We start from the raw sequence: 144,179 nt of genomic DNA on the forward strand, positions 1-144,179 counted from the left end.
AGTGTTTATGGGGGGGACCAATGCTTTTATTATATTGTTTACTTGTTCTATTTTTAACAGTATACAGCCAGCGCCTGCAGCTGCTGTATAGCCGCCAAACCTGCTCACCTTGCCCACTTAATGCCGGCAGTGTGATTATCAGCATTTTCACTGTTGCCAATCACACTGTCAGTATTTTATATGTGTCAGGACTTCTTACATATAGGTATTTAGGCTCAGGGGCAAACGCGTGACCAGCATGCATGGGGGCATGCATGGGGGCGTGGCTATAATTTTAGACAGTGCTAGGTAGCTCTCCAACTCTTTCAATTCCCCTTTAAATACACGAGCAATGCTGAGTGCACTACTTTTAGGTGCAGGCAGCTCCCCCTTCATGAGCAGAGCAGTGTGAAATGGGACATACCTCCCAACTGTCCCTGTAGTCGGAACAAAGTCCTGACTGAGTGGGTCAGTCCCCAAACTCAGGACTGCCCCACCAGAATCAGGACAGCTGGCAGACTGTCCTGCTCTCTCCTACCTGTTCTTTCCACTTTCAATACTTGTTGCTGATGCTTGGGTCCTAAGTTCAGTTGTGCTTGTCTGGATCTTGGAATGTTGGTTCCCTGTTTGGAAATAAAATAGGTACAAGAGATATAGAAATACCAGCAATGAGTGAACACAATAGGCCTCCCTGCCTCTTTGCAGTCCGACATTAAATCAAAACAACTCATGTTTTATTATTAGCGCCCCTTTCTTGTAACCAGCCTGACGGTAAAATAATTTTATTCATCTTTAATAAAAAGACCTATTCCCCCCAAACAACCCCAATATTAAATAGTAATCACATTTATTAAATAAACCTATTTCCTACCATATATTAAATACTTTTAAGAAATAGCAATCCGTTTTCCAAAACTCTGCCACACATTTAATTAATAGCGCCCAAACCACCCCAACATTAAATTAATCATTCCACCCTATATTGATAAGTCTGCACCAACCCCCCTATTAAATTAAATTGCCCCACCATCACCCCACAAACAAAATAACACCCATTAATTAGCCACTACCTACCTCACACATTACATTTCCACAAGCCCCTTGTGCCATCAAACACACTAAATTGCCACAAGCCTCCTGTGCCGTCACACACACTACATTGCCACAAGCCTCGTGCCATCACACACACACTACATTTCCACAAGCCCCGTGCCATCACACACACACTACATTTCCACAAGCCCCGTGCCATCACACACACACTACATTGCCACAAGCCCCAGGCCATCACACACACACTACATTGCCACAAGCCCCAGGCCATTACACACACACTAAATTGCCACAAGCCCCGGACCATCACACACATTATACTGCCACAAGCCCTCTTGTCAACACACATTTACATCACCCCCCCACCCCACTGCCCTCACACACAACACTGACTCAGGACCACTCACTTACCTTTAGGTGCTCCAGATCCTCTGCTCCTTGCTGCTCAGACAGGAAGTGAAGTGAGCACCTCCTGTCTGAGGCCAATCAGCAACAGGCAGCCTCATGATTGGCTGCCTGTTGCTGCCACTGACCACCAATGATTTGGCCCTCCCCAGCTCGCGGCACCCCCCGACCCCCCCCCCCCGCTCGCGGCACCCCCTGAAAATAAATAAAAGCTCAGGCACACCAGGCAGGACAGGGGTTTCCAGAGACTAGGACCCCCCCTGCGTGCGCCCCTGAGGCTGTCGGTATTTTTTGCATGTCGGTGTTTTTAACGTTAGGTATTTCCTACTTGTCAGTATTTTAAGTGTCAGTATTCTTTGTGTCGGTTTATTAGTGTCGGAAATACGATTATCACCCGTGCAGAGTTTGAGTGACAGAACAGGCACCTGTTCCCCATGCCGTGCTTAAAAATAGGAGTGTGACATTGACCAAAAATGCACGGTTATAGGCACCCACCCATCACACTCTCACTCACATACACACACCCCTGCCATGCAGCATTATGATTATTAGAAGGATTTTGAGAGCTGCACCCATAGCAACCCCTCTACCAGTGCTTTCTGGGTGTATGCTGTCCCTGCGGATGGACAGGGTGACTGGTGGTGAGAATTCATTTTGGAGGACTTTTCCATCCATGGCACATGCAGAAATGAGCTTAACTGCTGCACAACCCCCCGAGAGGTGCAGCTGTCAATAACTTCTCTGCTGTGACAACCTGGACCCCAGACTGCAGTATTTTTAGCAAGCAGCAGAGTGATTGACAACTCTGTCTCCCAGGAGGTTATGCAGCAGTTGTAGCCTGGTTCAGTAGATAAAAAGGATAACTGTCAGAGGAACTCATTATGCCCTATATGCCCTGGACATGAGTAAATTGACACACTTCTAAAAGTTGCCCCAGTTCACATACTCCCCAGCCCCCCAGGAAAAGCCCTGGATGCCTCTCTATAGCCCAACCTGCAGCCTGTGCCAGTGTCACTGAGTGGCACACATAAGGCATGGCACATGGGGCAAGAGGAAGACATCCTCACCCAGCAGCTGTCATCTTAGGCAACAACTCCTTAGCCAGCCCCCCTTCTTGTGCGGGTTTGGGTGACTCTCCAAGTAACGGAAAATGTGTTCTGGATGGAGGTCCAAGCATGTGCCATTTAACTTGCATCTTATCAAGTTTTATTATTGAATTTTCTATTTCTAACCAGGCAGCCAGGATTGGAGTCTAGGAGCCAGGGCTGAGAATGGCCGTGTAAAACCCGGAGGGGTTTCCTATGAATTCTAGTTGTGGAAGGCTGGCACACTCACCCCTGCCATTCAGTATTCCGTCCTGGCACAGTTCATGCTGCTCATTAACCCTTCTCCAAAAACTGCCCGGTATTCCTCATATAAACTGCACACACTCTGAAACACTGTGGGGTATATTTACTAGTTTTGAAAAAGTGGAAATGTGGCCCATAGCAACCAATCAAATTCTAGCTGTCATTTTGTAGAATGTACTAAATAAATGATTAGAGTGAATGATGAATAGAATCTGGTTGGTTGCTATAGGCAACATCTTCACTTTTTCAAACCCACAGTTTAATAAATATACCCCATATGTCCTCCACAGAGACTTCAAAATGTGGCTAGCACAGCATGCTGAGACTAGTAGTTCAACAGCAGCTGCAGAGCCAAAGGATGCTAACCTCTGCTCTACAATATGCATATTGGACTTTTATTCACAAGTATCTTTCTACCCTGGTACCCAATTATTATTTGGCATATGTACTCTACAAGTAGCAGCTGTATATTGTATTGTATTGATCTACACTATATAAAAAAAGTATTGACGTTTGACCATTACACCAACGCGGACTGTAATGACATTGCTTTCAACAAACACATCTGTGAATTAGCAGCTCCACCATTTTGTGAACGACAGCAATCTCACTCCATGATAGTGCTGAATCTGCAGCTAACCACATGATGTGATTATCATCTATTTATTTATATATCGCCACTAATTCCACAGCGCTGTTCAGCATCAGTTCCTGCAACAATCTAAATTGCCTAACAGACTGAGAGAGAGACTAAGGGCAATTTACTAGCAGCCAAATAACCTACCAGCATGTTTTTTTTTTGGATTGTGGGAGGAAACCGGAGCAAACCCACACAAACACGGGGGAAAACATACACACTCCACACAGATAAGGCCATGGTTGGGAATCTAAATCATGACCCCCAGTGCTGTGAGGCAGAAGTGCTACCTACTAAGCCACCGTGCTGCCCACATACAATGTCTGCAAAGCGCAAAGAACATGCCCAGAAAGGCTCTTCCCTTAATAATTATAATGTCATTGGTTTTGGAATTTTAGTGGAAGAGTTTCAAAAGTTTTTTTTACATTGTAAACTATGTGTAAGTTTAAGAAACCTTAAACAGACATATTAAAATCAATTTTTTTGTCTATTGAATATATATGTTTGTGTGTGTCATTAACATAGAGAGCTTGCAGTTATTTATAAGGGATAATTCATAACTGCAGGGTAAATATGTTGTATCAAATGACTCTGACGGCAAAGTGTAAGATTTGCAGTCAGAGTCATTTGATACTTTTGTATATTAAATCTATAATTTAATAAGTTGTGTCCTTGATACTCTAACGAATCTATTAGCCTGTTTAGAAGAGAGCTCGACCAAGTTAACCCTTTGGAATGCCAGTGTGTGATTTGTTAATACATTTGATTAACAAGCTGTGTGTGCTTGCATGTACATTTGTGTAACAGTCTGGAGGTGTGAAGAGTTAACCCTGTGTCTGCTGGTGTGGTTCTTGCCAGTTTGTGGAACTAGAAGCCTGTGTGCCAGTGTGGGACAGTATATTGGGGTCCTATTGCCCCTACTCAATAGGTGGTGGCAGAACCTGAAGTGTTTGGGGGTGTGACAGCATTGTGTTTGGGGGGCGACTCCATAGGTCTATAACCTGTGTGATAGGCAGAGGGAGACTGCGGGCTGAAATCGTGTGTGACCTCATACATTATATATATATAATATATGTATGTGTGTGTGTGTGTGTGTGTAGTTCCACATATTGCAATTAGGGATGTTCACTGACCGGCGTGTTTTGGTTTTGGAGCTGTAATAACTTTGAGTTTTGGTTTTCGATCTGTATTTGTTTGAAAATCACACAGTTTGGCTCTTTTTTGGTCCTACATTATTATTAACCTCAATAATATTAATTTCCAGTCGTTTCCAGTTAATTTGGACCACCTTTCAATTCACAATATTATTTTCATAGACTTTCATTAAAAGACTGAGGCGAGCTGGCTGGATGCAAATCGACAGAGCAAAGACACAAACACAAGGCAGTTCATAGCACATCTAGAAAACATTACAACACAGCAGTTGCCGAAAAGAAAAGTGGTGAAAGATGAAATTGTCTTTGGGACCTCCCAACAACCCATATGTTAAAAAGATTTAACAAACTCACACAGAAAAAGGAGGGGTCACAGGTACAGTTTAGCAAACATTAACTTCAGCGACAATGAGTTGTGTCTGAAGTGCTTGGTTTGTTTGGGACTCCTACAAAACAAAATAACAGTGGGCTTAAGGCAGCTAAGCTATTAATGCTGTCAATTAACTCTACAGTGGCAAGATGTTGTTGTCATCATCTTCTGCCTCAACCTCACCTTCATCAGTGTGTATATCATCCTCACACAATATTACTTCATCCCCGCTGGAATCCACTATTACAGAAGTCTCTGTACCTTGATGCAATTGCCGGAAAAGGCCTTCCTCGTGGAATTTGTAGTTCATTTTGATGAACATCATCTTTTCACATTTTTAGAAAGTAGCCTCCTATGCCGATCCCTGACAAAGTTCCCAGCTGTGCTGAAAATTGAAGGAGGAGATTAATCAAAGCAATTTTGCTAAGTATGTCAGACTTGTAGATCAAGTACTTTATTAGTTTTGCCAGAATCCAAGAGTTATCAACATCTTGAAATCGGATCACTATATTTTGGCGACTATGCTTGATCATAGGTTTAAGAGCTATGTCTTCTCTATCCTTCCAACTGACCCAGATTACAAGAGATGCAATGAGCTCCTGTTCAGCAAGTCGACAAATCAAGTGGTACATGATATAACCTCTCCTCCTTCAGTTTCTCAATCAACTGCTGTTAGGAAAAATTTTGCTTTCCCAAGAGACCTAGTGCTGATGCAGATGAGTCAGCACAACATTTTGAACTCTGATCTAGTCTAAAATAATTGCCCAAAATTTTTTGCCATAAAATGAACTACAAAATCCATGAGGAAGACCTTTACCGGCAAATACATCAAAATACAGAGACTTCGGTAAGGTTGGATTGCAGCGGGGATGAATTAATATTGTGTGAGGATGATGTATACACTGATGAGGGTGAGGATGATGACTGTGTAGATTGCAGGTGGTGCGGTCTAGCTGAGAGAAGGGAGCTAGCTGATGCTAGAATACTTATTAATATTTTGGGTAGAAAGGCATGTTACCAATTTATGATTTTCTACAGTAAACTTTCCCTTTATTAGAGAGTTGTTTTTTCTTTACCGATGTAAAAGCTTGTATTTTGGATTTCAGTTTCCCTGACTTAACCCCACTATGCCCTTGAGCATAGGCTTTAGTAGATGACAGAGCAGGACTAGTATCATCATGACTGGTGCCAGAAGCTTGTGGCCATATTAATGCCACTAAGCTATGGCACTGGAGACTAACAGGAACAATAGTACTGAGCAATGTCACTGGAGACTGGTGAGTGACAAGAACACTGCTACCCCTGTTTCTGTGTGAGCAATGGCACTGAGACTGGAGAGTGACAAGAACACTTCTACTCCTGTTTCTGTGTGAGTATTGGCACAGAGCAATGTCACTGGAGACTGCCAAGAATACTGCCACCCCTCCTTATTCTGTTTGAGCAATGACGCTGACCAACTGCACTGGAGACTTCGAAGACCGATCATACCCCTTCTGTGCCTGTCTGTGAAATGCCGCTGGATCTCCGTGGAGGGCGGTACATATAGAATCCAAAACTCGCAAGATCCTATGATGCAACAAAGACTTTTGCCTCATTTTCAGTTCCAAGGACGTGCAAAAGTAACGAGCCAGCTCGGATCGGTACTCGGATCGGCGATGTTCGGGTAGGCTCGATTTTCCTAAAACAGAGCATTAGCATCTCCAATTGCAATATATATTAAGATGACTAACTCACGCCAAAGTCTTCCCCTTCTCGCCAGACCTAACATGAGCCGATGCTATACTTTTTTATCTGGGCTGAAGACATACCTGGACACAGCTTTAAAGGCAAGTCTTTCCCAAGCACTAGCAGCCATGGGACACCTGGGAGTCATCTTACAAAAGTTTCAATAAGTTAATATAAAGAATTAAAGAATGGGGTGCAAGAGAGTTGGCATTGATCCTCTGTACTCTCCATGTACAAACTGGAGTGCAAGAGGGGCTGCCCAACATTTTATAAATTAATTTAACTAAGTTACAGAGTCTACTGATATATATGAATAATAATAAATGAAAGAGATTTTAAATTAACATAAAACTAGTGAAACTTGGACTGTGCAAGTGAAAACTTGGACTTGGATGTAAAATGACTCAGACTACTGATTAAAGTATCTCACATCCAAGGGAGATCAGCTTTATTAAAATCCTGATCTTTTTAGAGGGATAAAACAAGAGAGTCTACAAATCTAAATAATTTTATAAGCAATACCAGTAACTTAGTATACACCTCAAATGAGGTTCAACTATAACATTCCCTTTTTTTTATATAATAAATAAGATCAGAATCCTGAAAAATATAAATTTTATGGATTACAGATAAAAAAAAGTAGTGTATGATCCTTACAATATCAATTATTAAATAAGATATTGGATCTGGGTATAAGAGATATACACAGATCAGCCACAACATTGAAAACTAACATTTGTGTATTTTGTAGGACCCCCTCATGCTGCCAAAACTGCTCTGTCCCATCAATGCATGGACTCCACATCACCTCTAAAGGTATAGTGTGGTACCTGGCACCAAGACATTAGCAGCAGTTCCTTTAAGTCCTGTAAATTGTGAGGTGGAGCCTTCATGGTTCGGACTTGTTTCTCCAGCACATCCCTTCGATGCTTAATCGGAGATCTGGAAAATTTGGAGGCCAAGTCATCACCTTAAACTCTTTGACATATTCCTCAAACCATTCTTAAACATTTTTTGCCGTGTGGCAGGTTGCATTACCCTGCTAATACAGGCCACTGCTATCAGGGGATACAATTGCCATGAAAGACTGTACTTAGTCTGAAACAATTTTTAGGTAGGTGGTATATGTTTTAGTAAGTACTAACTACTGCATACCGGACACACCCAGAGATCTGCCATTTTGGAGATGCTCTGACCTAGTTGTCAAATCATCACAATTTGGTTCTTGTCAAAGTCGCTCAGATCTTTACGCTTGCCAATTTTTCCACCTCCAAAACATCAGCATCAAAAACTGACTGTTCACTTGCTGCCTAATAAATCCCACTCCTTGACAGATGCAATTTTAAAGAGATAATCAATGTTTCACTCCACTTGTCAGTGTTTTCAATGTTGTGGCTGATGAGTGTACAATTATTTATGATGCGTGCCATATAGAAAATTTACAATAATCACATTAATGTGCTAAAGTTATATATCCAATATAAAAATGAAACTTAAAAAAAAATCATAAACTGTTAAAAAACATAAAAGGAAACTAACAAGAGAATATTTGATCTAATTTGGGTTTATTAGTTAATTCATACATTTTCACTTGTTACAATTTTATTTTTATATTTCAACTTACAATAGTGCTGCATAGCAATAAACTTATTACTCTGGATTACCTTTTTTCTATATGTTTTCTCATTAAAATGGTTACAGTATTATATATTACAAATATATTTATTACAAGAATCAATTTAAAATAGCATTCAACAAATATAATTTGTCTCCCTTCCATTAAAGCCTAGTGGTAAGTTTATATTTTATATTGCTAATTACATTTCAGACAATATTTTAACATACTAAAGACATTTTAATTGTAATAAAAATCAATTAAGAAAAAACTTTCTCCTGCTGTTCAAATCAGGTCGGAATAAAATAATATAACATTTGGGAAGAAATATGCAGCCTAGCAGTGCAGAACTAGAAGCCAAGATGGCAAATATTTCAACAGCTACCATATATTTTCCTTTGGTGCTCAGATAGCTTGGGATGAAAGAGATCCAGACACTACAGAACACTAGCATACTGAAAGTGATGTGCTGGGCTTCATTAAACATGTCTGGCAACTTGCGGGCAAAATAGGCTACGAGAAAGCAAACCGATGCCAATAATGCATTATATCCAATCGCCATATAAAAAGCAGGTTCGAATCCTTCATTGCACTTTAATATCATAACAGATGGTTGAGATTTGGTGTCAAAGTCTGGGAATGGCGGAGAATAAAATATCCATAGAAAACATATTACCGCTTCTCCCAAGGAACATGAAAGAACAATGTACCTTGGAACCTTGGATCCAATCCAGTTCTTTAGTCTGCTGCCAGGTTTTATAGCATTGAATGCAATAACAACAGTGACTGTTTTTCCAAGTACAGAAGAGATACTAATAGTAAAAATGATACCAAAGGCAACCTGTCTTAGCAAGCATGTTACCTTCATAGGATGGCCAATAAATAATAATATACAGAGGGGAGACAACATGAGAGCAACAAGTACAGTATAACTAAGCTCTTGGTTGTTAGCTCTCACTATAGGGCTGTCCTTGTGTTTAATAAATATCCCAAGTATGAATGCTGTAGTGATAAATAGAACAATGGCTAGTAAGGCTAAAGCCAAACCAAGCGGCTCTTCATAGGACAAAAAGTCTACTAATCTCATGATGCACTTATCTCTCTTCTCATCCGGCCACTGGTCTTCTGGACACTGAAGACAATTCTCCATGTCTAATAGAAACAGAAGATACAGATGTTCTAAATAACAAATTACAATATAATTAAAATAGAATTTCATCTTGTTGCTTTACAACAATATATTATTTTTGTATTAACAGTTATTTATATAGTGCCTAAATAGTACAAAGCACTTTACATAATACATGATACATTCATATAATATAATTCATATCAGTCCCTCCCTATGTTCCCTAACACACACACACACACACTAGGGGTGTGCACCGGCCACTTTTAGGGTTTTGGGTTCTGATAAGCTTGAGCTTTTGGGTTCTGATTTGTTTTGCCAAAACACCTGACGAAAGGTTTTGGTTCTGATTTAGGGTTTTGGGTTCTGATTTATTTTGAAAAAAGCATAAAAAGTGCTAAAATCCAGTTTTTTGGGTTTTTTTTTTTAACTCCTACGCTATTATTAACCTCAATAACAACCATTTCCACTAATTTCCAGTCTATTCAGAACACCTCCCACCTCACAATATTGTTTTTAGTCCAAAACGTTGCACCGAGGTAGCTGGATGTCTAATCTAAGCGACACAAGTGGGCGGCACAAACACGTGGCCCATCTTGGATGGCTGTGTAGGCTTGAATGGCCTTTTTCTGCTCCTTCATCCTCTGCAGCATATAGAGGGTGGAGTTCTAACGCGTCACTACCTCTTGTTTTCGTTCATGACAGGGCATTTTCATTATTTTTTTATTTGGCAGCAACATTGAACGTAGTTTAATATCTGATACGAAGCTTTATGGACTGCGTAGTGGAGTGGCCCCGGTACCCAATTTGGTACCGGGGCCACAATACCTCCTCCAACTAGTCTCAATTCCACTGCACAGATGGCGGACACCGGATACACGTCTAACACCAACATAGCTGTTAAGGCCGCAGTTATCCGCTTTGCCATAGGATGACTACTGTCGTACGTCGTGCTCATGGCAAACGACTGTTGGACGGTCACATAATGCCAAAAAAAGAGTTGCAAGATGGAATTGTCCTTGGGCCCTCCCACCCACCCTTATGTTGTTGAAATAGGACATGCGCACTTTAACAAACCAATCATTTCAGCGAAAGGGCCTACCAAACTGTGGCTGAAATGATTGGTTTGTTTGGGCCCCCACACCAAAAAAGCTATTCATCTCTCCCTGTACAAACTAAACAGGCTCTACTGAGGCAAGATGTCGTCCTCATCGTCATCCTCTGATTCCTCTCCCCCTTCAGTGTGTACTTCCTCATCCTCACACATTATCAATTTGTCCCCGCTGGACTCCACAACCACAGGTCCCTCTGTAGGATCTGGAGGCCAGTGCTGTGCTTGATTGAGGAATTGATAATTCATTTTTATGAACATCATTTTTTCAACGTTCTGCGAAAGCAACCTCCTTCGCCGCTCACTGACCAGGTTCCCCGCTGCACTAAAAACTCTTTCGGAGTACACACGGGAGGGGGGACAACTCAGGTAAAATAGAGCCAGTTTGTACAGGGGCTTCCAAACTGCCTTTTTTTTCCTGCCAGTAACAATATGGACTGTCTGACATGTCTATTTGGATGGTGTCAGCAAAATAATCCTCCACCATTTTTTCAATTGTGACAGCATCCAATGCAGCGACAGTAGACATGTCTGCAATGGTTGGCAGGTCCTTCAGTCTGGACCAGATGTTCTCAGCATCCCCGCCAGCGGGTCATTCAGGAAAACTGAGCTTTTTCCTCGCAGCCACAGGTGTTGAAGATTGGGCATCGCCCTTGGCAGACGAAGTTGATGGCATTTCATCGTCTATCTCATGACTAGTGGCAGCAGCTTCAGCATTAGGAGGAAGTGGGTCTTGATCTTTCCCTACTTTATCCTCCAAATTTTGATACTCCATAGTAGTGGCAGCACACGTTGTATTACAGTACTATTTTTTAAACACTGCTGGAACAGTGAACAATTTTTAATAGATTGCAGTATTAATGTTTCTGGACTGCAAGAATGTTTTTTATACTTTTTAAAAAAAAAAAATATTTTTTTTTAAATGATTTTTGTATAAAAAAAAATATATTTTTATTTTTTAAATTTTTTTTAAGATTTTTTAATACTTTTAAATTAACTATGCACTTAGCAGAACAAAGCACAGGACAAAAGCACCACTGTACTCAGCAGCACAGAGCACAGGACAAAAGCACCACTGGACTCAGCAAGGACAGAGCACTGGACTGATGCACCACTGGACTCAGCAAGGACAGAGCACTGGACACAAGGACAGAGCACCACTACCCTACACACCCTCCCTCTTCCCTGATGTCAGGCGAAATGAAGATGGCGGCCGCAAGGTGAGTATTTATGGCATCTGAGTCTCGCGAGATCCGACGCGAGACTTGGATGTCATAGCCTCGGTTTGGATTAGTTTGGCACCCGGAAGTTCCCGAACAGTGCTCGGATCCCGTCGGATCCGCACTGTTCGGGTGGGCTCGGATTAGCGGAATCCGAGCCCGCTCATCCTTAACACACACACACACACACACAGAGTCATTTAGTCTTATTACAATTTACTTATCTATCTTTGGAGTGTGGGAGGAAACGCCCTGGTTGGAATGCTCATTTTTAAATTTCTGTATGTAGCACCTTCCAAACTAGTCTGTCTGTTGTTTCCATTTCTGTGTCCACCCCAGCACTTCCTCTTTCTATTAACTATTCTGTCCTCCTTCATAAACATTTGTGAACAGCACATTCCCCTTACTAATTTTCAATGCTCCTTATATCTACACCCTCCTTCTGTCTCCTTTGAATAAAGCTGTAATAGACTGTAGAATACATAAACAGTGCACAGGTCTTTGCATATTTTAGCTAATTCTCATTCACTTTATTCATGATAAGTGAGTTTTAATTAATACTATTTTGAAAGCTAAGTGTTATAATCATTCTCTCTTGTCTATGCCTCTCTTTCATTCTTAATTTCAACTGAGGTCACTTTCCTACCTCACTTTCTTTCTCTACTGCCATATATTAATTGCATCAAGTCAAATACTAGAGATGTTCACTCAACCCTGTGTTTTGGTTTTGCATCTGTATTAACTTCTTGTTTTGCTTTTGGTTTTGGCAAAACCAGCCTCACGTGTGTTCGTTTTGGATCTGTACTTTTTTGAAAAATTGCTAAAATATGCTAAAATCATATTATGTGTCTCTTTTTTTGCTCCTACATTACTATTAACCTAAATAACACTAATTTCCAGTCATTTCCATTCATTTTCACCACCTCACAGGTCACAATATTATCTTCATCTATTGTTCACCAAAGACAGCTGCAAGCTGGCTTGAAGCTAAGCGACAGATCAACGACACGAACACACAGCAGTTCATAGCACATTTAGAAAACATTGCCACACAGTAGTGGCAGAAAAAAAAAGTGGTGCAAGATGGACTTGTACTTGGGCCCTCCCTCCCACCCATATTTTAAAAAGATTTAACAAACTCACACAGAAACAGGAGGGGTAGCAGGTACAGTTTAGCAAACCAAGTACATCAGTGACAAGGAGTGCCAATTTTGTGGCTGAAGTGCTTGGATTGTTTTAGCCCCCTCAAAACAAGCAACCAATGAACTGTAAGCCTGCAGGAAGCGGCTAGTTACTAAGCGACAGAGCAACAGCAAAACACAGGGCAGTTTATATTACATGTAGGAAACATTGCCACACCGCAGTGGCAGAAAAGAAAAGTGGTTCAAGATGGAAATGTCCTTGGGCCCTCCCACCCACTCGTATGTAGGATTTACATAATATGATTGATGGGCAGCAGACTAGAGAAGGGTATAAAGTCAACAATATAATGACAACAATAGCTTTATTAGGACAACAATTGAAATGTAGACAGTGTTTATTAGGTTGACCATTCAAATATAGACAGTATTATCCCTAGCATTTACCCTGTCCCTGTCCATAACCCTGTCCCTAGACCTATCCCTATCCCTATCCATGTCCCTATTCCTAACCCTCTCCCTATTCCAGTCCCTAGATCTGTCCCTGACCCTATCCCTAGACTTGTCCCCAACGATATCCCTAGCCCTATAATAATACTGTCCACAATTGAATAGTCTACCCAATCCTACTGTCCTTCAAGTGAATAAGCGACCTAATAATATTGTTGACACCTGAATTGTCGACTGTTACACAAGCTGAAAGACCAAGGCCGAAATGTCAAATAGTGCAAGAAGGATTTGTCCTTGGTAACATGTTAAAATGGATATGTACATTTTAACAAACCAATCACCTCAGCGACAAGGACTGCCTCTTTTGTTGCTGAAGTGATTGGTTTGTTTAGGCCCTCACAAAACTAGCTACCAATGAGCAGGTAATGCAGGTAAGCTAAGCTTGCAGTGCTGTCATTGAACTTTACAGTGGCAAGCTGTTGTTGTCATCATCCGCAGCCTCAGCCTAAACCTCAGCAGTGTGTACATCATCCTCACACAATATCAATTCACCCTGCTGGAATCCACCATTACAGAAGTCTCTGTACTTTGATGTAATTGTCTGTAAAGGCCTTCCTCATGGAATTTGATGAACATCATCTTTTTCACATTTTTCGGAAGTAGCCTCCTATGCCGATCGCTGACAAGGTTCACGGCAGTGCTGAAAACTCCTTCTGAGTACACACTGGAGGGTGGGCAGCTTAGGTATTGCAATGTGAGTTTGTACATGGGTCTCCAAATTGCCTCTTTTTCCTCCCAGTATGTAAAGGAACTGTCTGACGTGTCTATTTATATGCTGTCGTTAAAATAATTCTCCACCCTTTGGTTGGTGTCTGCCAGTCACGTCCCTCATAGAGCTTGTTGCTCTCAGCTGGCCCCTGGGCACCTATTGTGTCATTCCTTTTTCCTTACCATTACCATGGACAGGTGTTTAGCACCACGCCCGCCCTCTTCCCCTTGCCTTCCTGACACTCCCTATACTCCTACCTTGATTTCCCATTTCTTGGTCGTTCCATTTCTTCACTCCCTCAGCTAGCCAGAACCTTATTTTGATGCCCTTGTTTCTTTTTCCTGACTCCCTGCCACTGATCTTCTAATGACTCTCCGCCTCGTCTCCTTCAATGTTAAGGGCTTCAATGCACCCCAAAGAGAAGCAAACTTTACGCTTCTCCAGGCCCTTAAAGGTGATCTTGCCTTTCTCCAGGAAACTTACTTTGTAAAACGCCTCCATTCGAAACCTAAAATCCAAAACATTCCTTCTCACTTATCATGCATGTGACTTTGCTCAGAATAGACGTTGCATGGCAATTCGTTTCGCTCATCATATTGTTTTCGAGCTTCTGGAAGCCTGTAGACATAAGGAGGGTATATTTCTTATTCTAGTGGGTAAACTGAACAACTTCCCTTGCACCTTGGTGAATATCTTTGCTCCAAACCAGGACCAGCATAAAAATTTTACACGACTGGGTACAATACTATCTCAGATTTGTAAGGGAGAATTGATAATGGGGAGCGACTTCAACGCGGTTCTTACACCTTCCCTGGATAGATAAGGCCCCTCTGACAGGAGAGATGGGAGGAACTCCAAGGCCCTGCAAGAGTTCATGAGACTGCATAATCTGTATGATAGGTAGCAGAGATCTGACTCTTTAGCTCGAGACTACTCCCTCTATTCCCCTGTCCATAACACATATTCACAAATTAACATTATCCTGCTCAGCCACGACCTGACCCTTAAACTCCTTAATTCACGTATTCACACAATAACATGGTCAGATCATGACCCAATATCCTCAGACTTTTCCTCACTAGCACTACATCTCTCCTCCTTTTCCTGGAGGCTTAATGAGTCTTTACTATGTGACGGAAACACTGTTGTGCTCCTCAATTTCCTTCTGTCTGAGTATCTTGAAACAAACGATTCCCAAGACTTTTTACCTACAACCCTCTGAAATGCCCATAAGACCGTCATCAGGGGTCATCTATTAGCCCTAGATGCAAGTGCAAAAAAGGAGAGGCTCACTAAAACTCTACGCATTACTGTCTCGCTGCAACAGCTAGAGACCCAACATGAATCTAACCCAGACCCTGACATTCTTCAACAAATAGTGTGAGGTGAACTTGAACTCTTGCTCTCCCACCAATTGGCCAACAAGCAAAAATGGCTGAACAGCGTTTTAATGAAAAAGGTGACAAAGCCGATAAGCTCTTGTCAACTCAGCTCGGGACTAGGATCTCTGCCCGGAATCTCCTGGCTATCAGGGACACCTTAGGGGTCCTGGTTTATGACCATAAATCAATTTTCTCTGAATTCTAGAAGTACTATCTAAAACTGTATAATCTACCTCATTCTACTGATTCCACCCGGAAACATATAAAGATTTCTGACGGAAGCCACTCTTCCTAAACTGTTCCCCCAGGCAACAGCCCGCCTTAGCAAACTCATCACCCTAGAGGAGGTGGAGCAGGTTATAAAAGCTCAAAAAGCTAGCAAACGCACCTGGACCCAAAGTTTTTTCTGCAGGCTAATATAAGAGATTTGCAAAGAATATATGAGTGGAGGATGCACATAAGCAGTGTACGATGAGCTTGTACGAGCTGCTCCGTGGGAGTAAGGTAACCATCCTCCTGGGTAGCAATATGGAAAACAGTGGTCCACTAAGCGCTCAAGTACAATAGGGTAAGTGATAGCAAGTGTATTGAGCACTTACGTACATACATGAGCCGGTAAGTGCTTAATGAATGGCCAAATGTTGGTGAGTGACCTAATGGTGTATAGAGGGGTTGAGATGTGTAGTGGCTCTGCTGGGTTGCAGATGAGCAATAGTATAGGGATGAGCAGATGGATAACTGCGGTGTCCATGCTGGTGATTAGCTGCTGGTGGGTGCCTGTTTATGTGGTCCTCTGTGTGTGCAGAAATGGTATGCAATTACATTATCAGGGTAGTGTGTGCGTCTTTAACTACCGGTGGCGGAGATGCTGCTGATCCTGTTTTCGGCTCTCAAGTGGTGCCCGATGTGTGCCTGTGGCTACTGCTGACGGGGGTGATGATGATCCTGTTGTCAGCTCTCAGGTGGTGCCCGATGTTGCTGTTGCTGTACCATTCCAAACAAATTGGAAAAAACTGTAGAGGGAGGGATTTCATGAATCAAGTAAACAGGGAAGAAGCAAGCTGGATCTGTAACTTCAAGACCCCCACCCCTAGAGGGTTAAACATAAGTTTTGACCTTAAATCCATACTCAACTAACGAGCGCCTCTATTCTACACATTACAGACCAGCAACATAGATCTCCATAGCCCCCATCAGCCTCTAGAACTCACACCTTCCAGTACTAAATTTTGGACTTACAGCCCACAGCCCAGACAATATGTCACATTCAAATCCACCACTCTGGGTAAAGACATGGGACCTGAGTCATTAAGTAGAGCAAAGCATAAAAAAGGAGTAACATTTGCACCTGGGCAAAACCATGTTGCATTGGAGGGGGAGGGAAATGTAAAATGTGGGGACAGTTTTATAGTTAGCGTAGGACATGTCCTAGTTCAGCTTTAAATTTCAGTGCAATAATAAAGCTATCAGGTATTTGTGTGCTAGATGAAAAAAAAAGCCAGTATTTAACTTATGTGCAAAATAATAAACTAATTTGCACCCCTTGCATTGTAACATGGTTTGTCCCAGAGAGCATTTACCCTTTTTTTGCCTTAATGACCCATGGTATATACTCCAAATTTCCATAACCAGCACAACCATATCCCCTGCATATATGGTCACGCATATGTTATCCAGGCCCTGAATACCATTATATCCTGCGCCACATGTTCATGGACTGTATCTTTGGCATTTTGGATATTTCATATATAATAATGATATGTATCTATTCATGTGTTTATGGTCATATTTTAATGCCACATATTTGCCATCATCTGTTACAATTTATCTTACTTTGTTCATGTAACTTTATTAGTGCTCATGTTCTTACTCACTTTGCAACACCCCGGTCGCAAATCCGTACAGACCGGTCTGCTCTTTGCCTGCATTATACTAATATCCAATCCACTAATACAGATGGAAACTAACAGATTTGAAGTCCACACCGTCCAATTGTTCATCACCTATCACTGGTCTCAAGCACTCATATGGCATTTCCCTTTACTATCTCTGTCTTGTATATTCCATATACTCCAATATTGCTATGTATTTGTATTTTTATTCATTTATCCACTGAGTTATATATGATAAGTGGTTAGCACTTCTGCCTTACTGCACTGGGGTCATGAGTTCAATTCCCGACCATGGCAATATCTGTGAGGATTTTGTATGTTCTCCCCATGTGAGTTCTCTGTGTAACCCCCTGTCACCGTGTGTAGTGTAGGGTGCAAAGGGTACACAGTGCCCCTCCTTCTTATTCTCTGGCTAGCTGGTGGGCATGGGTGTAAATGATCAGGGGGTCCCTGCACATGCAGGTGTTTCTTTGTAGTTAGTGGGACACAGGTGATGTCACTTTGGGGTGCAGTGTAATAAACGTGACAATAATTTGGACGCCAATCCATCTTTATGACAAACTGAACTCTTTATTTACACTCCTCTTCCTCCAGCACGATAATCATAATGGTTGCAGCAATAAAGAAATATATATACAGCTCCTTACTCTCTCCAGCACAGTTCTTAATGAGCAATACGAATATGGTCTTAAATATATCTCATTACTCCTCCTGCACAGTTCTTAATGTTATCCAGATGTTATATAACAGTTCTCCCCCTCATCCAGGGCACACATTCCTTGCCCTGGTGCAGTCACCGCACTCAGACTTCCAGACAATGCTGGGGGATCCTGGAGCTTCCACCCCACTCTCCCAGGTGCCCAACTACATCTCTCCTCTCCTGTATCTCTCTCTATCTCTCCCTCCTTTCTGGCAGCCCCTCCTTCTTCTCACTTAGTCTCATAGAAACCAGTTTATTTAACTTTTCATGAACTTCGAGCTTGACCTCTAGGTGACCCTTCCTGTATTCATTGAGGTGCAGGGTTTACTAAAACACCACTGGGGGGGGGGGCGTTACATCTGTACAGCGCTGCTGAATTAGTGGTGCTATATAAATAAATGTTGATGATGATAATGGTGATGATGATGATATCATTTGATCTCACTTTTCACCAATTGTCTGCAACTTACAAGCCACAAATATTGCCCCATTCAACTGCTGTACATTGTATCCAATATATTTATATTCCGCACGATGCATCGCCCGTTACATCTGTTATACATATTACCCGGCTACTTTGTATCCACATCAAGCTGGACAATCTACACCACCCATTTACCCAGTTAGCCAATCACCTCCTTGTTATCCCATCCAATCAACGGCTCCCCCTACCCTTATAACACCCATTCCTGCAAACATTCAGTAACTCCTTGAGAAAGTCCAGATGAGGACGAACCGCGTCGGTGTACAGCCTATTGCCACACTGTGTAGCTTATTTATCTGCCTTGTATTCTCTAACCATTTATCGGACAGCCGACAAAAGGATCAGCAGCACCCCCGCCAGCAGTAGCCAGAGGCACACATCCGGCACCACCTGAGAGCCGACAACGCGACCAGCAGCATCCCCGCCAGCGGTAGTTACAGATTCACACACTACCCTGATAAGGTAATTGCATACCATTTCTGCACACACAGAGCACCACATAAACAGTGGCCTCCAACCTAGTACTTTCTGGCACCCACCACTGGTTAATCACCAGCACGGTCACCGCAGTAATCCATCTGCTCATCCATAGGTTATTGCTCATCTGCAACCCAGCAGAGCCACTACACCTCTCAAACCCTCTATACACTGTTAGATCACTTACCAACATTTGGCCATTCTTTAAGCACTTGCCGGCTCATGTACGGAAGTGCTCAATACACTTGCTTTCACTTACCCTATTGTACTTCGGCGCTTAGTGGACCACTGTTTTCCATATAAGAGATTTGCAGCTCTCCTAGCCGCTCCTCTTTCCACCCTCTTCAATTCTGTTCTGAAAGGTGCCTCTTGGCCCCAAGAATCCTTGGAGGCTCGGATCTCCCTGGTTCCCAAAGAAGGTAAAGACCCCTATAGTTGTGCTAGTTATCGCCTGATATCTCTGCTTAACAATGACTTAAATCTCTATACCAATATTCTTACCAACCGGATGAACTCCGTACACCCTGCCCTTGTCCACTATGACTAGGTAGGCTTTGTTCCTGGTAGGCGGGCCAGGGATAATACAAGGAGAACTATTGACCTCATTCATATGCTTTACACTAGGAAAACTCCCTCAATCATTTTATCCTTACATGCTGAAAAAGCCTTCAACAGGATCTCCTGGTATATACCCTATGGCACTTTGGCCTGTCTGGAGATTTCCTGTCGAGCATACAGGTCTTATACTCCCACCCCTCCGCCAAAGTCATGTTCAATGGCTCTCCTTCAGACCCTATTTCAATCTCTAATGGCACATGCAAGAGATGTCCCGCCTCCCCACTGATTTTCGTCCTGGTCATTGAAACCCTGGCAGTCACTATCCGAGCTTCCCCAGATATAAAAGGTGTGAAGATAGGGGGCACTGGAGAGCAAGATCTCTCTTTTTTACCCTTCTGCAACCGCTAATCTCCCTGCCCAACTTATTTAACCTTTTGACTAGTTATGGCAACATATCTGGATATAAAATTAATATAACAAAATTAATATAACAAAATCTGAGGCCCTGCTCTTTACCCTTCCCTTCCGGGATTGCCATGCACTAACCTCTCACTTCCACTTTCACTGGCAAAAAAAAAAACTACAGTACTTGGGATCTACATCACCACCTCCTACGAGTCCAAACATCAGGAGAAATATCCAGGTTTTTTTCCTCAAGCTTAGATTCAATATTTTTTCCTGGTGGTCTTCATTATCTCATGGCTGGGCAGAATCATTGTTGTGAAAATAACAATCCTATCCCAACTCCTTCACCTATTACATTCACTCCCTACAAAGATAGCTCTCTCCGAATTATATTCTATGCAACGACACTTGACCAAATTTGTCTGATGGGGCAGGTCCCCCATAGTTCAACTGGTGCTACCTAAAAAAACCTACAAACAGTGGTGGTTGAGGCTTCCCTGACCTCAAAGCCTACTATTATATAGCTCAACTTAGTTCAGGGGTTGTCCTCTTATGCTCCTCCAGCCTCCCACTCTTGGGCGGATAACGAAACTGCTTATCTCTCTCTTCCAGATCTGTCAGGTATATGGGATTACCATCTGTCTCCAGGATGGCCTTGCATAAATGCCTCCCTATCTTAGTAATTACTGATCGGACCTGGGAGATCTCTAAACGTCACCTCTCTTTGTCCTACCCCTATGTCCTTCATGCACCTGTGGCACATACCCACTTTTCCTCCAGGCATGTTCCAACCCTTTTCTTTTTGTTTGAAAAGTAATTTTTATTAAGGTTTTACAAAACAACATAGGTAAAAAAACACCAAAATATATACATGTGAAACACAAGATGTTTACAAACATTGAAAAGAGCTCAAAGTAACAAAAGGAGAATAGGTATGCTATCTTTAAGAAGTAAGAATGTATCTTTTTTTATTTATGTTACTTTGGGGGGAAAGGGGAGAACAACAATAGGGAAAAAAGGATGAAGGGAGGGGAGGGAGGGAGAAAGGTGATTGCTACTCATTGTTCCATGAATCAGGTAACGAAGAAGAGATAAGTAACATGTATAGTGGTAAGAAGGTGGAACTAGGCTATAAATTTCTATGATTTAAGTGTTTTTAAAACCTTCAAAGCCTATAGGGAACATGTGCTAAAACAACGGGGGGATGTCAAGCTGTTAATGGAGGTTCAGCCTTGTAGTAATTCATCCAAGAAGACCACGTGTTTTGGAAATTTACTGGTTTGTCTTTGAGGAAAGCTGTGAAGCTTTCCATTCTGTAAATGACCAGACTTTGTTGATAGTGACTAAGAGCAAAGGGCTAGATGCATAGTCCTGTGCTTTCCATTCTGTAAATGACCAGACTTTGTTGATAGTGACTAAGAGCAAAGGGCTAGATGCATAGTCCTGTGTTTGGATGATATCCAGAGCAGGGAATATGGGGAGCACAATTGTAATATATCTGCTTCAATTTGAGTCCACACTCTATGATGGGATGGTGAGTGCCATCGAATACATTGGGACATATGTGTTGCTCGATAATACTTTTTTATTGCTTGTAAGGCCCAGACCTCCAGAATAAACAAACAGAAATACAAGGTGCGTCCAAAAGGATAAAATATTTAATTAAAATAATCAATTTAAAAACAACTGAACTCACATGTACATCATATAATCATAACATATACCAATGTAGTAGCATAAATAACATCCTATGGCTGATTACAAAGATGACTCTATTTGCTATAACAGTGTAGGTGTCTGGCCAGTACAACAATAAGCTAGAGTCTGGAATTATTAAGAAAACCACAGCTGTGTGTGATGTATAACGGGAAAGATCTCACCCAATAATGAAGTGCCTGTAGTAATAAGATATAATGACTCCTAATCCATATAAGCAATCGTGTTTTCCAGGATATATTCATGTATAGTCACTTAATACAATACCCAGATTGTTGGCAGTGATATGCCCCTCATGGATCCTTAGCAACACACGGAGATATCGGGATGTGTGTACTCCTTTAAGAAGGTACAGCGACCCGGACAAGAAATAATTTCATTCAGATCCAGCCTGTGGATAGCGGTTCATGTCCGGAAAGATTATTAGATAATAAGTTTCCAACAAAGGAGGTGCTGTGCTATTATATAAATAACTCCATCGGCGGCTGTCATATGTGCTTAATAGCTTAGCGTACCTGCTCGATACGATGCACTAATCACAGTCCTTTTCCGTGGTAAGCATATAATCCTTAAAGATGTTTATAACACCTTCTTCTTCAAAGGTATAGTTCAGACAGGTATGGGGAATAGTTCTAACGCGTTTCAGATTTGTCCGAAATAATTTTGAAGTTCGAAAGGGAACTGAAGATTGAAATTTCTTTAAAGAGGTTGGGTAGAGAAATGTGTGGGCTAGATAATGTAAGTATAACATCATCAGCATACAGACCTATCTTATTGTCTCTAGAACTTGTGGAGATGCCTGTGATGTCGGGATTGTTTCTAATCCTAGCAGCTAAAGGTTCCATAATAAGGGCGGAAAGTAGGGGAGATAAGGGGCATCCCTGGCGGGTGCCATTATTTATTTTGAAGGGAGAGGTAAGACCGTTCGCTAGAACTGAGGCTGTAGGGTTATGATATAGTGCCGAAAATTCCTTTACAAAAAGCTCCCTGGATTCCCATGCTCACTAGTGTTTGCTGCATAAAGGGCCAGGCCACTCTATCAAAAGCTTTCTCAACATCTAATGCAACCACCAAAGCAGGGAGAGATGTGCTGTTAGCTATGTGAATTAGATCTATTATTCTTCTGGTGTTATCTGAAGCTTGCCTTCCCAGGACTAATCCAACTTGGTCAGGGTGAACTAGCGAGGGGAAAACAGTGCCCAATCTATTAGCCAGTATTTTGGCAAAAAGCTTTAAATCAACATTAAGAAGAGATATGAGACTGTAGCTACTCATTTCAGTTGGATCTCTGTCCGGTTTAGGTATCACTACAATCCCTGTTCGGTGGTGGCTCCATCAAATTTGCCTCCTTCCAGAACCGAACTAAACAATCCGGTGAGCATGGGGACCAATTGGCGGGCACATTTTTTTTAATATATAGCAGAAAATCCATCTGGGCCTGGGGCAGATGGGCATTTCAATGCTTTGATGGCATCAGGAATTTCTTCTGAAGTGAACTCTGCATTGAGAATTGCTAATTGGTCTCTAGTGAGTTTGGGTAGTTGGCAAGAACAGAGGTAGTTCTTAATACTGTATTAAGCTGGGCCGGATCATCTATTGTTGGACACAAATTATAAAGTGAGGTGTAGTAATCCCGAAACCGCTGCGCAATCTTTTGAGGATCGTAGAGTAGAAATCCTGTGGAATTTTTCAATTACATTATTCTGTTACGAGTACAGCGGACATGGAGTTTGCATTCCAAGATAGTATCAACTTTATCGCCTTTTTCATAATACTTTTGCTGAACCCATAGGAGAGTCTTAGCTGCTTGTTTTAATAATATTTGGTTTAATTGTCCTTTAAGAGAGAGAAGTTTGGAGTACAAACATTATTTGGTGTTAATTTGATGGCGAGATGCAATGTGCTGTATCTGTTGTTCATGCTTCTGTGTATGCTCTCCTTCTTTCCGTCTATTCTGCGCTGTCATTTTGATAAGGATACCCTGTATAGTGGTCTTATGGGTTTCCCAGAGGATAGATTGTGATATCTCTGGGGAAACATTTTGGGAAAGGTATTCAGAAATAGCTTGAAATATCTGGGAAATATGATCTTTCTTAAGGAGCAAAGACTTGTCAAGTCTCCATCTAGGGTGTGATTGAAGGAGTTGGGGTAAGTGCAGAGTCAGCTCAACCGTTTCATGGTCTGACCAGGACACTGGGAGGACCCGGACATCTCCCAGTCTCTGGGTTGTCAAGTTGTCAACAAAAAAGTGATCTATTCTTGAGTATAGGTCGTGAGGGGCTGAATAATGAGTGTAGACTCTGAAAGAGGAATAAAAAGCGCGCAAGGCATCATATAAATTGACTTCAGTTGGGCCTTCAACTTACTAGATTCCTTGGTATGTCCCACCAAAATATGCGTTTGGGTAGATCTATCTAATATTGGGTCTAGGATAGTATTAAAGTCCCCTCATAATAGTCATATTACCTGCATGTAAAGAAAGTTGCTGAAAGAAATCTGCATGAAAGGCTCCCTGCTGCAAATTTGGGGCATATATTGAAGCTAAAGTAATGGGATTCTGGTTTAAGGTGCCTCTAAGCATGATATATCTACCAAGAGAGTCAGATATCTTTGAGGCAATTGTCAGTGGGACTCTACTGTTTATCAGTAATGCTGTACCTCTATGCTTTGCGTTTGCAGAAGAGTAAAAAGCATGTGGATATGATTTGGTAGCCAATGAGGGGTGGGGATATTTAAGATGTGTTTCTTGCAAGAAAATCAGGTCTGGGTTTTTACGCTTAAAATATTGTAAGGCCATTGTGCTTTTGTTTGGTGAATTGAGACCGTTGACATTAAGAGATATTATTTTGAGATTCATGGTGGATAAAAGTGTGGAAGGAGTTCTGCTTTATCAATGAGGTTGGAGCCTTTATTTGAATATAGTAGCTGGATGTGGAGAGGGGAAGACACATAAGGAAGAAAGGAAGGAAAAGGTGCGGCAGTCCTGTTCTCGGTGTGAGCTACAGGACCTAAAAAAAGAGATGTGACGAGCTGCGTGACACCATCTCTTTGGTAGTGGAAAAATTAGTGATGGTAATGTCATTGTGGGAGGAATATGGAAGATTATTGACAAAATCTGCGCATGGCGCACATTTAGAGCCCATGGTGCGGGTGAGAAAAGCGTGGGTGTAGGGAAGCAACATAAGTATATAACAAGTCAAAGTGATATAAATAACACAATATAAACAACAAGTAGATAGAATCCGAAGCGATTCAAACATATACACATTTTAAAGTTTGAACTAGAACTGTGGACTGTTCTGAAAGGGCTCCGCTTAAGCCGGAGAAAGAGAAAACAACAAAAAGAGACTCCAGGTCTATTTTGGGGTACTCTGGATTAGGATAGGTCTATGCCCTATTGAGTGGAAAGGGAAACAGTGAGAGTCATAGTTAAGGCAATATGGTTACTCAAACCTCATAAAAAAAGTCAGCCAGAGAGAGAGAAAAGACTGGAGTTAAATTATATGTATGTATCATGCTTGTTGCCAGGATGGCTCCGGGACCAGAGTTTTCTGTTGAGATAAAGAAGCTGAGGTGGAAGGCTCAGAATCCTGGATAAGATGAAAACGTTTCAGCAAATCTGGGGTTTTCACCCAATGGTTCTGGCCATCTTTGGAGACAATTAATTGGAATAGGAAGCCCCACTTGTACTTGATCGAATGGTTGCATAGAACTTGTGTTACGTTAATGAGATCTCTACATTTTTTCAAAGTAAAAGGAGCCAGGTCCTGTTACAGTTGCAGATGCGATCCAGCATAGGGGATTGATTGTATGTTTCTAGCGGATGCCATAATTATCTCTTTAGTTTTGAAGTAATGAAATTGTATAATTATGTCTCGGGGTGGCTGATCTGGACTTGGTTTTGGGTCGTAGAGCTGTCTAAATTAAGTTGATCTTTTGAAAACTCAGGTATCATTTGTAGGAATAAACCCTCCTGGTAGTCAGGCAGGGCTTTTGCAGAAATTGATTCTGGTAAATTTTTTATCCAGATATTGTTGCATCTTAGATCTTCCAACTGATCCTTAAAGGTCGCAGGTCAGCTATCTCCGTGTCTGTTGTTTGCTGGTGTTTGGAGATTATATCTAGCGGATTTTCAACAATGTCTGTACAAGAACCAATTTCTGATATTTCTGATCGAAGCTCTGAAATAATTGCTCTCATTTCTGATTGAATTGTTTTTGTTACTATAGCAATCACATCCTTGTGGGTGAGTGGGGTCTCAGGCGATGAATTGTCATCTGATCAGATCCAAAATCAGCTGCATCAGGCAATGCTTTAGAACGGTAAGTAGCCTTTTGAAGAGCTTTAATAATGGTATGTTTAGGAGTGTTACTTTTTGTTTTTGTGAGAAATATTGACAGGTAGAAAGTTCCTATAATCGTTTCAAGGTTAGTGTAGAGATCAAAACATGCAACAATCTGTTGTGTAGAACAATAGATGACTTCCCAATCTGTGTAAAAATATATGCGACACTTTGCTTCAACACATCAATAGCATGTGGTATCTCCCGCACCAACTAAGTTTGAGTTGTCACAAGTCACAGAGACTGAAGGACACTTGCTAATATTTGCTCTGCTATGCTAGGAGGCGCGGAATCTAAATACGCCCCCGGTCTTCGCCAGGGAACCCCGCGAGGGAATTTGGAGTTTGCTGCAAGGGAAGTAGAGAGAAGAGTCACGCTGCCAGGAAATGGGAACTCGAGACAGACACACATGTGCACAGAAATCTTGAGGAGAGAGGCCAGCGGGTTGCTGGTCTGCTCTTCTCTGTTCTCCAATGCCCTGTTAAGAGGGATCTGCTGTCATTTCTCCTTTGTTACCCTATACCAGACCTCGATCCCCATTCAGCAATACTGGCTTCACATGTCTTAGCGGCTGCCAGGTATCTGATAGTTAGGTCATGCATGGAAGCTTACAGAACCCCCTTGCGTCTCTTCTCTTAAATCCTATATCTGGGTCATTGCCAATATGGAGAAAATTACCTCCCACCTGTGAGATAAGGAAGACAGGTTCCACCAAGTCTGGGCTCCCTGGCTATATCTGTAGTCCCCTCGCTCACCTCCTTTTGAGTAACCTTTTCACCATGTGATTATGGGTCTACCAGTTTTCCCATGTTTCGTGACATAACTCTGGCAGCTTCCTCAGCTGTGGGGTTCCTACTTCCCCTGGCATGCAAAAACTGACAACCAATCCTCCCCCTCCTCTCCCACCTCTGTTCATCTTAACTTATATTGCTATAGCTTGATTCAGTTCCCTAGTATTATCGTTTACATGTTTTACTACATATAGCACTCTTCCTGTGAAATGTGACACTAGTTGGTCTCTTTGTTACCACTATTTCCTTTATGCTTGTTGTCACTTCTGATTGTGTAATAACATTTTTAATTTAAAATAATCCTCCACCATTCTTTTGATGTTGATAGTAGAATCAGGTGGATTTAAGGCAGTGGTGTCACGATTTTTGGTCAATTTTTTTAGACCAGGCAAGATGTCAAAATGTTGCGCTGACTCGTCTGCATCATCTCTGGGTCTCTTGGGACAGCTAAGTTTTTTTCTATCAGCAGATGCTTGAAAAACTGAAGGAGGAGACACTGTTGTGTCATGTACCACTCGAGCTGTCAACTTGCTCACCAGGAGCTCATTGCATATCTTGAGATCTGGGTCAGTTGGAAATAAAGAGAAGACATAGCTCTTAAACCTAGGATCAAGCATAGTCACCAAAATGTAGTGATAGGATTTCAAGATGTTGATATCTCTATCTTGGAGAAGCTAATAAAGTACTTGATCTACAAGTGTGACATACGTAGCGCAATTGCTTTGCTTCAGCTCCTCCTTCAATTTCTCAAGCTGCTTTTCCAAAAGTCTAATTTAGGGAATCACTTGGCTCATGCTAGCAGTGCCTGAACTCACTTCACAGGTGACTACTTCGAATCGTTTCAGTACCATTCACAACACAGAAAGTATTCTCCACTGCGCTGGACTAAAATACATTTTCTCTCTGTCGAAGTCGTATAATTGGATGAACGAAAGTATATTGGTTAATATTGTTTTGCCTTGCGATTGCGATCCGTACGCCACGTAACGCGTGGCATGATGCGATCGCACGGTAAAATGTGCATGCACGCACACGCACTATAACATTTAGTTTCACATAAGTATTTATAGATTCCATTCCAAAGTGATTTATGAGCTGACAGTATTTGGTTTATTATTAGTTTATATATTATGATTATATGCACACTTTAGTGTTATTTAAAGTTCAGGTCATAATAAATGTGTCATGTCTGATATCAATAATTCCCTTTACATTTGCGACTGTCCGGTTCACTCTGCGAAGGGATCACAGAGTGCATACGCAAGTTATTAACGTTAAGGAATTATGGACTATTAGGATTAGTAATCTTGGCGGGAAGATCAGAGCTCATCCCCTGGAGAGATGACCCCCTCCTTTGGATTCCTTAGATTGAACCAGCCTATGACCTGTTTACCCTGGAACCACCCTTGTCTGGACCTATAGAAGCAAGCTACGTCATCTCTATTGTTCACTCTGTAACACTGTACTGTATATATAATCATAGCTGCACCCCCACTCCTCAGTCTTCACTGATCACAGTATTCTAACAGATATACTGTCCACTGGGTCCCGTGGGTACGCAGCGAGCGCATGCGATAAGAGCGCGGTATGTATGTAACTTTTGGTATTGACTGTACTGTACTGTTCTTTATTTTATGACAATGTATTGAATTGTTGACTATTTACATCTGCTAAAATAAAATCACTTTGTGCGTTAGAAACACAATACCATCGCCTATGCAATGCTTATTTGAAAATGATAAAATTACTTTAATACCTCGTTTCCCAATGTCATAGCTTGTGGAGTAAGTATGAATGGCTTTTCGCTGTTCCTCCATCCTTAGAAGCATATAAAGGGTGGAATTCCATCTTGTTACCACCTCGTGCTTCAGTTGGTGGCAGGGTAATTTAATTCTCCTTGTAGCTGTTGTAATCTCCTTCATGCTGTTGCAGAATGCCGAAAATGTTGCAATATTTTTCGGGCCACAGACAGCATTTACAGCACATCTCTAACATTTTTCAAACAGCTCTACACCACTAAGTTGATCATGTGAGCAAAACAGGGAGTGTGATTGAATTCACCCAGCTTTAATGCTCTCACAATATTAGTGGCATTATCAGAAATGACATATCCTGAGGAGAATCCAAGTGGGATAAGCCATGTTGCAATAACATCCCTTAGTTTTTCTAACAGGTTGTCAGCGGCATGCCTCTTAGTGAAGCTGGTTATGCATAGAGTAGCCTGTCTTTGAAAAATCTGGTGTTGCTGGGTAGATGCTGCTGCTGTTCCTGCTGCTGAAGGCGATTTACCAACCCAGAGGGCTGTCACAGTCATATTAAACTAAAGTCTGCCCATTTGTCTGTGTTTAAGATTACAGAGGGTAGAATGTCATTTTGTAGTCCAATAATTACAATTTGGTGCAACCTTCTGGTAGTGGTGAGGAATTGCTTTGCTAGTAGAATGGTATCATGATGGAATTTGGTAACAGGGACACAAGACCTCAATTAACTGTCTATAACCAGTTGCATTAATTGTGAATATTGGACTATTAGTAGTCTTCTTCTTGGTCTGCTTCTGGGATGAAGATCCACCCCCAGCAGCAGCAGCAGTGGGCATAACTCTCAAGAATTCTACAGAGGAATCTTGGATAGAGGAGGAGTCATCTGGCCTTAGCAATTTGGATTCAGGACTAACTATGATCACTAGTGAGAATATTGATGAGGAAGCTGTTTTCAGTATAGATTGCTGGTGCCAGGATCTAGCTGAGAGAAGGGAGCTAGCTGATGCTGGACTGCTTGTTGGTATTTTTTAGCATAAGATTCTAATTTTTCCAAAAGCTTCCCATGAACTCTCTTCGAATGGTGTAACATGGATGAGGTTCCTAGATGGTTAATGTCTCTACCTCTACTGACTGTGGCTTTACAAACACTACAAATGGCTAGACAACTGTTGTCAGGATGTGGGTAAAAATAATTCCACACATAAGAGGTGGATTTTTTGGTCTTATTCCTCTTATCACTGGCAAGAACTGCTACCACTGGTGCAAGACCTACACAAACAACATCATCGTCATCTACATCCTCATAAGCTCCATCGTCAGCTATACAAATATCCCCCTCATCCTGTTGCAAATCCAAAGTCGCATCCTCAATTTGAGTATTACCACCTACACATGGGCTGCTCATCCACACATGTGCAGAAATGGTGAAAGGAGGCTTCTGTATGGGTACAGTATCAGAAAGGTCAGGCATAGCCGTAGCACTAGCAAATAGACTCTCCTGAGGAATTTGTGTAATTTCAGAACATGCAGTTTCTTCTTCTGCCTTACTGTATTTTTTTACAGCACAGCTTTTACGCATAAAATATTTTGGCCACGTCTTTTTGACTCAGAATGACAAGGTCTTGCATCGTCATAACAGACCTTAGAAAAAGATGCCTCACTGACAGTTGCAGAACTAGCAGTCATACAGAAAGACAAAAGCCTAATTCTTTGGCTTGTTAGCAATTTTATTTTTTCTACAGTTATCTTTCACTTGATTAGATGTGATTTTTTCTTTACGAAGGGAAAAGCTTTTTTTTGGATTTCCGTTTCCTTGGGGTAAATGTATGATGCTCAGATTTTTGCAAGTCGCCGGAAATCAGCAACTTTGTAGGGGAAATTTTAAGCGACGATGGCTTGTAAAGGCAAACTTGTCTTCATAAGCCTTCATAAGCCATTAATAATTTTACCCATTGACTTAAAACCACTATGCACTTTAGCATAGGCTTTAGCAGATGACATAGAGGGACTAGTATCATCATGACTGGTGCCAACAGATGCTTCGTGCTACTGCTCTTCTGTGGATTGATCGGAGTCCATATCAAGGACACAGAGCAATGTCACTGGAGAATGGAAAGTGACAAGAACACTGCCACCCCTCTTGTTTCTGTGTTAGCAATTGCACTCAGCAATGTGACTGGAGACTGACAAGAACACTGCCACCCCTCCAGTTTCTGTATGAGCAGTGGCACAGAGCAATGTCACTGGAGACTGATAACAACACTGCTATCCCTCCTGTTTCTATATGAGCAATGGCACAGAGCAATGTGACTGGAGACTGACAAGAACACTGCCACCCCTCCAGTTTCTGTATGGGTAGTGGCACAGATCAATGTCACTGGACACTGATAAGAACACTGCCATCCCTCTTGTTTCTTTGTGAGCAATGGCACAGAGCAAAGTCACTGGAGACTGACAAGAACACTGCCATCCCTTCTATTTCTAACTGAGCTATGGCACAGAACAATGTAACTGGAGACTGATAAGAACACTGCCATCCCTCCTGTTTCTGTATGAACAATGGCACAGAGCTATGACACTGGAGACTGCCAAGAATGCTGTTACCCCTCCTGTTTCTGTCCGAGAAATGGTGCCGGATCACAGTGGAGGGAGGTACATATGGAGTACAAAACTTGAGAGTTCCGACGAAGCGCCAATGATGTTTTGTCTCGATCTCAGTTCCGAGGACGCGAGAAAGTACCGAGCCTTCTCGAGCTCGGTATTCAAATTGGTGAAGGTCGGTTGGCTCGGTTTTCCTAAAACCGAGCCTGAGCATCCCTATTTTTTACTGAACTGGTATTTATTCTTGCATGTGCCCTTTACACTTGAATCCTACAAAGCTTGATAAATAGAGATATGACTGTGCTAACTGGAGAAAGCCCAGGTCCAGAGGTAGTTTAAAGAATGGAAACACCTACACTATGCAACACCAGTGTAAAAGGGGCTATAAACATTGTGGAAAAAAAGCTCCGTTTTTATTAATAACACACAATGGTCACCTGATGCATTGGAAACATGTCCTTCTGAACACCGCACACAGTCATAGCAGCATTTGGGACTTCCCTTTATAACAGCTTTTCTGTACCCAGGTCCACAGGCAGGGACACACAGCGATTGGGAGACCTGCAAGTAGAAAAATCCCCTTAATACTTGTCACAGCAAAAGAGAAAAGGTACTTCAAAAAGCATATACATATTTTTTAGCAAATGTCTGTCATGCATTTTATAATTGTTTTGCAAGCATCTGTAGGTCTTGGTATCTTGCCAGGTTTTGCATACCATACAGATGTCAGACTAGGAAACAGATTAAATATTTTTTGATTTAATATGTAAATATTTTGGTTCACCAATCAGCACAAACTAAGGTCATTATATCACTTTTTCCACTTAAGTGAATGGGCATGCTTGAAGTGAGGCCTACTACAGTATATCTCCATACAGTTCTACCATTAAACACAATTAAAAGGTTCCACTGTGGTGTATAAATACATAGTTTAAAGTAAGTTTCATACAGAACATGATTCATTTAGACTAATACAGTGAACTAGCATGTTTCACAAAGTGTGCCAATCACTGCTCACTTTGGGATGTGCCAGATTGCATTGGTAGTTTAATTCAACCATACTTTATTGGTGGAATACATATATTTTTACCTTAGAAGGGTCACTTTCATGATGAAACATTTTTTGATGTGCTGTAGTCTTTTAAGTGCAGTATAGAGTAATCAATGATTCAAAATTAAAATGTCAAATTAGGTTTTACCCTTTCATTTATTGATTTTAGATAGTGTTTCCATTTCACCATCATCATCAAAGTTTATTTATATGGTGCCACAGTCAAGTCAAATTACAAGAATGCAGTCAAACTTTACGAATTCATACAAGAATAACACACACAACAATGCCTGAGCATAATTAAACATAATAGCAATAACAAGAATGAAAATAAATGTCAAAAGTGATAAAATAAGCAGGACAACAGCATGTGGTGCAAGAGGGCACAACATCACCATTCAGCATAACGCATAACAGGGACAAACAAGATAGACTGATGGACAAGAGTCTTGGTGTAGAGAGGATCCTGGATGTGAAAGCTTGCATTCCAGAGGAAGAGACAGTAGAAGTATATAATGAAGATGGATAGAATGAAATGGAGGGTTCTAGGAGGGGGAGTGTATTCAAGCAACAAGTCGTGAGTTTGATGAATCTATGGTTGAGAGGTAGTTTGGTAGGGCAAGTAAAGCATCACGGTGGTCAGGTGCTGTTTGGGAGGAATCTTCAAGCTGAGGATATGGGACGGTTGTAAATTGGGGTAAGAGGTGTAGGTTTGAGGTGCAACAGAGTGGTCGAGCAGGGGTATATCATTGGAAGATATCCAAAATGTAAGTTGAGGAAGCATTGTAGAGCGATTTGTAAGCGAGAGTGAGCAGATTGAATTGGATTCTGTATGCAATGGGAGGCCAGTGAAGGGGATTTGCAAAGGGGTGCAGCAGATGAAGAGTTTTGGGAGAGGAAGCTTAGTCTAGCAGCAGTGTTCATGATGAATTAGAGAGGGGAGTGATTGGTGAGGGGAAGGCTAATGGGGAGAAGGGAGATTCTAAGTGAGTGGGCCAGGGTTTGGCTATTTCCTGAGTGAAGAAGGGGCAAATGTTGGTTATATTGTGGAAGAGAAGGCAGCAGGACTAATAAATTGCCTGGATATGAAGAGAGAGCCTGATCGTAATGTCAATGATGACACCAAGGCAGCAGGCATGGAGAACAGGGGAGAAAATGATGTTATCTACTGTGAGGAAGAAATGGGAGGACCATGGCATCGAGAAGGGGAGATTTTGATCTCAGATTTAGATATATTGAGTTTGAGTTTGCATTATCCAGGTGGAGATGGTTGTGCGGTCTGTGATAAGAAAGAAAGAGCAAGGTCAAGAGAAGAAAGGTAGATTGAGTGTCATCAGCGTAGAGGTGATAGTGTAAGTTGAAGGAGCATATGAATTTACTAAGGTACTTAGTGCAGAGAGAGAAGAGTAGAGATCCTAGAACAGAGTGTTGAAGTAAAATGACTGGATATTGTCATTTCAAATTAATATCTATCAACCTGATTGTCTTTGTCTGAAATTATGTGCATACACTTATACACACTTATACACACATTTACATAAACACATACAATTGTAATTAGTTCATATTAAAAATAGTTCCAACACATAGTTATTTATAATGAAGTGTAGCAGAGTTTATAGTTAAATAGTAATCACACAGTTTACTGTTAGTATCGTTAAGCGGTGCGATCGGACCGCATGGTACAGCGTGAGACTGTGATTGTGACTTGGGAAGTTGTCGGAGGAAATATGCTGGCAAGGCTGGTTTTAGTAAATATTTAGTGCTACCAGTTGTAAAATACTCAGCAGGTGTGCTAGAAAGGCAGGGTATTGCGAAGTTGGTACTTTTGTTCTCCCAGTTTCTGTGTTAGGTTTTCTTCTTTGGGTACGCTGACAATCGCGTGTTTTTTTTCAGTTGTACTTAGTCGAGAAGAAGTGAGTGGAAGCAGCTTGTGTAATTCATCCACGGCCAATAAAAATCTCTAGTGGTAGTTGTGTGCTGCGAAGCGTTGGAAAAGTCTGTTTCCACATGGGTGCTAAGCAAACGCTAGAGATGGTCAATGAGGTGCTTACTAAGGAAGGGCCGATTGGTTCACCAAGGTATATTATGTTTGTGAAATATGGTGTGCACGCAACGTTGTGCTGCAACAAATGGGTCAAGATGAACAAGGATTGTGTGAGATTTTTTCCCAAGGTTGGAAATTTTGATTCAGAGGTGTTAAGCAATGTTAGATCAAATCAACAAAAAAGAGAATTGAAAACAATGACTGCTTAAAGTTGTGGCAACAGGAAGGGAAGACTTGGCAAGGCAGCGTGTGCATACTGAAAGGAAGTGTGGAGAAGTATGGAGAAGGGAGCACAAGCGTGCCCCCGCCACCTTATGCGGTAGGGGGAACAAGTACAGCCGATTCCAAAAATGTTAAAAATGAAATGAACAATTTACATCCTGTTTTAAGCCAGTTTAAAGGTAATGTTTCTGAGGAAGATGATGAACCCACTTGTCACACGCCGGTCCCATAGTTAGGTGCCGGCGCTGTGACTTTCCCTTTAAGAACCATGATTCTGCTTGCTTCTGCCTCAGAGACATTACTTTCACAGGTGTTCCTGGCTACTGTGATCTGAACCTCCTCCTGAATCTCATTGGTCCTGGAGCACTATATTAACCTCCCAAAGTTATGAGCTCATTGCCTGTTCTTCGTGTTACTCTGATTGCATTTGGATCTGGCTGTTCGTCTGCAAGCTGCAAACTCCTCACTGCTGTTCATCTACAAGATACAAACTCCTCATTGCTGTTCACCTGCAAGCTGCAAACTCCTCACTGCTGTTCACCTGCAAGCTGCAAACTCCTCACTGCTGTTCATCTGCAAGCTGCAAACTCCTCACTGCTGTTCACCTGCAAGCTGGAACTCCTCTCCGCTATTCATCTGCACGCTGAACGAGTATCGTGAGTTGTTGCTAAACCTGTGCCTTATCTATTGGTTCAACTTTACTGCTGGCTGGCTAGGATTGCTGCATTTCGCTGTTAGAGCTACTATCAAGTTACCTGTCACCTGTAGTTCCACATCTGACACGGGATATCCATACTCTGCTGTTACCTGGTTACTGGACTGTAATTGTGAACTACTTTTTGTGCCGGTGGCTAGTACTTGGGCTCAAGTTGCGTGTCTCTGTTCAGTTGCTCCATACTACAGCGAACTTACCATTGCAGTTACAAAGAATCCTGCTACCTGCAGTTCCACGCGTGATTCAGATACTACTCACGTCTCTGCTATGTCTAGGCAATATTCTACTGCACGTGACAGTGTTCATCCAAGTCCTTGGGTGATGTTTAACGCTTGCTGTTCTACTTAATAAGAATCAGTGTGTTTCCAGTACCACCTGCTATGTTGAGTCATCTCTACTCTCGGATCAGCTAAGTTCTATATACTACTCTGTTTGGACTGTAAGCTGTATCAGTGATTCACATTCATCTGCTGTGTGGTTCTCTGTTGGATCCTAGTGTTCTTGTTTATCATCTGTGCGTTGAACTGTATATCATCTCATGCTGTTGCAAAGGGTTACCGACTATGAAGTAGCATATGTGAATTGTGTCTGCATTACTACGAATTGTCGTGTATTCATCTCTGTCAGTATATATATATATCTATTCCTGTTGTACCAACATTCAATACACTACGTTGCAGCACTACTACTTTATCATGTGTTATTATTGATGCTTGTAAGCCGACCACAAGCTTACAGCACACACAAGAAGAGGTATAAGACAGTGAAGTGTTACAATCGCCATCAAGAGGGACACATAATGAAATACTGTGGAGAGATAAGATCTGGGACACATAGAAGGGAATCACATAGATATCCACAAAGGAGACACACACAAGTTTTAGAAAATTCCCAACAGTAACCCGCACACATCATAGCAGCAAATGCTTTGCAGGAGAGTGATAGCCAGCGCTTGGGATCAGGTCATACCTGTATTATACAGCCAGTTAGGTTAACTGAGAATCTTATGGAAGAACTTACAATGACAGTTGATATAGCTGGAACAAAACAAACCTTTCTTGTAGATGATATAGGGGCGGTCAGGTCAGTGATAACTTCACCTTTAAATTACAGGTCACTAACAAATCCGTTCTGGCTATGGGAGTAACGTGGAGAGTGTTACATTACCATTTGACCAACAACACAGAGGTTACTATCAGGCCTCTGCACACCAAGCATTCATTTCTCTTGGCTGCAATGGCTCCTACTAACTTACTGGGCAGGGATTTGTTGTGCAAAATGGGATGTGTTATTTACTGTACCCCTGATGGTGTTTTCCTTGACATACCAGGGAAGGTTGTACATGAGGTACAGGACATATTGAACACCCCACAATGGTTAATGTCACACTTTGCCATTCTAGAACAAAGTCCATCTCAGGATGAGGAAAGGTTACTGCAAATATCGAGATCCCTATGGACCAAAGATGGACAGAACACTGGATTGATGGCAAATGTAGCTCCTGTAATGGTTAATCCAAAAAGTGGTAGGCAAGCACCAAAAATCCCACAGTACCCATTAAAACCGGAGGTGGAATTAGGGGTGTATCCTGTTATTGAGAGTCTGCTGCAACATGAGGATCTTAATTCGTACATCCAGCACAGCAAATAGTCCTATTTTCACTGTGAAGAATTTTGGGGGAGGGGCTGTAGATTAGTCCAGGACTTAAGGGGAGTTAACAAAGTTGTGGAGAGCCAATTCCCCGTAGTGTCCAATCCAGCTGTCATCCTCATGCAGATTTCACTGTCTGCCAGTCATTTCACGGTCATTGATCTTTGTTCTGCCTTTTTCTCGGTCCCACTTCACCCTGACTGTCAATATCTTTTCGCATTCTCCTACAGGGGGGCTGCAATATACATGGACAAGATTACCCCAGGGGTTCATTTATAGCCATAGTATTTTCTCCCAAGCCTTACCTGACTGTTTGCAATCCTTCCAACCACGCAATGGCTCTATTCTAATTCAATATGTGGACGATTTATTGTTGTGCTCTGATTCGTTTATGTCATGTTTAAATGATACTAAACTGTTGTTGCTTCATTTTTCACAAACATGAAACAAGGTTGCAAAGGACAAGTTACTGCCATGTCAGACTAAGATTAAATACTTGGGACACTCTCTCACCCAGGGGCTAAGACAACAGACAGAATCCAGGCAATACAACACATGACTCTGCCACAGAACCAACAGCAATTCTGTACTTTCTTTGGGATGTGTGGATATTGTAGATCCTGGATCCCAGGTTTCTCTATTCTGGCGTTACCATTGCAGGAGTTAGTCTCATCCTCAAAACCTGAGCGTGTTACACACACAAAGGGGTCAGAGTAGGCATTCTTTAACCTTAAAGATAGTCTGACTAGAGCACCTGCCTTGCCTAATTATGAAAAGCCCTTTGAGTTATATTGTAAGGAAGCTGATGGTTGTGCAGTCGGTGTCCTGACACAAAAACATGGTGACGCTAGCAGACTGGTAGCATACTACAGTGCACAATTGGACACTGTGGCAAGATCACTCCGAATGTGTTTTGAGAAGTGTAGCAGCAACTGCTCTTTTGGTAAGTAAGAGCAAGGACATAGTGTTAGGACATGATACAACGGTCTATACACCGCTTGTGGTATCTGCTTTGTTGAATTCAGCTTAAACCAGACATGTCTCTTCAGCAAGGTTCACAAAGTGGGAACTAGTTCTGATGGCACCTGCAAACATCACCATCAAACAATGTAGTACTTTAAATCCAGCTACATACCTACCATATGTGCCTCGAGATGCACAAAAGGGGGAAGGAGAAGAGACTCTGGTTGGGAATGAGTTTTGCAGGTATACTGATACACATGATTGTATGGAATATCTGAACCAGACTTTTACTGCACGACCTGACATACGTGACACACCCTTAGAAAATGAAGATTTTACATTTTGTCATAGACAGACTGAGATGGGAGAACTATGCACCGGTTACGCTGTTCTAGATGACCATGATGTTATAGAAACTGAACCCCTTGGCCCACCTCACTCAGCCCAAGAGGCTGAACTAGTGGTACTAAGGAGAGCGTGTGAGTTGGCAAAAGCTAAATCAGCTAATATATACACTGACTATAGGTACCATTTCAGGGTAGTACATGATTTCGGGGCCCTTTGGCACCTTAGGAACTTTATGACACCACAGGAATACCAGTAGCACATTGACATCACATAAAAGGACTCTTGACAGCAATACAGTTACCCAAGGCAGTAGCAGTCATAAAATGCAAAGCCACACTTATGAGGACGACCCAGTGTCAGGGGGCAATAGCAGGGCGGATGAAGCTGCCAAATGAGCAGCAGGGGTTGCCTATAAATGTATCAACCAACAAAATGATGTATTTTCAGACAATAGACACATAGAAATTGATTAAAATGCAAGATTTGTGTTCCCTACAGGAAAAGGGGGTCTTGAAGGCGAAGGGATGTGGTCAAGAGTCCTCTGCACTCTGGAGAGATGGACAAGGTAGTCCTGTGTCTCCCTGGCATATTAACCAGGCCTGGCTGAAGCAGCACATGGTCTGACTCATCTGGGTAAAGAAGGTTTGCATAAGCTGGTGTGCACCAGGCTTTTCTTCTCAAGCCGGTAGGAAAGCAATGTCTTCTCTTACTTGTTTGAGGAAAAATGTCTGTAAAGCAATACCAACTGAGCCATCCCATATCCCTCCTACTGACGGACCTTTTTAGGTAATGCAAATTGACTATGTCCAATTACCACCCTGCAGGAATTTCAAATTTGTATTAGTTTGTACTGATGTGTTTTCTAATTGGGTAAAGGCATTTCCAGCTGTCAATAATACTGCTGTTTTAACTGCAAAGAAAATTGTTCAGGAATTTGTATGCAGATATGGTATCCATAGAATCATAGAAAGTGATAAGGGTATTCATTTTACCAGTGATATCTTTCAGAACATGTGTAAACTTATGGGAATCAATAGCAGACTTCATTCTCCTTACCGACCACAAGCCAGTGGTAAGGTTGAAAGGGTAAACGGTACAATTAAGAACAAACTGAGTAAGATAATGGCTGAGACTGGGTTGGGATGGCCAGAAGCTTTGCCACTAGTCCTCCATAGCATCAGAACTACTCTTAGATTAAGATCTCATCTTAATCTATCCCCCTTTGAGATACTTTTTGGCAGACAACCCCATTTGATCATAGGTCCACAGGACGATTTGAAGTGCAATAATGAAGTGACTGTGCAATATCTCATAAAATGAGCAGACAGCTAAAACAACAACAACAAAAACTGAAAATGCTGTCATCTGGTATGCCAGAAACAAACTGTCATGATGTTGGACCTGGGGAATATGTTATGATCCGCAATTTCATCCGCTCAGGTTGTTTAACAGACCATTTGGAAGGCTTGTACCAAGTGTTGATGACCAGTACCACATCTCTAAAAGAGACACTTGGGTCCAGTCTACTCACAGCAGGAAAGTCAACAACTCGGAGAAGGCAAGACTGGCAACACAGATCTGCCACTTGTGAACCTATTCCGGGAGACCTAAAGACTGCAGCTAAGATACCTGAGCCAAGGCTATTATCCTAGCAATGGAGTTCCGGTTTTTACATTTTTCTTGTTCCAGGATTTTTCTTAATTTATTCTTTTTAGGATATCCTATTTTTGTGATATAGGACAGATGACGGAGAAAGGATTAGGTAGTGATATTGATGAAGTGGAGTTGGAGAGAAGGTTAATAGAACCATAAGTGCAGCCCATTGTCAAACTCGGTTCAGGGGTTATGAAAAAATCTGCTAGCTCTGGAACTCGGAGGCAGTTTGAGGGGCTATTGTCTGAGGAATATTGTATCTGTAAGTACTGTGGCTCCCTAGTTGAAGAGAAGTGCATCCAGCGATGCCAGTCCAATAGTAATTTGGATTTGGGCGGGCATGCTCTGGAGGATTATCACTCCCTAGTCGGTAAGGTCTTTAACCAAACTGAGTGCTGGATGTGCTCTCATATGCCTCAGGGACAGCATGACTTAGGACTAATACCATTCCCATTAAACATCCCATTAAACATCTCTGAGGTCCTCGAATTACAGGGAGGGAGGTCCATAGACTGGAGGTATAATATCACTAGGTCCCCTAGTCTAAAGCTTTACCAATACTCCTTAGATTGGTCTTTGCTGTGTCTAAATATCTCACTTGTAAAAAGACTGGAGAATTGGGAAGCTGACCTACCTGATCAGACAATGGCTCGCCACACCAGTATTGATGGGAGACTTTCAAGACTACAAATAAGCAGGAATAGTGATGGACATCATAAACTAGGATGTATTAACAGACATAGGAGAGTATCCATTGGGAAAGTTCCTCTAGGTTATTGTCAAAATGTTATCCATGCCGCATCTTGTCTTGAACAAATGGAGACACTGGGCATGGGTAATTTTGTCTCAACTTTGTGTGATATTATCAATGATCGTACTGTACCTTATGTCCTCCCAGATGATGTGTACTATGTGTGTGGGAGAATGGCTTATTCCTTGTTAACTCCGAGTTTCAAGGATTTGTGATTTCTACATAAATTGGTTCCCGAAGTCATGACCATTACTCATGGTGATATTCATAGGACTACATCACCTCCATACATGCACACACAGTATGAACATCGTGGCAAAAGAAATATGATTCCTGGTGAAGAACATGTAGCTACCAAGTTAGTTAGTGAAACTACTGGTTTGCAGTTTATGTTTGCTTTGGATCCCACTAGGATGTCTCATGGAACTTTAAATTTTAGGTATATATTCAGGACCTGGCTAAATTGATAGACAATAGCACAGAGATGTATGATGACACTTTCAGGTATACGGGTAATGAGCTACAGGCTTATAAAAAGGAATTGGTGCAACATAGACTGGTGTTGAATTATCTCACGTCTATTACTGGGGGATATTGTGTGACTTTGGCCACCCAATTTGGTGTCAAGTGTTGCACGTACATCACCAGTAATACTGACGACACCTAGGAAGTTATTGACCGGAAAATGGATGAAATTCTGCAACTAAGATGGGAGTTTTGGAAGAACCATAATTCTTTATTGTATGGGTTGGAGAAAAGGTGGCAGGATGGTTCTCGGGGTTAAATCCTGCAAAGTGGTTCTCTGGTCTAGGTGAGTGGGTACAGGAAATGGTTGCAAGTATAGATAAGCTCCTTATTCTTATACTTGGTGTCATTTTAGTAATTGGCTTATATGTCAGATGTGTTCCTACTCTGTTGAAGTGTGGAAAACGTTCTACTGAGGTAAACACTGAAAATGAGACTGCAATGGTGATGAGAAGTACAGGTATCATGGTCTGTGAAGAACTGCATTATAATCTTGAAATCAAAAGCATAATTAGGTAAAAGGTTTGTGCAATATCAAAGGGTGGAGCTGTCGAAGTCAAATAATTAGATATGGTCATTTCAAACTAATATTTATCTATCTAATTGTCTTTGTCTGAAATTATGTGAATAGCAAGCTACAGCGTGGAGGAGCGTAATTAACCACAACACGTGTGAACACTTATACACACATTTACACAAACACATACACTTGTAATTAGTTCATATTAAAAATAGTTCCAACACATAGTTATTTATAATGAAGTGTAGCAGAGTTTAAAGTTAAATATTATAATGTTATATACACTTTAGTGAGTTCTAAGGTTCAGGATACAGGAAACATATCATGTCTAGTATCATTTTAATCTCCTGTTTATCCTCAGATGTCCGAGTCAATCGCCTAAGAGATCGCACCTTGCGCATGCAAGATATGGCATATAGGGAATAAATGATCAGAATGGTATTGTGTGTATAATGTAAATAGACCAGTTCGAACCAGCTTTTCGGTGGGAAGATTAGAATGCATCTTTTAGAGAGCTGACCCCCCCTTTGGAGGGCATCAATTGAACTGGCCAATGACCTGCATTACACTGGACTGATCTGAAGTCTGAACCTATGGAAACATGCCAAATCATCTGTATTGTTATCACTATATCACTAACTGTATATAAGCAGGAGTTCTGGGGCCAAAGGATAGTCTCTTTGACCACAGACTTCAGGACTGTGTATATAATAAGCTAAACTTATTTTATTGAATCGTTACTCTGCTGCTTTATGTTATTAAATCGCATTGTGATTTAGAACCACACTATTTAAAGTGGACAATCTTCATTGGATAGCAGCTAGATGTACATAACAAGAGCCTTCAGGGACTTCTATCAAGAGGGTGAGTTAAGATCATGGACTATCAACCAAAGAGACAGGAGGCAAACATGGAAATGTCAGTTTCCTGTATGTAGAGGGAGCCATGTGTGTCAAGAAAGATACAGTGAACAACAGTATCAAATATAGTGAAAAGGTTCCATTGAGTGTCTATAATAAATTTTAATAGCACTCAGTTTCACTTATCTATTAATCCTGCTCCATTCAACCAATACACCTAGTTCAACTACATTGCCTATAAACCATACTTACCAACTTTTTTAAGTTGGTGTCCGGGAGACTCTCTGTAGCAGGTGGGCGTGCGGGGGGCGGGGCGCCAAAATTGTGTAATTTTGGCCCCGCCCCTGCGTCGTAATGACGCAAATAGAGTCATTTGACAGCGGGGGTTGGGGCTAAATGCCGCGATTCACCGGGAATCACTGCGTTTGGGATCTAATTCTGCCCACTTCACTAGGAAGTGGGGCACTTCCTAGTGAAGTGGGCAGAATTCGGGAGATTGCCACACTCGCCCGGGAGTCCGGGAGACTCTCGCAAAATGCGGGAGTCTCCCGGACATTCCGGGAGAGTTGGCAAGTATGCTATAAACAACACCATAAGCTCTCAGGTTCCTACTTTTGTGGATTAAAACAAAAAAGTTAGCCACACATGGTTAGATTTGATCATGTCACTGTGACAGAAACAATTCATTGCATTCAATACCAAAGTGGATAACCCTTTTAACAAAACCCAAACACTATAATCTCAATATTGTCTCAAATATTAAAAACAATAATGACAACAGATCAGAGTACATTACTCCCATTACCTAACAATTTAAGCAAATCATATTATTTGCTCTCAGTGTTCACTTTCCATTTTGAAAAAGAAAAGGCTGTGCTTGTGCCACTAATATGCTAAAATTAAATATAAGATAAGCATATATCACTTTACATGTTATGTACAAGGAGACCCTCAATGGTGGGAAAGGGATACCAGATATTCACATCATGCTGTCAGTCTTCATTGTATGGAACTGTCTATGCAGACCTCTGTTTGAAGAGCACATTAGCCCTGCTGGGAACTCCACATCTTTTTCCTCTTGCCCAGGGCCTGATCAACCACTAGGCTGACCAGGCTGCAGCCTGGGGCGCTGGGTCCCGGGGTATTTATTTATTTTTTTCATTCTTTTTTTTTTTTTTCTTCATTCTTTTTTTTTGGGGGGGTGGGGGAGGGGGGGTCGCCGCGGGGGGGTCGCCGCGGGGGGGGGGGGGGGTGGAGGGCTCGACGATCAAAAGCATTGGTGGTCAGTGGTTAGCAACACACAGCCAATCACCAGGCTACCTGTTGCTATGCAGCTGCCTGTTGCTATCTGCTGATCTGAGGGGAGGAGCGACGCTGGCACAACTACAGGTAAGTGAAGGGGGGAACTGCCCTGCATATCTATAGGGAGGGGGGGAACTGCCCTGCATATCTATAGGGAGGGGGGGAACTGCCCTGCATATCTATAGGGAGGGGGGGAACTGCCCTGCATATCTATAGGGAGAAGGGGGGAACTGCCCTGCATATCTATAGGGAGGGGGGGAAAACTGCCCTGCATATCTATAGGGAGGGGGGGAACTGCCCTGCATATCTATAGGGAGGGGGGGAACTGCCCTGCATATCTATAGGAAGGGGGGGGGGTACTGCCCTGCATATCTATAGGGAGGGGGGGGAACTGCCCTGCATATCTATAGGGAGAGGGGGGGAACTGCCCTGCATAACTATAGGGAGGGGGGGAACTGCCCTGCATATCTATAGGGAGGGGGGGAACTGCCCTGCATATCTATAGGGAGGGGGGGGAACTGTCCTGCATATCTATAGGGAGGGGGGGAACTGCCCTGCATATCTATAGGGAGGGGGGGAAACTGCCCTGCATATCTATAGGGAGGGGGGGAACTGCCCTGCATATCTATAGGGAGGGGGGGGAAACTGCCCTGCATATCTATAGGGAGGGGGGGAACTGCCCTGCATATCTATAGGGAGGGGGGGCTGCCCTGCATATCTCTAGGGAGGGGGGGGAACTGCCCTGCATATCTATAGGTAGGGGGGGGAACTGCCCTGCATATCTATAGGGAGGGGGGAACTGCCCTGCATATCTATGGGGAGGGGGGAACTGCCCTGCATATCTATAGGGAGGGGGGGACTACCCTGCATATCTATAGGGAGGAAGAGGGGGGACTGTCATGCATATGTATAGGGAGGGAGAGGGGGACTGTCATACAAATCTATAGGGTGGGAGGGGGGGGGGCTGCCATGAAAATCTATAGGGAGGGAGAGAGGTTGATATGCATGAAGGAGGGCAGAGGAGGGGGGCTGATATATGTTACTGGGGGAGTTTTGATGTGACGGGGGGGGATAGCTACAGAGTGAAGGTAAGGAAAATAGCTGCAAGGGGGATGGATGCAGGGTGGGAGGTAAAGAAAATGGCTGCAGCAGGGGTTAAGGAAAATGGCTGTGAGGGGGGTGGGTTGTGGTTAAGGAAAATGGCTGCAGGGGGTAATTAAAAAAATAGAGCAGCTTTGGGTGGCAGAATCTCACGATTGTGTGGTGGTCACATGGGTGGTCTCAGCAATCACTAGAATACTAAATATTAGTGAGATGGGGCTGGTAGAGGTTTGTATTTGATTGACAACAAATATTCAGATATTGCTTATATATGCCTGTCCAATGGGGTACTTTTAGCTGGCCATAATGGAGTGTTTTGTTTTAACTAAAGGGCCTAATCATTCAGGGTTTGTTAACATTTTGCATTTTAATACATTTTTGCATTTTCAAAACAGGACGCCAACTTTCCAGAAGCCAGCGAGAGGATAACAAAGTTGCAAGAGAGAAGAGAAAGAACAGGTAAGAGACAATGGCACAATCTGTCTAAATTTGAATGCTGAAGAATACACCTGAACATTCATATTCAGGAGTGTTCCTATACACCTATATACTCGGAGGAGGGCGGGGGGGGCGCGCTCGGGCATATTAGCCTAGGACGGCCAGAACCCTTAATCAGGCCCTGCTCTTGCCCTTTTGAAGGGTCCTTGGCTGGGACAAGTGGGACAGATCCTTCCTTTAGAACTGGACTACACCTAGATTTTACCTGAATGTGGGTCAGTTTGGGAGGGAGCACCACCTGGAAGGAGTTAAACCTGAATAGTGGATGCCAAAAACTATCCACAAATCCAACAGAGCCACATTATGGAGTCTGGTCCAGGGCTCCCTGCAACAACTGCTAAACATGTTTAGGAGCATGTGGCCTCTAAGAGTTTAACGTTTATACACACAGATTTAGCATGAATGGCCATCCAGGAGGGTATGTCTCTCAGGACATTCATGCACTACCAGAACCTGTGCAGATTTGTTCACTGCCCTAGGTGCATTGTCAACAGAGAAACATCTCAACATATCTGTTGAGACTACCTCTGTGTAAAGATGTATGTTGGATGCTCTGAAACATGAGTAAGGACATTGTGCCCAGAACTTGTCTTTCATACCATTTGGTATGCTATGGATTAATTCCTGGGACCCATTGAATAGGATTGGGGTTTACAGCCTCCGTCTTGTTAAACAACACTTTTGGAGCCTCCCCAAACAACATTTTGTTATGTTGGCAGCTAGGCTTGCATCACTGGACTACTCAGAGTCTATTTAGATGTACCTTAGGGGTTCCATTGGGACCAAGGACATCATTTCAAATTAAAATAGCCAAACTTGATAGCTTTTTGCTTTGACTCCTCTGCCATCTCAATTTGCCACTATTCATTTATGAGATCCAGGGTGGAAATATATATCAAGCAGAGGTTCCAGCCTCAGGGAGAGCCTTTTCTGCTCCAGTAAAAGAGCCAGGGAGATGGCTGCAGTTGCTCCAGCTCCTGACCCTAGGAAGAAGGAAGGAAAGAACACTGAAAAGGTTCTCGCTGAGGCTGGAACCTCTGGCTCCACCACTCCACGGCTTCAGGAAAAGGTAACCAGAGGATACCCTCCAGAGAACTCCTAGCCTGGAACCTTGGAGGAGGAAGACTGTCACCCTCAAGCTGATGAAGATGAAAGGAAGGGTACCAGTCATAATGGCAGAAACTTTTGGGAAGAACATGGTCTTTGAACAGGGCTTCTTAAAAGTCGAAGCTCTCAGCATTCAAAGATATACCAATGAGATCTTCTATGTCATCTTCGTCACCATAGGGATCTGCAAGAAATAGTGGGAGGCAGTAAAGACAGCAATACCTGATTCCTCATTTGCTCACTTTCTGGGTAACTGCCCCATCCAGAGAGAGGAGAGAAGGGTGATGGTCTCCATGAGGCAATGTCCATGCCACACACCTTGCAAGGACATTGCTACCTTCTTGAGATGCTTCTGCACCATAATGGCTTCTGGACAGGAAAGTGATGCATCATTGTCAGGCTGAGGAAACAGGATATTGCTAAGGATGGTCTCCAGCACCTGTCACAGAGCTTTTACCTGGATGGCTTTAGAGGACTTCTTCATTATGCGATCAGCTAAAGAAATGCAGGAAGTGTGATGGGACCAATCACATGTTCAGTAGCAGCAAAATTTTAGTCTGCAGGAATTGCAGAGTGTCATGGCAAGAGACCAAATACTGCTCACGAACGACATCCTGCAACCACTATGGCCTGGGCAGCCACATTTACAAGCATTGCCACCAGAGTCTCTGCTGCAGTGGCACGAAAAGGACTACTGGAAAGTAAACCAGCTCCTACCTTGCAGCCAAGCTGGCACAGAGGAAGCAGAACTCTCATTTACAGCAGCAGGTGAATAAGAAAACTTCCAACCTCCAACCCTCATTGCAGAAATGTTCTTTTCGTTTTTGTAAGTCCTATAGATATCTGGGACGGCAGTCATTTTATATGACCTCTATTGATAGGGGAGGTAAGTGTAAGACTGTAGGGGTCACCATTCTTATTAGAGGAAGCATCTTCATGTTAGACTCCATTCAGGGGTTTGTCTGTGGAAGATTGCTTACCGTAGGTGGGTGAGTCTATTAAACTAATCTGTGTATATGCATCTCCTAGTAAGAATGTCCATTTGAAGCTTTTCCAGTAGCTGTGAGCCCAGTTCGCAACCACCAGGGTGAAAATAATGGCAGGAGATTTTAACTGCTCATAAAGGAGGATGGACGTAGATCCAGCAACACTGCTAAGCTAGATCTTACATCTAGCTGCTCCAGGAGATGGTGGCTGAAGCATCCTTGCAGGATGCAGTGGGATCCATAGGGCTGGGTCTATTATCCACAGAAAAGTTAGGTCACATAGTAGAAATGGGTAGTAAATCAGGCAGCATGCAAATAGTAATTGTAAAAAGTGTCAAAGACCACAACACCCTTGGAGGTGGGGTAAGGTGTGGAAGTGTCTTTAAAAACCTGAGACCCTGTCACGGCTCTAAGGCTTTTTGCAGATCCTCTGCCTCACTATCGAGGATGGTGGAGGCAGAATACAATGATATTCACATGATAAGTTCACGGCTTACAAGCATCAATAATACACAGGAGAAAGTAGTAGTGCTGCAACGTAGTGTATTGAATGTTGGTACAACAGGAATAGATATATATATTGGCAGAGATGAATATACGGCAATTCGTAGTAATGCAGACACAATTCACATATGCTACTTCATAGTCGGTAACCCTTGGCAACAGCATGAGATGAGATAATATACAGTTCAACGCAGTGATGGTAAACAAGAACACTAGGATCCAATAGAGAACCACACAGCAGATGAATGTGAATCATTGGTACAGCATACAGTCCAAACAGAGAAGTATATAGAACTTAGTTGATCCGAGAGTAGAGATGACTGTACATAGCTGTCACGAGCCGCGGCGGCCGTGAATTAAAAGCAGGAGATCGTGTATGGTTGTCCACACGGAACATCAAATTGAGACAACCCTGCAAGAAACTTGGTCCTCGATTCATCGGACCATTTTTGATTGAGAAGAAAGTAAATCCAGTGGCATTCCGACTCAAACTACCACCATCTTTAAAAATTCCCTGTACTTTCCATTGTTCTCTTCTGAAAAAAGCCGTTGCTCCCAGCAAACACAGTCAATCTTCCTCTAAAAGACATCGGCCTCTGCTTATTAATGGAGACCGCGAGTTCATCATTGAAAAAATTCTGGACTCAAGGAAGGTTCAAGGGCAGGTCCAGTTTCTAGTCCATTGGAAGGGTTACGGCCCAGAAGAGCGAACTTGGATACCCCAGAAGCGTCTCCACGCTGAGAAACTACTTAAGGAATTTTTTAGGAAGTTTCCCACTAAGCCTGGATGTCGGGGTTCTTTGACCCCTCCTCAAGGGGGGGGGTACTGTCACGAGCCGCGGGGGCCGCGGGCACCGCCGCGACTCAGTTCCTGTGTGCTCGGATGTCCCGGCCGTCGCCATGGCGACCGGGATGTCACTTCCGGAAATCCGGCCCGACCGTTGCCAGGACAACGGTCGGACGCCGGGAAGGTTGCCTAGGCGCTCTGGGCGCACTAGAGAGTAGGGCACATGCGCACTCTGGCGCAATCAGGCAGGGGCTGTGATTAGTATCAGAGTAAGCTCTGATTGGCTGATACTAGTACTTAAGGCAGTGAGGTCTGCAGCCTCACTGCCGGTTATAGCGTTCTGTCCTCCGTTCTGCTGCCTGCTTGTGCTATCTGTTTTGGTTCCTGCTACCTTAGATTTGACTACCCGTGTTTTGACCCCTGCTTGTTATTGGACCTGTGACCCTTCTCTTCTGACCTCGACCTTTTGCCTGGAATTCGGATTTTGCTTCTCTGCCTGTGAGTTTGACCCTTCGCTTGCCCTTGGATTTTGCTTCTGTGCCTGTGACCCTTTGACCTAGGATTCTTCTTTACTACAGTCCGCCAATCACTCCACTCCTGGGAACTCCTTTAAGTCAGTATACGTTACTCGACCCTCGGTCGGCCCGCAGCCCAGTCTGTCCCCACCACTAGGGGCTCCAGCGAACACCTGGCCTTCAGAGTAGTTGCCGAGTTTCACTGTACTGACTTGGGAGTTCCTAACATTATAACCGGCCTAAAAAACAGAAATTCCGGAGACCAACTTTAATGGAGGAAAGTGGAATCAAATCGTCTCCGCTTCAATTGCTGGCTGGCCATGTTGACACGTGTATAAAATGATCCAGGGATTGGCCCAGCGTTTGTCAGCTCAAGAAGAGAGACTTCCAGAGACCTGCAACCTCAGCAAGCTGCCTCTGGCATACCTCCAGAGCCGAAGTTGAATTTGCCTGATCGATTCTCAGGGAGCAGGTCTGTTTTCCGCAACTTCAAGGAGAGTTACAGGTTATACTTTCGCCTGAGGCCACGCTCCTCTGGTTCCGAACAGCAACAAGTAGGGATTGTTATCTCCCTACTCCAGGGCGATCCTCAGTCTTGGGCCTTCTCTCTTTCACCAACAAGTCCAGCCTTATAAACCGTGGATGCCTTCTTCCAGGCCTTGGGGTTGCTATATGATAACCCAGACAGAGTGGCCTCAGCTGAGTCGCACCTCCGGGCATTAAGGCAAGGACGTTGTTCCGCTGAGGAATATTGTGCGGAATTTCGGCGTTGGTCTACTGATTGTGCCTGGAATGATCCGGCACTACCTAGTCAATTGCATTTGGGCCTTACCGAGCAAATTAAGGACTCTCTTGTTCAGTATCCTGTACCCGCCTCACTTGAAGATTTGATGCAGCTTGTCATTAAAATTGACCGTCGAATTAGAGAGCGGAAAACTGAACGTGAGTCATCAATACCTTCTGGCTCATCACCCAGTTCCGATTTTTCTTTGCTGGATACCCCTGAACTCATGCGGCTGTGTGTTTATCGCCTGCCTCCAGAGGAACGCTCCAGAAGATGCTCACTAGGCCTTTGCTTGTATTGTGGCCAATCAGGCCACCTAGTACGTTCCTGTCCCAGCAAGGCGGGAAGACGCCTAGACTCAAGTGCTGGAGAAGTGGTGCGTTTAGGTCTCCAAATAACCTCTTCGGAAAACTCTCTGTTAGTCCCTGCACGCTTAGCCTTCAGACATCGGTCCACTGACTTGTCGGCCTTCCTTGATAGCGGTGCAGCAGGTAACTTTCTGATCATTATGTTGGCTCAAACCCTTGGAATTCCTGAAGTAAAACTGGATTCGAGCATTACCGCCTGTGGCTTGGATGGTAATCCACTGGTTGGGGGCCGAATACTCGCCAAGACCCCATTGGTTCGAATATCCGTAGGCGCTCTCCATACTGAAGAACTTACATTCTTCCTGATCACCTGTCCCTCCGCTCCATTGATTCTGGGGTATCCATGGCTGCAAAGTCATAATCCCCTTATTGATTGGAAAAGAGGAGAGATCATCCGTTGGAGTCCAGAGTGCTCTACTTCATGTTTGACCCTGCCTCTCAGAACCCTGCAGCCTAGTCCAGAATTGTTGCCTACTCCTTACCAGGACTTCAGTGACGTCTTCTGTAAACAGAGGGCTGATTCTCTCCCGCCTCATCGGGACTACGACTGTGCCATTGATCTTGTGCCGGGATCTAAATTGCCCAAAGGGCGTCTGTATTCTTTGTCTGCCCCGGAAACTCAAGCTATGGAACAGTACGTAAAGGAGAATTTAAGCAAATGATTTATCCGTCCCTCTAAATCCCCGGTAGGTGCTGGCTGTTTCTTCGTGGCTAAAAAAGATGGCAGTCTGAGATCCTGCATCGACTACCGTGGCCTGAATGTAATCACAGTCAAAAACACTTACCCGCTGCCTTTGATTTCTGTTTTGTTTGATCAGCTCAAGTTTGCCACCATTTTCTCTAAGATTGACTTACGGGGTGCTTATAATCTCATCCGCATCAGACAGGGTGATAAATGGAAGACCGCCTGTAATACCCTCTCTGGGCATTATGAATATTTGGTGATGCCATTTGGATTGTGTAACGCTCCGGCAGTCTTCCAGGATATAATCAATGACATCTTGCGAGAATTCCTGGGTAAGACCGTGGTGGTTTATTTAGATGATATTTTAATTTATTCGCAGACCCTGCCTCAGCACCGCCAACAGGTTCGGGAAGTTCTGGAGAAGTTACGTTAACACCACCTCTACGCAAAATTGGAGAAGTGCGAGTTTGAAGTCTCCAGGGTGGCCTTCTTAGGCTATATCATTTCTTCATCTGGCTTCTCCATGGACCCTAGTAAATTCCAAGCAATGCAAGACTGGGTTCTTCCTACTAACCTCAAGGCAATCCAAAGGTTCCTTGGCTTCGCCAACTATTACCGGAGGTTTATACGCTCCTTTACCTCCTTGGTGGCTCCAATTACCGCCCTCACCCGGAAGGGCGCCGACCCAACTAATTGGTCTTCGGAGGCATTAGCGAGCTTTTCTGCCCTTAAAGTCGCTTCCACATCTGCACCCATTCTTAGGCATCCAGATCCTGAGCTTCCGTTCTTTGTGGCGGTAGACGCCTCAGATGTAGGAGGAGGCGCCATTCTCTCTCAAAGAGATCCTCAAAGCAAAAAATTGCACCCATGTGCATATCTGTCCAAGAAATTCTCATAAGCCGAAATTAACTACGATGTTGGGAATCGAGAGTTATTGGCCATCAAGTGGGCCCTCGAAGAATGGCGGCATTGGTTAGAAGGAGCATCTCACATTATTACCATCTTCACTGACCATAAAAACCTTCAGTATATTCAGACCGCCAAAACTCTAAATCCTCCACAGGCCCGCTGGGCTTTGTTTTTCACCCGATTCAACTTCCTTATCACTTACCGTCCAGGATCAAAAAATACTAAGGCTGATTCTCTGTCTCGAAGTTTTATGGCATCTCATCCTCAGCCCCCTGACCCGCAACCAATAATTCCCTTGACCTCCATTCATGTCGGTCTAATCCAGGATCTTGGGGCCACACTCCGCCACTTCCAGAAAATTGCTCCAGCTCAGACACCTGCTGATAAATTGTTTGTCCCAGTTCATCTGAGGAAGTCGGCCCTCATTGAATGCCACGACAACCGCTCAGCAGGTCATCCCGGTATCCAGAGAACCATAGAAATACTTTCCCGCTGGCTTTGGTGGCCCACCTTGTCTTTGGATGTGGAAAACTATGTTCGTGCCTGCCCAGATTGTGCCAGGAGCAAGTCTTCCAGAATCCGTCCTCCAGGTCAACTTCTACCCTTGCCAACTCCAAACAGGTCATGGACCTATATTTCCATGGACTTCATTGTCGACCTCTCTTTGTCCTCGGGTCATAACACCATTTGGGTAGTTGTTGATCGATTCAGCAAGATGGCACATTTTATACCCATGCTCAAATTGCCGGATGCCAGAAGTTTGGCCACCTTATTTATTACTCATATCTTCCGTCTCCATGGCCTTCCAGAAGACATAGTCTCAGACCGAGGGTCCCAATTCATTGCACAATTTTGGAGGTCTTTCTGCAATTCCCTCGGAATCAAAGTTAGTTTGTCCTCAGCTTACCACCCTCAGTCAAATGGTCAGACGGAAAGAACCAATCAATCTTTAGTGCAATTTCTGCGCATATACATTTCCAAGTTTCACGATAATTGGTCCTCCTTCTTATCCTGGGCAGAGTTTGCTTATAACAATGCTTGCCACTCTGCAACACGTACCTCCCCGTTCTTCTGCAACCTTGGGTTCCACCCGAAAGCGAACTCTCTCTCCTCTGCTGTTACTATTGGTGATCCTGGAACACTTGCCTTCACTACCAGGATGAAGTCAGTTTGGAAGAAGGTACATTCTGCTCTGTGTCAAGCCTCTCTGAGGTCTAAAACCTTTGCTGATCGCCATCGTGGTCCATGTGTATTAAAAGCAGGAGATCGTGTATGGTTGTCCACACGGAACATCAAATTGAGACAACCCTGCAAGAAACTTGGTCCTCGATTCATCGGGCCATTTTTGATTGAGAAGAAAGTAAATCCAGTGGCATTCCGACTCAAACTACCACCATCTTTAAAAATTCCCTGTACTTTCCATTGTTCTCTTCTGAAAAAAGCCGTTGCTCCCAGCAAACGCAGTCAATCTTCTCTAAAAGACATCGGCCTCTGCTTATTAATGGAGACCGCGAGTTCATCATTGAAAAAATTCTGGACTCAAGGAAGGTTCAAGGGCAGGTCCAGTTTCTAGTCCATTGGAAGGGTTACGGCCCAGAAGAGCCAACTTGGATACCCCAGAAGCGTCTCCACGCTGAGAAACTACTTAAGGAATTTTTTAGGAAGTTTCCCACTAAGCCTGGATGTCGGGGTTCTTTGACCCCTCCTCAAGGGGGGGGGTACTGTCACGAGCCGCGGCGGCCGCGGGCACCGCCGCGACTCAGTTCCTGTGTGCTCGGATGTCCCGGCCGTCGCAATGGCGACCGGGACGTCACTTCCGGAAATCCGGCCCGACCGTTGCCAGGACAACGGTCGGACGCCGGGAAGGTTGCCTAGGCGCTCTGGGCGCACTAGAGAGTAGGGCACATGCGCACTCTGGCGCAATCAGGCAGGGGCTGTAATTAGTATCAGAGTAAGCTCTGATTGGCTGATACTAGTACTTAAGGCAGTGAGGTCTGCAGCCTCACTGCCGGTTATAGCGTTCTGTCCTCAGTTCTGCTGCCTGCTTGTGCTATCTGTTTTGGTTCCTGCTACCTTGGATTTGACTACCCGTGTTTTGACCCCTGCTTGTTATTGGACCTGTGACCCTTCTCTTCTGACCTCGACCTTTTGCCTGGAATTTGGATTTTGCTTCTCTGCCTGTGAGTTTGACCCTTCGCTTGCCCTTGGATTTTGCTTCTGTGCCTGTGACCCTTTGACCTAGGATTCTTCTTTACTACAGTCCGCCAATCATTCCAATCCTGGGAACTCCTTTAAGTCAGTATACGTTACTCGACCCTCGGTCGGCCCGCAGCCCAGTCTGTCCCCACCACTAGGGGCTCCAGCGAACACCTGGCCTTCAGAGTAGTTCCCGAGTTTCACTGTACTGACTTGGGAGTTCCTAACAATATCAAGTGGTACTGGAATTGCTGATTCTTATTAAGTAGAACAGCAAGCGTTAAACATCACCCAAGGACTTGGATGAACACTGACACATGCAGTAGAATATATTTGGTGGAAGGAAAAAGAAATGATCTAGTGGGGCACTCAAATGGGCAAAAATAGGTTGTATTTTTTATTTAAAGTTTAAATATCTGTTAAATACGTCTTTATTGATTTAAAATTAAAACATTCCATTAGCGAAATATAAAAGTTGAAAAATAGATACCACCCTAAATAGAAATGACTGATAAAAAGACAAAAATGAATTTGTCTAACCGCGACACTGCTCCATTATAAACCTTATTTTTATTACCTTAGGTGTAAAATACACATTTATAAGTCTATGATTATCACCACATCCCATAGAAAGACAGTAATGTGAAAATGATGGACTTTATTCATACATATTGCTAAATGGCAACACCAAGAGGAGAACAGCCTGAAAAATTCAAAGGTACTGCGGCATTCCAAAAATGTATAAAGGGACTATTGTGATCCCTCATATAACCACTGTGCCCTACATATTGTCCTGGTGTGTAACTCAAGGGAAATGATTAATTGTCACCTTAGATTGATGGCTAATTTCCCTAGCAAGTAACAGTATTGAATGTATGACTGTCCTGCTCTGTTTATGTCTCACTAACGCTCCCTTCTAACTCAGCGGGCAGCGTGTGAGTCTAGCTGTCTAAATTTTTGTTATCTAGCTAAATAGCAGGGATTGTGGTGGGAGCAGCGAGCACGGCGTCCGCCGACGCACGTTTCGCTAAGGCTTTGTCAAAGGCAAAAAAGTCTCAATCAATGATCGGGTGCACCTAGCCTCAGGTGGTGTAGTGAATGCAATGTAGCTATACTAATATATACACCCCGAGGAATTATATGGGTTACCTGGTGCGGTTTCCTTTTTAGCTTAAAACATGCAGTAGAATGTTGCCCAGAAGTAGCAGAGACGTGAGTAGTATCTGAATCATGCGTGGAACTACAGGTAGCAGGATTCGTTGTATCTGCAATGGTAAGTTCGCTGTAGTATGGAGCAACTGAACAGAGACACGCAACTCGAGCCCAAGTACTAGCCACCGGCACAACAAGTAGTTCACGATAACAGTCCAGTAACCAGGTAACATCAGAGTAAGGATAACCCGTGTCAAACGTGGAACTACAGGTGACAGGTAACTTGATAGTAGCTCTAACAGTGAGATGCAGCGATCTTAGCCAGCCAGCAGTAAAGTTGAACCAATAGATTAAGCACAGGTTTAGCAACAACTCGCGATACTTGTTCCTCGTGCAGATGAACAGCAGAGAGAAGTTTGCAGCTTGCAGATGAACAGCAGTGAGAAGTTTGCAGCTTGCAGGTGAACAGCAGTGAGAAGTTTGCAGCTTGCAGGTGAACAGCGGTAAGGAGTTCAGTTCAGCGAGCAGGTAACGGACACACGGAAGGAGAGATACACAGCCAGATCCAAATGCAATCAGTGTAACACGAAGAACAGGCAGTGATCCCATAACCATGGGAGGTTAATATAGTGCTCCAGGACCAATGAGGTACGAGAGGAGGTCCAGATCACAGTAGCCAGGAACACCTGTGAAAGTAATGTCTCTGAGGCAGAAGCAAGCAGACTCATGGTTCTTAAAGGGAAAGTCACAGCGTCGGCACCTAACTATGGGACCGGCGTGTGACAGACCAGTTACTACAAATTGACAGCTTCTTGGGGATCAATCTAATTTAAGGGCTGTCCAGCTTTTCTGCCTACCCCAGGCATACAGATTATTATACGTAAGTCTGTACTTTCACCCCATTTGTTTTTAGAATTGTTTGCAATTTTTTATTTGTATGTCAAATTTTTATCTAATTGTTTTTTATTATCTTTAAGCATTGTTTCTTTTCTATATTAAAACTAGCAATTTAATATTTCTGTCCTTATTGCACTAAACAAATTCATTGCCTGTTTAGAAGAGAGAGATTGCTTGGCTGGGGTTAACACTTTAGAAGCCAGAGTGTGAAGGGTTAACTGTTTAGCTACCAGAGCACCGAGTGTGCGCACTTGTATAATTGAATAAGAGGTTTGCAAAGGGCCTTATATGTAGCTTTGACTTTGAAAAGACTTGCCGACAGTATAGACTACCCAAAGATTAGTAGGGGTGTGCACCGGCCACTTCTGGGGTTTTGGGTTTTGGGTTCTGATTAGCTTGAGGTTTTGGGTTCTGATTTGTTTTGCCAAAACACCCCACGAAAGGTTTTGGTTCTGATTTTGGGTTTTGGGTTCTGATTTTTTTTTAAAAAAGCATAAAAAGTGCTAAAATCCATATTTTTGATTTTTTTTTCACTCCTACACTATTATTAACCTCAATAATATTCATTTACACTAATTTTCAGTCTATTCTGAACACCTCACACCTCACAATATTGTTTTTAGTCCAAAAGGTTGCACCGAGGTAGCTGGATGTATAAGCTAAGCGACACAAGTGGGCGGCACACGTTGTATTGCAGTACTAATTTTTTTATACTGCAGGAACAGTGAACGTAGTTATATATTGCAGTAGTATTTTTTTTATACTGCAGGAACAGTGAACGTAGTTAGATATTGCCATAGACTTTTTTTTTACTTTTTTTATAATTCTTTTATAATTTTTTTATAATTTTTTTATAACAATGGACTTAGCAGGACAAAGCACAGAACACAGCACCACTGGACTAAGCATAGAGCACAGGACACAGCACCACTGGACTAAGCATAGAGCATCTGAACATCCTACTATATTTATTATTGCAATTGTCTGGCTTGAATTAATTAATTCATTGATGTATCATAACAATTAATTAATTGAGTCCTGGAAAGTGCAGTAGTAAATAAATTGCGAATTTGGGGTACAGAGCATTTTGTACCTGGCAGATGGAAGGATCACAATTGAAGTTTTGGCAAGATTCTACTCCGTTTAGCAGTACTGCTCATTGTAGGGCTCAATTACACTATCTGCAACTTTTTGAAATCCCTCAAAAGGCAAGTTTTGCAAAACAAACTTGTTATCAGTCACTACCACCTTGACACTTTAAGCTATATGCATACCTGTGAAAATACTCCAATCGATTTGCATAACCATAAAGAATGTTTCAAATGCAGAGAAAATGCCACTTTTAGACTAAACACTAAATATCTTCAACAATGAGTGTGTTTTTAAATCTAATATATGGACCCTCTTGCAAAATCCAGTGACCAAACAGCAATATGTATTGGGAGCATGACTAATATAAGAGAGAGGAATGTACTCTGTTACAAGAAAATATGGTGCAATCTACTTTGAATTATTGATGGTCCTACACATCACTGTAGCTAATGAACAACTGCTCAATACAGTAAGATACTGTACATTCTGGTAGAGGTTGATAACATTATATACACTATACATCTAGCTAGCAGTAACTAAAGTACTTAGCACAGTACCACAAAGCCAGCTCTATTACTAGGCAAAATCCAGAAGTACCACTATGTACTTACTAGGGGTGTGCACCCGGCACTTTTAGTGTTTTGGGTTTTGGATTCTGATTAGCTTGAGGTTTTAGGTTCTGATTTGTTTTGCCAAAACACCTGACGAAAGGTTTTGGTTCTGATTTCGGGTTTTGGGTTCTGATTTATTTTTTAAAATGCATTAAAAGCACTAAAATCCTGTTTTTTGGTTGTTTTCCACTCCTACGCTATTATTAACCTCAATAACATTCAATAACAATCATTTTCCACTAATTTCCAGTCTATTCTGAACACCTCACATCTCACACCTCACAATATTCTTTTTAGTCCAAAACGTTGCACCGAGGTAGCTTTCTGGACTGCGTAGTGGAGTGGGCCCTGTACCCGATTTGGTACCGGGGCCACAATACCTCCGCCTTCAAATGGTCTCAATTCCACTGCACAGCTGCCTGCTCCTACATCCTCTGCAGGATATACAGGGTGTAGTTCGAGCGTGTCAATGCCTCTTGTTTTTGAGGATGACAGGTCATTTTCATTAATTTTGGATTTGGACCCAACACTGAATGTAGTTGATACGCATCTATCTGGACTGTGTAGTGGAGTGGTCTGAATTCCACTGCACAGATAAAAACAAAGAACATATTATTAAAAATGGCAGTTCCCCTTTTTTGGAACTACAGAAACAAAGAACATAGTAATAGAAATGGCAGTTCCTCTTTTTTGGAACTATAAAAACAAAGAACATAGTAATAGAAATGGCAGTTCCCCTTTTTTGGAACTACAGAAAAAAAGAACGTAGTAATAGAAATGGCAGTTCCTCTTTTATGGAACTATAAAAACAAAGAACATAGTAATAGAAATGGCAGTTCCTCTTTTATGGAACTATAAAAACAAAGAACATAGTAATAGAAATGGCAGTTCCCCTTTTTTGGAACTACAGAAAATAAGAACGTAGTAATAGAAATGGCAGTTCCTCTTTTATGGAACTATAAAAACAAAGAACATAGTAATAGAAATGGCAGATCCTCTTTTTTGGAACTATAAAAACAAAGAACATAGTAATAGAAATGGCAGTTCCCCTTTTTTGGAACTATAAAAACAAAGAACATAGTAATAGAAATGGCAGTTCCCCTTTTTTGGAACTACAGAAAAAAAGAACGTAGTAATAGAAATGGCAGTTCCTCTTTTATGGAACTACACAAACAATGACCGTAGTAATAGAACTGGCAGTTCCTATTTTTTGGAACTACACAAACAATGACCGTAGTAATAGAACTGGCAGTTCCTATTTTTGGGAACTACACAAACAATGAACGTAGTAATAGAAATGCCAGTTCCTCTTTTTTGGAACTACAGAAACAATGAACGTAGTAAAATAACTGTCAGTTCCTATTTTTTGGAACTACACAAACAATGACCGTGGTAATAGAACTGCCAGTTCCTATTTTTTGGAACTACACAAACAATGACCGTAGTAATAGAACTGGCAGTTCCTATTTTTTGGAACTACACAAACAATGACCGTAGTAATAGAACTGGCAGTTCCTATTTTTTGGAACTACACAAACAATGACCGTAGTAATAGAACTGGCAGTTCCTATTTTTTGGATCTACAGAAATAATGAACGTAGTAATAGAAATGGCAGGTCCTCTATTTTGGGACTGCAAGAATATATTGCTCTATAATATTTTTTATACTTTTTCAATTATTTTTTTATATTTTTTTTTATATTTTTTATTTTATTTTTTTGGGAGATTTTTTTTCATTTTTTAAAAGATTTTTGGCTAATTAACAAATTGATATGGACTTATCAGAAACAAATACAGGACAAACGCACCACTGGACTCAGCAGCAGAGACACTGGCCAAAGCACCACTGGAATCAGCAGGACAGAGCACTGGAAAAAGTACTACTGCACTCAGCAGGACAAAGCACCACTAGAGGCATTTATGAGATCCAAGTCTCGCGAGATCCGACGCGAGACTTGGTTTGGCTTCATTTGGCGCCCGGAAGTTCCCGAACAGTGCTCGGACCCCGTCGGATCCGCACTGTTCGGGTGGGCTCGGGTTAGCGAAATCCAAGCCCGCTCATCTCTAAAGATTAGTGGGCACAGTATTTAACCTCAGGTTTGCGAGGGAAAGCATTTGAGGCTTTTGCAGGTCTTCCACCTGAGTTGGACGGAGATTATGAGGCAGTCAAAAGTGCCCTGTTGTAGCATTTTAATATCACCCTGGAAGTGCACAGACAAAGGTTCCGAGATTTGGGCTGGAATCCTGTTTGTTCCCTTACAGTAAGCTTCCAAGTCATGAGTGCGCAGAGGGCGGTTTGTGACAGATAAAGGGGTTCAGGAGCAGTTTCCTGACAAAATAGAGGTGATATATTGTATGACTGTTGGAATATATGATAAGATATTGAATCAGGGAGTAGACATAGGGGCTTATCCTTGACAATTGTCGGCCGCTTGTGTGATTTTTTTCAGATTTTTTTAGAGCATTAAGTGTCAGGTTTAAGTTATTATTCCCAGCACTTAAGTACTGGTAGTATCCTTGCGAGGAATACAGCCGAGTTCATAAGGACAAAACTCAATGATTATTATTTTTTAATACATAGGTGCAAATCAGTTCCCTTCCCTTCTCTCTTTTTTTTCTTACTTATCTTTTATTTTGCAACGTAACTGAGGAGATGGCTGCAGCATATAAACGCATGACAAAGGAAGCGCTTATGACGACAATGTGAAGAGGGAGGAATTTACACTAGTGGCAAAAGCAGGGAGCAATTGATTGAAGCACTCTTACAGAGAGATCAGCACCAAGTTGGAGATGTGTCACAGGAAGGGCACAACCAGGATTCAGAAGAGGACCTGACTGTAGATATTGCTCAAAACCAGAGACTGTTAATTTCGATGATTCTAATAGTTCATGTGTGGACACCTTTATGGACGTATATTTGCAAACTGCCCTAAAGTTTTTGGGCCCAGCGGACATTACAGCCAAAATGCAGCTTATACAGCAGTACCAGCAGAAAGAAACTGCTGACTGTCAGGAGAGGTGCGCTGCTATGGAAGCAGCAGACGGGCGAGCTGCCATGGAGGCAGCGGAGCGCCAGGCAGAGCACAAGGCAGAAATTTAAGCTGCCGAGCGAAAGACAGAGAGGATATACCAACTGGAGCTTGCCAAGCTCCAACGCCAGCCAGACGTTTGAGAGGCTGGTATCAGCAGACCCCATCCAGAAAATTTCATTGCTCTGGAAAAAGACAGGGACTTGGATGCCTTTTTGTGAGGATTTGAAAAGATTTGGCGACAGGATAGACTGCCCAAAGATCAGTGGCCAAAGTATTTAACCTCAGGTTTGCGAGGGAAAGCATTAGAGGCTTTTGCAGATCTTCCACTTGTGATGGACAGAGATTATGAGGCAACCTAAAGTGCCCTGTTGCAGAATTTTAATATCACCCTGGACGCGCACAGACTAAGGTTCCGAGGTTTAAAACGCAGTGCCTCTGACACTTATTCAGGACTTGTGGCTACACTGTCTGCTTCCTTCAAACAGTGGATTGGAGGGTTAAAGATCACCACCTTTGATGCTCTGAAAGATTTGATGATCCAGAACCAGTTTCTCACTTTGTGCCCAGCTGATGTGAAGGAATGTGCAGTGGATCGGGACCCTGAATCATTTGCGGAAACAGCTAGACTGGCTTAGAAGTATACTGTCACCCGTGCACCTGTAGCTAAAAGAGGGACATTTGCACCAGGGCAGTTTGCCTGGAAAGGGGGACAGCCAGGAGCATCTACGCCACCCACTGTTTCTTCATCTTTTGGGAGGGTTGTGGCAAAACCTGTTTTGGGAGACCCCCACCGATGTTTTGTGTGCAACCAGATGGGGCACATCTGTAACGCCTGTCCAGAACAGAAGAACACTTCACCCTTCTCTGGGGGAGTACCTTCCCTGCAATCTTCTCCAGCTGTTCTCTGTGTTGCTGGACCACATGGGGGCAGGAAGGACAACCTAAAAACAGTCACTGTGGGTGACAAGGTAACTGTGGGGTTAAGAAACACGGGGGCTGATTTTACACTGGCGCATTCAGAACTGTTGGGGTTACAGGACTTCATTCCAGGAAAATGTATTTCTATGCAAGGGGTGGGTGGAATTCACCTTACTGTGCCTATGGCAAGGGTTTATTGGGGTGCTGAAAAGGGCCTAAGAGAAGTAGGGGTATTGGAAAATATTCTTGCCAATGTGTTACTTGGGACTGATTTAGGTAGCATGCTCTCTCAGTATGTCTCCACTGATGATGTTGTGGACTCCGCTGAGAGTACCAATATTTTTCCCAGGTACCAGAAGGTGACAGGGAAAAGGTCTGTTCAGCTACCCCTGAAATGTGTAAACCAGGATGTGACAGGAAGAGGGTATATTCTATTGTACCTGCAGTATGTAATGATTTTAATGCCACCCATGTTACAGTGTCAGAATCTGCTGAGAGTAACCACGTTTTTTCCCAGGTACCAGGTGGTGACAGGGAAAGGGAATGTCATATTGTATCTGATGTGTGTAATGATGCTAATGCCACACCTGTTACTGTGTTAGAATCTACTGAGAGTACCCATGGTTCTTCCCGTGTGCCAGGATGTGACAGGAAAAGAGAATGTCGCATTGCTCCTGATGCGTATAATGATGATAATGCCAAAAATAATATTGTATTGGAATCTAAACCTGTTTTTACACTGACATCTTGTCATGAGGTAGGGACAGATGACACTGTTACTGCAAATATTGGCATTGATACAGGTGTATATAAGATGCTTGCTAGAAATGGGATATATGATAGTGAGATTATTTTTGCTGGGTAAGATAACAGCTATGTTCTTAACCAGGTAATGTGTTCAGAAGTGAAGGCACAGTGTAAATGGAAGGAAGGGCAGAGTGAAACTGCCTGTTCTGTGCCTGAACCAGCCGTACCCAGGGGTGTTGATAATGTGTGGGAGACACATAGACATGTGCAATGTGAATTAGTGAGTGACATCAGTCCTTCCATTGCTGCTGTGACCTGTAGTTCAAATATTCATCACTCAGATCTCCATCTAAGTTCTGAACGGTAGCCTGATTTTTCTATGGAGACAGGGGAGTCAGTTGCTAGCCCACCCTATCCCAGTCAGCTGTCTAACAGCTTAGAGGAGGTAGATGAGGGGCCCAAACTCCCTGCTACTATACACCCCCCAGATAGATAAGTGCAAGGGGGAGGAGAGTGTCCTGTTCAGTAGCCCCCCGGTTGAAAATTACATAGTGTGTCCCAATGACAGGGAGTTTTGTACCTGGGAAGCAGGGCAGAGTGGAAGTAGGTATTCTGCTGTGCCAGAATTAAGGGGCTCCCACTTACTAGAGTTTTTGTGGGAAAGAGGCGTTCTCTCCGACAGCCCCCACAAAGAGACACAGTCAATGAGAGGTACAGAGAGTGTAGCTAAGAATGCAGAGGTTAGTCCACAGCTATTGAAGGACCAGAAGTCCCAGCTGAATGAGGTATTTAACCCCTTCTTAACAATTCCCACCAGTGAGAACCAGCTAACACTTACACCAGTGGAAACAGGGGGAATCTGTGGGAATAAGGCCTAAATCATAGCTGCAGTGTAAATATGATATATCAAGTGAATCCATTGATAAGTTGAGCTGCTAAAGTGTAAAATGTGAAAGTCAGAGAGTCTGTTTGTAACAAAGCTTACCTGTCCTCGTTCCAGAGCCGGCAGCCGCACTTCAGGGTTTGCGGCAGGGAGGTCACTTGAATCCACGTCGGATCGGTCATGTGACCCTGAGGCGGGGAATTCAAAATAAAAAGGAGGAACTGACATCATACCTGTTTCAGATCAACAGGTTAGTCCTCCTGACTCTGTCCTTGTGTCTCCAGAAGCTCTGTTGCTATTATCCTGTGTTCCAGTCCTGGCTCCTGGGTTACCTGCATCTTTGAATTCTCTCCTGTGTACTGAACCAGCTTCTATACCAGACTACTCTCCTGCCATATCCTGTGTACCGCTGCCATCTGACCTGTGTACTGAACCGGCTTGTATACCAGACTACTCTCCTGTCATATCCTGTGTACCGCTGCCATCTGACCTGTGTACCGAACCAGTTTGTATACCAAACTGCTCCCCTGTCATATCCTGTGTACCGCTGCCATCTGACCTGTGTACCGAACCGGCTTGTATCCAGACTCTCCTCCTGCTCTGCTCAGACTGTCGACTGCTGCAGTTTATTGAAGACTGCAACACCATAAAGGTACATAATTACTACTTCTATCATATTGTCAGTATCTTCCATTTCGCTCACTTCTAGGGACCAAACCAAGGGCCGCGACCTGCAGTCCCCTTGCAGCCAAGTCCATTCCAACTTACGGTGATTCTTGGTAAAATCCAGGGGGCTGTTAGACTCGGTGCCTTGCTAGGTCTGCGCAAATCTAGACTGAGTGTATCGCGAGTGTGACACTGTTGTGTGTGTATTCAGTGTCTCTGCACATTCCAGTGTTAGAAGATAGGACTATCACCTCTGGCAGCTTCAAAGGCCCCTGTGGTGAGCTCTATCCTGGCCTGGGATGGAGTTTTGACACCTGAATAGACTTTTAGGAACCGCTCAGCATTGTGTCTGGCTCGAGGAGACCATGTGCTGACTGGCTGTTTTATATATAGACAAAAATAATTCAGTTTTAAAATATGCCACTTAAAATCAATAAAAGTAGTGATCAACCACATATTCCTCAATAGCATGATGAAGGGCATCTCATATGTCAAATTAAGAATTCTGCCACACAGAGAAGTTTAGGAAATTAGTTTACACTCAACTAATACCATATACCTAGGTATCAATAGATGGGTAAATTCATGGAGAATCTATTAATAATAAAATTAGGTCTGTATGACGCTCCACAGAACAAGTTAGGTCACATAGTAGAATTGGGTAGTAAATCAGTCAACATGCAGATGGTAATTGTAAATCGTGTTACAGACCACAACCTCCCTGGAGGTGGGGTAAGGTGTGGAAGTTTCTTTAAAAATCTGAGACCAGTTACAACAAATTGACAGCTTCTTGGGGATCAATCTAATTGAAGGGCTGTCAATCTTTTCTGCCTACCCCAGGCATACAGATTATTATACTTAAGTATGTATTTTCATCCCATTTGTTTTTATAACTGTTTGCAATTTATTATTTGTATGTCAATTTTTTATCTTATTGTTTTTATTATCTGTAAGCATTGTATCTTTTGTATATTAAACTAGCAATTTCTTAGTTCTGTCCTTATTGCTCTAAACAAATCCATTGCCTGTTTAGAAGAGAGAGATTGCTTGGCTGGGGTTAACGCTTTAGAAACCAGAGTGTGAAGGGTTAACTGTTTAGCTACCAGAGCACCGAGTGTGTGCATTTGGATAATTGAGTAAGAAGTTTGCTACAGGTCTTATACGTAGCTGGTGGCAGTTGGCGGAGAGGTGTGGAGGCGGGTGTCTGTGTTGGGAAAGGAACAAGTAATTCTGTACCCTTAGAGAAAAAGGGGAGTGTGAGATTTGGGCTGGAATCCTGTGTGTTCCCTTACAGTAAGCAGAGGGCCGTTTGTGACAAATGAAGGGGTTCATGGAGCAGTTTCCTGATGAAATAGAGGTGATATATTGTTTGACTTTTGGACTATATGATAAGATATTAAATCAGTGAGTAGACATAGGGGCTTATCCATGAAATACTCTCAAATAGTTGAGGAGCAGTGTGTAAGAGAAGGAAGGAAAGACAGCAAGAAATCTAGTGGGGGAAAGGAGGGGAAGGATGGGTGTCCAGATTGGTTCTATCAACACAGAGAGCTAAGGGTCCACCTTGTATAGTAGAAGAGCTAAAACTTAGATACTCATATGAATACACAAATTAAATAGTGGCCTCATAATAAGATAGCCATGGGTGCCAGATAGCCTGAAATTGAAACTGGTCATTTGCATATTATACCTATTTTAAACTGCCAATGTTTGCCAAATTATATTAATAACTGCAGGGAGAGCAGGGAGGTCAGGCTTTTTTACGGTTAGCTGCTATCACACATTTGGCAGCATTAACAATTAATCCAACGAGAGCCAACGCATACTTGTTGGTGTCCGGAATGGAACGATATAAAAGGGAGTGAGATGGACAGGTGGGCAGCATCTGCTTTGTGATGTTGCAGCTGAGGTCATGAACACAGTGCAAGCGGCTCACAATCTTAGGACAAGTCCACCAAATATGATGAGTATGGATAAATCGACCACTGGGGTGTGATTTACATTTACAGAACATCTCTAAGGAAGAGAGCTGATAGAGTGTTTTGAGCTCCAGGATTGCATGTTACAGAGTCCTACAGGTTTGTAGGAATTGGAAAAAGTGGTTGTGTGGGATACAGAACTGATGCTGAACATATGAGATCTCAGGAAAGAACCATAGTGGGGCAATATCAGTTAGGAACCTTAAATTGTGGAGGAACCAAACTGCAAAAGGAGGGGTTATTTTATAAGGGGTCATTATGGAATGATTGCAGATAAGCTGGTAAGTAAGCTAGTCATAGTCCGAAATGTCGATGGAAAAGCGCATAGTGGGGGACAGGAAGGAGGGAGGAGGTCTATGTTTAATAAAGATCCATAGAGGAGTGTTTGGAGAAAGCATATTAAAAAGATAAGCTTCAATGTCAACCCAGAGTCTTGTGTGGCTATGAGAGTGGAAAATACCACTTGAGTCAGGTGGGTGACAACAAAGTATTAAAGAATATTTTGGAAACCAAATGTAGATACATTCTGATTAAATTATCACCATGCATGCATTCATAGAGAGGGTCAAAACACATTGGCAAGAAAATAGAAGTGCTGCTGGATCTCTGTACTGTATACTTTTGGGAACGAATACCATCACAAACAAAGATATCCTGGGACTTCATAAAAACCTGTTTGGCTCCTCAATCTCATTGTTTCCAGTAGGAAGATTTGTAAACACCATTAAGGGGATAAATGTTTTTTTTAAAATAATTAAAAGTAAAATATGAAAGGGAGTGGAATATTTTTAATGAAAAAAAACATAGTCCCCTATTCATTAAGGAAAGTACTCATTTTTTTTACTTATGTTTTCTCCTAGACAAAAAGATTTTACAATGCAAGGGGTGCATATTAGTTTATTATTAAGCACATAAAGAAAATACTGCATTTTTTTTTCATAGATCAACTTTAAATTTTTTGGTGTTCAAATAAGCTATCAAGTATTTGTGTGCTACATGAAAAAACAGCCAGTATTTTCATTACGTGCAAAATAATAAACTAAAGTGCACCCCTTGCATTGCCACATGGTATTGTCTAGAAAACGTATGTAAGAAAGCGTACTCAATTTCTTGCTTAACTTTCCTTAATGAATCAGGACCCTAGTGTTTAAATGGAAATGCACCAAATCTGGCTACTATGTTTTCCCATTTTTCTGTGAGCTATCATATGATTTAACCATTGAAATGATTTAGTAAAAAAAAGATTTTTGGAATCTCTGTCTTATATGCTATCCAGTTCCCTTTTTTTTTAAATTCTCCATTTCCTGATAAGCAGAAAGCAGCACCTAATATCTTAACTTGCTTATTGCAATTTGAAGTCACTTTTACCCACAATTATTTTGGCAACTGCAGAACACATAAAACTTTAAAATATCTTGGAGACATTCAGAAAAGTTTCTTTCTAGATTGGTTTTTGGCTGGTTATGTATTTCTTGTGCACTCTTTAATTTGTACTATCCTTCCAAATACAAGCAGAAGTCACCAGGTTTTTAGATATTGTATATGTGATGGTCAAGTAAGGGAAGATAAAATGTAAAGCTCAACTATTTTACATTAATATGTATCAACTATTTTTTTATAGGCATTATATAGACCATATGGACAAGTATTTGGTCACATCTTTTATTTATTGTATTGAGGTGTTTCAATCAGAGGCGTACAAAATCAAGCACCTAGCTATGTAGTCTCCATTTGCAAACATTTGTGATGCAAAATGGGTCGTTCCGAAGAGCTCAGTGACTTCAAGCATGGTACTGTGATAGGATGCCACCTTTGCAATCAGACTGCATGTGAAATTTCATCCCTGATGGATATTCCACAGTTAACTGTAAGTAATATTATTAGAAAATGGAAGTGTTTAGGAACAACAGCAACTCAGCCAAAAAATCGGAAGACAGCATAAAATCATATTGCAGGGTCAATGACTACTAAGGCATATGTTGCATAAAAGTCTCCAATATTCTGCTGATTCCATAGCTGAAGAGTTCCGAGCTTCCACTGGCATTAATTTAAGCACAAAAACTGTGCTATGGGAGCTTAATGGAATGGGTTTGTTGATGGCTGAGCAGCTGCATACAAGCCTTACATCACGAAGGCAAATGCCAAGTGGCGGATGGAGTGGTGTAAAGCACACCAACACTGGACTGTGGAGCAGTGGAAACGTGTTCAGTGGGGTGACGAATCACGTTTCCCTGTTTAGCAGTTAGATGGGCAAGTCTGGGTTTGGCGGATGTCGTGAGAACGTCACCTGCATTATGCCAACTGTGAAGATTGGTGGAGGAGGGATAACGGTATGGGGATGTTTTTCAAGATTTGGGCTAGTCCCTTATCTCCAGTGAATGGCAATCTTAATGTTTCTGAATACCAAGTCATTTTGGACAATGCTATTCTTCCATCTTTGTGGGGAAGGCCCTTTTCTATTCCAACACGACAGTGCTTCAGTGCACAAAGCAAGGACTACAAAGAAATGGTTTGATGAGTTTGGTGTGGAAGAACTTGACTGGCATGCACAGAGCCATGACCTCAACCCCATTGAACACCTTTGGGATGAACTAGAACAGAGACTGTGAGCCAGGCCCTCTCGTCCAACATCAGTGCCTGACCTTGAATGGGCACATATTCCCATAGCAACACTTCAACATCTTGTGGAAAGCCTTCCAAGAAGAGTGAAAGCTGTTATTGCTGCAAAAGGGGGACCAGCTCCATATTAGAGTATTTGTATTTGAATACAATGTCATTGCAGTCCCTGTTGTGTAATGGTCAAGCGTCCGAATACTTTAGTCCATATAGAGTAGCTCTACAAAATGTACCAGATATGTATGAACAGTAGGGTTTATCTCAATGATGTGAGTTGTCCGTTGCGTGCCTAATCTGCTTGCTGGACACCGTGGTCCGGGACATTTCCTCATAGATAGACTTTGTCAGGGATGGGGCTTGACATTAAAATAGGAAGGAATTTACTCCTCTAGCCTTTCACAGGGAGTGAAATTAATTGAAGACTTAATTATTAATACCTGAGCCAATCTGAACATTAAAACGTCAACCACAGTAAAATGTACAAATGTGAATCGGAACAACATTGAAGAAATTAATACACTATACAGCACATAAAAATAGCACATACAAATAAATTGTATCACTATATTTTGCATAAAAATACAGATTTAAGCAACATCTAAACAGAAAGAATCATGCTGCTAACAAATATTTTTACAACAGTGCTAACAATGCAATATTATACTGTAAGATAAAGATAACAATTATTGAAAGAAAAAAACATACTTCCTTAGAATTGATACAATATTAAGACATAATAATAATAATAAAAATAATAATAATAATAATAATAATAATAATAATATCATTCAATTTCATTAAAAGCTAAAGATGCAGCAGAAAAAAATATTCCATAGGTGACTATCTTGGATAGCTGTTTAAATCAATTTTTGGTGACTGTTGCTCCATCGATATCTATATTGCTGGAATTGTAGAGACACATAGGTTCTTGTTCTTTATGTTAACATACCTCACCCGACTCAGTTCCCCACACAATCCGTCTGTTCATAGTGATCTGTTGGCTATCAGGATTTGATGAATAGAATGCTCCAACGTTTCTCATGTTCCTTGTTCCATTAGGAAACACGTTCCAATTAAAAATGTCAAGACGTCCCAGAATTTCTCCATGCTCATTAAAAAAAAACTCGTCTTTGGAGGTAGTCTGGAAATGAACTTTCTTTAAATAATGATTTAACTATGAAATGAGAAGAACATATCTTATATTAAATTAAGGTTTGTTTAAGCCCATTTAGCCAAATAAACTTTTATAAACTTTTTAAAGATGATATACTGAATTGTATAGCCACAGGAATGTTTTATGTATTACACTGCACCCACTATTGGTTATATATTTCACCATTACATAAAATACACAATATAACTGAAGTCCTTCCACTTAAATGATAGTTATTTACACAAATTAAAATTCAGTAAAGTAAATCCAGGCTAAAGAAAAAGTTACTTTCCTGTGGTCCAGCATTAATTCAGTGGGTCCCCAGAAGTCTTGTGTACCTGCACATTCCCATTGACAGTTTATTATCCATTGACAACATACTGCCTTAAAATATGTGTTCTGAGAGGTGCTGCAGTTTTCCTCTGTTATCAGCTACATTCTAAATTTGTCAAGGTGTCTCTTAAACTCATTTAAATTATATTGTTAGTGCTGGTATTTGTATATATTCTTTTTGATATGGTTGTTACCATCGGATAATCTGAACACCAGACCCTAAGTAGTTAATATTTAACTAAATTTTCTGTTCTGGATGGAATTATCCTTTAATAAAATCTGTTTGGAATGCTACAAATGGAGGAGCATTGATTTTGTTTGACTGCATGATCAGAAATTAGATTGCATGTATACACATAGAGAGGTAAAGTATATTTGGATCTAAGCACATACTGTGTGATTGCGCAATTCAATCAAATCAAGCCATATATATCTGGATTATCAACTGAAAGATAATATTTTTTTAAACCTGTATATGGTGTGGTTAGTCTTTATTTCAAATTGCAATAAGGAAAAAGAGGCTGCCTAATGTACATAGCCTTAAGTGCTCCTAAATAACATGAACTTCCTATACATGGTGGTATAACCTGTATTTTCTAGACAATTAGGCACATTTCTGAAGTTTATAGATTTTAGCTGTCATCAAAGCAGAGCAAAGCAAAACAGTAATTTATTTGCAAAATAATTATACGAATTCATAAGAATTGTCTTTTTAAAAAGTAAGTTTTAAACAAAATTGAAGTTTAGAATATTATTTGAAAAATGATTATGCAAAAAAGTAAACAATATCAACCAATTCAATTCCGATTATAATATGACATCAAAGCCTCAGTCAAATACCCACACTCCCCAAGAAATTGGAAGCACAGCTGATTGACCACAATCACTACATTTTGGCAATCATGCTTGATCCTAGATTTAAGTTACATGTAATATCTTTCTTTCCAAATTACACAAATCTTCACAGATACAAACAGCTCCTCGTGAGCAAGCTGTTAGCTCAAGTCGCACATGACATGTTCCCTGGTTCAGCTTCTCCTACAAAAGCTACTGCCAGAAAAAACTTTCCTTTTCCATGTACAAACTAGCTATGGTGAGCTTAAGCTCCCCACTCTCCAGTGTGTACTCGAAAAGAGTGTTTAGCACATCTGGGTTTGTTGTGAGTGACTGTTGGAAGAGACTAGTTCCCAAAAATGTAGAATAACTGGTGTTCATCAAAATGAGTTACAAATTGTATGAGGAATACCGTTCTTGACACCAATTAGAAACAGAATCTGTAGATTTCAGTAGGGATGAATTAATATTGTGTGATGATGATCATGACATTAGAGATGAGGATGATGATAATGGTGATGATGACATTATCAACATAGAGGAAGATGACTATTGTACATAGAAAAAAAATAAGCCGCACTCGATATATCCCATATTATATATGGTACCAGCTGCATGGCAATAAGCCAGCACTCTGAATATACCATACAGAGCATGGCAATATAAATGCCCATATATGAATGCAAGACAAAAAGACAGTTGTTGTCAGTGCTTATCCTTAACACTACATATCTGTATGTACCTAGCAAAATGAAAGCAAAAGGTATTAGTGTAACGGACTTACCTTCTCCGCCGCCCCGGAAGCCGCACTTCCGCATCCAACACTACGTGACCGCAGACGGGGATTTTGGGGGATAAAAACACTTACCTGTTCCTGGCTCCTGTGCTTTGTAGATTGCTGTGTCTTCCAGTCTCCTGTGTCTTCCTGTGTGCTGATCTCTGCTTGTTTGACTACTCTGGCTCTCCTATCCCTGTGTACCGACCCGGCTTGCTGACCATTCCTCTGTTCTTGTGACCCGTGTACCGAACCTGGCTTGTTTACTCCGAGTTGCCTCCTGATTCTGCCTGACTCCATTCCTGTGTACTGAACCAGCTTGTCTGACTCCGCAACCTCCGCTCTACTCCACTGTACTACATCTTGGGGCGAACCTGAGGACCGCGACCTGCGACCCCTGGCAGCGAAGCCCACCCCGCCTTGCGGCGGTTCTTGGTGAACACTGGGGAGATCGTTAGACTCCGCACCTCAGGTAAGCCAGCGCTGATCAAGATTAGTAGCAGAAGTATCCAGAATCTGTTACAATTAGTTCATTTTTTTATGAAAACATTTAAACCTGCATCACAGCATCAAGGGCACCTCATTATATGCAGGTCCTACACTGACCTATATGCTTTAAACACCATTAAAATGCAGTTAATACCTGGAGCCACTCACCTCCCAGGTATAGGGGTTTACATCTAGCAAGGGCTGGCTTGTGAGCCACACCCAAATGTGCCCAAAATATGCTTGATGGGCAGCTGCTATTACAACATAAGGTGATATTTTGAGACAAAAACAGAGAAAAAATAACCCTGCGCTGGTTTGTCCCATATTATATATGGTACCAGCTGCATGGCAATGATATACTGAGAGCAGGCTTACTGATGTAGACATCTTTGGGTTGAGTACGATAAAAAAAAACCGAAAGAGATAAAAAACGAAAGCAAATTAAACAGACTTACCATCAATCCGACACTGGAGATGACCGATGGACACAACATGATGACAGCTAACTATTCAGATGAAAGAGCTGTGTGGCAATGCAATTTGACATCATTGCGACGTCTGTCAATCTAGATTTAAAGCGGCAATGTGGGGTTAAGTGTTTAAACACTTAACCTTAGGGGTTCTCACATTGGCGCTTTAAATTTAGATTGACAGACGTCGCGATGACATTAAATTGCATTGCCGCACAGATCTTTCATCGGAATAGTTAGCTGTCACCATGTTGTGTCCATCGGTCATCTCCAGTGTTGGATTGAAGGTAAATCTGTTTAAATTCCTTTAGTTTTTTTTTAACTCTTTCAGTGTTATTTTGCAGGAATTGTGGGTGTCGTAATGGTGGTAATCGTAAAAACAATTACCACCGGACATCTTTGATGAGGAAGATGATAACATTGTCTTTTGTCATAACTGAAGAAGATGACCACTGTTATCCAAAGCTGTGTCTAGTTTTGGGAAGCAGTTCACAATGAGATTTCAATTTGCATTGAAAAATTGTTGAAATGAGAAGAATTATTTTTTTGCACCAGCACAGACTTGGCATAGAATAAATCTTAAATTGTGATTATTTGAACAGTTGTGAAGGGATCATTAGAAATTAGACTGGACATGATTGGAAATGAATGTTAGTGCTCTAAATAGTAATATAGGAGCAACAACAGCTCAAAATCACTCCATTTAGCCTATTTGTTATTAAATCCACATCCAAAACCAAAGCCATACTGATGAAGAGTATATAAATAATCTATTATTTTATATCTCATTTTATAATATATATCAGAAATCAGCCACAATTAAATAATAAGGTGACTAGGCACAAAGCTCTCCTCCCCCCACCTGCTACTATGGAACTTGAATGTCAGAGAAACAAGGTTTTTGATATACGCTACACAAACAAGAAACTTCCCTTTCGTGCCCTGCTCCCAGCCTGATAAGTCATGCAGACAGAGCTTCTAGCTGGACATGCAGGAAAGAAAGTTGCTGAGGGCCTTGGATAGCATGATAAATGTATAATGACGTTTTTGAATGGATTGAATGAAAGGTGATTGAATCTGGAATTATATAGCTTGTATGTGTTTTTGAATGGAAGGTGGTCGAATCTGGACGCATATGTGGTAGAGTATATGAGAATGAATGATCATTTGTCGTTGGTTATATGGAAGTTTGTATACAGATGGTAAAATTGGAATGGAACTGTCTGAGGTCAGATAAAATGGAGTTGAATCTGGATATATATATATATATATAGTTCTGTGTGGTTCTGTGTTGGTTTAATGTTGTAATGGAGTTTTGTTAGGTTATTTGAATGGAATGAACTTGTTTATTGAGTTCAGATAAAATGGAGTTAGTGAAGACTTTGGTTTGGTATGGATAATGTTACATAAAGGCATGCATTGTAATAGTGTTGCAATGCTGTGTAGATATAACATAGGTAATGGTATGCTGTTAGTCTGATTTGTATGTGATTATATAGTCTAATAAGAACTGGGCCCTCTTGCTATGAAAGTTGCATTGGCAGTAAATTAGGCCATTGCAAGCACTTGTACTTAAGATGGCTGACAATGTGTTGATTTCTGCAGTACTATACAATTCCTGGGGTTCCTGTTATATTTAGGATGGATTGTTGGTCCACATGGAAGCATTTATGGTTTTGGCAAAGGTTATTCTTGGAAGGCTAATGTAAAGTGCAAATGTTGTGTAATAGTAAGTGTATGGAAATAGTCTGATTCATGCAGCTTAGTGTAAATGTATAGTAAGTGTATGAAAATGGTTGTGCATAGTTTGCTTGTTAGATAGAATGGTGATGTTGGAAAAGTATTTAATGGGAAAGTGAAGAAACTTGTAGATGGTATCGGAATGTCTGCAATGCTGCTGTTTAAAAGTGTGGAGGAAATTAGTATTTAGATGCATAGCAAGTGATTGGATTGTTCAGGAAGTGGTCAGATTGTTTAATATAACGTTTTGTTAGACTGTGGGTTTAAAGGGTAGTTTGTAACTCTGAATCTCTGAAATAATGTGGTTTATTGCTGGAAATGTTGATGTAGTTAATATGGCAGCAAGGTGAAATACCATGTGATTAGAGCATGCTAAGTTCAGACAATAGAGAAAATGGATCTAGTATCTGGCATGCTTGTAAAATGCTGCCATCTAGAAAGTCTCATGTGAAGGGAATGTGAATAGTAAATAATGGCTGTTGGACATTGACTGAGATAAGTGAAATTAAATGATAGAGGGCTAAATGTGGTAGAGTATGTGAGAATATTTGGAAGGTTTAAAATGTGTGCTTGATTGTCTGTTTGTTCTCTCTCCCTCACACGTCTCCCCCCCTACACACACACAATGCATTTACACACCTAGAACAATAGGTAACATTTAACACACACACATTCACACACTTTTAGACAATAGTTAGTCAAAGCACACAATCAATGACTTTTATATTTATAGAACAGGCAATAAATGTAATGTATTGCACCAAAATCTATACTTTTTGCAAAATATTGTTACGCTCTTCACTGTTTTATAATAGATACATAAGTTTTACAATTAGAATGTTAATAATACAACACATTTTAAATGAAACTATATTTTGTGCATAGTATTTCTTGAAGATATGAGCATAAGCTATTATATGAATATTGGTCCTGTGGATTTAAGGAAAAATAAGAATGATATTTCTTAGGTTAAATCCCAATTACCTTTGTGAGGAGTGGGTTGACAGTAATAGTCATATATTACGATATTAAGTTGTCATCCATACATTTGCCAGATTATTATGGAGATTAAAACCTCATAATCACCATAGAAATCCTTTTACACATACCCAAAACCTTTCAGGATTTTGAGGCAAAACCGGTAGCAAAACCGAAACACGATTACGTTTTAGAACCAAACCCACATCCAAAACCAAAACACAGGGTTCAGCGCAACTCTAAGTATAAATATTATTTGATGGTTATTAGTAGTGTGATGCATGTAGTTGCACAAGAATAATATTACTGCTATTAGATGACATTTTATCTACTCATCAAAAATGAGTTTGTTCTTATTTTTTGACACTTACCATTATCTGCATATGAATAGAGTCAGTAGAAAAGAGAACTAGGGTCACTATTATTGTCAGAAATAATTATGACTGGATACCCTCAAACCTTTTCCCCTTATTGTGCAAATGAGTTGGCTGTGTTATGAGTATAACAGTTTGAGCATTGCTAATATAGTTTATTTGATGGATTTGTCAATACTATTTGTATAACAGTCCTAGCAGACCATACATTACAAACATACAATGTCTGACTGTTGTTATTCCTGCACTATTATGTTCTTCAGCGCAGAGATCGCTACCTATGTCGCGTATAACTGTAACAGAGGGGTCTATCTATTAAAGTGCGATGAGCCATTAAAACGGAGAGAACAGCCATTTTCTCCATAAAATGGCCATCATAAAAAGTATGAATGGCTGTTGGCAGGATAAATCAAAACATTTTCCTTCATTAACTTATAGTCCTCATAGATTAATATGGGGACTGCAAAATTCCGCTATGTATAAAGCTAGTACATTTCATTGACACTTAAATATGCATAGCTGCGGTTTGCAGCGATGCATATTCATTGACATTGCATAGAGCTAGTGCTTTTGCTGAATATATAAATAACGCCTAATACCGCTGTGCAGAAGCATATTTGTCAAATTTAAATAAAACATAATTTTCTTTTTAATTTAGTTAACAAGGAACAATTGCATTCAACAGAAGCATCGTCCTAGTTTCAATGTAGAAAATTTACTTGCTTCGATACACTCGCTATCCTGTGTGTTAACGTGCTCGCATGATTAATCAAACATGCCCTCAAAAATGGCAGTGATGGGCTGCGCCATGGGATTACAAATCTTGCCAGCATGACATAAGTCACAAGGGCAAATTAAGATATAAATAGCAAATTTATTGGCACAGTTTGATATTGTGGGATACAGATCCCGGTGAGTAATCTATATGTAAAAAAATCTGTACAGGTAGGTAATGCCTTGCAGGTAAGTTTTATTATATTTATTTCATTGATACACAATATTGAAAAGTTTATATATTTGTATGGACCAAGTTTTAGGAGCTATAGGCATATATTGTCTATAATGTGTAGACCCCAAAATCGAAAATGCATAAGGGAGTTTTTTTTACAATATTGCCATACATGAGTGGAAGAGGTTGAGATTGTTGGCCAAGAGGAAGGTGACATTGATCCTAGTTCTCCCGATTCAAAAGATTATTTGTCTTTCAAGGTATATGTGATTTCATCTTACTTTACATGTAAGCACCCTTTTTGTTGACTAAAAATGTAATCCTTACAATAAATTGACAAATAATTAAGGAAACCACTTTCTTTATTCCAAAATTGTGTATTGAGTGGAACACAAATGCAAAAATATTGACACTCAAAAACACACACGAAAAAAAATAGACCCAACATTCCCTGCGCTGCTGGATCTTAACTTCCTCCAGGTAACCTGAGCAGCAGCTGCCACAAGGGCAGGAGGAGCAGCAGATGCCACAAGGGCAGGAGGAGCAGCAGATGCCACATGGGCAGGAGGAGGAGCAAATGACAGATAGGCAGGAAGAGCAGCAGATGTTACTGGGGCAGAAGGGGCAGCAGATGACACATGATCTGGAGGACAAACTAGTGGATTCTGGATATAAGAATCTTGCATTGGTCAATCTCTCCCATGTTGATTGGTCATGCTTAGGGTATTTTGCACTTGATCCACTTTATTTTACAAATTTGTATTAATACATTTTTTGGAAAAGTATTTACCAAACTAGGCCAATGCTCACTACCCCCAGATTCATCTTTCTGTTTTCTGCTGCCCCCCTCCTCCATCACTGGTGTCAACGTCTGTGGCCTCCTGTTCCACCTCACTGGACTCTTCTGCATCTACAGCTAACTTATTGGAAGAAAAAAGTAACTTCACAACAATGTAAATTTTTGCATCATATCATAGGTTGGCAATTTTACATATGCATCCATGTATAACTTTGTATTTCTCCAAGGGATAATCACAGAAAATATATATTAATCTTGAATGCATGGCCAGATTTTTCAATAGGCTGATGTTGGTGGGGGTGTTGAGATTTCTTTAGTCACAACATATTCAGTATTAAGGTAAATGGTATGAAATTTATCTGGGGGAATTGTTGTTTGTGGATGGTGCTCTCTCTGGTAACACATCCTGCATCAATTGGTCATCTATGCAATCCAATTGCAGAGGTCTAAGGACACCATGGGATCAAGGTCTGTCTGCAGTGGTTCCTCAATTTATTCTTAAGGTGACGCTTAGAGTCTTGCCACCTGTGTGAAAAGTTCAAAGTTAAGAAAGTTGCAATGTATACTGGAAAAAACAAGTCTAAAATACTATTGCTTACATACATACTTATATAAATTTATTGAGCCTAAGGTTTACACCTTAATCACATACTGTTACACTGCCATAATGAATATTTTACACTTAAAACAGGCTGCAATGTAAGCTTGAAAATATTTAAATTGCTATATTTAGAGAAGGTTTTGGTTTTAGTATTCCCATGTCTTGCACAACATTTATGTGCTTGACAATTTGGAAGAGGTTGACATTTTAGTAATGCATGCAGAGCACTATATCATTTGAAAAAAATGTGTGCTTGCTTACCATTTTTTGACCTAAGTCACAGACCTCCAAATAGGAGCCACTGCTTTGACCTGCAAAGTGATGTCCTCCCAAATGTGGTGCTTCACTGGGGCGGATAGCTACACCACCACCAGCTGAATAAGGATTTCCTCCTTGCATTGGGTAAAATTAGGTTGCTGAAACTTGGTGGAGTTAGATTGGCTTTCCCCAGCTGTTTTTTCGTCAGAGGGCATCTCAAGTGCGTAGTCAATATCACAACACCAAACAAATATACAGATATACAAAGATACACAGCCTGGCAAGGCACTATGATTGTCTCTCCAGCTTTATATATTGTCTGCAGATGTATCTTTTCTGCTATTGGTTGTGTGTGACTGCCAAGGTGTTCAAATGCCTCTAATTGCCTGGTTATGGCCCACTATTGTGATTGAATGACAGATACTCCATTACGGACAGGTAAGAGGAAAATCGTCATTTTAGATATGGTATAGAAAGAATCCGCTCTTTTTGTGCCTAAGCCCACACATGGTCTGAGAGTCTGCCAGCGAGGAGAAGATTGAAAAGTCTCATTTATTTACAAACATGAGGGCAGCAAGCTTCTCCAGGATGGAGCTCAGGGCCCTTACCATCATACTGGTCCACTGCCTTGGTCCTGCTGCTCATTACATCAGTAACAAGCAGAAAAATTCATCCAATAGACCTGAAAAAGTTGATCTGAAGCACAGACTGGGGAGCTCCATTGTGCAGATGCAGTGCCACTGGAACGACCTCTGAAGGTGGCAAACACAGCTCCTGTGTAAACTCAGGGGTCAAGTTGCAAGGTTTAAGTTCTCAATTAAAAAAAGTGAATAAATTGATTACAGTTTGATCTATCCCAGTGTAGAAGAGAAAGTATTGTATACAGTAATGTGGCTTGTTCTAAACTTCACTGGACAATGTATAAGGCTTGCTATGTAATAGTGATATTTGAGTATCAGTATTTGAATTTTGAGGTTTTCCTAAACCTACAAGATTAAGTCCTTATGCAAGTGTTTTTTTTATTTGACCAGTGGTGGAGTGGTTTCATTGTATAAAAATGTGATATTTGATAATTAACATTGAAACCTCACATTATATCATCATCTTCAGCAGCTATTTATATAGCGCCACTAATTTAGCAGCACTGTACAGAGGACTCACTTACATCAATCCCTTCCCCATTGGATCTTACAGTCTAATTTCCCTAGAATACACACAAGCACACAAACTCACTAAATTTGATAGCAGCCAATTAACCTACCAATATGTTTTTGGAATGTGGGAGGAAACCGGAGCACCCGGAGGAAGCCAACGCAAACACAGGGAGAACATGTAAACTCTACACAGATAAGGCCATGGTCGGGAATTGAACTCATGACCCCGGTGCTGTGAGGTAGAAGGGCTAACCACTATATCTATGTTTGTGGGAAAGAGAGATAACATTTAATAAAAGACTAGTGTGTCATATTTCTTCCAACAGAGTTCTGCCTCCGCCATCAGCAGGAGAACATGGAGGAAGTCCAGGAGAAGCCCAAGAAAAACCCCAGGAGGAGGCCCTTTCCCTACCCTCCAAACAACACCAATCCCCCCACCCCCTGAACAATCGCTTTAACCACCTCTAGAGGAAGACATTGTTCATTAATGCACAGCAGTATGAAAAATATAAATGAAGATAACCAGTGCTCAGCAAAGGGATTTTTGATAACATGGAATAGTGCAGATTGATGATGGTATGCAGAAGAGCATCTCTGAATGGACAGCATATCCAACCTTGAAGTGAATATGCTACAGAAGCAGAAGACCACACAGCACCCTTGTTACCATGACACAATATACAACACCCTTGCGACCACAACATAATACACAGCACACAATACAGAGGGCAACCTTGTCACCACCGCACAATACAGCAGGCAGTCATGAGACCACCGCCCAATTAAGGGAGCAAAATATGATTTTTATTGATTCAAACTGTGCAGTTAATGTGTGTGAATGTAATTATCAGCTGTTGGATGATATATATATATATATGAATATTATATATATATGTGTGTGTGTGTGTGTGTGTGTGTGTGTGTGAGACATTGATAAAATGATGTAATTATTTCACAACTACTGCACTATTGGTTATAACAGTAAAAAGATAAATATCCTGCTTCTATCATTTTTCCAACTCGGTGAAATGTAAAAAAGTTTCATCACTAACAGGGCCGGTGCAAGGGTTTTCGGCGGCCAAAATTTCACCTGATCACTGACGTCAGTGATCAGGTATATGATGCGCCGGGCAGCCCGGGCGCATCTGAATTAATACACAGTGACAGCGGACGGTGAAAAAACAGCGGCGGCACCTCTCTCCCACTTCTCTCTGCTGACTAGATTTTTAGTCAGCGGCAGCGGCGCCCTGCAGGTCCCGGCACCCTAGGCAACTGCCTAAGGTTGCCTAATGGGAGCATCCAATAGTAAATGCACTGGGACATTTATGAAATAAAGAAGTAGCATGACAGTGTTGCAATATGATAGTATCAGAGAACTATACAAGTACAGGTGTTGGGGTATTTACCTTTAATAGGACATTAAATATTTTAGAGGAAATGTCTACTAAACACTTGGAACTTGGAATGTAATAAATGAATAAAAACAGTAATTATTTAAATAAAAGGATTCTAGAAAAAAATAATTTAAAAAATAAAATCTGCAAATGGGGTGGGAAAATTATTTTCACATCTCCTAACACCTCAAATGGCAAAAGGGGAATTTATCAGATTTGTTATATATAACTAATCTTTCTTCAAGTGTTCAGACATCTGAGCAGGCTTCAAAATACAAATAGTCAAAAACAGTTAACTGTCAGTGGCATCAGGGTATAATCTCTATGGAATAAGTGGGGAATTTTGTTGTAAGAAAAGGAACTGATCCCTATGCCAATACACACAGCCCATTCATAAATGCATATTATATTTTCACATATCCCTGGGCCTGTTGTCACATATTTCCTGTTGGGCCTGTTGTCACATATTCCCTGTTGGGCCTGTTGTCACATATTCCCTGTTGGGCCTGTTGTCACATATTCCCTGTTGTTACATATACCCTGTTGGGTCTAATCTCACATATTGCCTGTTGTCACATATCCCCTGATGTCACATATCGCCTGTTGCCAGATATCGCCCATTGGGCCTGTAGTCACATATCCCCTGTTGTCACATATCCCTTGTTGTCACATATCCCCTGTTGGGCCAGTTGTCATATATACCATGTTGGGTCTGCTGTCACATATCCCCTGTTAGATGTAATCTCACATATCTCCTGTTGGCTGTGTTTACACATATCCGCTGTTGCCACATATCGCCCATTGGGCCTGTTGTCACATATCCCCTGTTGTCATGTATTCCCTGTTGGGCATTTGTCACATTTCCTATGTTGTCACATAACTCCTGTTGTCACATATCCCCTCTTGTCACATATTCCCTGTAAATAAATTGTTCCTACGTCTTGCTGACCTTAGTCTGGGACTGGGTGGAAGTTGGTACACTGGCATCACCTGCGCATCGTTTCAAAGCCCCCTCTACCTCCTTGCTCCAGGTGCCCTCAGAAAAAAAAAATCCCTCCTGGCTGGCAGGGGCCTATTTCTGCAGAGAGGTCTGGGGCTGCAACCCTTTGTTAATCTGGCCCTGTGCTTATACATAATGAGCCTAAATTAGAGATAGGAGTAAATCCAGCCGAAGGATGTACATTTGCAACTAAACAAGCATCGTTTTGATGAAAGGGATGCAAATCCAATGCAAGGAAATTACTGTATGCTTTTTCATATAGCACATATGCTGAGCAGCTTTATTTGTATATTATGTTTTTGAGGTGAGCCATGATTCCTCAACCCTAAATCTGCCAGCAAATTTAAAATCCCACCTGCAGTTCAACATGGATTTGCCCAAGTGCAAAATTGCGGTTTCCACTGGATGTATGCCCACTAAATTGCATTACATTTATATATAGTGGCAATAGGGACAGTTTGCCAGACACTAGTAAAGGAAAGACTAATAGTTTCCCTGGGAATATACAGGCTGAGAATACAGACAGGGTTAACTTTGCATACACTTTCACACACACACAGCACAGGTGGAGCACATGGGTGTAATTGATTAGGGGAACAGCCAGTGCAGTGCTTGGGAGAAAGCTTAAATTGCTGGGTTTGAGCTGTGTGCGGTTAGACTGGTGCCAAAAAATTGCCAGTTAGGTAAATTACTGTATAAGAGCGTCAGGGGTGTGGGAGGTGTGCTAGTCGGTGTGATTGCAGAAGCATGAGAATCATTTTGTTTTGCGTCCTTTTCACAAATATATATATATATATATATATATATATATATATATATATATATATATATGTAGCTATAGATATATAACTAATATATATAAGCCTAGCGGCGTGTGTTAGTCTGTGTGTGAAAAAAAAAAAACAAGCTGCAAAGCCACCTGCTTGGCGGAGTTATACACTGACCTACTAAATTCTTAGCATAATCTAATATATAAAAGTAAAAGCCTAAATTTACGAGTTGAGGGCTCAAACTCATTTTCGTGTGGTAATTTTACCTCATGAACACACATGTGTAGCGGCGTGTGTTAGTGTGTGTGTATGGAAAAAACTATTTTCTCAGAAAGGGCTCATCCAATTGACCTGAAATTTGGTATACTGACATTATTTGACAAAAAAAATAGAATAGTGAAGTCAGTTAACTTCCATCATCCCCCCCTTCCCCCCGTGGGAGGGGTAGTAAAGGCTAAATTTACGAGTTGAGGGGTCAAACTCATTTTCGTGAGGTAATTTTACCTCATGAACACACATTAAAAAGGGCGCTTGCGTCGGGAAGTAACGCTCTTCCCCTGAGGAGGCCTGGGCTAGGCCCAAATGCATGACAAGAACCTTTTTAAGACCTTAAGTAGCTTGATTTGACTAGAATGCATGAGTATCATGCACGGGTTAGCTTGTATATATACACAAAATATATATATATATATATATATATATATGTGTGTGTGTGACATTAATACAATGATGTAATTATTTTACAACTCCTGCACTATTGCTTATAACAGTAAAAAGATAAATATCCTGCTTTCATCATTTTTCCAACTCGTTGAAATGTAAAAACGGTTCATCACTAATAGTAAATGCACTGGGACAATTATGAAATAAATAAGCAGCATGACAGTGTTGCAATATGATAGTATCAGAGAACTATACAAGTACAGGTGGTGGGGTATTTACCTTTAATAGGACATTAAACAGTTTAGAGGAAATGTCCACTAAACACTTGGAACTTGGAATGCAATAAATGAATAAAAAAGTGATTATTTTAAAAACAATATTCTAGAAAAAATCATTTGAAGAATATAATCTGCAAATGGGGTGGGAAAATTATAAAACAATCTATGTTCTGAAAATGAAAGGGGAGGATCTATAAAAAGGGTATAAATAGAGTAAATGAGTGAGATTGAAATAAAAAAATAAAAGTCACTTTGGAATAAAAAAAGAATAGAACCACAGGGAGTTTTGCAAAACAAGGGAAAAGCAGATGTGGCCATGGGTCAGTACAGAAAGTGGTCAAAGATAATGCTATTTTACACATAGAGGCATGTGACAAAAGAACAAATATCCATTTTAAGTCTTTATTTAATAAAAATAATATAATAATATTCGTACATATTAAATTCATCATTCCCCTACCTTCCAGGGTTTAAATTCAAGGTGAGGTCCATGTTCCTTAAGAATATTTCCATTATATATTTCATAAAGCATAGTATGTAAAGCGTGTGCTAGAGCATACACTGCTACATATATATTGTAGGTATGACGGAAGCTGTTCACATTATAAACAGTATTGTCAAAAATACTCATGGTGTCATTATCAGTACAAAGACGGTATGAGGGGTCAACAGACAAATCACTGGATCGAATACAGTCAAATACTATATACCATACAACTGCCGTTATATCATCATCTGGAAATTTCAGAGGGTTTGTGCTATATAGAAATTCTTTTAATCCAGGGATGTTCCCTTCATGGTCCAATAAATGCAGTGAGCCATTAAAAACATGGTCCACTTGTCCAAAATAATTATGTGTAAACAAAGTAATTGTTGATGCAAATATCCAGGTTTTTTTAGATTTTAAACTGGATGAAAGACTTAGGTAAATGTGATGGAAAGAAATGGGATTGCTGTAGACAATAATCACTTTGGAAGATGAAGACGTAATTGTTTTCATGGTTGTATAAAAGCTGTTTATATTTGTCTCAGAGAATAAAGCAAAAAATTCTACACAACCTCCATTTTCAATGATCTCTTTGCTAAGTTCATTACCGCTCCTCTTGCTGCTTTCATCTAATGAGGTCAAAATCCCTACCCAAGACCAACCAAACGTTTTGAGCAGATGAACGATGGCAGCATATCGTACTTTTTCATTGATGGTGGTTCTGTAGAATGTGGGGAATTTGTTTCTGTCACTGAAGGTTGGATCTGAAGCTCCATAACTAATCTGTAAAATAAATGGATTCCATTAATGAAACTACATTAACATTGTAAGAGTACAAGGAAGTATATTTTCATGGGACATCAAATAAAATGTTATAGACCAATAAAGCCATTTTAATAACAACATTGATGTGCTATGATCCAGATCACCTAGGGTCAGTCCTCCCATCAGAGGTAAGAATCTTATCTGATTCTTACCAATTCTAGTGAAAAACAGAGGTAACGTTCTCACTCTCTCTCCTTAACCTCAGCCATTCCCAGTTCCAACTGCTCATGTCCCTCTTCAGTCACTGTGCTCCAGTTAATAGTGCAGTAGGGAGTACAGTATGAGGCAAATTGCTGTGTGCTTCCTTTGCCTCCCTGATACCTCCATTTATCATGATGTCAGATATTGCTGCACTGCAACTAATTTGTTTTACACTGACTTACCTTCTGCAATCAATAAGGTTACATTTGGTGACTGGAGGAGGGATGACAGGAGTTATCCATGGGGTGGGGGTTGAGAGTGTTCAAACTTCACCAGATGAGCATAGCTGGAAAAGATCCCAGTCTCCACCAATTCACATATTTGCATACACTTGATTTGCACCATACTGATCAAAACTAATATTTGACTGGTTGCAAGTTTCATTTGGTCAAAAAAGCATCATTATCCAAGAAAGATGGAGTAGAAGACTGTGCTTGTTACCCACTAAAGTTAAACAATATATAATGATGAATTCATTAAATTTATTAATATGAAGTATAAAAAAAACAAAAACAACATTCAAATATTAAAAATAACAGATTCAATCACTGACACAATAGATAAAAATATAAATGCTTTAATAAGCATGTTAATGCCACAAAGTGGAAAACAGCCAGCTGTGAGATTTTACACAACTGTTTAAACTTTAGATTCTGCAAAACCAGTATATGAACTTGCACCACACTCCATAGGAGATTTTTGGCTAGAATGAAAGCTATACTAGTCAAGGAACAACATGCTGGCTGTTTTCCACTTGCATTCTAATTACACATATATGATATGCCGAGACTCTAATGTGGATTTACAGCTGTCAGTGGAGACCTAGTGCTTTGAAATTACTTTCATCTGAACCATTGATAATACTTCATAAACATTTACAATTACCTTGTATTCAATTCACAATCTTTATATTCTATTGTCTCATACTAGACTTATTGAGGGACTTTATAGATATCCCATAATCCAGGGTTTCCCAAACCCAGTCCTCAGGGCTCCCCAACAGTGCAGGTTTTCCAGATCACATGTGACATAATTAGGACCCCCTGTGGATCTGTTACAATGTGTCAGTCAGTAATGAATACACCTGTGCTCCAGCAAGGAGATATGGAAAACCTGCACTGTTAGGGAGTCCTGAGGACTGGGTTTGGGAAAGCCTGCCATAATCTCTGATAATCAAGGTTATAAGGAATTATCTTCTTTATATATGTTACATAATGGTGCAAATAGAGTAGATTTTGTATAATTAACATGTTTATTAGAGTATTTATATTTCTGTCTATTGTGTCACTGATTGAATCTGTTGTTTTTAATTAGGGATGTTCACTGACCCCCGTGTTTTGGTTTTGGATCTAGATTAACTTGGTGTTTTGGTTTTGAAAACCGTTCTCATGAATTTTGGTTTTGGTTTTGGATTTGTATATTTTATTCTTTTTTTTTAAAAAAAAAATTGCTAAAAATGCTAAAATCACACAATTTGGCTCTTTTTTTGTTCCTACAATATTATTAACCTCAATAATATTAATTTCCAGTCATTTCCAGTCATTTGTTGTCAAGTGACAAGAACACTGCTACCCCTGTTTCTGTGTGAGCAATGGCACTGAGCAATGTCACTGGAAAATGGAGAGCGACAAAAACACTGCTACCCCTGTTTCTGTGTGAGCAATGGCGTTGGATCTCCTAGGGAGGGAGGTACTTATGGAATCCAAAACCCGTGAGATCCGACGATGCAACAATGACGTTTTGCTTTGATGCAGATTCGAGGAAGCGGGGAAATACCAATCTGCTCGGCACTCGGATTGGTGATGTTCGGGGGGCTTCCGTTTTTGGAAAACCAAGCCTGATCAGCGCTATCTTTAATATTGTCATTTTAAATTTTTTTTATTTTTCATATTAATAAATTTAATAAATTCATTATTATAGATTGTTTAACGTTTGTGTATAACAAGCACAGTCTTCAATTTCCTTTTTTTTTGGTTTATACATTTTTGATGTGAGGCTCGCACAGACCTCTAAACAGCATCATATTACCAACAACATTTAATTACCAGCAGCGCTCAGATAAACCCTGCAGTTCTGAGTTATTTCTGATACGGTTGTCTCAGTTTACCCACTGTTGCATAAATATTTTGGTACATTGTTAGACTAGTTAATGGTCCCTTCCCAATTGCACTTTTGGTTTATATTGTGAAATGTACAAAAACAGCAGGAACAATTACAGTTTGTTGTGTTAGTCGCACCTTATATGCATTTTGTAAAGATGAGTTTTGTATAGAGATGTTCACTGACCCCCATGTTTTAATTTTGAATTTGGATCTGTATTAAGTTTGTGTTTTGGTTTCGGTTTTGGCAAAACCGACCTCAAGTGTTTTGCTTTTGCTTTTGGATTTGTAATTTTCAGAAAATTTCTAAAATATGCTAAAATCACATATTTTTGCTCTTTTTTGTTTCTACATTACTATTAACCTTTATAACACTAGTTTACAGTCATTTTCAGTTCAATTTTGACCACCTCACAGGTCGCAATATAATTTTTAAACACTTTCGGACAAAAACTGCAGCGAACAGGCTGGATGCTATGCGACAGAGCAACAACACAAACACACGGCAGTCCATAGCACATCTAGGAAACATTGCCACACAGCAGTGGCAGATAAAAAAGTGGTGCAAGATGAAATTTTTCTTGGGACCTCACACCCACCCATATGTTAAAAAGCTTTACGAATCACACACAGAAACAGGAGGAGTAGCAGGTACATTTTAACAAACCAAGCACTTCAGCGACAAGGAGTGCCACTTTTGTGGCTGAGGTGCTTGGGATGTTTGGGCCCCCTACAAAACAAGCTAACAATAGGCTTAAGGCAGCTAAGCTAAGTGCTGTCAATGAACTCTACAGTGGCAGGATGCTGTTGTCATCATCTTCAGCCTCATCCTCACCCTCATCAATGTGTACATCATTCCCACACAATATTAACATAAATGTAAAAAACAAAAATGTAAAATAAAGCTTTTACCTTTTTAAAGAAACAAACACACCTTTAACAAAAGTGAAACTTTACTGTAGAAAAACTTAAAATTGCCATTCTACTCAAAATATTATTCCAGCATCAGCTAGCTTCCTTCTCTCAGCTAGATCCCAGAAACTGCAATCTACACTGTCATCATCCTCACCCTCATCGTCACCCTCATAAGTGTGTACATCATCCTCACACAATTCTAATTCATACCCGCTGAAATTCACCATTACCGAAGATTCGATACTTTGATGTAATTGCCACTAATAGCTTTCCTTGCTGAATTTGTAGTTCATTTTGATGACCAGGATTTTTTTTCCATTTTTAGGACGTAGCCTCTGATGCCAAGGCTCCGACCTGTGCTGAAAACTCTTTCTGAGTACACACTCGAGGTTGGGCAGTTTAGGTATTGCAAAGCAAGTTTGTACATGGGTTTCCAAATTGCTTTTTTTCCCTCCCAGTATGTAAAGCGAAAGTCTGACATGTCCATTTCTATGCTGTTGTTAAAATAATCCTCCACCATTCTTTGGATGTTGATAGTAGGATCAGGTGGTGTTGCGATAGAGGTGCCATGGTTTTTGGGTAATTTTTTTTAGACCAGACCAGATGTCAAAATGTTATGCTGAATCATCTGCATCATCCCTGGGTCTCTTGAAAAAGCTTATTTTTTTTCTAGCAGCAGTAGCCTGAGAAACTGAAGCAGTTTCACGTACCACTTCAGCTGTCAACTTGCTCACAAGGAGTTCTTCGTCAGATCTGGGACAGTTGGAAATAAAGAGGAGACATAGCTCTTAAACCTAGGATCAAGCATATTTGCCAAAATGTAGTTATCTGATTTCAAGATGTTGATAATTCTTTGATCCGGGACAAGTGATTAAAGTACTTCATCTACAAGTCTGACATACTTAGCGCAATTTCTTTGTTTCATCTCCTCCTTCAATTTCTCAAGCTGCTTTACCAAAAGTCTAATAAAGGGAATCACATTTCTCAAGCTAACAGTGTCTGAACTCACTTCACCAGTAACTACTTCAAATCGTTTTAGCACCATGCACAACAAGTAAAGTATTTTCCACTGTGCTGGACTAAAATGCATTCCCCCTCCTTTCCCAATGTCATGGCTTGTGGAGAAAGCGTGGATGACTTCACTGTTCCTCCATCCTCAAAAACATACAAATCGTCTAATTCCACCTTGTTACCACCTCTTACATTAGTTTATGGCAGGGCAAAATAAATTGTTCTTGCAGCTGCTGCAATCTCCTACATGCTGTTGCAGAATGTCGAAAATGTCCCAACATTTTTCGGGCCACAGACAGCATCTCCTGCATGTCCTTGTCATTTTTTAAAAAGCTCTGTACCACCAAGTTGATTGTGTGACCAAAACAGGGATTGTAATGGATTACACCCAGCTGTAATGCTCTCACACTATTGGTGGCGTTATCAGAAATGACATATCCTCAGTAGAGTCCAAACGGGATAGGCCATGTTGCAATGACATCCCTTAGTTTTTTAAACAGGTTGTCAGCGGTATGCCTCTTAGTGAAGCCAATGATACACAGAGCCTGCCTCTGAAAAATCTAGCGTTGTTGGGTACATGCTGTTGCTGATCCTGCTGCTGAACGCGATTCACCAACCCAGTGGGCTGTCACAGTCATATAATCTTTAGTCTGCCCAGTTTCACTTGTCCACATATCTGTGGTTAAGTCTACAGTGGGTAGAATTGCATTTTGTAGCCCAATAATTACATTTTATGGAACCTTCTAGTATGACGCATCTCAAGATAAGTCTAGCTTAAGAACAACAGCATTTGGGCCAGAAGCGTGTAAGGCATGCCTGCAACCAACTCTAACTGAATCCTACTTCAGGAATACTTAAGCACAGCCATGGAGCTTATTCCACTTTTCTCAATAACTACCATTCACAGTAAATACTATTTTCCCTAGTGTATATGACACTTCACGACTTGATATTGTGTGTGAATAAGGTAATAAAACATTAACACTGTGTCTGACATGTGTACTGTGACTTTACCATAAATATATTTTTAGACTTCTAAATACTATTCATTACATTTACACTGTCCTACATGTGTATTGTACCTTATGCATTTCATAATAACCTACTGTACCTACAGTTTCCTGTTTTGTGTATATCATAGTTCATTACATTTAGACTGTATCTTATTTGTGTATTTCAACTTACACAATTTTAATTAACTAACACTCACTGTAACTATACTATTCTGTGTTGCGTATCATAACACTTCATTAGACTAGATTACACTGTCTGCCAGTGCTAATTTTTAAATATAATACATCTAAAATAACACAGATTTGTAATGAAACTTAAACTTTTACTAACATAAAGTATAATCAATAAATAAAATGTTCAAATATGTAAAACGGTTGCCCCAAATACTCAACCTGTAGTAATAGGATTTAATTAACTTAGCATGTTTAAGTTGATGGACAGAACACAGTCGAAAGCCAACAGGCATAGTATAATAACAGTGGTAAAATAGGAACTCCAGGGGGTAAATGTCACAAATCACCCTATGAGTTGAGTTATCAGAACCTGTTGTTGACGAAAGTTTCACCTATAGCAACCCCCTTTCCCATAGAACTGGATATGTTCGCCGGTACTCGGTTGTCCCCAGAACTTATTCTCGAGTAGTGATAACTCAACTCTGGTAGGTAGGCACCATAGAGGACTTGAAAGTGGGATGCTGAGCAGAGATACTCCTGTACCAGATTAAGCAGGAACACTGAGTAGAAACAGGATGCAGTACCAATCTCCACCAGTATTACAGACTGGCAGTGTGGAGTAGAGGATGGTGTAGTACCAGCTTTGGCCTGATTCAGATGGTGCCAGAGAGCAGCACAGTGTCAGGGAAAATGCCGGAGCAAGACAAAGCAGTACATATGTACTGTGAAACACTGTAGACACAGGTGAGCCTGATGGAGCGGATAGCTGGCACCACGATCCTGTGGATGGGAGGAGATCTCTCAGATGAAAAGGCAGAGTATGAATCCAAATGAAACCCAGGGCCACGAGCAAACAAATAAGGTCAGTATCGAGGCAGAGCTTAAGGTCACGAGCAAACAGGCAAGGTCGGTATCCAGGCAGAGGTCACAACGAGTATCAATCAGGAAACTGGCAGACAAATCACAGAACCAGGAGCACGGAGAAGCAAACGTGTGAACGCTATAACCGGCAAAGGCAGAGCGAAGCTGACAGGTAAACTAGTAGTAGCCAATCAGGGCAGGTGTCAGATAGAGCTGTAAGTGAGAGGAATCAGGTGAAAACAACACTGCAGCAGCCAAAAATAGAGCAGCAGTTACCTGCTGTTCCTAACATTACCCCCCCCCCTTGACGAGGGGTTAAGGAACCTCTTACTTTAGGCTTATCTGGAAACCTCTGATGAAAAGCTCTTCTTAAGTCATTAGCATGCAAGTCTCTGGTAGGTATCCAGGATCTTTCTTCAGGGCCATACCCCTTCCAGTGAACCAAATAGTGGAGTTGGCGTTGTACCCATTTGTAATCAAGAATCTTTTTGATCACATATTCCGTGTGACCATCCACTATCACTGGGGCAGGTTTGCTTGGCTGTTTCCTGGGAAACCTCCGGGAAGTAAGAGCTGGCTTCAATAAGGATGCATGGAATGTACGGGGTATCGTCAAAGAGTTTGGCAGTTCCAACTGAAAAGCAACAGGATTTATCTTCCTGATGATCTTAAATGGCCCAATGTATCATGGTCCGAACTTAAAGGAAGGCTGGCGGAGCTTGATGTTCTTAGTGGAGATCCATACTCTGTCCCCTTCCTTGAACTTACGGGAATGTCTGAAGCGATCCTTAAATAACTTGGCTCAAGACGCAGCTTGCTTCAATGAGAAGTTTATATTTTTCCATATTTTCTTTAGAGAACGAGCAATCTGTCCAATCTCAGGGTGGGTGTTATGATCTGCCCTGTTTCTTTGTGTGCATTTTACCCTGTGTTATGATTTGCCTTGTTACCCTGTGTGCACATTACCCTGCAGTATCTGTGATTCTCCAGAGGAGCTGCTGTCCGGCCATTCCTCTATCAGGGGTTAACTAGCACTGCTAATTAATTATCCTCACCTGTCTGTGGCCTATATATGCCTGCTTATTCCTGAATCCTTTGCTGGTCATTGATGTTTCTAGCCTGCTCATGTTTCTCTCTGTTCCTGGATTACCTGCATGTTTCTGGCTGCTACTACAAACTGGTTTCAGTTAAGTCATCTGCTGAATTTATTTATTATTTACTGCTTGTTTGCCAAGATCTGGAAATCCATTGTTCTATTCAGCCTGAACTGTTACTGTTTATTTTGCCTTACCTGGACTATACTTTTCTGCAATAAACAGTTTAAAACGTTTATATCACGTGTCTGGCTCCATGGCTGTAATTAAGAAAGTGGTTTTGAACAGAACCATAACAGTGGGTGGGTGGGATGATGTCAGAAAATGAAACAGACTTGGGATGTCTCCCATAAATGCAGATAAATGGGCATAACCAGAGGAAGAGTGTGGTGAATTATTGTAGGCAAATTCCGCCCATGGCAGGTATTCTACCCAGTTGTCATGTAATTGAGAGATGTAGCATCTTGAATATTGTTCCAGGACTGATTTACCCTTTCGGTCAGTTAGTTTGCGGGTGATAGGCTGATGAAAAAAATAGTTGAATGTCAAGCAAGGCACAAAATGATTTCCAGAACTGAGCCACAAATTGAGTTCCTCTATCTGATGCAATATTAGTGGGTATTCCATGTAATCTGAAAACATTTTGAATGAACAAAGAAGCCAAAGACTTAGGAGATGGTAGTTTAGGTAAAGGAACAAAATAAGCCATCTTACTAAAGCGATCGACTATCACCCAAATGCAATTACACCCTTTAGACAAAGGCAAATCCATGACAAAATCCATTGAAATGTGGGTCCATGGAACACTGGGCACAGGTAAAGGCATCATCTGTCCCATGGGTAAATCTCTGGGTGTTTTCACCCTGGAACAAATTTTGCAGGACTGTACAAAGTCTCTAACGTCTTTCTTCATAGAAGGCCACCAAACAGAATGAGAGAGTAATTTAACAGTCTTGGTGATACCTGGATGTCCAGATATTTTGTTGTCATGGACCTCAGACAAGACAGACTGTCTTAGACCAGCTGGCACAAACAACAAATTGGGAGGCATGCAAGTTGGTGTCTGATCCTGTACTGCCTGTAATTGGGTTGCCAAATCCTGAGTTAGCCCTAAAACAATGGTTTGAGAAGGTATGATAGAAGTGTTATAAAGGGGATCTTCATGTTTCTGTAGAAAACTTCTGGATAAGGCATCTGCCTTCAAATTCTTAGAACCAGGGCGATATGTGATAACAAAACTAAATCGGGAGAAGAAAAGAGCCCAGCACGCCTGCCTGGGATTCAACCTCTTGGTAGTCTCAATGTATTGGAGATTTTTGTGATCCGTGTACACCATGATGTTATGCTTATCGCCCTCCAACCAATGTCTCCATTCTTCGAATGCCCATTTAATGGCCAGCAACTCACAATTTCTCACATCATAATTTATCTCTGCTGCTGAGAATTTCTTAGAGAACAATGCAAATGGGTGTAACTTCTCATCAGAACTGGACACTTCTGACAGAACTGCCCCCACCCCAAACTCAGAAGCATCCACTTCAACAATGAAAGGTAGCTCTGTATCAGGTTGTTTGAGGATAGGAGCAGAAACAATGGCCTTTTAAGAGTCTCAAATGCTTTAACAGCTTCTGGCGGACATACCGCTGGATCAGCTCCTTTATTAGTTAATTGAGTGATAGGTGCCACAATAGCTGAAAAATTGCAAATGAATCTCCTGTAGTAATTGGCAAACCCGAGGAACCTTTGGATGGCTTTTAGGTTACTGGGAAGGCTCCAATCAGTGATGGCTCGGACTTTGGCTGGATCCATCGTAAATCCGTTGGCAGAAATGAAATACCCCAAGAATGCCAAAGTGGAGACTTCAAAGTCACATTTCCCCAATTTGGCAAATAGATGATTTTCTCTAAATTTCTGCAGTACCAAACGGATTTGTTCACGGTGTTGGAACAAAGATGTGGAGTAGTTTAAGATGTCATCCTGATGCACAATGACAAATTTACTCAGATAATCGCGTAGTACATCATTGATCAAATCCTGGAACACAGCTGGTGCATTGGAAAGACCAAACAGCATAACACAATACTCGTAATGTCCAGAACAAGTATTGAAAGCAGTCTTACACTCATCGCCCTTCCGCATGCGTATCAAATTTTATGCTCTACGTAAATCAATTGTAGAAAATACAGAAGCACCTCTTAACTGTTCAAACAACTGAGAAATCAGTAGAGATGGTCACTGACCCCTGTGTTTTGGTTTTGGTTTTGGATCTGGATTACCTTCGTGTTTTGGTTTTGGTTTTGGTTTTGGTTTTGGCAAAACCGCCCTTGCGTGTTTTGGTTTTGGTTTTGTTTGCTTTTGTTTTGCTATTTTTTTAAAAAAAAAGTGTTGTAGGTGCGCACCTGTAGAAATTCCGTGTGCCGATTGACTGGCTGGTGAGTTCCTGTTTAGATTTTGCGCTCTAATGAGGATAACTGTATAGTGCTCCGGACAGATGATCTGTAAACCTTGGAATCGATATAGGCAACGCGTTTCGTCCACCACCCTGTGGACTTTCTCAAGCCTCTTAGAACTTCCATTAGTCTGATTCCTTAAGTACACCTCTTGATTCGATCTCATTGGATATTAGTCATTCGTTGCCTAATTAGGCTTAATGATGACATTCTCATAAGTAAATGACATAGAAGAGCAGTCCCTAGTCTTTTTATGCATAAATCTCTATTTGTTTGCTTTTTCTAATGAGGGATTTCACCTTCTCACTTCTTTACATCCATAATGTGTATGAACACCCTTTTTCTCTTTTATAGTAGTGTTTATATGCATACACAGAAAAAATAAATAAATAAAAATGTTAAAAAAGTTAAAAAAGACATGTTCTGCATGTCCTATTTAACAATTGCCTTGGATATTATGATAAATAAAAATAATGTACAAATAAAAATAAATATAAGAATAAAATGTGTAGAAGCTTATTACACCAATCAACCAACCAATAGATGAAAAGGTAAATCTAAATACATGCATAAGCATATAAGATCATATCCATAAGATACCAAATCATCTATATTTCTTTTAACAATGCCAATCGTTAAACTCAATGGTCTCATTGAGACCTTCAGGGTACATAGTTTGTAATCTAAAAATCCACATGGCCTCACTCCGGCACAATTTATTGTGTCTATCAACCCCCTAGAGGTACACTCTATTTTCTCCAGTCCTATAAGGGTGATATGGGATGGACAGTAGGCCATCCTTAATTCTAAAACTTGCCTGCAAATTATACAGACAAACCTGGTTGTCTTCCCACTCCATCTTTGACTATTGGCAATGTAGCCTTCGTCTTTGGGTGTATATTACACCCTCCACTTGTAATTAAATAGAAAAAAATCAGCCTGCATTGACTGTACGTTAAATAGAATTGGACAAAGGCAGTTTGGTTTCTGTCTGCATCAGACCCCCTCTCCTCTAGTAATAAAATAGAAAACTATGCAGCCATTATAGACTGTAGAATATAAATAGAAATGAACAAAGGCAGTTTGGTGTCAGTCTGTATCAGCCCCCCCCCCCCTCCACTTGTACTTAAATAGAAAAGAAGACGGTCTGCATAAAATGTACAATATAAAACAAAATGGACAAAGGTAGTTTGGTGGCTGTCTATGACACCCCCCCTTTCACTTGTAGTTAAATAGAAAAAAAGCAACCTGCATATATTGTAGAATATAAAAACAAATGGACAAAGGCAGTTTGGTATCTGTCTGCATCAGACCCCCTCTCCACTAGGAGTAAAATAGAAAATGATTCAGCCGTTATAGACTGTAGAATATAAATAGAAATTGAGAAAGGCAATTTGGTATCTGTCTGCATCATCCTCATCAACATCATCATTAGTGCCCTCGTCGCCTACACAAATCTCCCCCTCATCCTCTTCTAATTCCAAAGTGGCATCCTCAATTGGTGTATCACCGGCTACACTCAGGCTGTTCAGGCACACATCAGCAGAACTGCTGAAAGGGCCCTTCTTTATGGGTACACTAACAGAATGCTCACAATTACACATACCACCGGCAGTTAACTTTTCCTCAGTTACACTTATTTTTCGCTTCAACACGGTAAAAAATATTTTGTGTGTTTTTTTCCCTGATTTAAAAAGACTATGTACTTTTACATAGGCTTTACCAGATGACGTACTGGGAACACTACCATCAAGACTGGTGCCAGCACCTGCTTGCTGATCCTGCTCATATGTGGACTGCTTTGAATCCATTTTAATGAGGTCAAAGCACTTGTAGTGCAAAATAATCAATAGATAATGCTGCTATATATGACTTTTTGTAGCCAGAAAAATTATTGTTTCACCCTGGGGAATATGAGACACCCCAAAGCACTGGTAGTGCAAAATATTCAATAGATAGTGCTGCTATATATGACTTTTTGCAGCCAGAAAAAATATTGTTTCACACTGAGGAATATGGGACACCCCAAAGCACTGGTAGTGCAAAATATTCCAAAAATGCCTCCTCTATCCTCCTCTCTTCCTGCTCTAACAATCACTAGAAGAATTGGTAGCAGAATTTCATTTAATAATTGAAAGTATAAGGTATACAATAATTGCTCTGTCCCTGCTCTAATGCTGCCTGTGACCTAACCCTGCTCTCTCCCTCTGTCAAATGGCTATGGATTGCTGTGGAGGTGGGTATTTATGCATTTCAAATATCGCGAGAACTGAGCCTCGAGATCCGACGACATCACAATGACGTTTTGCCTCGATTTCGATTCCGAACGGGCGGGAGAGTACCGAGCCGAGCATGCTCGGTACTCGGATAGGCAAAGTTCGGGTGGGTTTGGATCTTGGGGAACCGAGCCCGCCCATCTCTAGAAATCAGTGGCAGAGGATATTTGTTTTTAATGGTCATCTGTTTCAGACCTCTGTATTCAATGCAAGGTCGTAAATCTCCATCTTTCTTTTTGACAAAGAAAAATCCGACACCAAGGGGTGAACGAGAATGTCTAATGAACCCCTTTTTTCAGGTCCTCAGAAATATAGTTTTCCATGGCTTTGGTCTCTTCCATGGAAAGAGAATATAAACGAGACTTACGAAATTTACTCCCGGGCTGAATATCAATAGTGCAGTCATATGGGGGATGTGGTGATAATGTTTCTGCAGCTTGCTTGGAGAAAATATCTGCAAAATCTTGATATTGCATCGGGAGTGTGAGACCTGGTTTGACCGAAGCAGTAGCAACCTTAACAGGTGTTGCTAAGCATGTCCCATGGCAGTTTTTCGTGCCACCAATCAAGGACTGGATTGTGCTTGATAAGTCATGGGTACCCCAGAACCACAGGGTATGTGGGTGAATGGATAAGATAGAAAGACAGCATTTCCTTATGGAGTGCTCCCGCTGTCAGGGTAAGAGAGCTGGTACTCTCTAGCATGCTTCCGTCCCCTTAAGTAGGTGCTCATCCAAACCAGAAAACAGATACTGGAACTTTTCATGGTTGGGTAGGAACAGCAAACTGCCGTGTCATAGAATTATCTAGAAAATTTCCAGCTGCTCCGTTGTCCACGAAAGCTAGGACATCAACACTCCTAGAGACCAGGGAAATCTGGGCAGGTAACTGGATGGAATTTTTATTCTGTACAAGGTAAATGCCTAGATGAACCTTCCTAGTATCCCCTGTTTTAGCTGAGTTGGCGATAGGGAAAAAGTTCTGCGGATGAAATTCCTTTTCCAGTCTTCTTTCATTTATTTGCCGATCAATGCGAATTGCCAAACACATAAAGGACTCCAGAGAATCAGGAGCTAGATATTGCACCAATATGTCCTTTATTAGTTCCGAAAGGCTGAAATCAAACTGACTGCAGAGAGCTGGATTATTCCATTCGCAATTTGAGGCCCACCTGCCAAACTCAGTACAATATTCTTCAGCAGAACGACGTCCCTGTTTAAAAGATCTAAGTTTAGACTTTGCAGTAGTGACTTTGTCAGGATCATCTTTGAGGAGACCCAAGGCTTGGAAAAAGGAATCTACAGATAACAATTCTGGACTGTCAGGGCACAATCCAAATACCAAGGTGTGTAGATCTCCTTGCAACAGTGATATAACTGGCTGCTGTTCCGAACCGGAAGACCGAGGACGTAGCTTGAAATATAATTTGCAACTTTCCCTAAAGTTGTGGAAGTCCCTTCAGTTGCCAGAAAATCTGTCTGGAAGATGAAGCTTGGGTTCTTGAACTTCAACTTCCTGAGAAGATGTCATCCTGAAGGCTTGTTCATGAACAGACAATCTGGTAGAAATGTCTTGAACAATCTGATATTGAGCCTGCAGTCGATTAGCTAGCACTTGTGCAAGGGAAGGAGGAGTAGGATCCATGGGAGTAAATACCAAGTATGTTTGCTGGTTATAAGGTCACAAATTACCCTATGAGTTGAGTAATCAGAACCTGTTGTTGACTAGAGCTTCACCTATAACAACCCCCTTTCCCATAGAACTGGATATGTTCGCCGGTACTCGGTTGTCCCCAGAACTTATTCTCAAGTAGTGATAACTCATCTCTGGTAGGTAGGCACCATAGAGGACTTGACAGTGGGATGCTGAGCAGAGATACTCCTGGACCAGATTAAGCAGGAACACTGAGTAGAAACAGGATGCAGTACCAATCTCCACCAGTATTACAGACTGGCAGTGTGGAGTAGAGGATGGTGTAGTACCAGCTTTGGCCTGAGTGAGATGGAGCCAGAGAGCAGCACAGTGTCAGGGAAAATGCCGGAGCTAGATGGAGCAGTAAATCTATACTGTGAAACACTGCAGACACAGACGAGCCTGATGGAGCGGATAGCTGGCACCACGATCCTGCGGATGGGAGGAGATCTCTCAGATGAAAAGGCAGAGTCTGAATCCAAATAAAAGTCAGAGCCACGAGCAAACAAACAAGGTCAGTATCCAGGCAGAGGTCAAGGTCATGAGCAAACAGGCAAGTTCAGCACACTAGATTAGACTTAACTATCATCAGCAAAGGAAGCTGGGAGAGAGAGCTTTATAAAGGATTAGAAACCAATAGGTTAAAAGACACATGCACACTAGTAATTACCTTGCAAACTTGTTTAATAAACTAACTGCTGCTTAGTAACCAGCTAGATGCTGGAAAACTAATTCAGATGAGAAGGGGATGTGGGTTGCCATTGCTAGCCAACCAGCTATGCTCACATTGGCACCTGACCATTGCTTAATAAAATAATCAATCAGTAGCTCTCTTAAATGCCTACAAACACATACTGTGCAGTAGGACCTGACAAGGGTTCCGGAAACTCTAGACTAATACACTCATATTGGCCCACAAATTTGTAGGCTCATATTCTTCAATAAACAAAATATCATACTGCAAATGCAAAACAACCAATTAATGCACTTAGAGAGCTATATGTGGAAGTTCAGTATGTCATATAAAGCATTTATCTGGAACTCATTAATGAAAATTCAGTCATATAGAAATATTCCTGAATATGAAAGTTCAGGACTATTCTACATCATTCAAATTCCCACAAACTGTGCAGTTTGCTCAAACCTGTACTTGCAGCTTTGACTACCTTTTGTTCCTCTTTGCTTGTTGTTGTACCTTTGTTGCCATTTGGCTGGTATCTAGAAAATTGGGGAAAAATTGCATTATAATGGAAAATGTTACAAACCCTGAATGATTAGGCTTTTTAGTTCAAACACAACACTGCAATATGGCCAGATAAAACTTCCCCATAGCACAAGATTACAGGGCCTTCAATATAAATTTTGAACCCCCGGTACAGTAACTTCTTGGGGCCCCTTTCATAGCCACTGAGGGATGGAGTGTTATCACTGGGTTAGTTGCAGGGCTGGACCCTGGTACCAGGTACCAAGTACCCATCTTGTTGCTTCTTAGCATGTAATGTTGACTGCTGGGGCTGCCCCTTTTAGACCATTGCCAGCCCGATTGTCTAGGCAGCCTCTGACGCCAAGACTAGAAAAAAAATTGGGGAGAGGGTGGTAGGACTTTCTGGCAGTGTCGCTACTTACAAAATCCAGGCCTCCTCGGCTGCAGCCTGATCAGATTATATATTTGCTTGGTAAGTGAAAGGTCAGCGTTGTGAGCTGAAAGGAGAAATCTATAGTCTAGGAAGTTGGCATAGGAAGCGACTTCCTCCAGTGGAGCTTAGCTTTGTGGGAGCACTGTTGCAGGTGGTTACTCTGTTTGAAGTACCATGGTTGAAGCTGCATTGTATAGGACTGGCTGAAGTTGGTGTTTTGTTGTAGAAAGAAGCAGCCTGATTACAGCAGGATAGAATAGTGATAGAAGAAAGTAGTTGTAGTAAAAATGAGAAGTGGATGGGGCTCAGAGTACATACCGTATATATATATTAGAGATGCTCACTGACCATTTGCTCTGCTGGGAAGTACATGTCTTGCTTTTTCCTCTGCCTCTTTGGAGGACTCTTGGTTGGGACAAGTGGGAGAGCTCCTTCCCTTACAACTGGACTACACCTTGGTTTTACCTGGATGTTGGACAATTTGTGAGGGAGCACCATCTGGAGGGACTTAAACCAGACTTGTGGAAGCCAAAAACTGTCCACAAGCTCATCAGAGCCTATTATGGAGTCTATTCCAGGGTTCCCTGTTGCACCAACAAAACACGTGTGGGAGAATGTGGCCTCTAAGAGGCTGACTAATAGACACAAAGACATTGCATGGATGCTATCCAGAGGGGTCTGCCTCTCAGGAAAATCAAGCACTCCCGGGAACCTGTGCCGATATGTCCACTGCCCCTTCTGCATCACTGGAAGGGAAACAACACAGCATATTTTTTAAAACTGCCCCACTGCGCAGGCACTGTTAGATGCCTTGGAACATGAACTTAAGGACAGTGTGCCCAGAACTTGCCTTTCATACCATTCAATATTTTGTGGATTATTTCTTGGGACCCACATCATTGGGGCAATCCAGGAGGCCTGGAGGAGGAGCCCGGAATGCAAACGTGCAAAAGAGCACGTTACAACGTAAAAGGGCGTACGCAGCCACAACACGTGGCACCAACAGTATTTAGTCTTTTTACATACATTCGCACAAACACGCTCACTTGTAAAATAGTACACATTAATGGTAGTTGCAACACATATTCATTTATGTCGAAATATAGTAGTATTTATGTTTTATATTAAAGTTATATGCATATTAGTGAAATATATGGAACAGGTTGAAGGAATCATATCATGTGTGGTATCATAATAAACCTCTTAACATTTGCTACTGTTCGGTTCACTCTGCGAAGGAATCGCAGAGTGCATACGCAAGTTATGAATGATAGGGAATTATGAACTACTTTAGACTAAGGAATCTTGGCGGAAAGAGCAGAGCATACCCCCTGGAGAGATGACCCCCTCCTTTGGATTCTTTAGGATGAACTAGCCAATGATTGACAACCCCTTGGACCTTCCTGAAACCTGGACCAATAGAAGCAAGCTATACTATCTTCATTGTATTACTGTATTCCTGTGTGCATATAAGCAACAGCTTCACAACTAGTGTTCAGACATATTGTCCCCAGACTTCAGGATTGAATGACTGCACACTGGATCCAGAGCGCCTGCGATAAGTAACGGCTGTACTTATTATTATTTCGCTTGAATATATTATACTACTTTTTGCGAATAAATCTTTGTGCTTTGGAAACACAAATCGAGGTTCGACAATCGTTATTGGTTAGCGACAATACGCACATAACAAATGGTTCCCAGAATCCCCGGCTCACTGAACCTTTTTCTCATTCACCTCACCCCCTAAACCTCCTTCCCCTCTTCTCTCTATGTGGGTACCTTACACCCCACTACCATGTATGACTTTACTCTAACCGCTTTATCTTCAAAATTCCTTGCTCTGATGAAGGAGTTTCTCAGCCCTCTCACCTGTTCCTCTCCTTTGTCATGCCACTTAATCTACTTTTACTCAAAGTCAAGGGGTTAAACACAGTTAAGAAATGGTACATCATTTCAATGGCTCTTTAAAAGACCTGTGCAGAAATTGTACTTTTGCAAGAAACAAACTTCTCCCCAACCAATTGTAAAAGGAAAGCTCTTCTCTCAATCTTTTTATGCTTCTGCTATGCTCACAACTCTGGTTATATGCCCTTCCTATTAAATATCTTCAAGCAAATAGTGAAACATGTTCATAGTCACCTTATCCTGGGTTGAGACTTTAAAATGATCCTAGACCTCAGACTAGATAAATCATTCACACCAGTAGCCTTGCCCCAGCCCAAATAATGTTTTCAAAGATATTTGCTGCTATTTTAAATAACATTTTCTTTTAGACATTTTGTAGCAAATGACTCTTATAGTGGTTATACTACCACCACCAAGTTGTTTATTAACGTATTGGTTTTATCATTCTAGACTTTCGCTAAATGACATCAGTTGGCAGACATGCTTGCAGAGATATTTGTTATTAATGAATCCCTTAACATGACCTCTTGAGTGCTCTGTGGAGGCTACAATGCTACATGGAAACAAGAAACACGAAGGAGAAGGTGTTAGGAGTGGCGGCAGCCGCAGGCACCACCGCAACTCTCTGCCTCTCATCGACGACCCGGTTGTCTCCATGATGACCGGGACGACCAAGACGTCATTTCCGGGTTCTCGGCCCCGACCATTGTCAGGGCAACGGCCCCGACGGTGAGGGTTCTATTAAGCACGTCCCGGCAACACAGGGCAGCCGGGAGTGTGCGCTGAGGACAGTTCAGCCTGTGGGCTGAATAATGAACCACTATTTAATTAATTAGCTTCTCAGGGCTTCTTGTCTGTTGGACACAGTCCCTGTGGATACTCTGCTATTGGATCTCCTGTTGTTACCTTCTGCCTGTACTTTGGAACTTGCTTGTTTGCCCGTGACCCTGACCATTTGGCCTGTACCTTGGATTCCGCTTCTTTGCCTGTGACCCTGGCATGTTTACCGACTATTCTGCTTGCCTGTGACCTTTGACCTCGGCTATTGTCTGACTACCTGCTGCCTTCTATTCTGCCTCCTGGCGTGCTTCTACGGGCCTGTATTACCAACTCACACTACACCTGGAGTTAAGTCCTGGGGGCATCTGAGTACCGGTGAGCATATTAAGCTCTAAGGGAAAGGCGGCTGCAATAGGTGAAGACATCCGCCATCTGGTTCTGTGAGTTGGTGATCAGACAGTCAGCCTAACATTATAACAGGCCCTAAATAAATTTCCAGGAGGAAATCCTCGGGATGGATGAAAGTGGAAATAACTTGTCCCCATCCCAAGTCCTGGCTGGTCAAATTCAGACCCTTTCGCATATGGTCCAGGGATTATCTCAGTGTTTGTCTGCTCAAGAGGAAAGCTCTAGGACCTTACAAGCCACCTTGGCTCCTTCGGTGGAACCCAAGTTAAGTTTGCCGGACCGGTTTTCTGGGAGCAGAGCCTTGTTCCGCAATTTCTGAGACCTCGGACTTCCAGTTCGGAACAACAGAGGGTCGGAATCATCATCTCCCTCCTCCAGGGTGACCCCCAGTCTAGGGCCTTTAGTTTGGCTCAAACTAGTCCTACCATGCAGTCTGTGGAAGCCATCTTTAATGCATTGGGTCTGCTCTATGATAACCTGGATCGAGTGTCCTCCAATGAGGCTCACCTGAGGGCCTTGAAGCAAGGCCGGCGCTCTGCAGAGAAGTATTGTGCTGAATTCCATCGGTGGTCGACTGACAGCGAATGGAATGACGCAGCGTTACGCAGCCAGTTTCGTTTAGGGTTGTCAGAGCAGATCAAGGACTCTCTGGTGCAGTATCCTTCTCCAATTTCTCTGGAGACCCTAATGCAGCTCTCCATCAAGATCGATAGGAGAATCAAGGAGAGGAAGGCGGAAAAAGAGGCACCTTATTTCTCTTCTGCTTTTGTTTCCGTATCTGCAGACATTGAGGAGCCCATGCAACTAGGGGCATACCGTCTCTCTTCTGAGCAAATGGACAGAAGGCAGTCACAAGGCCTCTGCCTCTAATATGACATAAAGGGTCACTTATCCTGCTCTTGCCCCAACAAACCAGGAAAAGAGCATGCCTAGGGAATGAGGGGAATTTTTGCCTAGGTCTGCAAATTGTTTCCCCAAAAAATGCTGTTTTGGTTCCCGCGCATGTCACCTTCAGTGCCTGTTCCGTGGACCTCTCGGCCTTCATTGACAGTGGAGCTGCTGGCAACTTCCTGGACATTGGGTTCGCCTGCACTACTGGAATCCCTACTGTAAAGCTCAAGTCCACAATTACAGTTTGTGGCCTAGATGGTAGTCCATTACCTGGTGGCAAGATTCTTTGGGAGACCCCCTTGCTGCAGCTACACGTGAGAGCTTTTCATTCTGAGACCCTGACCTTCTTCCTCATACACTGCCTATCTGTTCATTTAATTTTGGCCCATCCCTGGCTTTCCCTCCATAACCCTGTTGTGGATTAGGTTAAAGGAGAAATTATTCAGTGGAGCCCTTATTGTCCTGCTTGACCTTGCCCCACCGGATTCTGCAATCAGTTCCAAAACAGCTTCCCTCTCAATACCATGAGTTCTGGGATGTGTTCTCTTAAAAATCTGCTGACTCTCTACCACTTCATCGTGACTTTGGCTGTGCCATTGAGCTGATTCCTGGTTCCAGACTACTTAAGGGGAGCTTATATTCTCTCTCTGGTCCCGAGACCAAGGCCATGCAGGCTTATATTGAGGAAAATCTTGAGAAAGGGTTCATCAGGCCATCTAAATCTTTGGTAGGAGCTGGATGCTTCTTTATGTCAAAGAAAGATAGTGGATTGCGGCAATGCATTGACAACTGGGGACTTAATAAAATCACAGTCAAGAACACCTATCATCTTCCTCTCATCTCTGTACTATTCGATCAACTAAGGGGTGCTACTGTCTTCACTAAAATCGATCTCCGTGGAGCGTACAACCTCATCTGCATCAGAGAGGGAGATGAATGGAAGATGTCATTCAACACACACTCTGGCCACTACGAATATCTGGTCATGCTGTTTGGTCTTAGCAACGCACCTGCAGTATTTCAAGACCTGATTAATGAAGTTCTCCGTGAATTTCTCGACCACTTCGTGGTTGTTTGCTTGGATGACATCCTGCTATACTCTCAGTCGCTGTCTTTGCATCGGGGCCATGTCAAACAGGTTCTCCAAAAACTTTGGGTATGAATTTGAGGTACAGAAGGCATCATCTCCTCTGCTGGTTTCTCCATGAACCCAAATAAAGTCCAAGCTATTCTCGACTGGGTGCAACCCAACAACCTCAAAGCTGTACAGAGGTTCTTGGACTTCGTAAATTATTATAGGAGGTTCATCCGTTATTTTTCTGATACAGTGGCTCCTATTGTCGCCCTTACCCGGAAAGGGATGGATCCAACTAATTGGCCTCCTCAAGCAATAACCACATTTGAAGCCTTAAAAAGGGCATTTGTTTCTGCTCAGGTGCTTAGACACCCCAATCCAGATGTACCCTTTGTATTAGAGGTTGATGCCTCTGACACCGGTGCTGGTGCTATCTTTTCCCAGAAGGGCCCTCACACTCACCGTTTACATCCATGTGCGTACTTTTCTCGTAAATTCTCTACTGCTGAAGCTACTATGACGTGGGCAACTGAGAGCTGTTGGCTATTAAATTGGCCTTTGAGGAGTGGCTTCACTGGCTGGAAAGAGCTATACATGTAATCTCCGCAATAACGGATCACTAGAACCTACAGTACATTCAGTCGGCCAAACGGTTGAATCCCAGACAGGCCCGCTGGGCACTCTTCTTTCCCAGCTTCAATTTCTTAATTACCTACAGACCCGGTTCTAAAAATATCTGAGCAGTTGCTCTATCTATGAGCTTTATGTCACATCACGTTCCAGTTACGAATACTCTACCTATCATTCCTTCATCAATTATCCATGTTGGATTCACTCAGGATTTAGGTATGACGCTCTGTAGATTTCAAAGGATACCTCCTGCTAACACTCCGTTTGTTCCAGTCCATTTAAGGAAAGCGGTCCTTTCTGAGGCACATGACAGTAAGACTGCCGGGCATCCTAGAATATACAAAACATTGGAAATTTTCTCCCGTGCCATGTGGTGGCCCTCATTATCCGCTGACGTTAGAAATTTTGTTCTGTCCTGCGAAACTGTGCAAGAAATAAGGTCCCTAGAAACTGTCCTTCAGGCCAGTTGGTTCCATTATCCATCCCTTCAAAACCCTGGACACATCTGTCAATGAACTTTATTGTTGATCTCCCATCCTCTGCAGGACATAACACCATATGGGTGGTTGTAGATTGGTTTAACAAAATGTCTCACTTCATGCCCTTAACCAAGCTTCCTAGAGCCCAAAATTTGGCTATTCTATTCGTTCAACATGTATCTAATCTCCATGGACTTCCTGCTAATATTGTCTCTGATCCTGGCTCTCAGTTTGTTGCACAGTTCTGGAAATCTTTCTGTACCCTTCTTGGAATCAAAATCAGCCTTTCATCCGCATACCACCCTGGAGCAGTATCTACGGTTATACAACACAGAATTCCACAACCACTGGTCCTCTCTGTTACTCTGGGCAGAATTCACTTACAATAATTAATGTCATTCATTCACTCATACTTCTCCATTCTATTGTAATTTTGGTTTCCACCACAGGTCCAATTCTTTATATTCACTCAGGTCTGCTGGTATTCCGGAAATGCGCTCTACAGCTACTGATCTCAAAGTTATCTGGAAGAAAGTTTAGTTCTCTTTAAGACGAGCCTCATTTGCTGTAAAAAAAATTAGGATCGCCACCGTACAACCTGTGCTTTCAAAGCAGGGCAAAGAGTTTGGCTTTCAACACGCAACATCAAGCTCAGACAGCCCTGCAAGAAACTTGGGCTTAAGTTCATTGGACCGTTCATGATCATTAAAAAAATCAACCCTGTAGCTTCAGGTTATAGATCCCTGGCTCCTTGAGAATTCCTAACATCTTTCACTGCTCTCTTCTCAAACCAGTGTTATACCTAAGCAAATCTCAGCATCTTCGGTCTTCAAGTGTAATGCTCTGGTCCCGCAGATAGTACCTGTCTTGTTACCTGCATTCCATTCATCTGGAAACTGCTGTGTCCCAGCATCAGACATTCTTCAGTTCATTCATTCAGCTATATTCAGATCTGTGCAGGTGCAAGCCTATTGCATTTCAGGACCTCCTCCCTTTTTTCATTGGCTAAGCACTTCTGGAGCACAATTTAAACCTCCTGGAATCACCTGTCTGATGCCTGTTCTTCAAACTCATTTCCTGCAACCTGTGGTTCTGGTTCCTGTTCTCCTCGTGGTTTGCCTGTGTTCCAGTCTGCTCTCAGTTCATGGCCTGTGTTGAACCATCGCTGCTCCAGTACCTATCTTACCATCTCCAGTGTACTTCATCGTGACAGCTCTGGTTCTCTCATCGCTGCCACTCAGAGCCGCTATTACACCTGTGACTCTTCAGCTGCTATCACGAGTTACCTCCGCTAATCCAGGCTGCTCTCAGTCTCTGGTCGTGTTGAACTATCGCTGCTCCAGTACCTCTATTACCATCTCCAGTGTACATCATCGTGACAGCTTCAGTTCTCTCATCGCTACCACTCAGACACGCTACTACATCTGTGACTCATCAGCTGTTACTATGAATTACCTCCACTACTCCAGTCAGCCTTCAGCCTCTGGCTGTGTTGAACTATTGCTGCTCCAGTACTTCCATTACCATCTCCAGAGCAATTCATAGTGACAGCCTCTGTCCTCTCGTTGTATACCACAGAGTACCTATTCTCCTAGTGACTCATTGGCTGCTAACTATCAGCTTATATTATTGTTGTGCCTGTATTTCTACCACTCGTCTGTGGACTCCATCGTCTCCATTCACTTCACCTGGCTCCCCCACATCGTTGTGCTGTACACTCACTCACGGTACTGCGGCCTGCAGATTTGGTGGAGCTAGGACCATACCTCCTTGCGGGGGTTCCTGGTGAAAACCACCTATCTGTTAGACTCCGCGCTCGTGGGTGGGCCTAGCCATGTTCAGCAGAGCCTAGGGATCAATTTCTAGTAAGCCAACTGTGACATCAAGTACTGGATCTGAATGAATCCCAAAAATGTGTTGTTCAAATAATTCTTGACTCTAAAAGAGTTCAGGATCAGGTCCAATTTCTGGTTCACTGGAAGAATCGTGGTGTGGAGGAACGGTCCTGGGTTCAACGAAGGCCCCTACATGCAAAAAAGCTTATCAGGAAATTTTTCAAACACTTCCCTAGGAAACAGGATGTCGAGGTTCCTTAACCCCTCGTACTGTTAGGAGCCGCGGCGAACACGGGCACCGCTGCGACTCTCTGCCTCTCTCTGGCGTCCCGGTCATCTCCATGACAACCGGAATGTCACTTCCGGGTTCTTGGCCCCAACCGTTGCCAGGGCAATGGCCTGACAACAAGGGTTCTGTTAAGCATGCCCCAGCAACATAGGGCAGCCAGGCAGGCTCGTGCGCTGAGAACAGTTCAGCCTGTGGGCTGATTAATGAACCACTATTTAATTTACTAGCTTCTGTGGATTGTTTCAGGCAGAGCCCTGATAGGCTAGGACCAATATTTAAGGCAAGGAGGGCTTAGCCTTCCTGTCGGTTATAGCGCTTACTTACCAGTTTGATGACCTGCTCCTGTCTTGTCTGTTGGACACAGTTCCTGAGGCTTCTTTGCCTGTGACCCTGACCCTTGGCGTGTTTACTGACTATTCTGCTTGCCTGTGACCCTCGATCTCGGCTATCGTCTGACTATCCGCTGCCTTCTATTCAGCCTCCTGGCCTGCCGCTACGGGCCTGTATTACCAACTCACACTATGCCTGGAGTTAAGTCCTGGGGACATCTGAGTACCGATGAGCGTATAAAGCTCTAAGGGAAAGGCGGCTGCTATAGGTGAAGACCTCCGCCATCTGGTTCTGTGAGTTGGTGATCAGACCGTCAGCCTAACAGAGGGTTTTATTAAGAAAGTAGAATCCGGGATCCTTCTTCTTCTTATTCAACATCAATGATCTCGCAGCTCTGACCAGCTTAAAGAGCTCTCACCTGTGTCGGGCGAGTTTAACGTTGTACTTGCCAGGAGTTCTCTTAAGAATGTTCAACATTGATTTTACAAGAAAAGTGATAAAGCATACTTTCCTCTTGATAGGAAACTCAGGCATCGGCAAACACGGTTTTTACACGAAAAAGTGGTAAAGCGTACTCAGGAAACTCAGGCAGAGTTAAGCATGCAACACCATCTGTCACTCACCAGACTGTGAGTGCTTCTTCCCGTGTGTTTAGGAACCGTGGCCGTCCACCATCCTGAGGGTCTGCGCATGTGCAGCCCTTTCAAACCTTCAGTACATGTTCCTTTTAGTTAATTGGCTGATCAGGCTACACTCCCTATTTAAAGCACCTGCTGTCTATGCCTCGTGGCCTGATCTTGGAGTCTCATTCCCCATGAGCCTCTGAAGGTGTTCCTGTGTTTCCTCGTGTATTCAGCCCAGCTGATTCCTGTGGTTTCCAGACCACTTCAACTCTCCTGTGGTTTCCAGACCACTTCAACTCTCCTGTGGTTTCCAGACCACTTCAACTCTCCTGTGTTTCATCGTGACTGTATTAGCTGATTCCTATCCGCTGCCTCCGTGCACTACAGTTATCAGCTCACTTCAACTCTCCTGTGTTTCATCGTGACTGTATTAGCTGATTCCTATCCGCTGCCTCCTGCACTACAGTTATCAGCTCACTTCAACTCTCCTGTGTTTCTTCGTGACTGCATTAGCTGATTCCTATTCGCTGCCCCTGTGCACTACAGTTATCAACTCACTTCAACTCTCCTGTGTTTCATCGAGACTGCACCAGCTGATTCCTATCCGCTACCTCCATGTATCTGCAGTGTCCTGCTTGTCGCTAACCTCCAGTACTCCTCGTGTCTGCAGCCAGCTGATCCGCTTTCCGTGCTTCTACAGTGTTCCTGCCTGTGTCAACTCGCCTGTCTGCATTGGATCAACGCTCCGCTGCTGTCTTCTCTGCCATACCACTTCTACTCTTCAGTGATCTCCAGGTGACCTGTCCAATATACTACTGCTTCCTGAGTATTGTTTCCATCGTTGCTGGTCTACCTACCTGTGCGCTGCACCTACTTGGTTACCGCTTCCATTTCCCTGGGACTTCGCATCCTGCCGGCCTCCTGCCGCTCAGGTATCCCTGCACTCCTTTCTGACAGCCTGCTCTTCTGAACCACGGTATGCATAATTATCATTGACTGTGCTCGTGTATTGCATACCTTGCTGGACTGAGTTGTTCTTCTCTGAAGTTGCCTATCCACTGAGACTATTGCCATCATTTGACTGTGTTACCTTGTAGTCTGGATAGTTCCTGTGACTTTGTATATTTGTGCAGTGCTGCTCAGTTATTACTACTTTGTGCATATCATCGTGGGATCAAGTTCAGTGTGCCCGTGTATACTCTGCATTACATTTATCTCCCCGTGCTCCTCCTCACATATATATTTCAGTGGTACAACTTGCTAGAGGCAGACCACTGATTCCTGTTTCAGTATCCTTCCATATAGCAGTGGTACAACTTGCTAACGCAGACCACTGACTTCCCGGATACCTCCACCTGGATTCCGTTCCCTCACCTAGACAGCGGTACAACTTGCTAACGCAGACCGCTGACTCTCATCACCTCCTCGTTACTTCTGGACATTCCTCCTCACTATAGCAGTGGTACAACTTGCTACCCGCAGACCACTACCCTCACGTTTCCTTTGTCCATTCAGTTCCTCGTGTACTATTACCTATATATTACCAGTGCTGCTAGTCATAGACTTTCCACGAGCATTCTCTACCATCTGCTGTCTCCTGTTCCGTGATCACCCCGCTACCAGAGTACCATATTACCACCTATACTGCTCTGGTAAGTCCATCACCTGGTGATCCCTGGGTAAAGACTCCTAGTGCCCGTGACACCATCATTCAAATTAAAATCTCGACTGGTATGACTTTTTATCATCCAGATTTAATTGTAAAAGAAATACTCAAACATAAATAACTTAGCCACTACCCATCCTTCTCACCCTGACATAGATCAAGCCTAGATCAATCTCATATAATCTCCCAAAACTCACCCCAGAGAGCTTGGAAAATTCTTAACTCTGAGATTTCAAGGGGTACATTAGGGTTAAGCCACTACCTGCTTTAAAATTCCTATGATTCTGTAAGTGCACTTTTATCTTGTGACTAAATATCTATAACACACTTGATCTATGGAATTTTTTCTTCTTTTTTAGCGCTCTAACTATATACACATTTTTTTCACATGTACACATTTCATTAATTTAAAGAAACACACCTTAGTTTCACTGATTTCTAATTTAATATTATTTTAGTTACAACCTTCCCCTCATAGGTGCTGCATATTCAGGAAGGTTTTAATTGTGACACACTGAGTACACTTGTTGCTACACAGGTGAGGAACTTACAGGGGATGCCTTGTCATTGGCAGTTGAGCTTATCCCAATATTGCTATATTGTGCACAAATTGCTAATACTTATGTATATGCTGAAACATAGCGATTTTATTCATTCAAATAATGTTTTGCAGTGGTACACATTTCATTCATTTAAAGAAGCACAAATTGGTGTCACTGATTTTGTATTATTGATTTAATCTACAATGTAAATGAGTACAGGTTGCCATCTCTCTACCTTTCCCTTGAAGCCAAAAAGTCTTTTGACTGTGTTTGGTAGCCATTCTTGATGAGAGAGCTCACCTGCTATGGTTTTAGGGATAGGTTTCTCACAGCTGTCTTGGGTCTATTTCACAACAGCACAACCACAGTCCTAGTGATTGGGTGTACCTTCCCTTGCTTCCCTGTGAGAAATGGGACTACTTATCTACGCTCTGACTATTGCACCCTTAATCACTAAACTCTTTATGAGGACAACATCCTTTTTCCCATAACAAACCCTGTGATCTCATTCCAATATTTGTTTGAAGATATTCAGTGTTTTTCAGTTCTAACTTCAAAATATATATGGCAAAGACAGAAAACCTAGACTTATTTATCCCCTCCCAAATAAAGCAGCTCCTTAAGATTAATTTTACCCTCAATTGGCACTCCAACTAAATTATGTTCCTAGGGATTATGCTTGCCTAGTAGGTCAAAAAACTATATCAAGTCAGCTATCCTGCTTTAACAACGCAATAAAAAAAAGCAATGGTCTCATCATCTCTTGGATTGGGGAATCAGCTCGATAAAAATTAAAGTTTAAACCTTTTCCATGGACATCCCTCCCACTGAAAATGGGGATTCAAGCATGTATCCTCCAATGGTCCTCTCCTGCAGGTGGCATGGACATCCCTAGTTTCTGTAATATTATACTGCATGGCTGGAACAATGCATGCAGCATGCTCTGACTTGAACAAATTGTCTGGCTTCTCAACAGGACAGTTCCACCAGTACCTGCAGGTTAGACACTTCTTCCACTCTGTCAAGACTAACCTCCTAAGCAGATTGACATCCACAATAGAGAAGCTTTTTCTTTCCAGTCATTCCTCCAAAGGCCTCATCTTGACATTTTAAAATCCTCTTCTCCCTATCTGAAATGATGAAAAGCATCCATACCAAATTAAATGGGAGTCAGATCTAAGGGAATCCCTAGAGCCAGAGGAGTGGACTAACATATATGAAGGGGATCTAAAGTTCTCCCTTAATGTCTCCCGAAGGAGTATACCTAAAAGGTACTCATCTGGTGGTTCTATGCCCAACTAGGTTTCCCGATGCATCAGATGCCTACTAAATGAATTGTGACTTTTCTACAAGCCTGGTGGAGCTGCCCAAAACGTCATCCATTCTATTAGCCAGCAAACCCCAATCAATCTAAACATATTCTCCTTTTGTGCCTACACCAGACTTTCCCAAGCACACCCTCAAACTGCTCAGGCACATCACAAGTATGACGATATGTCATATAGCAGCCTCATTAAAAGGCCCTTAATCTATTACCATCATTTCTGTAACCATATGTGGCACTCATATCAAATTGTGCATATAAAGAGTATCCTGAAAAACTCCTCTGAATCCTTCCACAAAGTTTGGTCCCCATGGATCTCCTTCCACAACCAAACTCTTCTTAAACTCAATGCACCTCATCTAGGCCCTCACGCATGGTACATCTTTCCGTCGATTCCACCTGTCCTGCTTCCAAAGTCTCTCTTTCCCTTTCTCCACCTCCTCCTTCATACTGGAAGAAAATTTGCATCAACAACTCTTGTTTGCATCCTCCTAGTTTGATTAGCACTACGAACTTATCCATATGTCTAGATGAAAGCCTGTTATTATTGTGATACTGTAACATTTATTTGATTATTTATTTAAGGTGTAACAAAACATTACACACTAGTTTCCTGTTTTTTTAATCTTAGTGCAGTACTTTAAAAAAATTTTTAAATAATCACGTTTTTCTTTTTACACCTTTTCTGCACGTATACTGTGAGCAGCATGTTATGCCTACTGTATTTACCATTTTTTATTAACTACAATCAGAAATGTTATTAATTTTTCATATTATACTTAAAAGTATTTGTATTGAACACAGAGGAATTTCAGTTATAAGATTAACCTGTAAAATAATTATGGGCAATAAGACCTAACCATAACTGCATTGTAAATACTGTGTGTCAAATGAAGCCATTTATATTTTGTTTTTATCTGCAAGTCAAATGCACATGACTTAAAAGGGTAATGATCTAATTCCATGTATAAAAACTGTCCTGTTATAGAAGATAATACTGTTACCTGAATCAGCCTCAAAGGCCCCTGCAGTGAGCTACATCCTTACATAGGAGTGTTTTTGACATCTAGAGAGATGCTAGGGAGATATTTCCAGCAGGAGTCTCACCCGAAGAGACATGAGCTGTGTGACCATGGCCTGCAATATTGTTTACATTTCAAAATGCCACTTAAAATCAATGAAAGTAGTGATCAACCACATATTCATCATGCATGTTGAAGGGCAGCCCACACGTTAAATAAAGCATTCTGTCACACAGAGAAGTTGAGGAAATGAGTATAAGCTCAACTAATACAATGGACCTAGGCCTGTTTGGTATAAATAAATTGGTAAAATTCATAGTGGATCTAATAATAAAAAAATTAGGTCTGCATGACTCTCCAGAGGAAAGTTAATTCACATAGCTAAAATGGGCAGGAAATTAAGCAACATGCAAATTGTTATTGTAAACAGTGTCACAGACCACAATCCCTGGGGTGGGAGGAGGGGGTCGAAAGTGTGAAAGTGTCTTTCTAAAAGCTGAGATCATTTACAAGAAATTGTCAATCTTTTGGAAAATCCATCCTCATTGATAAGCTGTCCATTTTATAAGCCAATTATGCAACTCATGTATATTCTGACTTGTCTTATAATTTTTAAATACGTTTTGTTGTGTATGTCATTTTAGTTGTTTTATTACTTGTCAGCATTGTAATGTTTGTATATTAAATCTAAAAATTTATTTCCTTATTGCTCTAAACAAATTCACTGCCTGTTTAGAAGAGATAGTTTGCTTGACCATGCTAATCCTTTAAATACTGAGTTGTGAATTGTGAGTACATTTGTATACCAAGCCGAGTGTGTGCCTGAATGTATATTTGTGTCATAGAGCCTTGAGGCGTTAAGTGCTAACCTTTTGATAGCTGGTGCGTGCCTTGCTAATTTGTGTGTAACATGCAGTGGTCATTGTATGTCAGTGTGAGGCAGTATATTGGGGTCTTATTGCCCTTTTTCAATAGGTTGTGGCAAAATCAAAGTGAGTGTGGTTGTGTAAACGCTGTTTGGGGGCAATTCGGCAAATTTGTAACCTGGGCATTAGGTGAGAGGAAGATTAAGGGCTGAAATCGTGTGTAACCCCATAAAGTAAACACTTCCAAGTCATGAGTGTACGCAGTGGGGCTTGTGTCTGATAAAGGCAGAGGTTTCCTGACAAATTACAGGTGATATATTGTTTGACTATGTGAAGATAGGATAAGATATTAAATCATAGAGTGGCTAGAGGTGACTATTTATGACAGTCTTGAATTTTCAGGCTTGGATAGTCAGGCTTCTTCTTTACAATAGTGTCTCCCACTTCAAAAAAACATTTATTCAGCAACAGTCCAACAGCCTTACCCTATACCGAGCAGTTGAATGGAGCAGGTGTGCATACCAGCTCAAAGCACATCACGACTTTGTATATATATATATATATATATATAGACAGATTTACCCTGGACCTCACCTGTCCCTATGCAGTGGACATGTGGCAATTAGGCCTCTTTGCCACGTACCCTCCACCTTAGCGTCACCAACCTTTGACATGGACACCAATTCTCTGAAAGAGAGCCACTTTTACCATCTCAGGTGTCCTCTTGACCATGTCAATCAGCATGCTAATGGGGACCTTATCTCCTCGACACCTGAGAACCCTGTTCTGAAGCAGCCTGTCCTCTCACTGTCTCCACTCATAGCCCCTTATTTCTGTAACTGGACGCTTTAGGACTGGGATATGACTAGTGACTCAATTGCCTGTGTAGCCAGCCGAACCCGCTCACAGCAGACGTCTTTCCAATTCGGTTTATGGGGACTAGTGCACCCTACTTTATGGTGTCCAAGCTGTCCACACCTGAAACACCTTTGGTTCAACAACATCACAGCTGGACCTCGATCAATAGCAGCACCACAAAGCATCCCTGTTTGAACATCGCTGTGAGGGTCCACTGACCAGACAGCACCGTAAAGGACCTCTGACGGGACAGCGCTATGAGGGTCCACTGACCGGACAGCACCATGCGATATAAAGTGCTGAACAGTGATGGGAGTAACCTCGGACTGAAAAGTGCTGGGAGTGACCTCGGGCTGAACAGTGCTGGGAGTGACCTTGGGCTGAACATTGAAAAGCTCTTGTTTCAGCTGAGCAATCTCTTTGTCTTTCTCCGCTACAGTCTCTTTAAGAGCTTCTACTGCTCTCTCTTATGCTTCCATCAACTCTCGCAATTCACTTCTCAGGGACTCAGGAAGAGCTTCTAGACTTTTATCTTTTCCGTACAATGCTGCTTTGAGTTCCTCAACTCTCTGAAGCCAGGAGATCTCTTCTCTAAAAGTTTTCTCCATGCGATTACACTCTGCCATGTCCACATAGTTTTCTATGATGGTTCCTCCAAACAATCATACTGTTTCCTGGCCACACAGTCTGACCAGGTAACACCAGGCTGCGCAGAGAGCATGAGATTTGGCAACTTCATTTCCATTCTGATTTTCCAAGTTTTCCTGTTGAGGCTGTGGGCCAGATTTACTAAACTGCTGGTTTGAAAAAGTGGAGATGTTGCTTATAGCAACCAATCAGCATCTAGCTGTCATTTTGTAGAATGTACTAAATAAATGATAACTAGAATCTGATTGGTTGCTATAGGCAACATCTCCACTTTTTCAAACCCGCAGTTTAGTAAATATACCCCTTAATCTCAGACACATCTGTTTGCACACTTCTCTTTTGAGACATTTTGGTTTTTTTTCTTGTTCATCTTAGCTGGGGTAAAGAAAATTTGTACTAGCAGCAATTACTCAATTTTCTGTTGCAGCTTTCAAATATAATATTTCACATATATCCAGCACATTCCAGTACAAAGTAGATAAACAAACAGGTGCTTTAGCCTCTCAGGCAAAACAGCAATTTCTCTGCACAGGTTTATGGGACCACATCCAACTCATGTTCAAGAACAAACAAGATGTGGCACTACAATGCCCAGCAAGTTTTAAAACTTATTCATTCCACACAGGTAAAACAAACAAGTGCTGATCAGTTTCACAGTTATTGCTCCTATGTGTTTCTTCACAGACAAAATATTTGCTTGCTCAGCAAGAGCAATCTCTCCACTGCAACTGACAGCTCATACAGTTTGAGTGTGTGATAGCAGTATTCAAACATTTCTCTCATCACCTTCCATGGAGGCTGGGTGGACAGCTGTGCATTGGCTGTCCATTACTTATCCCACAATGATATCACTTGTAGCAAGATCACCCTTCTTGTCACACAGGCACCCTGCAGACATCAGTGACATGGACAACTTCTTGTTGCAAATCAAATGGCACATTGTTGTTGCATCACAATATCAGCAACCACCTTTGTCAGGACGATACGAGGCAACCTACATATGGCAATACAGCACTTCCCTCACTACCAGCTGACCACTAACTGACATGGTTGCACTGCACATATGCACAATAAAGTTTTTTATGGTTGTGACTCCTCCCACAGCCTTGGATGACTGACAGACATCATTTTCATTTTGCCTTTAAAGGATGTCTACTCAGGAGCTCTGTAACATTTATTCAGTACACACACCCCCATCAGCTCTGCTGTTAGCTGTGGAACACAACACTTCAAGGCATGCAAGTAGGCTGCAGATTTTCTCCTATGCAGGAGAGGTGTGTCAATTAGGCATCTTTGCCAAATAAATATATATATATATATATAATTACTCCTAGTAGTAGATCTGGAATATAGCACTAATCCACATGGCCAGCCGGCTACAGATAATAAGCTAAAGAGACACTAAACTGGGATCTATTAAGCTATGCTCACCCATCATGAGGCCTCAGATAAGGCTTCAATCAGTAAGTCCAGGAAGGTCATTTTATTTAATCTTGGTCTCTGGATTGCATCAAATGGAGCCAATGAGTCAATTTGGGTGGTTTGATTTATACACCACCAGGTCACTGCATCAGCGGCATAAGATTAGCACCCCCAGCATAAGTCAAACATTATTTACTTTATTGTGCTCTCCCCACCATCTGTGGTCAGCTCATTTATTTGAAAGGAAACGGACAGGTAAAGGTATGTGTGTGTGGAGGAGTTATATGAGAGTGCTGGGATTACTATTGTTTTGGTCCAGCACACCCTCAGTAATGAAACTTGCCACTTCAATGGTGAAGAGCTTCGTGTCATGGGTTAAAGCTTTGGTGGGCTGATAATAAATATAATTCCTGTAGAGGAATATCTTATTAAATGGAGGTTTACAGAGCATCATAGAAGAGATGAGATTTTGCAAATTAATTAAATAGGTTATTAAAGATTTATTGTTAAGCAACAAGCAACTATAATGTTTAGTAAGAGGAAACCATAATGCTTACATGATAAGGGCATTGCATATTATATTTTTATTATTAAAACTATAGTTCATATTAAAATCTAGTACACTTCACTCTAAATAAATTTTATATATATATATATATATATATATATATAGCGTATTTGCCGGCGTATAAGACGACTGGGCGTATAAGACGACCCCCAACATTTCCACTCAAAATATAGAGTTTGTTATATACTCGCCGTATAAGACTACCCCCTCTTCCACACACCTTCCACACACCAAATAAAATGTAAAAGAACATCAGATTTGATTTCAACATGTTAATTTATATTTGAATGCCTATGACATGCAGGAAAACTGTCACAAGGCTGTATGTTATCAAACATGTACAGTAAACATAAAACAGTGCAAGTTTATTAAACGTAATTCACTAGTCAATGATAGAAGGAAGATAACAAATAGAGGGAGAGAGCAAGTGCACACTTACCCCTTGACATAATCTTTAATGCTTTTTCATTTGATTTCAAGTCCCGAACCATCTTTTCTGTAACTCCATATTGTCTTGCAGCAGCACAATTATTATGTTCCATGGCAAAGTTTACAACTTTAAGTTTAAAACTTGCATCATATTTCTTTCTTTTTGCTGGTGCCATGATAGGGTTGATAGGGGTTTGACTGCTGGACATTTTCTATGCTGTATTGTACTGTACAATGGTGCAGGACTGTGGTTGGCTGTTGGCTGTATACAAAGCCTTATTGGATTGGTCCCTGCTCCCTGTCTGCCCTCCCTGTCAGCAGAACGGGCCGGTCACGCCAAAAAGGCTGGCACCCCTGTATCGCTGCTGATGCTCGCCGCAGCCACGCCGATGACCCGCCGCGGCCGCACTGGATACCGCGCGATACTGGACCCGGTGTATAAGACGACCTCCCCACTTGGAGGCATGTTTATCAGGGCAAAAAAGTAGTCTTATACGCCAGCAAATAGGGTATATATATATATATATATATATATATATATATATATATATATATATATTATTAAGTTCATTTTATCGCTTACCAATAAGCCAATGCGATTATTGACAAAGATATTTAATTGCAAAATATAGCAGGATTTACAGCTAGCCATCAGAACGCATAACATATATTACAATAAAGCAGGAAAGTATAATGACACTGAATACATTACATTTTCGCTAGCGCTTCACCCGGGCTCAGGGTATACAGTCATGTAGTCTGCAGTCAGGATGAAAGAAAGAAAACACTGGGCCCGGGAGTTTATGTGCAGCTTGAATTAGCATAAACAGTGATGATGTCAAGAATATATACAGATAACATCAAGAGAGGTCTTCATTGGTCCCGGGTTAACGATGTTCCAGTTATCTGCTGGTTATAGGTCAGTTCATTTGATCTTTTCCAAGGGTAAGGGGCCACTTACTCCAACTGCTGCCTACATGTCTTCCTGCCGAATAACCAGTTTAAACTGACCAATAAACAAAGTACTCTAATCTCATATTGCTCATAAGTTGCGACCACTAAATGTGATCGCTACTCTGTCGAGATCAGGTTAATGCTGGTAAAATAAGCTTTAATATGATACCAAACGCTTTACCTTTTAGAGGACCTGAACAATAAATACCTTAACTTTAATATTATCTATGTAAAATTAATATCTAATACATTTTACTAATAAATAAATGTGGATTGGAACCTTAATAAATGTGTATTATTTACAAGTGTAAGAGTGAATGTAAATGTGTGTTATTAATCGGTGCGATTGCGTCATAACACGTGGCGTACTAATTGCAATTGCACGGTATAATAATATTAATTAATTTGGTTTACTTCATCCAATTATTTGACTTTCACAGGCCACCCTTTCATAGTGCACAAAACTGTCACCTTAAAATTTTTATTGCAGGACCTCAATAGTACGTTTCATTTTTCTGTAATGTATGTCCCCCTTTACGTATGACCACACTGTCTGTGGATATCAGTCAGGTTACCATAAAAGACATATACCTTTGGAGCTCAGAGTTAACCTTTTGTATGCCCTTTACCCACATATGTAATACATTATCTGGAAGCATAAAAGGTACAATAAAGTATGTAATATCAACATAGAATATTCTACTAAAGTTCTTCATGTCTAACATGTCCATCCGTCTGAAGCATGTCTTATAGCTTATATGACATGTAAATAATAATTTTTTACCAATAACATCATGCTATGTCTGTTAACATAATCTCATTTATGATCTCCTTCAACCTTTTCTACTTAAATACACTCTAATAATATCAACATATTTTTCATCAACACTTGTGAGGCCGGCTATTGTCTGCTCATTCTGTCCAATCTCCCAATACTCAAGTTTATTTGTACGTGAAACGATGATCGGCCTGCTGAATATTGGGAGACTTCAGACTAAGGGACCTAGCTGTTTTACCTTTCCTCTACTGGCCTCCCACCCCATAATTCGAGTACCTCAGAAATATTTAGTGGAAAGAGAACTAGTCCTACTTAATATAATCTCTGAGGCAAGTGAGAGCACACCCAGCACTCAGTTTGGTCTAAAACCTTACCCACTCAAGAATGATAATCATTCTCATGGATGCCCGCTCGAGTCCGAATAAATACTGGACTGGCATCGCTGGATGCACCTCTCTTCAAATATGGGGTCAAAGTACTTACAGACACAATACTCCTCAGACAATAGCCCCTCACACTTTTTCCGAACTCCAAGGGTAGTAAATTTTTCTTTTACCCCTGAATTGAATAGTGTAATTGGCTGGACCAATTGTGCTAACAACTTCTCCTTCATCCCCACCTCCTCAATATCACTACCTGAACCAGCCTCTGTCACCTATTCACCATTAAAAGCATTGACTGTCCTGAAAAGAGAATAAGGTGGGAGAAACACTGAACAGGGAAAAACAGGAAAACTGCTGCTCCATGCTGTATAACAGTCTTTGCAAAGTCCTTGACTGAGGTATTGTTAACTGCGATCTTGGGTCTTCCGGCACAGATTCACGAATATCATTCTCGGCTGTAATTTGAACCTTCTCCGGGTGTTGACTCCTCTACAGTGGGTGGAATGGGTCCGAGTATCTCTTTGCTACTCCTAGGGATGTGATGCTGGTCATCAACACTTGGTACCTGTCTGTCAAACAACTTGAGCGAAGGAAATTACAGTCCATAACATACTCTCCCAGTCCAACTTCATAGCAGTTAGTGTAACATATCAGGAGACAGTGCTTCGAATGTCATTTGTTGCTGTCTCACTATTTCTTTTCTTTACAAGATCTTGAACAGATTCTCCATTATAAACTCAGATTTTCAACAGTCAAAAAGTATTTTCAAAAGGTGACAGGTTAAGAGGCGGCTTAGTAGTGGTTCTGATAGTGGGGAGCTTCCAACCACTCCAATCTAGTTTCAACCATTACTCTATTCAATTCATTCTAGATAGTATCGTTTACTTAATTTTCCCACTGCCTTTTGGCTGATAAAGAGTATGTAAAATATTATCACTGCCCATACCTTGTACTCATTATCTGAAAGCTATTACCAGTAAGATTAATACCCCTATCATTTTCTATACAACTCTAGGTATGCCATATCTACTAACAAAAATCTTAAATATGACACAGCAATATTAGAAACATTTGAATAAACCTTTACCCAGATATATATTCTATCAGTACTCCAGTATATACTTGAGAATCCTGCAGAGTGGCAAATGGATGAAGTTGATTTGTTTTACCTGGAGAAAGTACATCTGTTGGAGGGGTATGGGATGGCTCTTTTGGTATTGTCTTCTTGACATTTTCTCTCAATCAAGTTAGACAGGACATTGCCTTCCTACTAGCCTGAAAAGAAAAGTCTGATGCCTACCAGTATGCTCTTATCAGCTTACACATAACTTCTTTACCCAGCTGAGTCAGACCATGTGCTGCCTCAACTAGGCCTGGAAGATACACTCTGGGAGCAACAGGCCTACCTCATCCATCTCTACAGAGTCCACAGTGCTCCTGACCACATCCCTTCACCTTCCAGACCGCTTTCTCCTGCAGGAAACACAAACCTTATATTTTAACTAATTTTGTTTTTGATGTGTTCACAAGTTAGGAAAAAACAAAAAACATTGATTTGTCGTTTGTCATTTTTAAACCTGCTGCCCACTTGACAGCTTTGTCCGCCTTGCTATTAAAGTCATGTATGTTGACTTTAAATTAAATAACAGCTACTACATTTGGTAAATGTGTCACTGTCACAAGACCTTCATGTAATGTGAGTGTGCTACTCATGTCCTGCTATTGTCATAAAAGTTCCTCAGTCGCCTGAAAGTCGCCCCCTAGAAAAGTAGTCAAAACCAATGTTTATCAGCTGATTTACCCTCTGCTAACTTACATGCCATTCTCAATCCCACTAGTTCAGCTACCTGGCTAAGTAAGAAGGGCAAAAGGGTCCAGCCATTCAGGTATCTCTGCACTCCTGTCTGACAGCCTGCTCCTGAACCACGGTATGCATACTTCTCATTGACTGTGCTGGTGTATTGCATATCTTGCTGGACTGAGTTGTTCTCCTCTGGAGCTTACTATCCGCTGAGACTTTTGCCATCATTGACTGTGTTATCTTTTGCCCGGATAGTTTCTATGACTTTGTATTATTGCAGTGCTGTTCAGTCATTACTATATTGTGCATGTCATTGTGGATCAAGTTCAAGGTGCCCGTGTATCCTCTGTATTGCAGTCTCTCCCCGTGCTCCTCCTCACATATATATTCAGTGGTACAATTTGCTAGAGGCAGACCACTGATTCCTGTTTCCAGTGTCACCTGTTCCAGTGTCCTCTCACATAGCAGTGGTACAACTTGCTAACGCAGACCACTGACTTCCCGGATACCTTCACCTGGATCCCATTCCTTCACCCAGACAGCGGTACAACTTGCTAAACGCAGACCGCTGACTCTCATCACCCCCTCGTTTCTGTTGGACATTCCTCCTCACTATAGCAGTGGTACAACTTGCTACCGCAGACCACTGACTACCCTCACGTGTCCTTTGTCCATTCAGTTCCTCGTGTATTACTACATATATATTACCAGTGCTGCTAGTCATAGACTTTCCAGAGCATCTCTATCATCTGCAGTCTCCTGTTCCGTGATCACCCCGCTACCAGAGTACCATATTACCACCTATACTGCTCTGGTAAGCTTATCACCTGGTGATCCCTGGGTAAAAACTCCTAGTGCCCGTGACACATAAAAACAAAACCTTTAGCTACCTTCGTGACTATGTCAGTGTAGTGTGTGTACCACTAATTCTGTCTGTTGTCAAAAATGTCTTAGCCCTGTGGGTGAGACAATATCTCCAGTATTGGACCATTGTCTGACATGGTTGTGATCCATCCCCTTGCAACCTCATGTCCTGTTATTAAAGTCATGAATGAGCAAATTTTTAGTTTCAAATATTGATGATATAAGCAAATCAGGACACAGCAAAGCTATTTTTCATACTGCACCCCTTATTCGGTTGAAAAAAAAAAAAAGAAAACAGTAATGCCAGACCTGTGTCCTGATACTGAGGTTGCCTATAACCCTATGGGACAGTGCCTATGTATTTTGTATCCCTTTGTAAGAAAAGAATGAGATACTGACAGTTAGAAATGTAAAGAACGGATAATAAGGCAGCAAAGAATAATGAAAACGAAATGATTTGCAGCAAAATGACCGCTGGATTGTTCACTAGGGGGAATTGGCTCTCAACTATTTCACTAATCCCCATGACTCTTAACTAATCTATGATCCCTCCCCCATTCTTATTAAATTTAACAGGGAGTTACATCACCCCGCCAATCCAGTGTCGTTCATCGGTTTGTAAGGAGCCTGGTATCTCTGATCACAATAACTATCCAACCTGCGATGGTCTTGTGACTATAAAAGAGAAGTGCAAAATTAACCCTTGTGATGCTCACTCTGAGTCTCCCAAGGGTGTCTTTCTGAAATACATAAAACAACATTAGAAGCAGAGTATATACACACTTAATTTTAAATAATAAATCTCAACCAAATAAGTTATCATGGGCCACCGCAATTAGAAGAAAGAGTGTTACAATGACCCATTGTTAACTGGTCTTCCAAGGGAAATTTTTGTATTTCTCCTGCAATCCCCATAATTACTAAATATATTTCTCTGGCTGTCCTTATCTATAAAAGAGAAAAACAAAAAAAGTTATTATCAGAAACAAACAAAACATTTTCATTTCTTTACTCTCAATCCTTATCATCAACCAACTACAGGAAAACAAACACAAAACAACAGAAAACACAAAAAAACCTCAGATTGCATCCATTTATTAGTAGCAACTGTTTCTTATGCAGAAAAACTCCATAGCAACTGTTATCTCTATTCTTTTGTATTGTTCTAAGGCTATATAGCCTCCACGCAGTCAAGATCACTTAACTAAGACCATTTGTCTTGACACAATGGATATCTCTCACCTACTAATACACAAACATGTGAAACCTTATTTTATTTTTTTAGGATTTCTGAAACTAAGCCATTACAGGGACACAACAAAGTTCTTTTGCTGATACATGATACACTTATTTTCTCTGGCTGCACTTTAGCAATTATCCACAAAAGGTGAGGAATGTCACTTTAAATATTGACAATAAATGGAATAGAAACAGAGGTTTCTCCAGACTGTTTGAAAAACTGGTCCCACTGGATTCAATTACACAAACAAAACACAAAAGAAAAATAAATTTAAGTTACACATCTTTAAACCTGAACACTTAATATAGTTTATCATTACATCTGCTATTTTTATAAGTTTTTTTTTATATATTTGGTTTATACTTTCCTGCTTGCGCTCGCTTCTCTTTGCTCAGTAACAATATTTTCTGCTACACACTCGCTATCCTGTTACATGCTTTCTTAATGTTGCCACAGTTTTAAGCAATCAGCTTAATTCTCATTTTTCACAAAAAGTTTTTTCTCTAACAGTACTCAGTACCTCTTGATCAACATTACCAACCATGGGAAAGGGTTTCACACATTCATTGGTCATCTTGACCTACTGATCACAGTATGCCCTTGCATACTTACCTTTACTATATGCCATTGCATACTCAACTGTACTGTCTGCCACTGCATACTTACCTTATTGTCTACTCACAAACACAGACCCTAATCGGCCTACTTTGACCTGTACGTCGGTCATATCGGTCATGTTTGTTTCCCATGTGGAAACAGAATCCCCAATTCTTCGCAGTGCAAAACTCCCATACAAGATTTTTTGTGACCATGGACAAATTCCGTAAGCCGCATCCACTCACTTCTTCACAACTGGGTACAACTTAGCACCCTATCTGATGCCAAGCATACACAACAAGGACCCCTAACACAAAAACTGGGAGAACAAAAAATATCAACCTTGTAATATCCTGCCTTTACTGCACACCTGTTTGAGTACTACCTTTATTCTTAACCGATACTTTCACAATCACACAATTCACAAACACCTTTGTTTTCTGCGCAGAAAAATACTTTCCCAAATGGTTGTACTAACTTCTCAGAGGTTTTAACAATTAATTTCACTATAAAATACAACAGGACTGTCTATCAATACAACTGTTTAAGCTTGCAGCAATACAGGGAAGCATATGCGTACACTAAGCAAACAAACCACGTTTAAATCGCAAAATGTTATGAAAAAGAAACAGTTTTTTTTCTTTTCTGTCCCTAGGTTTTAACCAGCACTCCTTGAGTTATACAAAGCGAATATTTGGTTTGACAACACTGTTTGATACAAAGGCATAGAACTATTCCTACCTGTATATGATGCGTCTCCCACCCTTTGTTTGTAAACCAAAATCCTTAGGTTTTGCTTGAAAGCCCCCAATCTATTAAGTTCATCTTATCGCTTACCAATAAACATTGTCCAATGCGATTATTGTGGTTCCAACGCTCAAAGATATTTAATTGCAAAATATAGCAGGATTTACAGCAAGTCATCATAATGCATAAAATATATTACAATAAAGTAGGAAAGTATAATAACACTGAATACATTACATTTTCGCTTGCGCTTCACCCGGGCCCAGGGTAAACAGTCATGTAGTCTGCAGTCAGGAAAAGAGAAAGCAAATAGTGCACCAGGGAGCTTATGTGCAGCTTGAATTAGCATAAACAGTGATGATATCACGGATATACACAGATTACATCAAGAGAGGTCTTCATTGGTCCAGGGTTAACGATGTTCCAGTTGTCTGCTGGTCATAGGTCAGTTTAATTGATCTTTTCCAAGGGTGGGGGTCAACTTATTCCAACTGTGCCTACGTGTATTCCTGCCTAATAACCAGTTTAAACTGACCCATAAAGAAAGTACTTTTGAGTATTAATCTCATATTGCTCATAACTTGTGACCACTAGATGCGATCGCTACTCTGTAAAAACTGGGATAATGCTGGTAAAATAAGCTTTAATATGAGACTCTTTACCTTTTAGCGAATGTGAACCATAAATACCTTAACTTTAACCTTAATAAATGTGTATTGCCGTGAGTTGCATGAGGGAGGGGGGGGTCACGAGTGTGAGAGAGCAAGGGGGTAGGTGGTGCAGGGAGAGGGGTGAGAGAGCCAGGGGGAAGGGGTGAGAGAGAGCCAGATGGGAAGGGGTGCAGGAAGAAGGGTGAGAGAGCCAGGGGGGTAGGGGATGCAGGAAGAGAGGTGAGAGAGCCAGGGGGAAGGGGGTACAGGAATAGGGGGTGAGATAGCCAGGGAGGTTGGGGGTGCAGGAAGAGGGGTGAGAGAGCCAGGCGGAAGGGGTGAGAGAGCCAGGGAGAAAGGAGTGCAGGAAGAGAGGTGAGAGAGCCAGGGGGTAGAGAGTGCAGGAAGAGGGGTGAGAGAGCCATGGGGAAGGGGTGCAGGAAGAAGGGTGAGAGAGCCATGGGGGAAGAGGGTGCTGGGGGAGGATTGAGAGAGCCAGGGGGGGAGGGGGTGCTGGGGGAGGAATGAGAGAGCCACAGTTGAAGGGGGTGCTGAGAGAGGGGTGATAGAATAAAGGAGGAGGGGGTGCTGGGAGAGGGGTGAGAGAGCCAGGGGGCAGGGGGTGCAGGGAGAGGGGTGAGAGAGCCAGGGGGAAGGGGGTGCTGGGAAAGGGGTTAGAGAGCCAGGGAGAAGAGGGTGCTGGGAAAGGGGTGAGAGTCCAGGGGGGGAGGGGGTACATGGAGAGGTGTGAAAGAGCCAGGGGGAAAGCGATGCAGGAAGAGATGTGACAGAGCCAGGGGAAGGGAATACAGGAAGAGGGGGTGAGAGTGCCAGGGGGAAGGGGTGCAGGAAGAGTGGTGAAAGAGCCAGGGGGGAAGGGGTGAGAGAGCCAGGGGGGAAGTGGTGCAGGACGAAGGGTGAGAGAGCCAGGGAGGTAGAGGGTGCAGGAAGAGGGGTGACTGAGCCAGGGGGGTATGGGGTGCAGGAAGAGGGGTGATTGAGCCAGGGGGGTAAGGGATGCAGGAAGAGGGGTGAGAGAGCCAGGGGGTAGGGGGTGCAGGAAGAGAGGGGTACGGGGTGCAGGAAGGAGGGTGAGAGAGCCAGGGGAAAGGGGTGCAGGAAGAGGGTTGAGAAAGCCAGGGGGAAGAGGGTGCTGGGAGAGGAGTAAGAGAGCCAGGGGGTTATTTATTGCTGTAACTTGGGTACTAATAATGTATTGCCATGGTATTTATTCATGTAATTGGTGTGTTAACAATGTATTGTTGAGGGTCATTAGGAGAAATAAATACCCCCCCCACACACACATACTACATCATATTGTACTGTGCCAGCAACGCGCACTGCGCCAGCACCAGTGTGCAACAATATAGTGCATGGAGCCCACAATAGGTGGGCCTGTGTGCTTTAAATGCCAGGGCTGATTTTAAGTCCCAGTCCGACCCTGCTAAATTCCCTAACATACACACACAGAGAGAGAGAGAGAGAGAGAGAGAGAGAGAGAGAGAGAGAGAGAAAGACTGACTAAGGTCAATTTGATAGCAGCCAATTAACCTACTAGTATGTTTTTGGAGTGTGGAAGGAAACCCACGCAAGCACGGGGAGAACACACAAACTCTACACAGATAAGATTTGTTTCTCTCAGTAATCATTTTTTGATTATTATGTTTTTTCTTTTTTTTTTTTTAATAGTGACATGTACAGCACTTAAACTGTTCAAATGGCCGAGGGAGATGTTGATGATGATGTCTAGCATATATTTGTTGCTTTAGATTTTAATTTACACAAATGTAAAAATTAAATACAGATGCAAAAAGGCAAGTGTTTAACCACATTTTTGCATGTGTGTTCTCTGCAGATGTTTCTGTCCAACTCTTTTATAGTTTAACATGAACTTGTTACACACACATACTGGATATAGACAATTTGTAGGCTCAAGCAATAGTCATGTGCATAAAATCTGTAACTTGATTATGAAACACCCCAATTGTAGTAATCATGCAGCATGGCTATATTGGTATCTGGTACTCTCCTAATATTTGCTGGAATTAATAAATTTGGTTTCAGCTTCTGGAAATTAAGACATTACAGCATTCTTTGTGCTTATTACAGCACTTTATTTTTCTGGTCATGACTAGAGCTACAAAATATTCAGATGTTGTGTTGATCCTTGGATAATTGTCAATACGTCATGGCCAACACGTCTTGGTCATGAACTGATCCTTAATGAATTTGCAAGGAAGAGAAATACATTACAAACAATTGGGCATTAATAAGCATGAGTGAGATCGCCAGCATTATATGTTATATTACATGCAGTTTAATCTGATACAAACCTATTAATACATTATATTTCCACCATACAATAGTCTACTTCTTTCCCCACTAATTTTGCAAATGCAATAACCTTTGCTAAATTAAAAGTTTTATGAACAAATTCCTTTAACATTGATAAATAAATTCATTCTCATTTATGAAAAATGTGAGAACATACAGAAGCACAACATAGCTATATTTAGTTTTTTCTCAGGTCTGTATAAAAGTTTTCATTACTATAAATACTATGCAACTTGTTATTTTATCATCCTAGAAAATTACCTGGGGGTAATTGTACACTCCTGTGATCTCTGACATGACAAAAGTTGATGATGATAACAAATGCCCAACAAACCCAGCAAGTCTCCCCTTTTGATTGCAGGAATAGTTGGGTACATAAGATCGCCTTCCAGTTATTACGCTCAGTGTGTTTTCTAATACCCGTCGCTCACAGGAGCACGAGTCATAAACGTGAAATCCAAGTGATACATTAGGCAAGAGATTCAGATTTTGGTTGATCTCTTCAATAGCATAAAAAACAGCCATGTGATGACGATAATATCTGAGAGATGGTCTATAAAATAAAGAATGCCATGTAAATTATGTATATTAAAACTCATCAAAAAAACTTTTAGTTCTAGTCAAGCAATTTAATTGTACTTGGATATTATGAAACAACAGACTAAAATAACTGTAAAAATAAAGTGGATAAATTAATTGAATTCCAGATTTCTTCTCAACAATGATATTGAACATTCATCATGGGTTTATTTATATATAAAAAACAAATTGACAAATTCTCTAATCCAATATTGTGATATCACATAACTGCATGTTGCATCAACTTGTACGCAATATGACTCTTTCTTGAAAAAGTTGATGTTATTTTCTTCCTCTCGATAATATTGGCATGAATCTGTCCTTGGTTTTTTTTTTGCAGTACAGATTGTCCTGTCTGCAGGCAATTTACAAAGCACATTCAGTGCACAGAGCAAAATGTCTTAGTTCTGCACCAGGATGATCTGCCCAGCACACATTAAGGTGGACTCCCTTCTCTCTGCACTTAGCAGATGCTTCTTTAAGTGCAATAGTGGGCCTGATTCATTAAGGAAAGCAAAGTGAATGCACTTTGCATTTTTTAAAAACGGCAGTTCATGCAAGCAGGTATGCCCATATTCATCAAGAAGCGCTAGGGTTATTCCCACACCCCTGATGCCGTGAGTATGGGTTAATGGGCTAAATTAAAGTTATTTTCTAGCGTAATTACATCGTGCACTACTGTCCCAAGTGTGCTCCAGATGTCTTAAAGTGTTTTGTTATGATGGCTCTTGCAGTACTTTTAACATAAGCTTTTAAAAGAGAAGAAAAGGGGAAGGGGAAGTGGGGTAGATAGTATCAGATAAAAGAGGAAGTTACAATGGGGAGCAGGCATCTGAGGGGACAGAGATTAAGCCCACCTTTAAAGATATGTTTATATTCAAAAGGAGATATTATCTAGTCAGTCTTAAAATGTGAAATCCAGTCTGTACAGCCAGACACAGTTAAATTTGTTTGGATGTTCATGTATAATACTGAAATACGCTCAAGATGTTGGGTTCACTCTTTTTCCATGGATTTGCTATTAGGATTATAGTTGCTTGCAAGATATAAAGAATAAGTGTGTTTTGTGTTACTGTAAGTCTAGAGTATCAAGGGAAAGGATGGCGTAAGAAAGACATATTGGATGTTTGATATCTGCTACTGACAGAATTAGCTTAGGAACCTCACACAGGTATTTGTCCACCATAGAACAACAATCACTAGATGATTGGGATAAACCTGTGGCAGTGGGAAAGATCAAATACCAATTAATAATCAATTTGTAATACTTTTCCTTCAAACGTATTGTCACGAACACACTCCCAGCTGCCGTGACTTTGGGGTGTTTGCTGTATGAGGTCACACACAATTTTTATAGACCTACGGAGTCGCCCCCAAACACAGCGCTCTCACACCCCCAGACACTTGAGGTTCTGCCACCACCTGAGTATGGGCGATAGGACCCCAATATACTGTCCCACACTGGCACACAGGCTTCTAGTTCCACAAACTAGCAAGATCCACACCAGCACATACAGGGTTAACTCTTCGCACCTCCAGACTGTTACACAAATGTACATGCAAGCACACACAGCTTGTTAACAAATGTATCAACAAATCACACACTGGCATTCCAAGGGTTTAACTCAGTCGAGCTCTCTTCTAAACAGGCTAATGGATTCGTTAGAGTATCAAGGACGCAACTTATTAAATTATAGATTTAATATACAAAAATACAGGGCATACAGATAAAAAAATAATGAATAACAATTAATGGACATAACAAGCAAAACAGTTTAAAATAAAAGAGATAAATGTACAGAGCATAACTTACTTATAATCTGTATGCCTGGGGCAGGCAGAGAAGATGGACAGTCCTTCAATTAGATTGATCCCCAAGAAGCTGACAGTTTGTTCCTTTTGAACACAAGTTTTTAAGCAACATGAAATGGGATGGTCTTCACAGGGGCAGCGTTTAATGCTAATCGGGGGTTGTGGCCTGGGACACTTTTTCAATCCACATTTACATGTTGCCTGATTTACTAACCAATTCTACTATGTGATATATTTTTTCTGGAGAGCGCTACATCAATCGAATTTTATCATTAATAAATCCCCTATGACTTTGTCCATCTTTTGATATCAAACACGCCTAAGTACATTGCATTCGCAGGGCTTACACTCCTTTTCTTCATTTCTCTGTGGGGCAGAATTCTTAATTTAACATATGAGCTGCCCTTCATCATGCTATTGAGAAATATGTGGTTGATCACTACTTTTATTGATTTTAAGTGGCATATTTTAAAACTGAATTCTTTTTGTCTATACAGTATTACATATAGGCTATGTCAGCACATGGCCTCTTTGAGCCAGACCACATGCTGAGCTGTACCTAAAAGTCTTTTCAAGTGTCACAAATAGTCTAGATCTCACCCCGGGAGTCCTTTGAAGCTGCCCCCCCCCCCAGGTGACACTTCTATCTTCACACTGGGATGTGCAAAGCCATCCAATAAATTTACATCAGACTCTCTGACTGCAAATATTACACTTTAACTTATCAATGGATTCATTTGATATCACCAATTTACACTGCAGTTATGAATTATCCCTTTTAAATAACTGCAAGCTCTCTATGTTCACGACACAAATGTTTATGGACCTCTTAACCGCATGATAAATTACACGGGTCCATTAGTCAGGCTCTAAGATCTCCCCATGTCTCTTTCGCAGGTTATATTGTGAAATTCCTTTGGGTGTTGACCATGGGAAACCAGGAGTATATAAATGATCAAGATTAGACCCTTCAAGTCTCTGTGAGAAAGACAACTTTTTTCATTTGTTTCTGGATAAATGGGAAGGTTTCTTTTAAGAAGTTGGAAAACACACATCAGTGTCTGGAAACAATATAATAGCCAGGGTAAGGAGTTAATTTTTACAGCTGTAATTTTTCAAAACCAGGATAGGTATAGTTTGTCCAAACTCGATTGATCCATTTTAATGATTTCAAAGAGCTTTGAGAAATTTGTAGCATATATTGGTCATAAGTCTTTGTCCAGGTTTTCCATATCTCCTTGATGGAGCACAGATGTATTCATTATATTCTGACACATTGTAACAGATCCACACAGAAGGTACTTATTTGACTGCACTGTTAGAGGACCTGGAGGAATAGTTTTGGGAAACCCTGTCTTAGTCAAAAGACATCCAGGTACTTAATGTTCTAGGTCAGGGGTTGGCAACCTTTTTCTGTCAGTGTGCCAGCTAAAACCTCGTCAAGCCCAGGTGTGCCAATATATATATATATATATATATGTATACACACACACACAAAGGACAAATATTTTGTGTTACATAGGCTTCACTGTGCAAAAGCCTCCTGTAGGGGTTCCCTCCAACAATAGCAGTATTATACCCAGAGGTACCCTCTGAAAAAAAAGCCCATACGATTTATTAAAGGAAAGTTTTGCTTACCCGCCAGCCTCAATTTACAATTTTAAGGTTCAGTTATGTGATGCTGGATGCGGTTTTGCCTTTATTCCTTTATGTTGCTTCAGATCGGCAGCTATCAACGCTGCCTACCACATTCAGGAGAGCAGAAGAAAAGGTGACAAAAGAGGAGATGTGGAAGACAAGGGGTTAGAAGGTGTTGTGTAATAGGACTGTGGATTGTGGGGGCACATAGGAAAAAAGGGGAAACAAATGGGATGGGGGGACAAGGGAGGCATGCACACAAAGAGGGAGAGAGAAAGGAACAGGCAGCCACAATGTAAGACAGGTACACACAAACAGTTTGGACACATGGGCAGGGAGGACAAAAGGCACATATGGTGCAGGGGAGACAAAGGGCACATATGGTGCAGGGGGGACACAAGCACGCATGGGGCAGGGAGGACACAGGCACACATGGGGCAGGGGGGACACAGGCACACATGGGGCAGGGGGGACACAGGCCCACATGGGGCAGGGAGGACACAGGCACACATGGGGAAGGGAGGACACAGGCACACATGGGGCAGGGAGGACACCGGCACACATGGGTTAGGAGGGACAGAAGCACACATGGGGAAGGGAGGACACAGGCACACATGGGTCAGGAGGGACAGAGGCACAGATGGGGCAGGGGGACAGAGGCACACATGGGTCAGGAGGGACAGAGGCACACATGGGTCAGGAGGGACAGAGGCACACATGGGTCAGGAAGGACAGAGGCACACATTGGGAGGAAAAAATGGAGGCAGGAAAAGGCAGGGTTGTAATGCAGATGGGAGATCTAACTTACTTCAGGCTCCACTTTTACATTGCACCGCGAGAGAGGCACTCAATGATAATGAGTCAGAAGGGAGATGAAGAGTGGAAAAAGAGGTAGAAGCAGGCGGCTGTAGGTAGAGAATGTAGCGCTGCGGTACCTGTATAACTGACCGCACGCGCGCTACAGTTCAATTGGAAACTACCTGTTCCCCAGAGACACCAGCGGTGGAAGCTTGGAGCTCCCGAAAACTGCGTTCCCCCTTGATGTCAGGATGTGACCCGGGGGCGGGCATGCCAGTGAAAACGGCTCCGCGTGCCACATCTGGCACGTGTGCCGGGGGTTGCCGACCCCTGTTCTAGGTAATTCATTCTGTGGACTTACTGTCTATATTTACTTTGAAATTCAATGAGTGCAGATCTTTGCACACTGAAAATCTGAAATATGTGGACTTGTAATCATCAATAGAATATCATCAGTCTAAAGCAAGAGATTATGCTCTCCGGGAACAGCTAGTCAATATCTATGGTTTGGCATCTAGCAGTTCCATAATGAAAGCAAACAGCATAAGCAAACGAGGATTGCAAAGTCACTTGAGGAAAGGCCTTTTAGAAGAACAGAAACCATTAGATTATAATACAGCGCCACAACATTTTGTATAAAATGGCCTCCAATGCCCCTTACCTGAAGGGTGTACTTCAGAAAAAGCAATGTGACCATATCAAAGGCCTTTGCAACATCATGGGCTACCACCATTGGGTGGTCAGATGATTTATGTGCTGAGTAGATCAGACTGACTGCTTCATGTGTATTGTCAGATTCTTGGTGACCTGGAATAAAACCTATCAGATCTGGGTGTACCAGAGTGGAAATAGCTGTAGATAATCAGTTCATTAGTATCTTTGCAAACAGTTTAAAGTCTACATTTAATAATGAGATAGGTCTATAGCAGGCACATATTGCCTGGTCACTGTTGCTGGCAGTGTCAATCAATATTCAATGACTCAAAGAGTCCTGACTTTGAAGGTTGTGTCCTCATGAATAACAAGGAGATGGAAGGGAATCCTTCACCTACATTTGATTTTGTGATAACACAAGGACTTTGTTATTTTTTAAAAGATCTTTTCTCTTTTTCAGTGTAGAGTGAGCAAGGTATAAAATGTGGAGCGCATGACCTAAATATTGTACAGAAGGAGTGTTTCTATAGTAGCTCATGATCTTTTCTTTAGTTTTATAAAAATTAAATCAAAAGCATGGTTTTCCTGTTATTCCCTAGGACATTAACATTGGACTTGCAATGCAATCATAGGTGTGTGAAAAGCTGCTCTTTCAACTAGGCGACTTGCATAACTTGAGGATAAATTGCTATGCTATGAGATGGATGTTTTGTGAGGGCAATACCATTTTTTTTTTATTTAGTTTTTTAATTAAAGTAATCCACTAGAGAAGTTTTGTTTTCAATGGTTTCTTCAATTTATGGTGCACCGTGGAGAAAGTAATCAGTTTTAAAAGGATTAAAAACCCATTTGAGAATCCAAAAGAAGAAGAGAGGCAGATTTTTGTGTGAAATGTGATTCAGAGATTGTACAAAAGTGAGTGCTTTTTATTGATGGTTAGTTGGTACATCAATCTCATTACAATATTGCAATGTTACTGTTTGTTTCTTGAGGCATTATTGAGTATTTATATTGGAACCTTTAGAGCATCTACCTTGAGGCGATTAGGAGAAATCCCAGAGTCACTGCTGGAAGAATCAGTCCTGACTGTGTATATGAAATGTGAATATTACTTTATATAAATGTGAGTGAAACTTACTAACACACACGATTTTTGTCCCATTTTGAAACATATCACACTATGTTATGTTTTATTATTTTGTGGCATTGATTGCTGAAACACTATACCTCTTTTTATTTTACATATTTAAGTTTACATATCAGCACAGAATGAAAAATATGTTTTGTGCATGTAATAGCACTTAAGCATGACGACTAAAACCTAGAAGGGAGTACAGTATACATTGGACTTTATGTATACATTTGGATACCGATATGTGAGCCTAATCACAAGAATTTTCAAGTTTCGATGTTAATCAAGTAGATACATTGTCAAATGACTTTTAGGATTTTTATGTCATTTTGTAAATTTCTGCAATTTATTTTTGAAGTTATACAGTATATTGACATGAATTCTGAAGTAAAAGCTTTAATAGTGTCACGAACAGAGGATTGGATGGGCCACTTGCTGGTATTAGCACAAATGAACAAAGATGCGCAAAGTCTACTGCACCCCTAGTATTCACAAGGGACCCATGCAAGAGAGTATGGACTTGGCTGCAAAGCTTGTGCTGGTGGCGGTTCTCCGAGACAGTCAGCAATGAAGGTGAAGGTATTGAAGTAGAGTAGTTGACAATCTGGGTCAGACCCAGCCGAGCAGTGAGGTCCAAGGGGATGTCCAGAGAATGGTCGGGGTAAGCCAGGAGTCAGAACCAGACAGATCAGTATCAGCCCAAATCACAATCCAAAAGGAAGGTCGGGAATGAAGCCGGGTCTGGAGCTAGAATACACTGGAGCAAGGGAGCAGGATACAGGTGAGTGGAACAGGCAGGGAGAACACTGGAGCTAGGGTTAGAACTAATACACCTTAGCGGTGCCAGAGCCTTCTATTTATAGGGTTGAGAGAGGCCTGATTAGCCAGCTGCGATTTCGTAAAGAATGGTAGGTCTGAAGAAAAAGAGAACAGTTGGTGTGAAAGAATAAGAGCGGTCTAAAAATAAAAAAAGAGGGGCAGAGAAAAAGAAGGCTGGAAGGGAGAAGAAGTAGAATTAAATAGCAAGCAAGAGAACAGACAAAAGGCAGAAGTGTGAAGTTGTAATGGAGAAGTGAGAGACAAGAGGAGACTGAACAGAGCGACACATACAGCAGCAGGCCGAAATTTAAAGACAGAGGAAGAAGAGGAGAAGAGGTAATACAATTACAGTAGGGATCCTGCACATTTTAAGTGCAGGATCGCAGGAGATCCAAAATAGGTTGAACTTGATGGACTGGTGTCTTTTTTCAACCTCATCAACTATGTACTATGTACATGAAAGGAAAAGGAACCGATTGAATGACAGAGGAGTAGTAATAACAGAGTGGGAAAGAGAAATTAGATTGCCAGGAGCAAGACAAAGTACATTATTAAAGCTGACAAGCAAGAGATAAGACATCTTTCACACCACTTAAAAAACTGATCTGATATCTTGACCCCGAGGAGATTGACTGAGACTGGACCTGTAGCAATATAATGATAAGTACTCTTTAGTTTTAATTTTTATATACTTCCTGTTTTACTAGAAAGACTGAGCCAAATGTACATATTAGTTTAATTAGTCAGGGACCAGATGGGAAGTCCCGAAGATTAGTGACATATACCCTTGTTCCGGGACTGATTTACATTTTAAAGGGTACGTTTAGGAAGGAAGCCAAGCTTATGGACTGAGTCATATAGGAAATCAGTTATAAGAGTCTGGTATTGTTATGAAAACTACTCAAGAGAGGCTGGAGTTCTGCTACATGTGACAAGCATTGGAGAAATCTGTGTTTATTACTCTTTTATTATTGCTTGCTGGAGGGATGTCTACCATAGGAAAATTGCAGCTACCAGTTTATTTCTACTGAAAGCTCATATAGTATTACTGAAAAGTAACAAACTGAGCCTGTAGAAATAAATACCAAATTCACTTTATTATGTGTGCTATATATTGATATATATTGGACAGTCATATATATATGTGAAAGTTATATTGGTTTCAACTGCTGTGTTTTTTTACATGTCACTGTTTAGTGTGAACTGCTCGCTAGAATAATGTTCAGATGCAGAGGTACCGCTGAAGCTAGGCTTTAGGATATTAAGAACTGTGTGTTATTATGTGATAACCTAAAGGTTAATCTGCTGTTTAGTTTACCTGTGAGCCGATATACTGTCTTAAAGGTGCACTCATTACGTAAACTTGCCTGGGGAGCAACTTTAGAAATAAACGTGCCGGTGTGGTTTCTAAAGTTAGCTACATAGTGGTGTCTGTTTTCTGTATTTGAGCCTGGGGTTTAGAGTAAAGGGGCGGAGAGTTCGTTGGTTTCCTTGTGATGTCATTGAACAAGGGCATTACCCGGCAAAGAGCTTACTGTCTGAAGACCAAAGTGGAGGCACTGCGCACCAAGAGAAAAGATAAACTGGTGGGCCAAGAACTGGAACACACCAACACACACCCATACTTATACATGCCTAGGAAAAGAGGTGTTACATTGATATTGCCATTCTTGGCTATACATAATGCCAGAGGTTACTTTATTTTCTTTCATATTTTAGTCTCCAAATGCCTAATCTTACATTTATCCACACTGAACTGCATTTGCCGTCCTCCTGCCCAATATTCCAAATAATCTAGTTCTGCCTGGAGGAATACAACATTTTTTGTTTACTGCAAATACAGTAGTTTTGACAACATTTTCTATATTATTTATTTATAAACAAACACTGGCAGAACTCTATGATACAGCAATAGGACATTGGTTCAGTTAAATTATAACCAATGTAGGTACAGTTTTCTATACAGATATTTTCTAGGCCAATAGGCTTTAACGTATCCAATGATCTCTCTGTCAGGTGTAAAATAACAGAACAAAACTCTTTCAGGATTATAATTAATCAAAATATGCTCATTCACTTATTTTCTTGTTAAGTAGGTTTAATTGTGGTTTGTTTGTTTTTTATTTAGAGAGTTAAGTAGTTTATATTATGCTGTTGAATATCATTTTTATTGTTAAATATACTGTATTTAACACCATTACACTATAGTGTGATACATATTCTTTTATAGCCATAGTTATATTTGTGTGGCTTTTATTTAGTATTTGAATATTGAAAGTACATACTGATTATGATATTGGAACTAGCTTTTTGAGTTCACACATATATCACATTCTATGAAACCTATGAACAGTTGTTATACATTTTAAACAGACATATAGCAAGCCAATTGAAATGTCAGATCTTAGAGCTGATTTCTTAATTTTGGCACTTATGCAGGATTGGACACAAAATGTGAGTAACTTACTCTTAAAAAAATTACTGAAAACTATCATCTTTCCACCAAAATGCAGAGCAGTTCACATCTTGAGATATTACATCAGCAATATATGTGTTTGGAGTACAATAAGTCGCCATCATTAGTATGCATTTGCACCTGCTCTTTAGTAGGTGCCTTATAACAGTTTTCTGCAGATCTGCATGAGCCAAATTTTCATGAACATGCCTTTAGTGTGTAACAGCCCCTCTGGTATTGTTGTTCATACCTCCCAGTGACTGAGTGTGTGGCCTAGCACTAGGACCCAGAGGAAGCACACTGGGAATGTTGCTTTGCAACATCAGGCTTGTATGAGCTGAGGGGATTAGAACCAGGCAGAGAGAGGAAGAGTCAGGGACTCAGGACAGAGGGGAGAAGGTCCTGGGAACCCCCTTATAATCTGAGGAGCTGGTCCATCACTAGGGGCCATAGTACAATAACACTGACAGAATACTAGTGATATGGGATAATTTACCTCAGAAAGAACCAGGCACAGAGCAAGAGCATGGGTGAGAGATATTACCCCGCAGAGCACAGGAGAGAGATATTACCCCGCAGAGCACAGGAGAGAGATATTACTCCGCAGAGCACAGGAGAGAGATATTACCCCAGCAGAGCACAGAAGAGAGATATTACCCCAGCAGAGCATGGGAGAGAGATATTATATTGTACTTTAGATAACAGACTAATCAATCCCTTTTTTGAGCCTAAAGTTCTAATCAGAAGAAGTTCACGAAAATATAACCTTAAAGCCTCTGGTTCACTCCCCTTTTTACTCGCACATTTGTTAGTAGGTCTAACTTCAAATATTTTTTATTAAAGCACCAGAAAACAGGTTAGTCTTCCAACACATTTGTGACTGCATGACTAGTATTAAAGTAATTTTATCGTTTTCCAATAAGCATTGTCTTAGCGATTTCTTGTGGGTCCAAAGCACAATCGATTTAATTAGCAGAAGCAAAATTTTTTAGCAGTTCAATACATAATTATAATACAGTACAGCCAATACCAAATACATACATGTATTCATACGCTGCGCTCGCTGCGCCCTCTGCTGGATCCAGCTAGAACAGTCCTTCAGCCTAGAAGACTGTGGTCAGTGATGACTGCCCTAGCTGGTCCCAGGGAGCTCGTATATATACACTCAGTGCTACAGAGAAAACAATACAGATGATGGGGTAAATGTATCAAAGTCCGGCTTTTTCATCTCGCGGGAGATTGGCGTCTTTGCAACTAAAATTTAAAGGGGCGATGGCTTGTAAAGGCAAACTTGCCTTTACAAGCCTTCGCCCCTTTAAATTTTAGCTGCAAAGACGCCAATCTCCCGCGAGATGAAAAAGCTGGACTTTGATACATTTACTCCGATGTGTCTTGCTTCTATAGCTCCAGGCTTCAGGAGGGTCCAGTGTAATGCAGGTCATAGGCCAGTTCAAACAACCCAATCCAAGGGTGGGGGTCAACATTCCAATGGTGGGGTTCTGCTCTCCAGATGATTCTCTCGCCAGAAACCAGTTTAAGCTAGTCTATTGACAATACACAGTCAGTAACATTTTAAACATTTATTCTCTAACATCGCTAACTAGAGTATGCAATGTGCGATCCCTTCGGCAAATGAACCGGACAACTGCGGACACATAGGGGATTAAAACGATACTAAACATGACATGTTTCCTGTAACCTGAACATTAAATATCACTAAAGTGTACATATAACCTTAATATTTACAACTATAAACTAAATACAATCTGCTCATAAATCACTGTGTAATGGAACCATTATAAATATGTAATATATAAATACATGAATGTGGGAGTGCGAGTGTATATGTGCGTATTTTATTGTGCGATCGCGTCGTGCCATGTGTTAAGTGGCGTACTGATCGCAATCGCACGGTAAAATAATATTAACTAATATACTTTTGCTCATCCAATTACACGACTTCGACACGAGTGTCAGGTGTTTCTGCATTCTGAACATATGTCATCAAAGAGTTAATTAAAAGGTAGCTATATTGAAGAGCATTTGTGTGTCTAATGACCCAATCACTTCAAACATATGTTATATTCAATTATTCCCTATATAATAAAAGTTTAATGTAAATCCTTATAGTTAGTGAAATATTTGTGAAATTATGTTATCAATTTGTTTTGTTATTTTTCCTTTTATTTTTGGCCACTAGGGAACAACCTATGGGTGATATTTGCAGAGGAAGCAGAGGGGACGGATCACTCATATCAATAAATTTAAATAAATAAGTTTAATATAAGTAGGCTTGAATTATTTTTTATGAACTGTATATGTAAAAAAGGAATAAAGTGAATGTAAGTTTAAAATTTTAATAAGTTGTAGTGTAAATCTGTTAAGCTTAATAATTGAAGTTATTTAATGAACTAAAATGTCGAACTTTATTTACGAAGTCGTTAAAATAGAATAAAAAAGAGCAAAATTAATATTACAACTATAGATGTTGCAATATTTACATTTACGTCTTCATACACAGCACTCTATTACAGAGATATCTATGAACTTATGCTGATAGATCATTTATTTTGCAATTCACTGATGCTATCAAGAAAAGCCAATGTGAAAAGATTGCTGCAACATGGTGATTAGTATAATAAACATTTACAGAGCATGGAGGAGGAGGACTGGAGAGAGTAGGGTGGTCAATCTTGATCGTACGCTAAAGAATGCAAACAAAATCTTGGCATTTCAGCCATTAAAAAAAAAAAATATTGTCTGGATTCATAAAAATTTCACTTGTAGTCTAAAAATGTATTGTTGCTGCTCTGATTAGTTAAGTTATGATATTACGAGCTAGTTGTGCAAATATAGAGTACATAGAAAAGTCTACATTTTTGACAGCAAAACAATTTGATCCAAAGAATTCTCATGTACAGAAACACATTTTAAAAACCAATTTTAACAACTATTGATAACATTTTTAGTGTGCATCCTTTGCAATTTATAAATGTTCGAACACACGGACACACATATTTACAGTCTTTTCTAACACAGAGAACTTACCTGTCTCCATGATATCTACCTACAGACTACAATTTTCTTTTTAGAACCCTCGTTGCACTAATAAAAACACCTATGACTGGCAGATTTCTTTCCAAAGTATAAATTTGGAGGAAAAATTGATATACTTTATAATAAATTAATCAGAGCAAAATAAATATATATCTTATATATTCAACCATTTTAAAGTTTTAAATTTTTTTCGTAGATTTCTTACCCAAAACATTTGACTGGAGTAGGTTCTTGTTTAAAATGTTCATGTTTATCAATTTTCTTAAGGAATATCTGTAAAACTACTCCAAATATATAGTCCCCTTCTCGCAGAAAGCCACCTGCACTTTTTGCCTTCAGAGCACAGCTGGACAACAAGACAGGACCAACACCAACAGGAAGCACGAGCATGATTCTTAACACTGAAGCCAATAATAGGTATAGTTGATTGAAATTAATTAAAAAATGTAGCAATCTCATGCATTTTTCTAGAGATAATAATCTCAATTGCATTATGTGACTGTAGGTATCAACCTTTTGGGAATAAACAAGACATACTGTATTAAAGAAATTGCAATCTAAAACTTAAAATTGTGTAATATAAAAAACAAACAATATTCAACAACAGTCAGAGAAACAAAAGAATATTCAGAATATTTCAGGATATGACTCTCTTAGTTATTGTTCTCCTTAAGCCAAATTAGAATAAAAAATTAAAAAACTATATCTATGAGGTATTCTGTGACACCTCATTTAGATGGCTAGACTACAAAAGTTGCACACCCTCCAAGCCATTCTTCTCGGAACCTCCCGGGCAAGAGGCTGTGAGTTTCTAGACTTGGGGGTATATTTATTAAACTGTGGGTTTGAAAAAGTGGAGATGTTGCCTATAGCAACCAATCATATTCTAGCTGTCATTTTGTAGAATGTACTAAATAAATGATAACTAGAATCTGATTGGTTGCTTTAGGCAACATATCCACTTTTTCAACCCTGCAGCTAAGTAAATTTACCCCTTGTGGTCCCTTTACCTTCTCTTCATGTCTCCTACACATTCTTTGCCTTGGCTCTCTTCTCAGGAACAAACTATAAGGCCGCTCTCATAATCATATAAACAATTCAAGATAAACTAGGCTTATATTTCTACTTTTCATCACTCTTTTGCCTCTTAAGTACAAATACAAGCTCCCCCACTCCCTTCCCGTTCTTTCCACACAGACTACCTTCCGCTTGCCCTCCCTCTCTTCTGTTTAGTTTTAGTCTCTTACACTTTTGTTTATTGTTACACATGACAAAAAAATGTATTTATATTTTATAAGATGACCAAACTTGACTGAGCAATAAATGCATCTTGTGCTGTATTATTGCGTACAATGTGCCAGATTCATCATGGCACGTTTTCAGAGCGCTACCTGTGTTCAGTATTATACGTATGTATTTAGGCTTTGCATCCTCCCAAATTCATCAAGGCACGGATCTCAAGATGCATAGTTTGATTAATTTGGTAGCAAAGCCATTAACTTAGCACAAAAACTGCGTATCACTGTATCACTGCGTCTGACTGTCCCGCTACCAACTACACGGCACAAGTACTCTAGACATTTGGATTGACTGTTTGTTATAAGTAGAACACTTGAGCTCACTTTTCAGGAGAGCTCTTAGGAGCTGATTTTGCATCATCTACTGGAGTTTTGGTTTTATTTGAATCCTGTAAT

General features: G+C 41.4%; 1 protein-coding gene across 1 annotated transcript; it reads right to left on the reverse strand.

Moving 5' to 3' along the window:
• Positions 1–8,543: 8,543 nt before the first annotated feature.
• On the reverse strand, positions 8,544–94,684 carry LOC142108929 (vomeronasal type-2 receptor 26-like). Its single transcript, XM_075192907.1, has 3 exons — positions 94,466–94,684; positions 31,651–31,774; positions 8,544–9,439 (listed from the first exon to the last, which is right to left on the reverse strand). Exons 1-3 carry the CDS (start codon positions 94,682–94,684, stop codon positions 8,544–8,546), a joined length of 1,239 nt encoding a protein of 412 aa, XP_075049008.1.
• Positions 94,685–144,179: the final 49,495 nt, after the last annotated feature.

Source organism: Mixophyes fleayi, chromosome 12, assembly GCF_038048845.1.
Source record: "Mixophyes fleayi isolate aMixFle1 chromosome 12, aMixFle1.hap1, whole genome shotgun sequence".
NCBI classification, from domain to species: Eukaryota; Metazoa; Chordata; class Amphibia; order Anura; family Limnodynastidae; genus Mixophyes; species Mixophyes fleayi.

What these genes read in the sequence shown, in the direction of transcription:
- LOC142108929 (XM_075192907.1), bottom strand. Translation starts at nt 94,684, where the DNA reads ATGCGGAAGGGCGATGAGTGTAAGACTGCTTTCAATACTTGTTCTGGA. An exon ending in ACCGTGAACAAATCCGTTTG is followed by an intron (nt 31,775 to 94,465) that starts GTACTGCAGAAA and finishes TTCTACTTGCAG; the next exon opens with GTCTCCCAATCGCTGTGTGT. An exon ending in ACATGTTTCCAATGCATCAG is followed by an intron (nt 9,440 to 31,650) that starts GTGACCATTGTG and finishes TGTTTCTATTAG; the next exon opens with ACATGGAGAATTGTCTTCAG.